The sequence below is a fragment of the Choloepus didactylus genome, chromosome X (genome assembly GCF_015220235.1).
Source record: "Choloepus didactylus isolate mChoDid1 chromosome X, mChoDid1.pri, whole genome shotgun sequence".
NCBI classification, from domain to species: Eukaryota; Metazoa; Chordata; class Mammalia; order Pilosa; family Megalonychidae; genus Choloepus; species Choloepus didactylus.
In genome coordinates, this window is record NC_051334.1 from 58,023,724 (window position 1) to 58,167,902 (window position 144,179).

Below are 144,179 nucleotides of genomic sequence, written 5' to 3' on the forward strand. Positions count from 1 at the left end.
AAGTACAAAGTCTTACCAAAATCAGTTACAGGTGTGCTTTGTCCTAAGGCAAAATTCCCCTCTGTCTGTGCAACATAGAACAAGCTATCTGCTTCCAATATACAAAAGAGGGACAGTCATTGGATAAAAATTCCCATTGCTATAGGGAAAAATTGGAAGCAACATAGGGTCATGGGACTGAAACAGTTCCTAAAACCCACAGGGTAAACTCCATTAGATTTCAATGTCTGAGAGCCATTTATTGAATGATGTTTCATTCTTGAAGCTTGAGAGAACAGCAGCCCCACACTTTCTTATACAGCAGCTTTACTTTCTCCAAATGCTGGCATGATTGCTCCAAGTATTGGAGACCACCTTGTTCTTGGCTCCACCCTCCTCAAACATCTGGGTGTCACCCAGACACTCTGCCATTCCCAGGGAACATTCTCAACCCCTTCACAACAGTGGTGTGTGGGCCAGACTCTCCCCAATCACTGAGGAATGTTACTCCACCCTCTCTGAGGCTTGAAGTGGCAGCAGACTTCTTGATTGTTGAGGTGGAAAGCCTACCCTCTGCCTCTGGAGAAAACTCACCTCTTCACATGCATAGGTGAGTCCGCTCTCCTGGTCCAAGATTTCTTGGTTTCAGATCTTGGCTTCCATGGTTCCACATTTGAAGAAACTTTTCCTTCAGTTTCCCTTTTCTTTCCATTGTAATTCAGACTGGCAGTAGTTCCATTTATACAGATCTCACAGAAGATTTGTTGGCTTGGCTTGCAGCATACAAGGGTCAATACCATCAGACAATAGGACTTTCCACAAATTCTTCCTGGATAACTCCACCTGCAATCCTGACTTGTACTGAAATGGCTGGTTGCTCCAGATTTTGATAAATCTTCATGTGGGGAAATAGCTTCTGGGGTCTCAATTTCTGGAAGCCTGGAATTTTTCAGACAATCAATTTTTAGTTCTTTGTACCCAGGGGTTAAGTTATCAGCTTATCTCTATCCTCACACATTTTACTATAAGCTGCAAGGAGAAGCCAGGCTGCATTTTTCACATTTAGTTTGGAGATCTCTTCAGCTATATATCCCAGCTCATCATTTTCAAATTCTGCCTTCCATCTGACACCAGGACTTAATTTGGCCAAATTCTCCAGTACTTTGAAACAAAGATCACCTTTCTTCCAGTTGGCAATGACATATTCATTATTTCTTTTCAAGACCTCATCAGAAGTATGTTTAAAGTCCATATTTCCACCAAAAGTCTCTTCAAAACAATCTAGACACAGTTTTAGACACAGTTCTTCCAGACACAATCTAGACACAGTTCTTCCAGAATCTTCCCCTTATCCACTTAGGCCATTCCAATGGGTTTGGTATTTGTAAACACAAGAGCACCCCACTTCTCTGGTACCAAAATCTGTACTGGTTTGCTAAAGCTGCCTCTATGCAAAATACCAGATATTGATTGGCTTTTATAAAGGGGATTTATTAAGTTACAGAGCTACAGTTATAAGACCATAAAAGTGTCCAAGCTAAGGCATCAACAAGAGGATACCTTCACTGAAGAAAGGCAGTATTTTGTAGCTGGAATACCTCTGTCAGCTGGGAAGGCATGTGGCTGGTGTCTGCTTTTCCTTAGCTCCCAGATTCTTGTTTCAAAATGGCTTTCTCCAAAATGTTTCTGGGCTTCTGTCCCTTAGTTTCTCTCTCTCAGCTCCTGTGCATCCTTGCTTGTTCTCCCAGGACATTTCTCTCTAAGTGTTTGGGGGTCCTCTCTTAGCTTCTCTGGGTCAAACTCTGGGGTTCATCTCTTAGCTTAGCATCTCCAAATGTCTTTCTGTCTGCACCTTCATGTGTCTGGGTCTGTGTCAGCCCCTGAGCTCTCTTAAGGACTCCATTAAACTAATTAAGACCCACCTTGAATAGGCAGGGTCACACCTCCATGGAAATAATCTAATCAAAAGTCTCACCCACAGCTGTGTGGGTCACATCTCCATGGAAACAACCTAATAAAAAGAACTCTCACATAATAAGTCTGCAGCCAAAAGATTAGATTAAAAAACATGGCTTTTGTGGGGGACATAATAGATTCAAAACAGCACATATGGTTTCCAAATACTTTCTCCCGTTCTGTTGGTCATGATTCACTTTTTTGATAATGTCTGTTAATGCACAAAAGTTTGTAATTTTCATGAAGTCCACTCCATCTATTTTTTCTTTTGTTGCCTTTGATTTTGCTATGTCTAAGAAACCATTGCTTCATACAAAGTCCTGAAGATATTTCCCCTATGTTTTCTTCTAAGAGTTTTATAAACTTAGCTGTTATATTGCATCCATGATTAATTTAGATTTAATTTTTGTATATGTTGAGGTTTAGATGTATATTTGTAAATAATTTTTTTATTAGAGAAGTTGCAGGCTTACAGAAAAATCATGCAGAAAATACAGAGATTCCATATACCCACTACAACATGCAGTTTTCCTCATTATTAACAATTTGCATTAGTGTGGTTCTTTTGTTACAACTGATGAAATAATATTATACTCATACTCCTAAGTATAGTCCAGTGTTCACATTGGATTCACTGTGTTGTACCATTCTATGTTTTATGTTTTCTTAAAAATTTATTCTAGTAACCAATATACAACCTAAAATTTCTCGTTTACAACCCCATGCAAATATATAATTTAGTGGTGTTAATTACATTCAAAATGTTGAGATCGATCACTGCATCCATTACAAAATTTTTTTCATATCCCCAAATAGAATGTATATACCAATTAAGCAGTAAATCCCCATTCCCTATCCCCAACCTGGCCCCTGGTAAAGTGTATTCCAGTTTCTCACTCTATGAATCTGCTTATTCTAATTATTTCATGTCAGTGAAATCATACCATATTTGTCATTTTCTGTCTGGCTTATTTCATTCAACATGATGTTTTCAAGTTTCATTCATATATCAAAACTTAATTTCATTCACATATCAAAATGTGGGACATGACTCCCAGGAATAAGCCTGGCCCTGGCATCGAGGGATTGAAAGTGCCTTCATGACAGAAAGGGGGAAAAGAAAGGTAAAAAACAAGATTACAGTGGCTAAGAGATTTCAAATAGAGTCAAGCAGCTATCCTGGATGTTACCCTTATGCAAGCCCCAGATAGATTACCCAAATGGCCACAGTATGCCAAGCCCTAACCAACAGTAGTCCTGAAATACCTAGGTCCCTAACTGAGACTATATAGAAGTTTCACTTTCAAAGTTTATTTTTTAGAAACTTAAATCCACCAGTGTTCCTATGCCAGACAGTTCTTAAAACCCAGAGGCAACAACCTCTTTAAGCACATCAACAAGATGCATCCCCCTTCCCCATAATGTCAACACCCTTTTAAATATGAACAAGTTAGAGTGGTCACTATCTAGACACCCCTGAAGATCAAGAAAGTGATTAAATGGGAGGAAGGGGTAGCAACAGGCAAGATAGGATTTAACAAAGGATTACAAATACTGAATCTTTTTATAAATATATATATATTTTAGATCCTAGGGTATTAGAATAACTAGAAAGAATAACTGAAATGGTAGAACTGTAACCAATAGATTCTTTGAAATTTGGTCTATTATTTCACAACAAAAGTGTATGAAAAATTAATTCCTTTTTACAACTGAATAATATGGCATTGTTTATATATACCATATTATGTTTATACATTCATCTCTTGAGGGATATGTGTTGCTTTTATTTTTTTGCAATTGTGAATAATGCCACTATGAACATCAGTGTGCAAACATCTGAGTTCCTGCTTCCAATTCTTTTGTCAGCTTATATGATAATTCTATACTTAACCTTTCTGAGCGGCCTCCAAGTTGTTTTCCACCATAGGTGTAAAATTTTACATTCCTATCAACAATGAACAAGTGTTCCTACATCTCAGCATCCTTTCCATTGGTTCTTTCCTGTTTTTAAATGCACTTTTTATTGTGAACTTCAACATATATACATAACATTGATAACTTTCAAAGTACAATTTAACAAGTAAAGAGCAAATTTCAAAGAGTGTCATGGATCACAGTTCCACAACTTCAGTTATTTCCATTATTGTAAAATATAACATACATACAGAAAGGTGTTAACTTTTGATGTGTAGCTCAACAAGCAGTTATATAGTTAAATTCAGAAATTATGGGTTACAGTTCCACAGTTTCAGTTCTTTCCTTATTATTAAATATAGGGTATATACAGAAAGGTGAAGACTCTCAGAGCACAATTTAACAAGTAGCTATAGAGCAAATTTCAAAGAATGTTATAGGTTACAGTTCCACCTATGTCATTTCTTTCCTTCCAGATATTCCAACACACCAGCATCTATCTATCTATCTATCTATCTATCTATCTATCTATCTATCTATCTATCTATCTATCTATCTAGTATCAGTATTCACAGACCTTTGTTAAATAGTACTGGTTTGTTGCTACCTCTTCCTCTCACTTAATCTCTTTCACCATTTTCAGGGGTGTCTAGTTAGTGACTGCTCTACCTTGTTCATATTGAAAGGGGGGTGTTGACAGTATGGGGAAGTGAGCTGCATCTGATTGTTGTCTTTAAAGAGGCAATTGCATCTGGATTTTAGGACTTGTCTGGATTTAAGTTTCTGAGAGTTAAAACTTAGGGAGTGAATCTTTTATACAACTTCAGTGTGTTACCTTTCTTTTCTCCCTTTTGGTCAAGTAGGCATTTTCAATCCCTCACTTCCTGACATATTCCTGGGAGTCATGTTCCACATGATATTCATTCCCCTTCCAGTCATGTTCCACATAAGGGGAAGGTTAATGAATTTATTTGCCAAGTTGGCCCGAAGTTTCAAAGAGCAAACCTCAAGTTGTGAACCTGATTTTTTAAGTAGTGGGTTACTAATTTCACTTAATATGTATTCTATCCCAAGATAAAAGGTCAGTTTCTTACATTATCTTCGCTTAGTTGTACAATCATCATCACTCTCAACTTTAAATGATTATAATAATGTAAAACATCACAGAACTCTTATTAGCTCCTAATTATTCATCCCTAGTATTAGTGTAGTGTTGGTAAGATATTCCTATTTAAAAAGTCTATGTATGTAATGCGTAGTTTTTCTGTATACCACTCTGTTGTTAACTCTCTGCACCAGTGTCATATCTTGTATATCATGCTAAAACTTATTTAGGCTTGTGGTGCTACTCTGTGGGTTACATGCCTTTAAACAACCATTTACAACTGTGCTTACCTTCAATGCATCACTAATATTTATAATCCCATTAATGAACCATAGTCAACTCTGACCATTCCCATGCCATTAAGTTCACCCTCATTATCATATCTGATATTAGATTATCATTCCCCATTCACTAGCTTCTATCTCTAGGTACCCTGTATTCTACATTATAAGAGATACAATATCTCTCCTTTTGTGTCTGGCTTATTTCACTCGCATTGTATCTTCAAGGTTCAACCATGTTATCATATGTTTCATGACCTTGTTGCTTCTTACTGCTGTGTAGTATTCCATCATATGTATGTACCACAGTTTGTTTATCCACTCATCTGTTGAAGGACATGTGGATTGTTTCCATCTCTTGACAATTGTGAACAATGCCACTATGAACATCAATGTGCAAATACGTGTTCATATCACTGCTTTCAGATCTTCTAGGTATATACCAAGACATGAAATTGCTGGATCAAAGGGTAACTCAACATCTAGTTTTCTGAGGAACAACAAAACTGTGTTCCACGATGGCTGTACCATTATACAGTCCAAACTAGCAATGAATAAGAGTTCCAATCTCTCCACATCCTCTCCAGCATTTGTAGTTTCCTGTTTTTTTAATGGTAGCCATTCTTATTGTGATATATCTCATTGTGGTCTTGAATGGCATTTCACTAATAGCTAGTGAAGATGAACATTTTTCATGTTTTTTAGCCTTTTGTGTTTCCTCTTTGGAGAAATGTCTTTCCATATCTTTTGCCCATTTTATAATTGGACTCTTTCTACTATTGTCATTGAGTTATAGGATTTCTTTATATATGCAAGATATCAGTCTCTTATTAGATTCATGGTTTCCAAATATTTTCTCCCATTGCCTTGGCTGCCTCTTCACCTTTTGGACAAATTCCTTTGAGGTCCAGAAGCTTTTAATTTTGAGGAGTTCCCATTTATCTATTTTTTCTTTCATTGCTTGTGCTTTGGGTTTAAAGTCAAAGAAGCTACCTCCTAATACTAAGTCTTGAAGATGTCTCCCTACATTATCTTCCAGAAATTTTATGGTACTGTATCTTATGTTGAGGTCTTTGATCCACTTTGAGTTAATTTTTGTATAGCGTGTGAGGTAGAGGTCTTCTTTCATTCTTTTGGATATGGATAGCCACTTGTGATCATTAGGTTCATGTGTCAACTTGGCCAGGTGACCCAGCTGTCTGGTCAAGCAAACACTGGCCTAACAATTGCTGTGAGGATGTTTGAGGCTGGTTAATAAACCAACAGGCTGGTTTATTAAATCATCAGTCAACTGACTGCAGCTGTGACTGATGACTCATCAAAGGGCATGCCTTCCACAATGAGAGAATGCAATTGGCTGGATTTAATCCAATTAATCAGTTGAAGACTTATAAGCAAGACAGATAGAGGTCCTTCACTTCTTCTTTGGCTGCCCAGTGAAGCATTTCCTGAGGAGTTTGTCGAAGTTGCCGGTTCATTTCCTGAGGAGTTCAAACAAGTTCGTCGAAGATCCCAGTTCATTTCCTGAGGAGTTCGTCGAAGTTGCTGGTTCGTTTCCTGAGGAGTTCATCGGACATCTTCCTTGGAGTTGACAGTTTGTTGATGGCTCTACAGAATTTGGACTCATGCATACCCACAGTTGCGTGAGTCACTTTTGCAATTTGATAATCAGAGACACCTCTCATTGATTCTGTTTCCCTAGAGAACCCTAACTAATAACACCACTTCTCCCAGCCCCATTTTTTGAAGAGTCTCTTCTGTTCCAGGTCAGTGGATTTGGGAGCCTTATCAAAAATAGGTCAATCATAGATCTGGGTGTCTATTTCTGAATTCTCAATTTTATTCCATTGATCAATATGTCTATCTTTGTGCCAATACCATGCTGTTTTGCCTACTGTGGCTTTATAGTATGCTTCAAAATCAGGAAGTGTAAGTCTTCCCACTTTGTTTTTCTTTTTAAGAATATTTTTAGCAATTTGAGGCCCCTTTCCCTTCCAAATAAATTGAATAACCATGCCTGCAATGTAGGTTGTTGGAATTTTGATTGGAATTGCACTGAATCTGTAGACCAGTACAGGTAGGATTGACATCTTAATGATGTTTAGCTTTCCTATCCATGCACAAGGAATATCTTTCCATCTCTTTAGTTTCCTTTTCTCTTGGTAAAGTTATGTAATTTTCTGTGTAGATGTCTTTTACATCCTTGGATAAGTTTATCCCTAGGTACTTGATTTTTTTAGTTGCTATTGAGAATGGAGTCTTTTTCTTGAGTGTCTCTTCAGTTAGGTAATTTCTAGTGTATATGAACATTACTGACTTATGTATACTAATCTTGTATCATGCCACTTTGCTGCATTTTTTTTATTAGCTCACATAGGTGTGTCATCAATTTCTCAGGATTTTTCAAATGTAAAATCATATCCTCAAACAATGACAGTTTTACTTCTTCCTTTGCAATCTGGATGTGATGTATTACTTTGTCTTGCTGGATTTCTCTGGCTAGAACTTCTTGCACAATGTTGAATAATCATGGTGACAGTGGGCATCCTTGTCTTCATCCTGATCTTTCAGTCTCTCATCATTGAGTACTATGCTGGCTGTGGGTTTTTTCATATATGCCATTTAACATATTGATGAAGTTTCCTCCAATTCCTACCTTTTGAAGTGTTTTTATCCAAAAAGAATGCTGAATTTTGTGGAATGCTTTTTCAGCGTCTATTGAGATGATCATTTGATTTTTCCTCTTTGATTTGTTAATGTTTTGTATTACATTGATTGATTTTCTTACACTGAACTGCCCTTGCATTCCTGGGATGAATCCCACTTGGTCATGATGTATGATTTTTTAATGTGCTTTGGATTTGATTTGCAAGTATTTTGTTGAGAATTTTTGCATCTATATTGTTTGTTTGCTAATGCTGCCATTATGCAAAATATCAGAAACGAATTGACTTTTATAAAGGGGGTTTATTTGGTTACAAAGTTGCAGTCTGAAGGCCATGAAAGTGTCCAGATTTAGACATCAACACAAGTATACCTTCAGCGAAGGAAGGCCAATGTCATAGAGAAAACATCTGTTAGCTGGGAAGGCATGTGGCTGGCATCTGCTGATCCCAGGTTGTGTTCCAGCTCTTCTCTCAGCTCCTGTGCATTCTTCAAAATATTGCTCTTGGGGCATTTGTCCTCTCTTAGCTTCTGGAGAGCAAAGTGTCAGCAAAAGTCTGCTTTCAAAGGCTATCTCCAAAATGTCTCTCTAAGTTGCTCTCCAAATGTCATTCTCAGCTTCTCTGAGGTCCTTCTGTTTGTCATCTCTTTTATACGATAGTGATTAAATCAAGACCCACCCTGAATAGGCAGTTTCCATATATCCATGGAAATAGTTTAATCAAACATTTTTGCCCACAGTTGACTGAGTCACATCTCCATGGAAATACTCAAAGATTCCAATCTAATCAACACTCATACGTCTGCCCCAACAAGATTGCATTAATGAGCATGGTGTTTTGGGACATAAAACACCCAAAGCAGCACATATATTCATTAGGGAGATTGGCCTATAGTTTTCCTTTCCTGCAGCATCTTTATCTGGTTTTGGTATTAGAGTGATGTTGGCTTCATAAAATGAGTTAAGTAGGGTTCCATTTTCTTCAATGTTTTGAAAGAGTTTGAGCTAGAATGGTGACAGTTCTTTTTTGAAAGTTTGGTAAGAATTCCCCTGTGAAGCCATCTTGCCCTGGGATTTTATTGTATGAAGCTTTTTGACAACTGATTGGATTTCTTTACTTGTGATTGGTTTGTTGAGGTCTTCTAATTCTTCTCTGGTCATTCTAGGTCATTCATGAGTTTACAGGAAGTTATTCATTTCCTCTAAATTGTCTAGTTTTTTTTTTTTTGGCATACAGTTGCTCATAATATCCCTTTATGATTTTGAAAATTTCTTCACAATCTGTAGTAATGTCTCCCCTCTCATTTATTATTTTTTAATTTGGGTCTTCTCTCTTTTTGACTTTGTCACTTTAGCTAAGTGTTTGTCAATCTTGTTGCTCTTCTCAAAGAACCAACTTTTTGTTCTATTTATTCTCTCTGTGGTTTTTCTGTTCTCCATATCATTTATTTCTGTGTTAATCCTTGATATTTCTTTTCTTCTACTTGCTTTGTGGTTAGTTTGCTAGCTTCTCCAGTTGGTGCATTAATTCTTTGATTTAGGCTCTTTCTTCTCTTTCAACATATACATTTATAGCTATAATTTTCCCCATCAACACAACCTTTGCTGCATCCCACAAGTTTTGATATGTTGTGTTCTTGTTTTCTTTTATCTCTAGATATTTAGCAATTTCTCTTGCAGTTTCTTCTTTGACCAACTGATTGTTTAGGAGTGTGTTGTTTAACCTCCAGACATTTGTGAATGTTCTAGATCTTTGATGGTTATTGACTTTTAGTTGCCTTCCATTGTAGTCAGAGAAAGTGCTTTGAATAATTTCAGTCATTTTAAATTTATTGAGGCTTATTTTATGCCACAGTATATGATCTATCCTGGAGAATGTTCCATGAGCACTAGAATAGTATGTATATCCTGGTAATTTGGGATGTAATACTCTACCTATGTCTGTTAAGTCCAACACATTTATTACATTGTTTAGGTTGAATTCCCTTATTGGTCATTTGTCTGGTTTTTCTATCTATAGGACAGAGTATTGTATTGAAGTCTCCTATGAATATTGTGGAAACATCTGTTGCTTCATTCAGTTTTGCCAAAGTTTGTCTCATGTACTTTGGAGAACCTTGATTGGATGCATATACATTTATGACATCCTTGCATTTAAAGTCTATTTTTACCTGAAATTTGTATTGCTACTCCTGCTTTCTTTTGGCTATAGCTTGCATGGAATATTTTTCCCATCCTTTCACTTTCAATCTGTTTGTGTTGCTGGGCCTAAAATGAGTCTCTTCTAAACAGCCTATTTTAAAATCCATTCTGCTAATCTATATCTTTTAATTGGGTAGTTTAATCCATTCACATTCAATGTTATTACTGTTAAGGCAGTTCTTGAATCAGCCATCTTATACTTTGGTTTTTAGTTGTCAGATCTAGTTTTCCCCCTCTCTCTTTATTTCCTTTAAGTTATCCATACTAATACTCTTCAGTTCTGTTCCCTTCCCCAGGCCTCTCTCTTTTCTTTTTTTCTCAGCTGGTAGAACTTCCTTTAATATTTCTTGGCAGGGGAGATCTCTTGTTAACAAATTTTCTTCACATTTGTTTTTCTGTGAAAGTTTTAAGCTATCCCTCAATTTTGAAGGAGGGCTTTCCTGGATAAAGAATTCTTTGCTGGCAGTTTTTTTCTTTCAGAAGTTTGAATATGTCATACCATTGACTTCTCACCTCCATCGTGCCTGCTGAGTAGTCAGTACTTAGTGTTATGTTGTTTCTCTTGTATGTGATGGATTGCTTCTCTCTTGCTGTCTTCAGAACTTTCTTTTTCTCTTCAGCATTTGACAGTCTGTTCAGAATATGTCTTGCCATGGGTTTATTTGGATTTATTCTATTTGGAGTTCATTGGGCATCTTTGATCTGCCTGCCTATTTATGTCATTTAGAAGGCTTGGAAGTTTTTCCCAACAATGTCTTCACATATTCTACCTAGCCCTTTACTCTTCTCTTCACCTTCTGGAGCACCAATGATTCTTATGTTTGTGTGCTTCATATTGTCCATCTTTTCCTGAGATCCATTTCAAATTTTTCAGTTTTTTCACCATTCATTCCTTTTTGCTTTTGCCTTCCATTGTCCCATCCTTGAGTTCACTAATTCTTTCATCTGCCTCTTCAAACCTGTTGTTTTGAAGCTCAAGAATATTTTTAATTTGATCAACAGTATCTTTTATTTCAATAAATCTACTATATTTTAAATTTACTCTTGCAAATTCTTCTTTAAGTTCTTCTAGGGTCTTCTTGATGTCCTTTATATCCTTAGCCATGACACTGATGTTTTGTATATTCTTTGATTAATTGTTCCATGTTCTATGTCTCCTCTGGCTTTATATTTCAGACATTTGGGTTGTCCATATCTTCTGGTTTCTTCATATGCTTTTTAATTTTCTGCTGTTTTTGTCCTCTTGGCATTTGCTTATCTCAATAGGGTTCTTTTAGGATATGCATGATTATGTGAACATTTATCTATAATTTGGCAGAACTACAGCTTGGTGGAGTGCACTTTCCCTGTCCTACCATCAGATGGGGCTCTTGAGCCACCTCTTACCCTCAAGCCAGTTCTCCCCCAACTTCATCTATGCACTGAGTGGGGGTATAAACCATGTTTGAATCCAATCAGTGCACCAAATTTTGGTGTGCACTGGGGACTGCAAGCCCTGTGGGTGTGGGGTGTGCCCTGTGCAGTTTGTCAGGGAGTCTACTCCAGGACACAGTGGTCCCAACTATTCATGAGGCTGTGGGTGGATTACTCTGTGACTGCAGTGTTGCATGTCTCACCTTCCAGCTCAAATACTCCACTGTCTCTGTCTTCCATGCACCCACAAGTTCCTGGCATTGGGGGAGGGCTCCTTGCATTTCCATGTGGCACTCTTGCCTCTAGGCTGTGCACACCATGGGCTTCCATGTTGGAAGAGTGGATGCTGTCACAAGTCTGCTGAATCCCAAATTCCCTCAGTAAAGCTGTTGGCCTTGGGGTTGTGAATTGTTATCTCACCAGCCAACTTCAGAGTTTGGACTTAGAAAGCAGCTTGCTCTGTGCTTGGTGGCCAGTCCCCAGATTGGCAGCTTGGGGGCTGTGAAGGGTTATCTCCCCAGTCAACCACTAAGATGGTTGAATGGGGCATGGAGTGCTACCCTCTTCCACAGTAATCTGCCTGCTCCAACTGCCAGTCCCTGTCATCAGGATTCTTGGCTGTGGGTGTACAATGTGTTATCACCCCAGGCAAGTGCTGAGGAGGGTACATGGGGTGTGGAAGGCTGCTCCCCTCCTCACTAGTCAGCCAGCTCCAACCACCCATTCCTTGGCAGCATTCTGGGCTGAATACTCTCTGGTCTTAAATACAGTCTCTTGGCTTCTCAACCTATGTACTCACCATGTGGTACAGAAGTCCCTGCCCAGCCAGTGGAATTCTGGAACTGCTGTTATGGGGTGCTTTCTGTCCTTTATCTAGTGTTTTTCACAGGGGTGAATTTTGCTCTGTCTCTCCTAATCCACCATCTTCCTGGAACCCTTTTGTTTGCTTTTTATTAGTGCCGTTATAATGGACAGTGAAATGGAATTTTATTGCTGTGTTTTTTGCATTTCTCTAATGACTAATTATGTTGCACATCATTTCATGTGGTGTTTGGCAACTAGAATATCTTCTCTGGAGGAATATCTATTCATCTTTTGCCCATTTTTTAATTGAATTGGTTGTCTTTTTGTTGTTGAATTGTAAGATTTCTTTATGTATTCTATATATTAAACCTTTATCAGATAATTTGTTCCCAAATATTTCCTCTTATTCAGTTGCTTTTCATTTTACTTTCATGATGTAGCCTTTCAAGCAGTAAAGTTTTAAATGTTGATGAAGTCCCACATATAATTTGTCTTTTCTTGCTCATGCTTTTGATATAAATTCTAAGTAACCATTGCCTAACACAATGTCCCAAAGATGCTTCCCTACATTTTTTCCTAAGAAGTTTGTAGTTTATTTATTATATTTGTCTTTCAGTTATTTTTGGTATATGGTATGAGGTAGTGGTCCACCTCAATCATTTTGCAGGATATGGATATCCAGTTTTGCAGCACCATCTGTGAAGAGACCATTCTTTCCACATTGAGTGAATTTGGCACACTTGTCAAAATGAATTTGGCCATAGATGAAAGGGTTTATTTCTGAACTCTCAATTCTGTTCCATTGGTCTATAAGCATATATTTGTGCCAGTACCATGCTGTGTTGATTGCTGTAGCTTTGAAATAAGTTTTTAAAATAGGAAGAGGGTGTCCTCAATCTCCTTTCTTCTTTTTTAATGAAGTTTTATTGAGATATAGTCACATATCATACAAACCACCTAAAGTGTACAATCAATGACTTTTAGTATAATCACAGAGTTGTGCATTCATCACCACAGTCAATTTTAGAACTTTTCATTATTCCAAAAAGAAAATCCCCAGACCCCTTAGCAGTCACCTCTCACTCCCTCCTTCCTTCCCCAGCTTTTCATATCCTCTAATCTAATTCTGTCTCTATAGATGTATTTATATTTACATTTTATGTAGATGGAACCATGTAAATGTAGTACTTTGTGTCTGGTTGCTTTCACTTAGCAGAGTGTTGTAATTTTTATTGTGATACATATATTTTTTAATTTGAGAAATTGTAGGTTTACATAAAAGTCATTGTTCCTGCTTGCTAAGCTCCCATTATGCAAAGTACCAGAAATGGATTGGCTTTTATAAAGGGGGTTTATTTGGTTACAAAGTTACAGTCTGAAGGCCATGAAAATGTCCAAATGAGGGCATCAACACAAGTATACTTTCAAGGAAGGAAGGCCAATTTCCTCTGGAAAACCTCTGTTAGCTGGGAAGGCATTGGCTGGTGTCTACTGATCCCAGGTTGTGTTCCAGCTCCACTCTCAGTACCTGTGCATTCTTCAAGGTGTCTCTCTTGGCTGCAGCACCTCCTTCTGTCTGTGAACACTTTCATAGGACTCCAGTGATTCAATTAGTACCTACTCTGAATGGGTGGCATAACACCTACATGGAAATTATCCAATAAAAACTCTCACCCACAGTTGATTGAGTCACATCTACATGGAAACACTCAATCAATAGTTTGCTACCTAATCAACACTAATACATCTGTGCCCACAAGTTTGCATTAAAGAACATGGCATTTTGGTGGGACATAATACATCCAAACTGTCACAGTCATGTAAAAATACATTCTCTTATAACCTCCTATTGTTGATACTTTGCATTGGTGTGGTACCTTTGTTACAATTGATGAAAGAGTATTAAAATATTTCTGTTAACTATATGCCAGAGTTTGCATTAGGTGTATTTTTTCCCTTTCACCACCGTATTATTAACACTATGTAATAGTGATGTACATTTTTTATATTTCACAAAAGAGCATTATCATATTTGTACTATTAACTATTGTCATAACCCACAACAGGGTTACTGTGTTATACAGTCCCATGTTTTATCCTCTAGTTTTCCTTCTTGTAATATATTAAACCACTTTCCCACAAATAGTTCAGCTCTCTTAATTACATTTACAGTAATGTGCTACCTTAACCCCTATCCATTTTCAAATATTTACAATTAACCTAATTAGAGTTTCTACACAAATAAAGCATTAGCTCCCCAGTCTCTACCACCAGTCTATCTCCTGGTAACCTCTATTCTAGATTCTAACTCTATGGGTTTGTTTATTATAAATTTGTTCATATCAGTGAGATCATACAATATTTGTCCTTCTGTGTCTGACTTATTTCACTCAACATTATGCCCTCAAGGTTCATCCATGTTGTTGCATGCATCAGGACTTCATTCCTTCTAACTACTGAATATTCCATTATATGTATATACAACATTTTGTTTATCCATTCATCAGTTGATGGACACTTTGATCACTTCAATCTTCGGGCAATTGTGAATAATGCCATTATGAACATCAGTTTGCAAATGTCTGTTCAAGTGCCTGCTTTTATTTCTTCTGGATATATACATAGTGGCCAGATTGCCAAGTCGTATGGAAATTCTATACCAAGCTTCCTGAAGAACTGCCAAACTGTCTCGCACAGCAGCTGTACCATGTTATATTTCCACCAACAGTGAATGAATGTTTGATTTCTCCACATCCTCTCCTGTCTTCTAGAGTGTTAATTCTTTCTTCTGCCTGTTCAAATCTGCTGCTGTAGGATTGTGGTGTATTTTTAATCTCTATTATTGTACCTTTCATCCCCATAATTTCCTTTATGTTTTTTTTATAAATTTACAAATTCCTTTTTATGCTAACACATTGTCTTCTTAATATCTATTACCTCCTTATCCATATTTTTCTTCATCTTCTTGAATTAATTTAGGAGATTTGTTTGAACACCTTTGATTAGTTTTTCCAAATTCTGCATCTCCTTTGAGGGTTTAATTTGTTCCCTTGATTGAACCATATTTTCCTGTTTCTTTGTATAGCTTGTAATTTTTTGTTGATATACAGGCATCTGATTATCTCAATGAGTTAAACTCTGAAGGTCCATTTCTCCCTCATGTTTAGGGTTTTATTGTTGCTTGGATTTGTGTTAATGCACTTCTTTGACACTTTTTCAATTTATTCTAGACCTTTAGGTTTGCCTGTGTTTAAATAATCAGTTTTATTCAGCTCTTCATCTGATTCTTGTCCTGGTTATGTGGTACAATTTTTAATAGTGCACTATTTGTGCAATTGTTTCACCCCCAGTAGAATGCTTCCTTTTGTCTGTTCCTTCTCTAGGATTCTTGATCTTTTCTGTTTGCTTTTACTTTGCCTTTATAGTTCTTTTTGTTCTTCTTTCATTGCCTCTCCCTGCTTTTGTCTGGAGGTCAAATTCTGGTAGAAGGGTCACCCTGGAGAGGACTTTCCCAAGTTAGAATTTCCCAGTTGAAACAGGACCAGGGATCCATGAAGGAAGTGCAGACTACTTCCAAGGGGCCCTGGGGAGAGGGTCAGGAAAGACACCAAAAAGCCTTTTTTGACACCTCCATGAAGATGCACTCTTCTGGCCTGCAAAGTAGATGCTGCTCTTCAGCAAACTGTTCTTTGCTGTGTTAGAGAGGCCTGGCACCTTTAAACCTCCACTGCCTTCACCCCTGTTGGGGGCATGTTTGAAACAATGGCCACAGCAGTTCAGAGCCAGTACTCAGCTATCTAAATTCACTGATCAAAAGCTGTGATCAGTACTTTGCCATGCCCCACCCCTGTTCTTGGGGAGAAGGGCTTCCACATACTTCTCTGTCTGCAACAGCCAACAAGGGACTAAACCAGAGGCAGTTTGCCTCAAGAGTAGGGGATGGCAGAGTATTTTAAGCAGAAAATAAAAAATAATATTTGCAAAATTGCCTTGAGGAACTAGGGGAAAATGTGGAAATATTAAACCTCCCCACCTGGGGAATTCCTGATATTTTCACAAGCATTAGGGACTCCAAATTTAATAAGTCAAGCCCTTGGTCTTGGAGCTTTCCCTTATGAAACTTATTCCTGCAAAGGAGAAGCTAAGCTGACTTATAATTTTGCCTAAGAGCCACACCCAGAGAACCTCTTTTGTTGCTCAGATGTGGCCTTTCTCTCCAAGCCAACTTGGAAGGTAAATTCACTGCACTTCCCCCTATGTGGGACATGACTCCCAGGGGTGTAAGTCTCCATAGCAACATGGGACAAGACTCCCAGTGATGAGCTTGGTCCTGCCATCATGGGATTGAGAATGTCTTCCTGACCCAAAGGGGGAAAAGAAATGGAAGAAAATAAAGTTTCAGTGGCTAAGAGATTTCAAATTTGGAGTCATGAGGTCACCTTGGAGGTTATTCTGATGCATTATATAGATATTCCTTTTCAGCTTCTAGTGTATTAGATTAGCTAGAAGGAATTACCTAAATCTGTTGAACTGTAATCCAGTAGACTGGAGTCTTGATGATGAGTGGATAACTACAGCTTTTATTGTGTGAATGTGTGATTGTGAAAACTTTGTGTCTGACACTCCCTTTATCTAGTGTGTGGTCAGATGAGTAATAAAATAAAGACAAAAAAAATGTAATTAATTGGTGGAGATAAGGGGAATGGGAAGTTTTGGGTGTTCTTTTCTATTTTATTTATTTTTTTATTTTGGAGTAATGAAAATGTCCCAAAACTGATTGCGGTGATGAATGCACAACTATATGATGATACAGTGAGCCACTGATTGTATACTTTGGATGGATTATATGGTGTGTGTGAATACATCTCAATAAGGTTGCATTGAAAAAGAGAGGGAATGTGCACCAGCAGCCACCTGGGAATGAATTACATTTTTTTACTGCAGTTTTTCAGTTTCTTTCTCCCATTCTTCCCTGGATGCTATATGGTGCTTCCTTGGCCTCCAGAGCCTGGGAAAAATTGTTTCAGATAGTTTCTGCCTTCCCATTAGCCATTTTTGGAGGAGGAGTGATTCCTGGAGTTCCCTACTCCACCATTTTCCTCAATGATCATCCTCTTCTTTCTTCTTTTTCAAGATGCCTTTTGGTAGTCAGGGTCCTGTACCCTTCCATGTAAATTTGATGATTGGCATTTCCATTTCTGAAAAGAAGGTTGTTGGTATTTTCATTGGGATTGAATTGAATATGTAAATTGTTTTGGGTAGAGTTGACATATTAACAATATTTAATCTTCCAATCCATGAATCTGGAATGTCCTTCCATTCATTTAGGTCTTCTTTGATTTTCTTTAGCACTGTTTTGCATTTTTCCCTATACAAGCACTTTGCATGTTGGTTAAATGTATTCCTATATATTTGATTCTTTTAGTTGCTATTGTAAATGAAATTTTTTTCTTGATTTCCTCCTCAGATTCTTCATTAAATAGTGCATAGGAATACTAGTGGTTTTTTTTTCAATTTTTCTGAAACTTTCACTTTATTTGGGGCAAGAGAATTTTCCTTACATAAAGTCAATCCATGTTTTTAAACACATTAGGAAATGATATTAAAAAAGCAAGATTTTTTTTTCAAGAAGGGTCTTGCTTATGTGGTTTTCTGCCCTCCTATATTTTCATTATTATGTATATTTTCTTTATAAATAAATTTATTCTCAGTTATTCCTTTGTAATCAAATCAGGTGATTAAACTGTGATCCATACTGTGATATCTGAGATCAATGACTTTTTTATGTTATTTTAAATTCATATTAGTACAGTACCCATAAGAAAATGAAGATACAGATTAATCTGATATTTGCCTCCAGTTTGTCTTCTCAGTGGTTTCCATAAGAAGGTCCTCAAAATAAATTATATAAAATATAGTACCTTTGGTAGGAAATTGTAAAAATCATTCTAAAAGTTTACAACATATATTAATAAACAAGTTGGTACAGTATGTTTTAAATGATATAAAATATTAGCATGTCAAACATTTTTCTTTTTCCCATATTGCTTTTGGTACTATACTGAGCTGTAACAAACAGCCTGCATTCGTTTTTTTTCCTTCCTCTTAATGGCACAAACTATGGATTAAATGGTAGGGAAATGCTACTATTGAGAAAACATGGTGCACATTAGCTGTAATGTCACTTGTATTTGCACTTAAAAACAGGTATTGCTTTGTTTTCCATGTTACCTTGATTGTATTCACTCTCACTAACATAGTTTAGCTTTATTAGAATGTATACAGTCCTTTGGGCAAGAGGTATGCCTAAAAAACTGTTTGAAAACCAAATTCCTTCAAATGTAAAAATCCCGTTATATATGAGTGAGTGAGGGCTTGGTACCTAATGGGATTTTATTGTAAAAATAACGTGTTGTAAAATGAAAATAGCTTTTATGCTGATGTAGCTTTCCCTGATGAGCTTGCTGTATGTGAGGCATGCCTGTACCCCACCCTCAGCATATCCCTGTCACTAAACCCTTGGGACCAGAATGAGAGCCAAGCCTGTACCATTTCCTGCTGTCCCAGAAAGCTTCCTGACTGTAAATGAGGTATAATCATAAATAGGTACAGTTAACTTCATCATTCCTGTTGGTGTTTTGTATTATAAATAAATGTAAGTCTATAGTCATTAAAATTATATGCAGTACACAGCATTTTATTTTCAGTTAACAAAAAGTGGTCCCTGTTCCCTTGTGTAGTACATAGCTGATAAAAACTCTTTGCCCTTTATACATTTGTGGGGGAAAAGAGTACTTTAGAAGATTTTGCTAGATTATTGGGATTTAGATTTTTGTTTTTGGTCCTCTGGTTTTCTCAACTGTGTATCCACTTCTTCATGTTCATGTGAATAAAAGTGTTTGGCTTTCCAAGGGAAGGTGTTTGCTAGTAAACAAAGGAAAAGATAGAGGAAGACAATAAAATATTTTACAAAGTTGGCCTCTACAAAAGTTTTAGAAAAACAATTTCATAGTGTATATAACCAGGTAACTAGATTTTTCAATTTAAAAAATTTTGGGGACCTCTGCATAAGCTAGCATGCCAAGAATATGAAATTCAAGTTCCCTTTGCTTCTGCAGAGGGTATTTACAATTTAAAACTGGCTTTCTGGGAAGCCAAGTAAGGTTTCAGATAAATTTACTTTTTATACATAGTACAAAAGGGAATATAAATATTAAGCTCATAGTAAATGGCTCATCTCTGAGAACACATTTTCTGTTGCTTTAGGTAATGAGTTGAGAATATAATACAGAAATGAATTCAGCTTCAAGTTGTGCTTGCATATATGTTTTCATTCTCTTGAGCTTTGCTGCCTGTTTGTGAACAAGACATTATTATTCATCAAATTCACATCCTTCATGTGCTTTACTCATGCCCCTACAGATCACAGCTGATTGGTCAAGTGTATTTTTGAGCCAGATTCTCCACATAAATTATTCCCTGAATTTAGGTTACGGCCCTTTGGAAGCAATGCTAATTCATTTGGGCTGCAATATATTATTAATAGACCAAAGCAATAATTACTGACTTAATAGGTTGAACCATATGAAAGTGCCAATATTCAACTATTTTAAACCTATATAAATGATAACATGATATGGTTCAAGTTGCTGTATCCTAGAGCCTGGTGGCCCAAAGACAGTAGTAACTCGAGGCCTGGGAGAATGTGAGTCAATATACTGTTGAAATTATATTGGATGCACTGGTGGTGATCTTTCCTCTTGCCTTAAACATACCATGAGCAGAGAAAAATATGCTCTACAGAGATGGATGATAGTGGATCTTTTGACTTTCTGTCTCCAAACTGGCTCTGTCATTTTAGAAATTGCTGAATACATTCCTCTCAATGGAACAATCTCTGCCCAGTTCTTCCTCTTACTGTTGAATGAAACTACAAAAGGTTTAGGAGTTCAAATGTGGCATGCCCTGAACACTAGCCTCATGGTAACTATGACTTCCCAGATAAGGGGAACCTCTGCCATAAATCTTTTCTCTTCCCCAGATTGCCCTGAGAATTTGGCTAGGACAGAAGTTTATTCATTGCCTGCTCCTAACCAGGACTAAATGCAAAATTCAACTGAACTGAATGCAAAATTCCATCAGTTATCTTCATAAAAAATCCAATGTTTTGAAACTCAGTTTTTTGGTCCTGCATCCTGGCAGGGACAGGAGTTTGACTGTGTTAACCTTTATGTTGAGAAGCTTTGACTTTTGAGGGTTCCTCTACAATTTGATTTCAAAAATGGAAGAACATGAAATGAGATGCTGTATGATTAATCTTGGTTTCATTTGGATATCTCAAACTAACTTAAAGGGTGTTGTAAAAATTTCAAAAAGTATTTACTTAAGAGTTCCTTCATCTGGAGGAAAACCCCCAAAAACCCAAAGCAAATTACATAATAGCTAGAACTTTTAGAACAGCACAGTGGTGTTAAAAAATCAAACTAATACTGTGATATTGAGAAAAACAGAACAATTTTCTAGTGCTATGAAAGCCTGATGTATCGAATGTGCTACTGTGTTAGAAATTGTAGAAAGTGTAATGTGTGGATCAAACCAACATGAACCATAAGCAGATAGCTGCTCTGCATGTTAGCAGGTGCCAGTCTGTCTACAAGGGAGTGAGGACTGAAGATATGTATAACAAAGGAAGTCACTGAAGCTTAACAGAGTGCCCAGTAGTCTTGATAATAGTTAACAGATCATGTGTACCTCCACCAGGGGTTAGATGTCCCCCTGCAAACATGCTGGTGAAACTAAGATAAGGAAGTCTTGTGATCACCCTAGGGAATTAGCCCTTCCTTGAGATGTGCAGCAAAGCACTTCTACTCCTGGACAAGTTGCCATAAATACTGGCCTGGGTCTCAGGAAAGGTTGAAGGTCTTAACCAGGAGGGGACGCTCTGCCTGGGACCATGTGCCAACCGGGACTGTGATTGGCTGAAGAGTGGGACTTCCCCAGCCAGTAGTATCAGATGTGGGGGCTTTCCCTGGTTTGGTGAGTTTTTCTTTTCCTTTCCTTTGTCTACTGGACAGACTGCTTTACTTTCAACTATCATGTCATTAATGATAAATGTTTGTAGTCTTGTTAATTCAATAAATTTTCTTCTGTAAAGTTATGCTATATCAGTTTGTGTCTCTTCCTTCCTTCCTCCCATGATTCACCTCACACAACAGCTACATTCAAAATTTAACCCCTTCACAAATATCCAAGCACATTGAGAAAATAACCCTTTATCACATAAGCCTAAATTGCACCCTTGTTGCACTATTACATCAAATTCATTACATTTTAAAAATCTGTATAAAATATTATCTGGTACCCCAAAGGAAGATCAATTAATTTTTAAAAAGTTCACTACAAAGTTGACTGTATAAAATGCTAAAACGTAATCTACATGTACAAAATGCTGCTTTTAAGAAACTAATGGAAACCAGTTTTAGAATGAAATAATTTTGGACAAAAGAGGATATTGCATTCAAATGAATATTTAAAAAGCTTTAGAAAAGAATATTGAAATGTCTTAGTTCAGAAGATAACTATAAACTGCGTGTTTTTACACTGTCTTCATGTTTCTCACAGGTAGAACACCATGATCAGCCAAGGGAAAGTGTCCCACTTTCCCCAGCAAAGGGCTTCCAGCAGTCATCACCAGGACACATACTTGGAAGCCCAGATGGTCCTTTTGTGCACTGGCTGGGCAGCCAGGGGCTGAGGCATCAACTCAGGAGTGCTTCTAGGCTGGGTGTGGAAGAAAGGTCAACCAGGATGAGGTCTCACAGTCTTCAGGGAAGAATAACCAGGGGTAGGCTCTGGACTAGGTGCCAAAGTGTACCCTCTGCACAGCAGAACCAATTTCTTTTTATAAAAAGGAAGAGATGTAATTTCCAGTCAGTCCAGTAGAACTTGTAGAGCCAGAGCCAACTGAATTTATTTTGCTGATTACTGATACTGTCCCTGAAGATTTTCCAGATGAACCAGAATTAGACCATGGATTAGATGGAAGAAAATCCTTGCCTGGATTCAGGAGTATACCATTTCATATACTTATTCCAGGCAACTATTGAGAATGCTTCAAGTAGTGCTGCTTGGCTGCAGGTCCCACGGTTGCTGTGTCCCACGGTTGCTGTGTCTCACCTCTGATGTGAAGTCTGGGTGGGTGCACTATTCCCTGTACCCACATGTTTGGAGGGCTTCAGGTCCAAAGTACCCTCAAATCTTCAGAAAGCCTTGTTGCTCTGTCTTTCCTTGTTTTTTCAGAGGGATGGACTGAAACCCAAGTCATCCAACACAGCCCAAACATCAGAATCTTTTGTTGACTTGGAAACAAGACGCCATCTTCTCCTACTCTCTGGCTTGATCTTGCCATTCTTGTGCTCCAGGCCAGCTAGGATTTTTGACTGAGGACTCTTGATGTGAAGGGATAGGAAAAGCAATAGGCTTGGCTTGTCCTCTTGAAGGTGGCTCAGGTGATCTCTCCTGGAGGCCTCTGCTTTGTAGGGATACACAAAATGCTGAGGAGGCTGACTGGCTTGATGTTGTGAGGAAATCTGTGTGTGCAGTTTGGTTGGGGGTTGGGCAGGAGGGACTGGCTTTATGTGGGGAGGTAGGCCTGCCTTTCCAGGATGTCTTTCTGTGGTTTTCCTGAATCCTGAAGGCTCTGTGTGGTGCTGCCCAGTGGGTAGCAACCTGGAAGTAAGGATATCAAAGTGCCTGACTAGTAGTTGGTCATTTCTTGGGATCCTACTGGAGCATGTCTCTCATGAGCTGAATTACTTCACTTCTAGCATTTGGAATCAGTCTTTAAATTATTGGGGACATACTGGGTTCAGTAGGAGTTCATAGCATTTGAAAGTTGGTAGCCCCCAGGCCAGCTTCTCTTTTTCTCAGTGTCCTCAACACTTGGCAAATTTTGACTATCATATCAATTTCACTGGCTCCAGGGAAGAGTGGCCTTAGAGTGTACACTTCAGCCATGATGTAGCCCATGGCATAGATGTCAATGGGGGAGCTGTAGCTGGAGACTTCAGGAGGACCTCTGGAGCCCTGTACCTTCTGGTAGATACATAGTCTGTGTATGGAGGTCTAGATTGGATTCTTGGGGCAAAGTCTGCAATTTTCACAGCTTCTAATACCATGTAGAGGAAGTTCTCAGGTTTAAGTCCTGATGAAAGAAACCATGTTTGTGAATAGATGCCAGTCCTTGCAATATCTGATACATGATATTCCTTATAGCAGACTCTGGAAACTATTTATTTCTTTAATGAGCTGGTAAAGGTTTTCCTTCATGTACTCAAAGATAAAATAAAGATGATCATTCTCCCTGATAACTTCTTTTAATTTTACTGCATTAGTATGGTTGAGCTTCTTTAAAGGCTTAACCTCCCAAATTTTCATGCATTCTTCCCAGGAACAAAACTTTCTTTTCATCTTTTTAATAGCAATCAGTTCCCCAGACTCAGTGCTCCTTCCCAGCATGGTGGAACAATAGGTTCCATTCCCAAGCTGCTTGATCATTGTGTATCTATTCACAGTGTTCCTCCTCAGGCTGGACACTCATCTCAGGGTTGTGGTGTTCAGTCCTGCAGTGGTAGCAGGCCTCCTCAGAGCGTAACCAGATTTTTTGATGGCAGCACAACACAAGGCATTCAATACAATATAACTATCTTCCAAATACATATTTTCAAAGATCACTCTTCTGTTGGTGCTGTGAGCCCAGGCAGGGTCCCGCTCCTGCAGTGAGCACAGCTACTGGGCAAGTGGAGTGCACCAGCCCTCTCAGGAACTGGAAATGGGGGTGATCCCTGCTAGTAGAGGCCCAGGGGTCCATGCAGGGATCCCCAGGAGGTCCAGAGAATGGCACAGGATGCATGGCACATGCAACATTAGTGATTTTTGAGTGTGGATCCTGTACCCCACCACTTTGCTGAATTCATTTATTAGGTCTAGTAGCTTTGCTGTTGATTTTTATAGATTTTCTAAAGATAGGATCATGTCATCTGAAAATAGTGAAACTTTTACTTCTTTTCAAATTTGAATGCCTCATTTATTTTTCTTGCCTAATTGTTCTGCCTAGAACTTTCAGTACAATTTTGAATAACAGTGATGACAGTGGGCATCCTTGTCTTGTTCCAGATCTTCAAGGTACAGCTTTCAGTCTTTCAACATTGAGAATGATGTTGCTGTGGGTTTTTCACATATGCACTTTATCATGCTTGGGAAATGTCCTTCTATTCCTAGTTCTCTCAATGTTTTTATCAAGAAGGGGTGCTGGACTTTGTGAAATACCTTTTCAGCATGAATTGAGATTATCATGTGTTTTTCTTCCTTCTTTCCATTAATGTGGTGTATAACATAATTGATTCTGTTAATGTTAATCACTCTTGAATAACTGGGATAGACTCCTCCTGTTCATGGTTTATAATTCTCTTTAACATTTGGTTTGCTAGTATTTTTGAGAATTTTTGCATCTATAGTCATAAGGTTTATAGATTTTTAATAGTCTTCCCTCATGGTATCATTATCTGGTTGTCATGTGGCAGTGATTTTGGCCTCATAGAATGAGTTAGGGAGTGTTCCTTCCTTTTCAGTTTTTTGGGAGACTTCAAGCAGGATTGGTATTAATTCTTCCTGGAATGTTTGGTCAAATTCACCAGGAAAAGTCATTTGTCCTGGGCTTTTCTTTGGTGGGGTGATTTTTGATTACTGATTCCATCTCTTTACTTGTTTTTGGTCTATTGACATCTACTATTTCTTCTTGAGTTGTGTAGGCAATTTGTGTGTTTCTAGGAATTTGCCTGTTTCATCTAGTTTATCTAATATGTTGGTGTATGGTTGTTCATAGAATCCTCTTATTATTCTTTTTATTTCTGTGGTGTTGGTAGTAATGCCCCCTTTCATTTCTGATTTTAGTTGTGTCCTCTTCTTTTTTTCCCTGTCATTTTAGATGAAGGTTGGTGAATTTTGGTTTTACTACTTCTACCTATTGTTTATTAATTATCTGTTTAATTTATCTCTGCTCTAATCATTGATATTCCCTTTGTCGTATTTGCTTGGGTTTAGTTTTCTCTTCTTTTTCTAGTTTTTCCATTTCTAAGGTTAATTATCTGATTTGAGACCTTTCTTCTTTTATAATTTAAGCATATAGAGCCATAAATATCACTCAGCACTGCCTTTGTTATATCTCATAAATTTTTGTATGTTGTGTTTTCTTCTTTGGCCTCAGCATATTTTCTAATTTATATTGTGGTTTCTTGTTTGGCCCATCAATTGTTTAACATGTAAAAAATACATGTTTTTGTATTTTCCTGTTGTCCCTCTGTTATTGATTTCTAATTTCATGTCACTGTTGCTGGAGAAGATGCATTGTATGATTCCAATATTTTAAAATAATTTTTAAATTTATTGAGACCTATTTTGTGACCTAAATTATGGTGTATCCTAGAGAATGACTGAAATTAACTACAGAAGGATGCATATTGTGCTGCTTTTGGGTGAAGTGTTCCATTTCTAAGGTTAATTATCTGATTTGAGACCTTTCTTCTTTTATAATTTAAGCATATAGAGCCATAAATATCACTCTCAGCACTGCCTTTGTTATATCTCATAAACAGGTCTAGTTGTTTTATAGCACCATTCAACTCTTCTATTTTCATATTGGTCTTCTGTCTAAATTTTCTACCTACTATTGAAAGTGTCAAATTGATGTCTCCTGCTATTAATGTAGTACATCTACTTCTCCTTTCATATCTGTCAGTATTTGCTTCATATATTTTGAGGCTTTGTCATTAGGTGTATATATATGTATAATTGGTGTATCTCCGTGTTCAATTGACCACTTTTTCAGTATATAGTGACCTTCTTGTTTTTCTTGTAACTGTTTTAAAATTTATTGACTAATTAATTTTGACTGATACTGGCATAGCTACCCCTGGTTTCCTTTGGCTACTATTTGCATAGTATACTTTTTACATCTTTTCGCTTTCAACCTACTTGTGTCTTTGAATTTAAGTTGAGTCTCTTGTACACAGCATATAGTTGGGTCATGCTTTTTTATCCATTCTGCCAATCTCTGCCTTTTGACTGGATAGTTTAATCCATTTATATTTAAAGTATCTTCTGAAAATGCAGGACTTTCTTCTGCTATTTTCCTACTTCATTTTTGTAAGTCTTATACTCTTCTTACCCCTCAATTCTTACACTAATACCTACTTTCATATTTATTTGATATTTTGTATAGAAACAATTTGTGTCCCTTCTCATTCCTTCTGTATATAATTTTCATATATTTTCTTTGTGATTACCCTGAGGTTTAAACTGAACATCCTAAATCTATAACAATTATTTTTTTAATTCAGTTTTATTGAAATATATTCACGTACCATACAATCATCCATGGTGTACAATCAACTGTTCATAGTACTATCATATAGTTATGCATTAATCACCCCAATCTATTTTTGAACATTTTCCTTACATCAGAAAGAATCAGAATAAGGATAAAAAATAAAAGTAAAGAAGAACACCCAAGTCATCCCCCATCTCAACCTATTTTTCATTTAGTTTTTGTCCCTATTTTTCTCCTCATCCATCCATACACAAGATAAAGGGAGTGTGATCCACAAGGTTTCACAATCACACTGTCACCCCTTGTAGTCTACATTGTTATACAATTGTCTTTCAAGAGTCCAGACTACTTGGTTGGAGTTTGATAGTTTCAGGTATTTACTTCTAGCTACTCCAATACATTAAACCTAAGAGATGTTATCTATACAGTGCATAAGAATGTCCGCCAGAGTGACCTCTTGGCTCCATTTGAAATCTCTCAACCACTGAAACTTTATTTTGTTTCATTTTGCATCCCTCTTTTGGTCAAGATGATATTCTCAATTCCACAATGCTGGGTCCAGATTCATCTCTGGGAGTCACCTTCTTCATTGCCAGGGAGATTTACACCCCTGGGAGTCAGGTCCCATGTGATGGGGAGGGCAGTGAGTTCACCTGCCTAGGTGGCTTACTGGGGGGGGGGGGGGGCACATCTGAGCAACAAAGAGGTACTCAGGTGGAGACTCCTAGGCACAATTATATACAAGTTTAACCTTTTCTTTGCATTAATGAGCTTCAATAAGGACAAATCCCATGATAGAGAGCTCGGCATATCAAACTGCCAGTCCTCAATGTTTGTGACAACATCAGCATCAGTCCAGATCCAGGTGAGGAACTCCAATACTTCTGCATTTCCCTCAGGTCCTCAGGGGGGCCTGCAAATATATTTTTATTCTTTGCCCAAGTCACTTTGGGATTATATCAATTATTTTTATTAGATTCTAGGTTAATTTAGGTAGCATACACATACACTGCTTCTATACCTCTCGATGACCCATGTTTTGTTGTATATTTTGCAAATTATATCTTTATACATTGTATCTCCAAAACCACAGATTTATCACTAATTTTTATGCATATGCATTTTAGAATCTGTTAGAAATAAAAAAAAAGTGGAGTTACAAACCAAAAATACAGTAGACTAATACTAGCACTTATAATTACCCTTTGGCATTGCTTGTAGATCAGGGCTAGTGGAGATGAACTTTCTCAGCTTTTGTTTATCTGGGAATGTCTCAAACCCTCCATTATTTTTGAAAGACAGCCTCATGGGACAAAACAGTCTTGGTTGGCAATTGTTTTCTTTCAGCACTTTTAATATTTTATCCCACTGCCTTCTTGCTACCATGTTTTCTGATGAGAAAATGGCACTTAATCTTATTGAGGCTGCCTTATGCATAACATATTGCTTTTCTCTTGTGGCTTTCAGGAATCTCTGCTTGTCCTTGGCATTCAACAGTTTGACATTTTTGTATCTGGGCATGGTAGTCTTCAAGGTTATCCTGTATGGAGTCAGTTGGTTTTATTGAATATAGATATTCATATCTTTCATTAAATTTGGGAACTTTTCTGCCATTATTTGTTTGAATATTTTTTCTACATTCTTCTCTCTTTCTTCTCCTACTGATACTTCCATAGTGGGAGTATTGGTACCCTTGATCATGTCTCACGAGTCTCTTTGTCTCTGATCCATATTAAAATTATTTTTTTCTTTCTGCTCCTCAGCCTGAATCATTTCAATTTCCTTGTATTCAAGTTCACTGATTATTTCTTCTGCCAGCTGCTACATGCTGTTGAAACTCTCTAGGGAATTTTTCATTTCAAGTATTTTTGTCTTTAACTCCAGTATTTCTGTTTGGATCCTTTTAAGAATATCTATCTCCATATTGAGGTTTTCATAGTGTTCACTCATTGATTTCATGTTATCCTTTAGTTCTTTCTCTGTGTTTTCCTTTATATCTTTAAGCATATTGAGAAACTTTTTAAAAAGTTTGGTATTTTCAAAGCCTGGTCTGTCTTCCTCATTGATGGTTTCTGGATTTTCATCTTGTTGCTTTGGGTGGGCCTTCATTTTCTGTGTCTTTCTCTGTCTTGTAATCTTTTGTTTACACTGTACCTTTTAATATTTTTAAGTGAAAACTGTGGTATTTATTCCCTGAGCTGTCTGTTCCTTAAGTTTGTATCCATTTAACGAGATGAAAGAGATTTTCTTGAGTGCCAGGAGGTAACAAAAACAAACCAACCAATGCAAAAAACAGCTTTTAGACTCTTTGCAAATTGACTTTATGTTGGCTGGTGGTCCCCTTCAGAGCTTTGCCCTACTATCAAGATTAACCTGAGGTGAATGTGAAGTGCAGGGTCCTCTCTGTCTTCTTTGAGCCTTAATCTTATCCCAGACTTATGCATGGTTCTGGCCTTAGGAATTAACCTTTTTACAGGAATTTGAATGCACCCTCTACTCCCTAGAAAATAGACTTTTCCCCCTCCCAGATGCTTATTTTAAGACTTTAATCAGGTAATCCTTAGCCCAAGGCCGCTTTGAATTTATTGTTTCCTACCTTGCTTAAGCTATCTGTAAGCTGTCTCTGCCTGCAGGGCAAATTCTGGGAGGGTGATCCTGTGTCAATGTTTATGTCTGCCACTTGATATACTGGCACTGACATACAGGCACCCCAGTGTGTGTGTATGGGTTACTGGCTCCCTGATATTGTGGAATGGGAGTTCAGGCTGTCTCACACTGGGCCAGGGAGGTCTTGTTGTATGTGCTAGTGAGGGCTCCATATTCTTCTCCTACTGTTTTTTTTTTAAATTCAGTTTTATTGAGGTATATTCACATACTATACAATCATCCATGATGTACAATAAACAGTTCACAGTACCATGTTATAGTTATGCACTCATCACCCTAATCTATTTTTGAACATTTTCCTTACACCAGAAAAAATGAGAATAAGAATAAAAAATAAAAATAAAAAAATACTCAAATCACCCCCCTATCCCACTCTATTTTTCATTTAGTTTTGTCCCCATTTATCTACTCATCCATCCATACACTGGATAAAGGGAGTGTGATCTACAAGGTTTTCACAGTCACCCTGTCACCCCTTGTAAGCTGCATTGTTATACGCTCATCTTCAAGAGTCAAGGCTACTGGATTGGAGTTTTGTAGTTTCAGGTATTTACTTCTACCTGTTCCAATATATTAAAACCTAAAATGTACTATCTACATAGTGCATAAGAATGTCCACCAGAGTGACCTCTCAACTCCATTTGAAATCTCTTAGCCACTAAAGCTTTATTTTGTTTCATTTTGCATCCCCCTTTTGGTCAGGAAGATGTTCTCAATCCCATGATGCTGGGTCCAGATTCATCCCCAGGAGTCATATCCTGCATTGCCAGGGAGATTTACACCCCTGGGGGTCAGGTCCCACATACAGGGGAGAACAGTGAGATCACCCACAAAGTTGGCTTAGAGAAAGAGGGCTACACCTGAGCAACAAAGAGGCACTCAGGGGGAGAAACTTAGGCACAATTATAAGCAGGTTTAGCCTCCCCTTGCAGCAACAAGCTTCATAGGGGCCAGCCCCAAGACAGAGGGCTCAGCACATCAACCCATAAGTCCCCAATGTTTGTGAGAACATCAGCATCAGTACAGGTGAGGAAGTACAACACCTCTGCATCCTCCCCCAGCTCTTCAGGGGGCCCCTGAATATATATTTTTATTTTCCACCTAAATTACTTTAGTATGTGTTGCTATTTCATTCTAATTTATACAGACCTACTGTAGCTCACTTCTTATTCAAAGTTCCATGTAATTGTACTGTTTGAACAAACTGACTGTAGAAGTTATATTGTTTAGAAAATATGGATCCTACACCAAATAAACATCTCTTCCCTTGGTCTCACATGGAAGTTGAAGTTTTAACACACAGTCAGTTTCAACTTTTATCCTTTGGCCTGATTTGCTCTAGTCTTAACCAGATCTGTTTATTCATATTGCTAATTGAAGTCTGGACTGTATTTCAGCTTTGTTTTTTTAACAATGCTGTATGCGTTAATACTGATATTCATATCTGCCAAGCTCTAGCTCTGAGTTTCAGGTGTAAAACAGATGCCCCATGTTCCAGAGACCAATCAGATTATACATTAAAGGATCAACATCTCAGAGTTTGGGGATACCCATTACAATCAGCAATGGGATTGACTGCTGGAAGAGCTTAGAATCTAATGACCATTACAATAATCATTTCCCTGTTAGGCTGTGCTCTAAGATTCAATTCTGAGTTTACATATTGTAGTTAGTCCATATTGGTGAGGAATTATACTGTTTGCTTTTGTTTCTGGCATATTTCACTCAACATGCTGTCTACAGGATCCATTCACCTCGTGGCCTGTCTCTCAGCTTCACTTCTTCTCATAGTTGCTCAATATTCCATTGTATGCACACACCACAGTTTACCATTCTGTTCCTCAGTCAGTGTACCCTTAGGCCACCTCCACCCATTGCAAATCATGAATACTGCCTCCATAAACACCAACGTGCAAATATCCATTCATCTCTCTGCTCTTGGATCTACCAAATATATACCCCATAATGAGGTTGTAGGACCTTATGGCCCCACATACTTAGCTTCTTGTGGAACCACCACAGTGACCTCCAGAAAGGCTACACCCTTCTGCCTTCTCATCAACAGTAAATAAGTACATCCCTCTCTCCATGTTTTCTCCAGCACTTTTACCTCTATTGATATTTTTTCCTACAACTTTATAGAGATATAGTCACATAACATACAACCATCCACAGTGTACAATCAGTTGTTCATGGCATCATCACATATGCAATATGTGTGTGAATTCAGATGTCTGGACTTCCAATTCACTGATCCTTTCTTCTGCTTGTTCAAGTCTTCTGCCTGTACATATATCACCACAGTCAGCACTTGAACACATTGATAATTATGAAAAAGGTTTTTTTGGTGAATAATAAAAAATATAATAAAAAGAAAAAAATGTCTGCAATACAATAGCGAGGACAGAAAACATCACTACCAAGAATCCCATACCCTTCCCTTATATCCCCCTTTCATACACAGTTAACTTTGGTATATTGCCTTTGTTACATTTAATGGAAGCATATTGAAATGTTACTTTTGACCATAGACTCCAGTTTGCTTTGATTATGTTTTTCCCAAATACCATCCCTTTTTCAACACCATGGATGGTTGACATTCATTTGTTCTCCCACATGTGAGAACATTTTTATTTGTATATTTAGCAACAGTCACTGGCCACTCCAGTTTTTGCCAAGTTATGCAGTTCCAGTCTTCATCATCTATCTTTACCTCTGGTGTCATACATTCCCCTATCCCACGTCTTTCAGCTTTACTCACAGACATCTTTGTTCCATGTACTTACAATATTGTGCTACCATTACACAGTATTATGCTATCTATTTCTGGATCTAAACAATCTATCCTGCTGTACATTTCTGTAGTCCTTCATCAAATGCTTGATCTCTACCCTCCTTCCATATCCTGGTGACCTGCATTATCAGCTTTCAACTCTCAAAGTTTGCTCATTATTTCATATTAGTGAGACTATACAGTATTTGTCCTTTTGTTTCTGGCTAATTTCACTCAAAATAATGTCCTCAAGGTTCATCCATGTTATTATATGTTCCATGTCTTCATTCTGTCTTATAGCTGCATAATATTCCATCATGTGTATATACCACATTTTGTTTATCCACTCATCCATTGATAGACATTTGGGCTGTTTCCATCACTTGGCAATCATGAATAATGCTGCAATAAACATTGGTTTACAAATGTCTGTTTGCATCTTAAGTTTCAGTTCCTCTGAGTATATACCCAGCAATGGAATAGCTGGGTCATATGGCAAATCTATACTTAGCTTCCTGAGGAACCTCCACACTATCTTCCAGAGTGGTTGCACCATTCTACATTCCCATAAGCAATGAATAAGTGTGCCTCTTTCTCCACATCTTCTCCAACACTTGTAATTTTGTTTTTTGGATAATGCCTATTCTGGTAGGTGTGAGATGATATCTCATTGTGGTTTTGATTTGCATTTCTCTAATAGCCAGTGAAATTGAGCATTTTTTCGAATGTTTTTGAGCCATTTGTATTTGCTCTTCAGAAAAGTGTCTGTTCATGTCTTTTGCCCATTTTTAAATTTGGCTGTTTGTCTTTCTGTTGAGTTGTAGGATTCCTTTATATATTTGGGTTATTAAACCCTTATCTGATACATTGTTTCCAAATATTGTCTCCCATTGTGTAGGCTGCCTTTTTACTTTTCTAACAAAGAACTTTGATGTACAAAAGTGTTTGATTTTGAGGAGAGCCCATTTGTCTATTTGTTCTTTGGTTGCTCGTGCTTTGGGTGTAAGGTCTAGGAAACCACCTCCTATCATAAGAACTTTAGGATAGTGCCCTACATTTTCTTCTAAGAGTCTTATAGTTTCAGTCTTTGATCCAATTAGAGTTAATTTTTGTGTAAGGTGTGAGGTAGGATTCCTCTTTCATTCTTTTTGAAATGGATATCCAGTTCTCCAAGCACCATTTATTGAAGAGGCTGCTCTGTCCCAGTTGATTTGGCTTGACTGCCTTATCAAAGATCGATTGTCCATAGATGTGAGACTCTGTTTCTGAACACTCAATTCAATTCCATTGGTCAGTATCTCTGTCCTTATGCCAGTACCATGCTGTTTTGAGCACTGTAGCTTTGTAAAATGCTTCAAAGTCAAGTAGTGTGAGACCTCCCACTTTGTTCCTCTTTCTCAAGATCTTTTTGGCTATTCAGGGCACTTTGCCCTTCCAAATAAATTTGTTATTGGTTTTTCTATTTCTGCAAAGTAAGTTGTTGGGATTTTAATTGGTATTGCATTGAATCTATAAAACAGTTTAGGTAGAGTTGACATCTTAATTATGTTTAATCTTCCAATCCATGAACATGGTATGTTCTTCCATTTTTTCAGGTCCTGTTTGATTTCTTTTAGCAGTTTCTTGTAATTTACTTTGTATAGGTCTTTTGTGGCCTTGGTTAAGTTTATTCCTAAATACTTGATTCTTTTGGTTGCTGTTGTAAATGGAATTTTTTTTAAATTTCTTCCTCTTGTTGCACATTACTTGTGTATAAGGGCACAACAGATTTTTGTGTGTTGATCTTGTAGCCTGCCACTTTGCTGTATTCATTGATTAGTTCTAATAGCTTTGCTATTGATTTTTCTGTATTTTCTACATACAGAAACGTCATCTGTGAAGTGAATGTTTTACTTCTTCTCCAATTTGGATGCCTTTTATTGCTTTTTCTTGCCTGATTGCTCTAGCTAGAACTTCCAGCACAATTTTGAATAAAAGTGGTGACAGTGGGCATCCCTGTCTTGTTCCAGATCTTAGAGGGAAAGCTTTCAGTCTCTCCCCAATGAGTATGATGATAGCTGTGGGTTTTTCATATATTGCCTTTATCATATTGAGAAAATTCCCTTTTATTCCTATCCTTTGAAATGTTTTCATTAAGAAAGGGTGTCGAATTTTTTCAAATGCCTTTTGTGCATTGATCAAGATGATCATGTGGTTCTTTTCCTTTGATTTATTGATGTGGTGCATTACATTAATTGATTTTCTTATGTTGAACCAGCCTTGCATTCCTGGAATAAACACCACTTGGTCATGGTGTATAATTCTTTTAATGTATAGCTGGATTCAATTTGCAAGTATTTTGTTGATGAGCTTTGCATCTATATTCATTAAAGAGATTGACCTATAATTTTCTTTTTTTGTAGTATCTTTGTCTGATTTTGGTACTGGGGTGATGTTAGCTTCATAGAATGAGATGGGTAGCTTTTCCTCATCTTCAATTTTTTTGAAGAGTTTAAATATGATTGGTATTAATTCTTTCTTGAATGCTTGGTAGAATTCACAAGTGAAGCCATCTGGTCCTGTGTTTTTCTTTTTGGGGAGCTTTTTGATGACTGACTCAATCTCTTTGCTTGTGATTGGTTTGTTGAGGTCCCCTATTTCTTCTTGGGTCATTGTTGGCTTTATGCTTTTCTAGGAAGTTGCCCATTTTGTGTAAGTTGTCCAGTTTATTAGCATACAGTTGCTCATAGTATCTTCTCATTATCTCCTTTATTTCTGCAGGGTCAGTAGTTATATTTCCTTTCCCATTTCTGATTGCATTTATTTGCATCCACTCTCTCCCTCCCCCCCTCCCCCTCCCTCCCTTCCTCCCTCCCTCCCTGTCTGTCTGTCTGTCTCTCTCTCTCTCTCTCTCTCTCTCTCTCTCTCTCTTTTGTTAGCCTAGCTAGGTGTCTATCAATTTGGTTGATTTTATCAAAAACCAGCTTTGGTTTTGTTGATTCTCTCTATTGTTTTCCTGTTCTCAGTCTCATTTATTTTGCTCTGATCTTTGTTATTTCTTTCCTTTTGTTTGCTTTGGGGTTTATTTGCTGTTCTTTCTCTAGTTCCTCCAGGTGGACAGTTAATTCCTTAATTTTTGTTTTCTCTTCTCTTTTAATTTAGGCATTTAAGGCAATAAATTTCCCTCTCAGCACCACCTTTGCTGCATCCCATAAGTTTTTGATATGCCGTGTTTTCATTGTCATTTGCCTCAAGGTATTTACTAATTTATCTTGTAATTTCATCCTTTACCCACTGGTTTTCTAAGAATGTGTTGGTTGGTCCCCATGTATTTGTCAATTTTCCAATCTTCTGCCTGTTATTTATTTCCAATTCCATTCCATTATGATCTGAGATTGTGTTTTTTTTTATATAATATCGATATTTTAAAATTTGTTGAGGCTTGTTTTGTGATCCAGCATGTAGTCTATCCTAGAAAATGTACTATGAGCACCTGAGAAGAATGTGTATCCTGCTTTTGTGGAGAGTAGTGTTCCATAAATGTCTGTCAAGTCTAGTTCATTTATCATACAATTCAACATCTCCGTTTCCTTGTTGGTCCTCTGTCTAGATGTTCTATTCATTGATAAGAGTGATGTATTGAAGTCTCCAACAGTTATTATGAAGTTATTTATTTCTTCTTTCAGTGTTCTTAGTGTCTGCCTCATGAATTTTGGGGCACTCTGGCTTGGTGCATAAATGTTTATGATTGTTATGTTTTCTTGATTAATTGACCCTTTCATTAATATGTAGTGTCCTTCTTTGTCTCTTTTAACTATTTTACTTTTTTAAAAATTTTTTATTGAGATTGTTCAGGCACCATATGACTATCCAATGATCAAAAGTGTACAATCAATTGCCCATGCCATCAACATTCATCTGTGCATCCATCAATACAATTATTTTTTTTTTCAATTTTTAGAACATTTTCACTAATCCAGAAAAGAGATAAAGACAAAAAGAAAGGAAACTCAGATCCTCCCATACCCCTAAGCATGCCCCCCTCCATTATTGATTCATAGTTTCGGTATAGTACATCTGTTACTATTGATGAAACAATGTTAAAATACTACTAATTGTAGTATATAGTTTGTAATAGTTATATTTTTCCCCATATGCCTTCCATAATTAACTTCTAGTTATAGTGACATACATTTGTTCTAGTTCAAGAGAGAGATTTCTAATATTTTTATAGTTAATCGCGGACATTGTCCACCACAAGATTCACTGTTGTATACATTCTCATCTTTTAACCTCACACTTTCCTTCTAGTGACATATGTGACACTGAGCTCACCCTTTCCACCACCTTCATAAATCTTTCAGCCCTGTTAGTTTTTCTCATAACATGCTACCATCACCTCTGTCCATTTCCAAACATTTAAATTCACCCTAGTTGAACATCCTCTTCATAATAAGCAACTGCTCCCCATTCTTTAGCCTCATTTCTATATCCTGGTAACTTATATTTCATGTCTATGAGTTTACATATTATAATTAGTTCATATCTGTGAGATCCTGCAATATTTGCCTTTATGTGTCTGTCTTATTTCACTCAATATAGTGTCCTCAAGGTTTCTTCACCAACCCATTTCTTTTAAGATGGTTTTGTTCACACACTATACATTCTGTCCTAAGTAAACAATTGTTTTCCTGTACAGTCACATATTTATGTATTGAGCACCATCGCCACTCTTTATATAAGGATGTCTCCATTTCTTCCACAAGATGGAGGAAGAGTCAAAGAAGGCAGAGAGGCAAAAGAAAAAGAAAAGAGAGAGAAAAACAAACAAATAAAAAAACATAACTTGATAGCTAGAAAGCAACAAAAGGAAAGATAGTATTAATCTAAAGTAGAATAAAGAGTCAGACATCACCAATGCCAAGAGTCCCATACCCTTCCCCTATACCACACACCCCCATATCCATTTAGCTTTGGTATATTGACTTTGTTACATTAAAGGAAGCATAATACAATGTTTCTGTAAATTCTAGCCTCTAGTTTGCATTGATTGTATTTCCCCCCAATCCCACCCTATTTTTAACGCCTTGCAATGTTGACACTCACTTGTTCTATCTCATGTAAAAACATATTTGTACCTTTTATTACAATTGTTGAGCACCCTAGGTTTCCCTGAATTACACAGTCCCAGTCTTTATCCTTCATCTTTTGTTCTGGTGTCCCACAAGGTTCCAGCCTTCCTCTTTCAACCATATTCACAGTCACCTTTGTTCAGTGTACTTACATTGCTGTGCTACTATCTCCCAAAATTGTTTTCCAAACCTCTTTCTCCTGTCTTTTCCTTTCTGTGTGCAGTGCTTCCTTTAGTGTTTCCTGTAGAGCAGGTACCTTGTTCACAATCTCTGTCGTCATCTGTTTGTCAGAGAATATTTTAAGCTCTCCCCCATATCTGAAAGATAGTTTTCCCAGATATAAGATTCTTGGTTGGTGGTTTTTCTCTTTCAGTATCTTTAATATATCACCCCACTTCCTTCTTGCCTCCATGGTTTCTATTGAGAAGTCCACACATAGTGTGATCAAGCTTCCTTTGTGTGTGATAGATCGCTTTTCTCTTGCTGCCTTCAGGATTCTCTCTTTATCTTTGATATTTGATAATCTGATTATTAAGTGTCTTGGCATAGACCTATTCAGATCTATTCTGTTTGGGGTATACTGCACTTCTTGGATCTGTAATTTCATGTCTTTCATAAGAGATGGGAAATTTTCCTTATTTCCTCTATTATTGCTTCTTCCCCTTTTCCCTTCTCTTCTCCTTCTGGGACACCAATGACATGTAAATTCTTGCTTTTCATTTTGTCTTTAACTTCCTGAGGTGTTGTTCATAGTTTTGCATTCTTTTCTCTATCTGTTCTTTTGTGCATAGGCTTTCAGGTGCCTTGTTCTCCAGTTCCTAAGTGTTTTCTTCTGCCTCTTGAGATCTGCTGCTGTTTGCTTCCATTGTGTCTTTCCTCTCTTGTGTTGTGCCTTTCATTTCCATAGATTCTGCCAGTTGGTTTTTCAAACTTTCGATTTCTACCTTATGTACATCCTGTGTTTTCATTATATGGTTCAGCTCTTTTGCCATAGCTTCCCTAAACTTTTTGAGTTGACTTATTATTAGTTGTTTCAGTTCCTCTATCTCCAATGAAATGTAAGTTTGTTCCTTTGATTGGGCCATAACTTTGTTTTTCTTAGTGTAGGTTGTAATTTTCTGTTGTCTAGGCATGGTTTCCTTGGTTACCCCAATCAGGTTTTCCCAGACCAGAACAGGCTCAGGTCCCAGAGGGAAGAAATATTCAGTATCCAGCTTCCCTGAGGGTGTGTCTTAGAAAATTGGAACACCCTGTGAGGCCTCAGGTCACTGTGTTATTCTGCCCAGCAGGTGGCACCTGTTAGCCAGTAATTCTTTTTTTTTTTTTTTTATTAAATTTAGTTTTATTGAAACACACCATACAATCATCCATGGTATACAATCCACTGTCCACAGTATGATAACATAGTTATGCGTTCATCGCCACAATCTATCTCTGAACATTTTCCTTACATCAGAAAGAACCAGAATAAAAATTAAAATAAAACTGAAAAAAGAACACCCAAATCATCCCCCCATCCCACCCCATTTGTCCTTTAGTTTTTATCCCCATTTTTCTGCTCATCCATACACTAGATAAAGGGGCTGTGATCCACAAGGTCTTCACAATCACACAGTCACCCCTTCTAATCTACATTATTATATAATTGTCTTCAGGAGTCCAGACTGCTGGGTTGGAGTTTGGTAGTTTCAGGTATTTACTTCTAGCTATTCCAATACATTAAAACCTAAGAGGTGTTATCTATGTAGTGCATAGGAATGTCCACCAGAGTGACCTCTCGACTCCATTTGAAATCTCTCAGCCACTGAAACTATTTCATCTCATTTTGCATCCCCCTTTTGGTCAAGAAGATACTCTCAGTCCCATGATGCCAGGTCCACATTCATCCCCGGGAGTCATATTCTGCATTGCCAGGGAGATTTACACCCCTGGGAGTTGGGTCCCACGTAGGGGGGAGGGCAGCGAGTTCACCTGTCAAGAGGGCTCAGTTAGAGAGAGAGAGGGCCACATCTGAGCAACAAAGAGGTACTCAGGGGGTAGCCAGTAATTCTTGACAAGCGTTAAGGAGGTGTGGCTGTTTTCCCCCATGCTCTGGGGTCTGGTTCTGAATGGAAGGTGGGTAGTAGAGCTGGGCCCATCCCTTTCCTCTTAGAAAAGGTAGACACCCAAGGGGGAGGTCATTAACATTTCAATGGTCTCTATCTGCCTGTGCTATCTCCAACCTTGTTTGAGTCAGAGCACTGGGGACTGAAAATGGCTGAGGCTTTCTCCACTGAGCTGAAAAAGGAACAGAAAGTCCCCTTCAGAGCTAGTCTGTGGCAATCCTCCAGCTCTCCAAGGTCAATCATCACCAAAAGCCTCTGTCTGATTTTTGGGGATTTGTAGCTCATAGTGAGGAATTCACACTCACTAATTAAAACCCCCAATTGGAGCTCAGCTGAGTTGTATTCACTTGCTGGGAGAGAGCTTCTCTCTGGCACTAGGAGGCTTTGCAGCTTGGGCTGTGGGGGAGGGGTCTTCCAACTTGGATCTGCAGTTTTTACTTACAGATTTTATGCTGTGATCTCAGACATTCTTCCCAATTCAGGTTGGTGTATGATGAGTAGATGGTCATGTTTGTCCTCCCCTGCAGTTAATCTGGATCATTTACTAGCTGTTTCTGGTTTTCTTTCATTGTTCCAGGGGGGCTACTTAGCTTCCACTCCTCTCTATGCTACCATCTTAAATCCTCCTTTAACTGTTTTATTTTTGAAGTCTTCTTTGTCTGATATTAATATAGCAACTCCTGCCTTTTTCTGGTTGCTATTTGCATGAAATATCTTTTTCCAACCTTTCACTTTCAGCCTATTTTTGTCCTTGTGTCTAAGGTGAGTTTCTTATGGACAGCATATGGATGGGTCCTGTTTTTTAATCCATTCTGTCAGTCTGTCTTTTTATTGGGGAGTTCAATCCATTAACATTTAGTGTTATTACTGTAAGGGCAGTACTTTCTTCTATCATTTTGTCTTTTGAATTTTATATGTCATGTCTAACTTTTTCCTCTCTCTCTTTTTACCCTTCCTGATAATATTCATTTCTGCACTTTTCTCCAAACCTCTTTTTCCTGTCCTTTCTTATCAGTCTGTAGCTCTCTGTTTAGTATTTCCTGTAGTGTCAGTCTTGTATTCATGAACTCTCTCAGTGTCTCTTTGTCTGAAAATATTTTAATCTCTCCCTCATTTTTGCAGGAAAGTTTTGCTGGATATATAATTCCTGGTTGGCAGTTCTTCTCTTTCAGTATGTTAAATATATCATACTACTGTCTTCTTGCCTCCTTGGTTTATGCAGAGAAATATATACATAGTCTTATCAAGCTTCCCTTGTATGTGATGGATTGCTTTTCTCTTGCTGCTTTCAGAATTCTCTCTTTGTCTTTGACATTGGACAATCTGATCAGTGTGTGTCATGGAGTACGTCTATTGGAGTCTATTCTGTTTGGGGTGTGGTGTACTTCTTGAATCTCTAATTTTCTGTCTTTCATAAGAGTTGGGAAATTTTCAGTGATTATTTCTTCTATTATTCTTTCTTCCCCTTTCCCCTTCTCTTCTCCCTCTGGGACACCCATAACATGCATGTTTGTGCATTTCATGTTGTCACTGAGCTCCCTAACACCCTGCTCATATTTTTCCATTCTTTTCACCATCTGCTCTTTCATGTGTGTGAATTCAGATGTCTGGTCTTCCAATTCACTGATCTTTTCTTCTGCCTGTTTAAATCTATTGTTGTATCCCTCCATTGTCTTTTTCATCTCCTCCATTATGGTCTTCTTTCCCATAAGTTTTGTCATTTGTTTTTTCAAGTTTATGAATTCTTTGTAATGGTCATCCAGTGCACTTCTTATATCCTTCTTTTTTGCTATGTCTTCCCTCAGTTCAATGACTTGATTTTTGAACTGATTTAGATTTGTTTGAACATCTCCAATCAGTTCTTCCTTCAGTTCATTGAATTGATTTTGTCATAATTGCTTCAACTCCTGTATCTCAGCTGAACTATCAGTTTGTTCCTTTGGCTGCTCCATATTTTTGTGTTTCCTAGTATGGCTCATTATCTTAAGCTGTCTAGGTGTCTGACTTCCTTAATTAGTTTTTTCTGGGGCTTGTTTCTACTCTTTTACCTAGGCCTTGACTCATGCTCCATTACAGTTCCAGTCTCAGTCTTGGTGCCATATTGGATAAATGTGCTGATTTCAGAAGCATTTTCCATGAAATGCTCAGATTCTTGCCTTTCAGCCCTAACATCTTGTAGGGGAACCATAGTGTTGGTATGAATTAAATTATCTTGGATGATCAGAGATTCTAGTTCCACAATTCATGTTGGCCTGACCCCTCACTTATTATCTCCACTTATCCCCTCAACATTGAGTTCCTCTTTACCTTTGCCTGTGCTCTTATCTTTAACTACTATACCTCCTCTGCTCTTGATCACCTCCCCAAATCCTTCATTGATTACCTCATACTATACTTCATTGAAGATGTTTTTCTGGGCCAATTGAATCCACACTAATGCCTTCTGTTTGCACTCAAACACTGTTTGATATCCTTCACAGCGGGTGTGCCAGTTTGAATATATTGTGTCCCCCAAAGGCCATTATCTTTGATGTAATCTTGTGTGGGCAGACATTATCAGTTTCAATTAAACTTCTTTGAGTGTCTCTTTGGAATGTGCCCCACCCAGCTGTGGGTGATGACTCTGGTGGGATACTCCCATGGAGGCATGGCCCCACCCATTCAGGGTGGGCCTTGATCAGTGAAACCATATAAATGAGCTGACTCAGAGAGAAGTAACTGAGTGCAGCTGTGAGTGACGTTTTGAAGAGGAGCAAGCTTGCTAGAGAGGAACGTCCTGGGAGAAAGCCATTTTGAAACCAGAACTTTGGAGCAGATGCCAGCCACCTGCCTTCCCAGCTAACAGAGGTTTTCTGGATGCCATTGGCCATCCTCCAGTGAAGGTACCTGATTACTGATGCATTACCTTGGACACTTTATGGCCTTAAGACTGTAACTGTGTAGCCAAATAAACCCCCTTTTTATAAAAGGCAATCCATCTCTGGTGTTTTGCATTCCACAGCATTAGCAAACTAGAACAGTGGGGAAGTTCTCTATACAAGGGGACCAAGAGTGGCACTGTGGTTGGATGGGTACTTGAAGCTCTGTTTTCATAGCACTTTACATGAAATTAAGAAAACAAAATTTCCAAATCTAATAATAAAGTAATGGGCTTCCATTTTGGAAAGAATGACCCTCATGATTTAAGCAACTAAAATTTTGGATAGACAATAAAGAAAATTAGATTTTTTAAATGCTTTATTGATCTACCCTTAGACTATGCAATAGGTAAGTCTTCAAAACAAGATGGAATGAAATGCTATTCCACAATAAAAAAGGATAAATGGCTGAGACATGGATGATTTTGGGAATAATGTTGAGTGAAAGAAGAGATACAGAAGAATAATACCATATGATCCTATATCTTTATCTGAGTGGTGGTTATATAGGTATGTATACATATATGTAATCTACGTATGTATATGTCTTAGTTTTCCCTACTAAAATGAATACCATACAATGGATTGACTTAAACAATGGGAATTTATTGGCTCATGGTTTTAAGACTAGAAGTATTCCAAAGTTGAGACATCTGCAAGGCAATGCTTTGTCTTTTAAGACTGAGACATTCTGGGGTTGGCTGCTGGCTATCTTGGGGTTCCTTGGGTTCTCTGTCACTTGGGAATTCACATGGTGGTGTGTTTTTTTGTGATGGTTAGGTTCATGTGTCAGCTTGGCCAGGTGATAGTACCCAGCTGTCTGGTAAAGCAAACACTGGCCTAACAATTGCTGTGAGGATGTTTGAGGCTGGTTAATATACCAACAGGCTGGTTTATTAAATCATCAGTCAATTGACTGCAGCTGTGACTGATGATTCATCAAAGGGCATGCCTTCCACAATGAGAGAATGCAATTGGCTGGATTTAATCCAATTAATCAGTTGAAGACTTATAAGCCAGACAGATAGAGGACCTTCACTTCTTCTTCAGCTGCCCTGTGAAGCATTTCCTGAGGAGTTCATTGAAGTTGCTGGATTGTTTCCTGAAGAGTTCATCGAACATGTTCGTCGAAGATTCCAGTTCATTTCCTGAGGAGTTCAACGGACATCTTCCTTGGAGTTGACAGTTTGCTGACTGCTCTACAGAATTTGAACTCATGCATACCCACAGCTGCATGAGTCACTTTTACAATTTGCTAGTCAGAGACACCTCTCATTGATTCTGTTTCCCTAGAGAACCCTAACTAACACAACTTGGTACTGGGAGTGGTTCTTGAGGAACAGAATCTTAAAATGGGCTTTTACAATTTGTTTTCTACTCTGATTAGATTCAGAGGCACTAATGACTCTATTTCCAATAATCGAGAGGGCACTGACAGTCCATGGCATGAGTTGGCAAAGGAAATACGTAAAATAGTGCTGTTTGATTCTCCTAATCATACTCTAGAGATGAAGCAAAGCTCTGGGTGACAGTGTTTTCGACACCTTCACAGAGTTTTGCAGTATTAAGAGGTATAATGATGTTGGCTGGCTGCTCTTAGATACTTTGGATAAAGTTGTAAGAGAAAGGGATGAGCTAAAGGCTTCAAATTCAAAACTTAAATGCCGTATGACAGATGTAAAGGTTTCTATGTGTGCCTTGAAAGAAAATCTTATTTCCTGTGCTTGCAGCCTGGAAGCTTCTGAAAACCAGATGCAGTCTCTCATTGTGCTAGTAGCGGATTTAAAATGTAAACTAAAATCTCAACCTCTCAGTGTGTCTGCTGTTAAAGTAAAGGCATTGATTGGAAAAGAATGGGATCTGGAAACTTGGGATGGGGACATATGGATTGATAATAATGGCAGTGAGGACATTGGAGCCCTGGATTCTACTGAGTCATTGTTAGATTTACCTGTAGAAGGCTGTACTGGGGAAACAGCTTCCCCACCTCCAGTCTGCCCTAAGGAGCCTGCCATGCAACTCCCACCTAAGGAGATTAACTCTTCAATGCCTGCTAATCCTGTAATCACTTCCCTTGAGGAAGCAGCCCTCACTCCTTTGTCTGGAGAGATTAATCCTGTTTTAAGAGATGAAAATGCAACAGAATGTCCTGAGGTGAATGGCTTGAAGGATAATTCTAACTCTTTTCATGACCCACCCCCACCACCAGTTTTTGCTTCAAGACCTATAACTAGGCTCAAGTTCCAACAAGCCCCAAAGAGTGAGATACAAAGTATGATCCATGAAGAGGTATGCTATACTCCAAAGGAATTGTATGAGTTTTCCAACTTATACAGACAGAAACCAGGGGAATATATGTGGGAATGGATATTAAGGGTGTGGGATAATGGTGGAAGGAATGTAAGGTTGGATCAGGCTGAATTTACTGATATGGGTCCACTAAGCAGAGATTCTGCATTCAATGTTGTAGCTCAAGGAGTTGGAAAGGGTGTTAACAGTTCGGGTGGCTGGCTGAAACATGGATCAAAAGGTGGCTGGCATTACCAGAGGTTGAAATGCCAGAACTGCCCTGGTACAATGTGGAGGAGGGGATTCAAAGGCTTAGAGAGATTGGAATGTTAGAATGGATTTATCATGGAAGACCTGCTCACACAGCCCTGGAATGCCCAGAGGACACACTTTTTTACCAGGACTGTAAGGAATAAATTTGTGAGACTAGCTCCATCATGCCTGAAGAGTTCTGTAGTTGCCCTTCTCTGTAGGTCAGATATTACTATAGGAACTGCTGTCACTGAGCTGGAATCCTTAAACACAATGGCGATAATCGGGTCCCAAGTCGGTAGAAGCCAAGTGGCTGCAGTTAGTCACCACAGACAAGGTGGGCATGGCTACCATAATGGAAAACAGGCTCCAAGCAGCAATCAAAATAATATGACTCGCAGAGACTTATGGCGTTGGCTAGTGGAACATGGAGTACCAAGTAGTAAAATAGATGGGCAATCGACTAAATTCTTGTTTGAACTATATGGGCAGAAGAATTCTAGGTCACGTGAACAAAAGTCTCCCTTGAATTACAAAAACAGAGAGTCATGGCCCCTTAATCAATTCCCAGACTTGCGACAGTTTACAGATCCAGAGCCCCTTGAATGAAGGGAAGGCCAGGTACCCTTGGGGAAGGACCCTGTTACACTGCCAAAAGTTTATACTGTTAATCTTCCTCCCAGCCTTCCCCAGGGGGACCTACGGCCTTTTACCAGGGTAACTGTGCATTGGGGAAAAGGAAATGATCAGATGTTTCATGGATTATTAGACACTGGTTCAGAAGTGATATTAATTCCCAGAGACCCAAAACGTCACTCTGGTCCACCAGTCAGAGTTGGGGCTTATGGAGGTCAGGTGATTGATGGAGTTTTACCTCAGGTCTGTCTCACAGTGGGTCCAGTGGGTCTCTGAACCCATTCTGTGTTTATTTCCCCAGTGCCAGAATGCATAATTGGAATAGACATACTCAGCAACTGGCAGAATCCTCACATTGGTTCCCTGACTCCTGGAGTGAGGGCTATTATGGTAGGAAAGGCCAAGTAGAAGCTACTAGAACTGCCCCTGCCTAGCAAAACAGTGAACCAGAAGCAATACCAAATTCCTGGAGGGATTGCAGAGATTAATGCCACTCTTAAGGACTTGAAAGATGCAGGGATGGTGATTCCCATCACATCCCCATTCAACTCTCCTATTTGGCCTGTGCAGAAAACAGATGCATCTTGGAGGATGACTGTGGATTATCATAAGCTTAAGCAGGTGGTGACTCCAATTGCAGCTGCTGTTCCAGATGTGGTATCATTGCTTGAGCAAATCAACACATCCCCTGGTACCTGGTATGCAGCTATTGATCTGGCAAATGCTTTTTTCTCAATTGCTGTCAGTAAGGACCACCAGAAACAGTTTGCATTCAGCTGGCAAGGCCAGCAATTTACATTCACTGTGCTACCTCAGGGTTATATCAACTCTCCAGCCCTATGTCATAATATCCACAGGGACCTTGATCATTTCTCCCTCCCACAAGATGTCACACTGGTTCATTATATTGATGCTGTCATGTTGATTGGACTTAGTGAGCAAGAAGTAGCAACTACTCTAGATTTGTTGGTAAGGTATTTGCATGGCAGAGGATGGGAGATAAATCCAACAAAAATAAAGGCGCCTTCCACCTCAGTGAAATTTCTAGGTGTCCAGTGGTGTGGGGCCTGCTGAGATATTCCTTCTAAGGTGAAGGATAAGCTGTTGCATCTGGCCCCTCCTACAATCAAAAAAGAGGCACAACACTTAGTTGGCCTCTTTGGGTTTTGGAGACAACATATTCCTCATTTAGGTGTGCTACTCTGGCCCATTTACCGAGTGATGAAAAAAGCTTCTAGTTTTGAGTGGGGACCAGAACAAGATGAGGCTCTGCGACAGGTTCAGGCTGCTGTGCAAGCTGCTCTGCCACTTGGACCATATGATCCAGCTGACCCAGTGGTGCTGGAAGTTGTCAGTGGCAAATAGAGATGCTGTTTGGAGACTTTGGCAGGGTCATATAGAAGAATTACAATGCAGGCCCTTAGGATTTTGGAGTAAAGCTTTACCATCCTCTGCAGAAAGCTACTCTCCATTTGAGAAACAGCCGTTGGCCTGCTACTGGGCCTTAGTAGAGACAGAACGCTTAACCATGGGCCACCAAGTTATCATGAGATCTGAGTTACTTATGAGCTGGGTATTGTCTGACCTACCAAGCCATAAAGTTGGGTGTGCACAGCAGCACTCCATCATAAAATGGAAATGGTATATATGAGATAGAGCTCAAGCAGGTCCTGAAGGTACAATTAAGTTACATGAGGAAGTGGCCCAAATGCCCATGGCCCCCACTCCTTCCACCTTACTTTCTCTTTCCCAGCCCATAGCTATGACATCTTGGGGAGTTCCTTACAGTCAGTTTACTGAGGAAGAGAAGACTCGAGCCTGGTTTACAGATGGTTCTGCACGATATGCAGGCACCATCCAAAATTGGACAGCTGCAGCACTGCAGCCCCTTTCTGGGATGTCCCTGAACGAGACTGGTGAGGGGAAATTCTCCCAGTGGGCAGAACTTCGAGCAGTGCACCTGGTTGTTCACTTTGCTTGGAAGGAGAACTGGCCAGAGGTGTGTTTGTATACTGATTCCTGGGCTGTTGCTAATGGTTTGGCTGGATGGTCAGGGACTTGGAAGGAACATGATTGGAAGATTGGTGACGAAGTTTGCGAAAGGGGTATGTGGATAGACCTTTCTGAGTGGGCAAACAACATGAAGATATTTGTGTTCTATGTGAATGCTCACCAGAGGGTGACTTCAGCAGAAGAAGATTTTAATAACAAAGTGGATAAAATGACCCATTTGGTGGATACCAATCAGCCTCTTTCCCCAGCAACTCCTGTCATTGCCCAATGGGCTCATGAACAAAGTGGTCATGGCAGTAGGGATGGAGGTTATGCATGGGTTCCGCAACATGGACTTTCACTCACCAAGGCTGACCTGGCCACAGCCACTGCTGAGTGTCCAATCTGCCAGCAGCAGAGAACCACACTCAGTCTCCAATGTGGCACCATTCCCTGAGGAGATCAGCCTGCTACCTGGTGGCAGGTTGATTACATTGGATCACTTCCGTCATGGAAGGGGCAGTGGTTTGTTCTTACTGGAATAGACACATACTCTGGATATGGGTTTGCCTTCCCTGCATGGCAGGCTTCTGCAAAAACTACCATCCATGGGCTTACAGAATGCCTTATCCACCATCATGGTATTCCACACAGCATTGCTTCAGACCAAGGAACTCACTTCACAGCAAATGAAGTGAGGGAATGGGCACATACTCATGAAATTCTGTGGTCTTACCATGTTCCCCATCATCCAGAGGCAGCTGGGTTGATAGAACAGTGCAATGGCCTGTTGAAGAGTCAATTACAGCATCAGCTAGATGGCAGTACCTTGCAGGGCTGGGGCAGTGTTCTCCAGGAGGCTGCATATTCTCTGAATCAGCATCCACTCTATGGTGCTGTTTCTTCCATAGCCAGGATTCGTGGGTCCAGGAATCAAGGGGTGGAAACAGGAGTGGCACCACTCACTGTCACTCCTAGTGATCCACTAGGGAAATTTTTGCTTCCTGTCCCTGCAAGCTTAAGCTCTGCTGGTCTACAGGTCTTGGTTCCAAAAGGAGTGCTTCCACCAGGAAACACAATAATCCCATTGAACCAGAAGTTAAGACAGCCACCTGGCCACTTTGGGCTTCTTATGCCTCTGAATCAACAGGCAAGTAAGGGGATTACTGTACTGGCTGGGGTGATTGATCCTGACTATCAAGGGGAAATAGCAATGCAACTACACAATGGAAGTAAAGAAGAGTTTTCCTGGACTACAGGAGATCCCCTAGGGTGTCTCTTAGTACTACCATGCCCTGTGATTAAAGTCAATGGAAAACTGCAACAACCCAATCCAGGCAGGACTACAAATGGCCAAGAAACTTCAGGAATGAAGGTTTGGGTCACCCCACCAGGCAAAGAACCACAGCCAGCTGAAGTGCTTGCTGAGGGTAAAGGGAACATGGAATGGGTAGTGGAAGAAGGTCATGATAAATATGAACTACAAACACGTGACCAGTTACAGAAATGAGGACTATGATGACATGAATATTTCCTCCTCATTTGCTTTCTTCTCTTTCTTATCCCCTTATCATATGACAGAACACATACTGTTCATTTTGCTGTATTTAAGCTAAAGGAAATCAATTTTAAGAGCAAATGTCACCCAAGGACTTGCACCACATTCTGGAGAGATTTAGTGCATTTCCAGATGTATGCTGCACAGCAGAGTATTGTTAGGCAAAGTGTATGCATGTTATTGTTATCTACTTAGAGATAAAGTATGGTTTTAGGTGATGTACATAACTGCCAAGTTGACAAGGGATAGACTGTGATGGTTAGGTTCATGTGTCAACTTGGCCAGGTGATAGTACCCAGCTGTCTGGTCAATCAAACACTGGCCTAACAATTGTTGTGAGGACGTTTGAGGCTGGTTAATATACCAGCAGGCTGGTTTATTAAATCATCAGTCAATTGACTGCAGCTGTGACTGATGACTCATCAAAGGGCATGCCTTCCACAATGAGAGAATGCAATTGGCTGGATTTAATCCAATTAATCAGTTGAAGACTTATAAGCAAGACAGACAGAGGACCTTTACTTCTTCTTCAGCTGCCCAGTGAAGCATTTCCTGAGGAGTTAGTCAAAGTTGCTGGTTCATTTCCTGAAGAGTTCATTGAACACATTCGTTGAAGATCCCTGTTCATTTCCTGAGGAGTTCATCGAAGGTGCCAGTTTGTTTCCTGAGGAGTTCAATGAACATCTTCCTTGGAGTTGACAGTTTGCTGACTGCTCTGCAGAATTTGGACTCATGCATACCCACAGCTGTGTGAGTCACTTTTACAATTTGCTAGTCAGAGACACCTCTCATTGATTCTGTTTCCCTTGAGAACCCTAACTAATACATCATTCTATTCCAGGTTCCACTGACTTCCAGTTGTAGCTGCTCCCCATGGCTTTCCATTGTGTATCCAATTTCCTTTGCTTATAAGGACTTCAGCCACATTGGATTAAAGCCCACCCTAATTCAGTTTGGGCACATTTTCCTAAAAAACATCTTTAAAGTCCCTATTTGTGATAAATTCATATTAACAAGAATGCTAACATAAGTTAAAATCCTTGTTCATAGGAAATGTACATGGAAGTATTATGATTTCAAGGAGTATGATATACGCAACCTGCTCTCAAATGTTCAGAAGATGATAAGTGAGTAGATAGATAATTGATAGACAATAGACATAGGTGAAAGAAAGAGGGGGGGTGGGAGGGAGGAAGGAAGGAAGGAAGGAAAGAAAGAAGGAAGGAAGGAAAGAGAAAGAAAGGTACTGTAAAGGTAGCAAAATGTCAAATAGGTAGATACAGATATCTGGGGGTGAGGGGGTGTTGGAGTTCTCTGTATGGGGTTTGTACTGTATTTTCAACTGTCTTATATGTTTGAATTTATTTCAAAATAAAAATTAAAAAAAATTCATATTAACAGGAATGGATTAAGATTCAGAACCTGTTTTTCCGGGGTATGTAACAGGATCTGTCACAGTATATATAAATACACATATACACAAACAAATACAAATTCTTAGAGCTGTATTCTTATGAATTTGGCCTATGGACTGCCCAAATTGGGACATTTAATAGGAGAATTCCTAGGAAAAGGCTGAATTTTCAAAAGACTACACTTAATTAGTGTAAGGGCAAAGAAGAAATAAACTTTATCAAAGATCAAATGTTTGTAGATGAGAGGGTCTATTTCTGAATACTCAATTTGATTCCACTGGTCAGTGTATCTATCTTTATGCCAGTACCATGATGTTTTGACCACTGTGCTTTGTAGTATGTTTCAAAATCAGGTAGTGAGAGACCTCCCATTTCCTTCCTCTTTCTCAAAATATTTCTGGCTATTCAGAGCACCTTGCCTTTCCAAATAAATTTGGTTATTGGTTTTTCTATTTCTGCAAAGTAAGTTGATGGGCATTTAATTGGTATTGCATTGAATCTATAAATAAGTTTAGGTGGAATTGACACCTTAATTATATTTCATCTTCCAATCCATGAATACAGCATGTTCTTCTACTTTTTAGGTCCTGTTCAATTTCTTTTAGCATTTCTTATAGTTTTCTCTGTATAGGTCTTTTGTGGCCTTGGTTAAGTTTATTCCTAAATACTTGATTCTTTTGGTTGCTATTGGAAATGGAACTTTTTTCTTGCTTTCCTACTCTGGTTTGCTCATTACTTGTGTATAGGAAAACTACTGATTTTTGCACATTGATCTTGCAGCCTGCCAGTCTGCTGTATTCATTGATTAGCTGTAGTAACTTTGCTGTAGATTTTTCTGGATTTTCTATACAGAGGTCATGTTGTCTGCAAACAGTGAAAGTTTTACTTCTTCCTCTCCAATTTGGATGCCTTTTATTTCCTTTTCTTGCCTAATTGCTCTAGCTAGAACTTCCAGCACAATGTTGAATAACAATGGTGACAGTGGGCATCCCTGTCTTGTTCCTGATCTTAAAGGGAAGGCTTTCAGTCTTTCCCCATTGAGTATGATGTTAGTTGTGGGTTTTCATATATTGCCTTTATCATATTGAGAATGTTTCCTTCTATTCCTAGCCTTTGAAGTGTTTTCATCAAGAAAGGATGTTGAATTTTGTCAAATGCCTTTCCTGCATCAATTGAGATGATCATTTGGTCCTTCCATTTTGATTTATTGATGTGGTGTGTTACATTAATTGATTTTCTTAAGTTGAATCAGCCTTGCATACCTGGAGTAAATCCCACTTGATCATGGTGTAAAATTCTTTTAATGTGCTGTTGGATTTGATTTGCGAGTACTTTGTTGAGGATTTTTGCATCTATATTCATTAAAAAGATTGGACTATAATTTTCCTTTTTTGTGGTATCTTTGTCTGACTTTGGTATTAGGGTGATGTTGGCTTCCTAGAATGAGTTAGGTGTCTTTTTCTCTTCATAAATTTTTTTTTTGAAGAGTTTGAGCAGGATTGATACTAATACTTTCTTGAATGCTTGGTAGAATTCACAAGCGAAGCCATCTAATCCTGGGCTTTTCTTTTTGGGAAGCTTTTTGATGACTGACTCAATCTCTTTGATTGTGATTGGTTTGTTGAGGTCTATTTCTTCTTGTGTCAGTGTTGGTTGTTTATGCTTTTTTAGGAAGTTGTCCATTTCATGTAAGTTGTCCAGTTTATTAGCATATAGTTGCTCATAGTATTTTCTCATTATCTCTTTTATTTCTGCAGGGTCAGTAATTATGTCCCCCTTTCCATTTTTGGTTGTGTGTATTTGCATTTGCTCTCTCTTTCTCTCCCTCTCTCTCTATTTGTTAGCTTAGCTAAGGGTTCTTTGATTTTATTTATTTTCTCAAAGAACCAACTTCTGTTTTTTTTGATTCTATTGTTTTCCTGTTCTGTTTCATTAACTTCTGCTCTAACCTTTGTTATTTCTTTCCTTTTGTTTGCCTTGGGGTTAGTTTGCTGTACTTTCTCTAGTTCCTCCAGGTAAGCAGTTAATTCCTCAATTTTTTTCTCTTTCTTCTAATATAGGAATTTAGGGCAATAAATTTTCCTCTCAGTACTGCCTTTGTTACATCCCTTAAGTTTTGATATGTTGGGTTTCTGTTTTCGTTTGCCTCAAAGTATTTAGTGATTTCTTTTGTAATTTCTTCCTTTTCTCACTGGATATCTAAGAGTGTATTATTTAGCCTCTACATATTTGTGAATTTTACAGTCTTCTGGTTATTGATTTCCAACTTCATTCCATTATGGTCTAAGAAGCTGTTTTGTGCACTATCAATTCTTTTAAATTTTTTGAGACTTGCTTTATGACCCAACATGTGGTCTATACTAGGCAATGATCCCTGAGCACTTGAGAAAAATGTGTATCCCTCTGTTGTGGTGTGTAGTGTTCTATAAACATCTGTCAAGTCTAGATCATTTATCATACCATTCAACATCTCTGTTTCCTTATTGATCCTCTATCTAGATGTTCTATCCATTGGTGACAGCAGTGTATTGAATTCTCCAGATATTATTGTAGAGGTATCTACTTCTCCCTTCAGTGTTGACAGTGTTTGCTGCATGTATTTTGGGATACTGTGACTCAGTGCATAAATATTTATGATTTGTATGTTTTCTTGATGAATTTTCCCTTTCATTAACATAGTGTGTCCTTCTTTGTTGCTGTTAAATATTTCATATTTGAAGTCTAATTTGTCTCATATTAATATAGCTACTCCTGCTTTTTTCTGGTTGTTGTTTGCATGATATATCTTTTTCCAACATTTCACTTTCAGCCTATTTTTGTCCTTGTGTCTGAAGTGAGTTTCTTGTAGACAGCATATAGATGGGGCTTGTTTTCTAATGCATTCTGCCAGTCTATGTCTTTTTATTGGGGATTTTAATCCATTGACATTTAATGTTATTACTGTAAGTGCAGTATTTTCTTCTACCATTTTGTCTTTTGGATTTTATAAGTCATAATTATTTTTTCTCCCTCTCTCTCCTTTTCCCTTTCTGATAGTCTTAACTTCTACACACTTCTCCAAATGTCTTTCTCCTGTCTTTTTCTATCAGCCTTTAGCTCTCCCTTTAGTATTTCTTGAAGCACAGGTCTCTTATTCAGAAACTCTCTCAGTGTATGTTTGTCTGAAAATATTTTGATCTCTCCCTCATTTTTGAGAGACAGTTTTGCAAGATATAGAATTCTGGTTGGCAGTTTTTCTCTTTCAATATCTTTCTCACCTCAATGGTTTCTGCAGAAAAATCTGTGCATAGTCTTATCGAGCTTCCCTTGTATGTGATTGATCACTTTTCCCTCAGTGCTTTCAGAATTCTCTCTTTGTATTTGACATTGGACAGTCTGATCAGTAAGTGTCTTGGAGTAGGTCTATTGGGGTCTATTCTGTTTGTGGTATGCTGTACATCTTGAATCTGTAATTTTCTGTCTTTCGTAAGAGTTGGAAAATTTTTAGTGAACATTTCTTCTATTATTCTTTCTGCCCCCTTTCCTTCTCTTCTCCTTCTGGGACACCCATAACACATATTTGTGTGCTTTATGTTGTCATTCACTTCCCTAAGACCCTGGGCCAGTTTGAAGGTATTATGGCCCCAGAAAAAGCCATATTCTTTGATATAATCTTGTGTGGGCAGATGTATCAGTGTTGATTAGATTGGAATCCTTTGGTTGTTTGCATGGAAATGCACCCTACCAACTGTAGGTGATAACTATGATGAGATATTTCCATGGAGGCATGGCCCCACCCATTCAGGGTGGGCCTTGATCAGTGGAGCCATATAAATGGGCTGACAAACAGAAGGAACTCAGTGCAGCTGTGAGTGACATTTTGAAGAGGAGCTATAGCCAAGATGGACACTTTGAAGAAAGAACAGGAGCTGCAGATGAGTGACAGTTTGAAGATGGCTGTTGAAAGCAGAGTCTTGCTCCAGAGAATCAGAGAGAGGACAAATAACCCAAGTGCAACTAAGAGTGACATTTTTGAGAACTGCAGCCTAGAGAGGAACATCCTGGGAGAAAGCCATTTTGAAACCAGAACTTTGGAGCAGATGCCAGCCACATGCCTTCCCAGCTAACAGAGGTTTTCCAGACACCATTGGCCATCCTCCAGTGAAGGTACCCAACTGCTGATGTGTTACCTTGGACACTTTATGGCCTTAAGATTGTAACTGTGTAACCAAGTAAACCCTCTTTTATAAAAGCCAATCCATCTCTGGCATTTTGCATTCTGGCAGCATTAGCAAACTAGAACAGACCCTCATCATATTTTCCATTCTTTTCACTATCTGTTCCTTTATGTGTAGGCTTTCAGATATTCTGTCTTCTAGTTCACTTATCCTTTCTTTTGCCTCCTCAAATCCAGTGTTGTAAGTCTCCATTGTATTTTTCATCTCTTCTATCTAGCCTTTCATTCTCATAAGTTCTGCCATTTGCTTTTTCATATGTTGGGGATGATTAAGGTAGCATGTATAAAATCCACCCTCAGCGATGCCAGAGATATGCAACATGACCGCTAGGGCTGATGCAATAGCGGCTTAAGTTGCCCTCAGCCTTCTATGGAAGTGATAGCCGTTCGCGCCTAAGATTTGCGCCTAGAGTGCTAGCTTTACTACCTGCCTTCTACCCCAGCAACAGTAGCCACCAATCCTGTGCTAGCCTTACATCTGCCATCCGCCCTAGCAACAGCAGCAGCCAATCCTAGACCGCCACCCGCCTTTGCAGCCACCAATCCTAGGCCGCCACCCGTTCGTACTAGCCACTCCCTCTACCTTAGAGTATATATACCCTGCCTCTTCAATAAAGTTTTGCAGCTTGATCAGAAACCTGTCTTGCTGTCGTTCCTCACGTCTCTTGTCCCATACCATTCCTCCCTCACAGGATTTGGAGCTTCCGTTGAACGTCCCGCCGGCCGGGACATTCATACTTTCCATTTCCTCCTTGTATTCACCCGATGTCTTTATATCCTTCATCTCTTTTGACATATTTTCCCTCAGTTCATTGAATTGACTTTTGAATTGATTTAGATTTTTTTGAACATCTTTAATTAGTTGTCTCAACTCCTGTATCTCAGTTGAACTATTAGTTTGTTCCTTTGACTGGTCTTTATTTTCATTTTTCCTAGTGTGGCTTATTATCTTAAGCTGTCTAGACATCTGGTTTTCTTGGTATTCTGGAGCTCATTTTCATTCTTTTACCTAGGGTTTTCTTGTTGATTAGCTTTGTTCTCTATCTGTTATTTGGTATTCAGTTCAACTTATTCTAGACCTCTACCATAACTTCTGTTTAGTTGATCAGAGTTTTTCACCTTTTGTTTTTTTGGTTCTTGCTCTACCTCTATGTAACCTTTCTGTGAGAGAGTCTCCTTAGATATGATCAACCTCTATCAGCCTTTCCCACTCCAGACAGGCCCAAGTCTTGGGAGGAGGTTGTGGAATTTCTGAGAATAAGTATGTGAAAGTTGTCAGAACCTCTTTTGAAGCCTCTAGACCTTTTGCTTTTCCTATCCTGACCAACAGGTGACACTTGTCAACCTGCAGCTCTCTACTAGTGTAAAGAGTGTAAAGTCACGGATGCTTTTAATTCTCCACAGACCTTGTCCCTGTTGGGGGCATGGCTGCCTCAAGCTGGTTTCTGTTTTCCAGCCCCTGGGCACTGAGTTCTCTGAAGGACGGCTGGCCATCTGAGCTGGGCCATGCCCTCCCTCTTTCTTGGGGAAGTTATGCCCTTTAGGCAACTGTCTCCCCCATTAGACTCATTGCTTTATCTCTCAGAGCTATCTTAGCTTCTCTCCTGCCTGGGTCCAGAGGCCAGTTGTAAATCTTTGCAGCTTTCTGTAGTGGGCTACCTAGAATATTTATATAAAAAAAGAGAGAGAAAAAGAAAGAAAAAGAAAAAAGTAAAAGAACGGCCTTTCTCCAGCCCCTAAGTTTTGTCAGTCCCAGTATAGACTATTTAAAGATAAGCCTTATAGGCTGTTATCTCTTCCTGTTGGATAGTTACTCTGAGACAACTTTAATTCCACCTTTGCCAGGGTGGGGGGTGGGGAGCCGGGAGGGCAGGGAGGTGGGGCTGGGTTGACACAGGAGCTCTAATGGGCTATTGAAATGCAAAAAGATAAGAAGTTGGAGAGCAAGAAAAGAGGAAACAAGAAACCAGAAAAACTAGCTTTTCAAAGAAGGGCCCTGGCTTCCTGGGTTTGCGTATGTGTCTGGTTCTGTTGGAGCCCAGCCCTCCTCTGTATTACGAACACACAGAACTCCAAAAGACTCTGGTTTTTGTTTTTTTTTTTTTTGCTATTTTGCTAGCCCTAACTCCTCTCTGCCGGGCTGATTGCTCCGAGATTCTCTAGCGTTTGGTCTCAGTTTATCTGTGGTTGGAGTTTTTATTCAGCAGTCTGAGTTTGCTAATCATTTCTGCAACTGGGGCAAGGTTGAGCCTCCCTCCCAGTTCCCTGTACAGATGGCTTCCTCCTCCCTCAGGAAACCAGCTACAAGACAGTTTGCCATTCCTGGTGGAGAGGGGTGCCATACCCCTGGCTGTGGGAATTTACAGGTTTCACTGATCTCAGCTGATCCACCTGTTCCAGACTGTTGTATGATGCAAGACTGATCACAGATTTCCCTGAGGTGGCTGTTCCACACAGTTCCTGGCTATGTACCCAATGAAAGGTTTTTAATTAAGAATGGGGGAGGATCATGCAGTGGGTGTTAGCTCCTCTCTGAATTCCAGTATTAAAGACAACTGTTCTTCCCTAGACAAATTAGAATCATTTGTATTTGCAAAAGGCAAATTGGAATCAACACCAAACGTTAACTTATGAGGTGTTTGATGAGTCTGTGAGGAAGGTATATTATTGATGGAAAGTTGAAAAAAAGGGTAAGTGTATATCACTTTTGAGGCTGTCTATACAGCAGTTTACTTAAGAATCATTTTATTTCACTATTTTTCCTTTCCACCTCTCCACTACTTTGAGGGTTGGTAAGGGGTACTAAACTCCAACTGTGTACCTCTGTTCTTGGCCCATTGTCACAAAGTGGCAGAAGTGAATGCTGATCCTTTATCTGAATGCAGCACCTTTAGAATTGTGGTACCTGATAAAAAGTTGAGAGCTTTAACAGTTGTATTAGCCTTTTTGGTCCTTGGTTGGGAATAACCAACAATATCCCATTCCAGCATCAACAATAATAAGAATATGTCCATAACCATGAGATAAGAGTAAGGTACTGGTATAATCCATGCAAAATTTTTCAAAAAGCTTGTAAGGATGAATAATTGTTTTTGAAGGAGTAAGAATTTGGAAGGAAGAATTAGTTACTTGGCATTCCTCACAATTGGCTAAACAGATCTGTTTTAATCATATTAGGCCACCAATATTTACTTCTCAGTTTAATTAAGGTGATTTCTTGTCATCAATGAATTGTCTGAAACATATTGTGGGCCTGTTGGGCCAGTTTTTCTCTTTCCAGTACCAGAGGAATAATCCTTTTCCCTTCACCTCATTCAATAATAACATTACCATTTTCCAAAATATACATGTATTTTACAGGATACACTTCAGGGTTAGGACTTTTTGAGTCCAAGACTTGTTTCAGTTCCTTGTCCAGGCTTGATAATTTTTAATCATTCCTATCATATGACTGCTTTGTACAGCCAACTGGTCTGCTAAAAGAATTACCTTGTTTCTTGTGCTCTGGCTCATGTACCACTTGGATACTGGGCTCATTTTGCTTAAAATTATCAATAACTTTCCATTTACTTACAGGTTGTGTGTTTTTTTTTTCTTATTATTAACAAACCCATTGGATATCCATATATCCAATTCTTCATTAAGGCTTTTAGCTAAATATAGGCTGTCTGTAACAATTAAAATTGGCTCTCTGTCCATATAGCTTCTTTGACAGCAAATTCTGGGGCACTTATTTTATCATATTGTGCAGTATGGTCCTCTAAGGGAAATCTCCATTGTTTAAATTGAAAAATTAGGGTCAAATTTACCTGTCACTATTCCTACACCAGCAGAATGTGTCTTCTGAGGATTAGGATTTTTAATAGCTGACTCATCAGTATAATATACTTCTGTATATGATGTTAAATCATATTTGGGAGCATATGTATCTTATCACCTAGCAGGGGCTGTGCACAGAAGTTTGGGGACCACAAGAGTGGGTGGACAAGCAGGGAACACCCATGCCTCCCGGGGTCTTTGGTAAGGAAAGTTTCTCTAAGAGCATGTGCACCCACTTTGAAAAGTCATAGTCACTCACTGAGCACTCGTTTGGCACAGAGGTTCCTTGGATCATGCAGATGACCATGCTTCCCAGAGATAGCAGCTCTCCTGGCAGTGCTGGTTAGCTTGGACCCTGCAGTTGCCAGTTGGTGATAGGTCTTGGCCACCCTTACTCTGATGACTCTTTCCTCCTCTGCTACAAGGAAGAGGGGGTCCACTCAGCAGTCACCACTCATGCTCACCCAAGTTCAGCAACTGGTGTGAGCAAAGCTGGGTGCATGTCCCTCTTTCTTTTCTCTCTCTGCTTATGTCTTTTCTCTGCTGCCATGGCAGCTTAAGGCAGAGGAAAGTTTTGCAAAAGTCATTTCCAGGACCTGGGGCCACTTGTCTCCTCTCCTCTCCAGGCTGGGAAATTTCTTTGCCATTGAAGCTGCTTGCTGGACTTTCTCTGGTGGGCAGGTGGGTAGTCGGGTAGTTGTTGATTTCTATGGCTGTCAGTTTCCATCCTGAAGATCAATTTGAATCCTAGCATGCCTGCTGCCTACTCCCCATGGTCCTGCATCAACTCCTTTTTTAAATTCATTTTTATTGAGATATATTCACACACCATGCAGTCATACAAATCCTACATTCAATTGTTCACAGTATCATTATATAGTTGTGCATTCATCACCAAAATTAATTTTTGAACATTTTCATTACCACACACACAAAAATAAGAATAAAAATTAAAGTGAAAAAGAACAATTAAAGTAAAAAAGAACACTGGGTGCCTTTGTCTGTTTCTTTGTTTTTGCCCCCATTTTTCTACTCATCCATCCACACACTGGACAAAGGGGAGTGTGGTCCATATGGCTTTCCCAGTCATATTGTCACTCCTCATAAGCTATATTTTTATACAATCATCTTAAAGATTCATGGGTTCTGGGTTGTAGTTTGATAGCTTCAGGTATTTACTGCTAGATATTCCAATTCATTAGAACCTAAAAAGTGTTTTCTATATTGTGCATAACAGTGTCCACCAGAGCAACCTCTCAGCTCCTTTTGGAATCTCTCTGCCACTGAAGCTTATTTCATTTCCTTTCACATCCCCCTTTTGGTCAAGAAGATGTTCTCCATTCCATGCCCTCATCAACTCTTATAGTAAGAATATCTTGATGCCCTGGAGTCCTAGCTCCTGATAATCCTATTAACATTTGTAATCCTGCAAAATCTAAATTTCAAAGTTGAACCATTACTTTAGACTCTGCCTAAATTCCCTAGGGAAAATTAACCAAGGTATAAATACAAAATCAAAATTATTCTTGTCTTGAGCCTCATGTTGGGCACCAATTGTTATGGTTCCATCTCTTTATACCTCAAATCTATGATCTCTATTTAAAAAAGCCTGAGCCTTATCAGGTCATGATTCTGTCATAGTGTATGCAACCTAATCCCAAGTGGCTTAGAAAAAATAATTTACTTTATGTACACTACACCTCAATAAAAAAGAAGACAAAACAAGTGTCCTAAGAAGTATTAACACCAAAGGCAGATTTGCACTGAGGGTTGTGCTGAACCCTGGAGATCTTTAACTTTGGTGGCTTCACAGGGCTTGGGGACTGGGGATAAAGCCTAAGGCCTGCCCAAAGTGGAGAATCTAAAAGAAGTACCCTGGAAAATAGCTGAAATTCATTTAAGACCTTCACTGGAGTTCCCAGCTTGCCACTTGCCTTATGGAATTCAGACCTGCCCATCCCTACAGTCAGGGGAGCCAATTCCTATAATAAATCTCAATATTTACATATATGTGTGTAAGTTAGTTCTGTTTCCCAAAAGAACACTGACTAACACAGATTTGATACTGAGAGTGATAATTGAGACACAGAATTTTTTTTTAATCTTCATTTTATTGAGATATATTCACATACCACGCAGTCATACAAAACAAATCGTACTTTCGATTGTTCACATTACCATTACATAGTTGTACATTCATCACCTAAATCAATCCCTGACACCTTCATTAGCACACACACAAAAATAACAAGAGTAATAATTAGAGTGAAAGAGAGCAATTGAAGTAAAAAAGAACACTGGGTACCTTTGCCTGTTTGTTTCCTTCCCCTATTTTTCTACTCATCCATCCATAAACTAGACAAAGTGGAGTGTGGTCCTTATGGCTTTCCCAATCCCATTGTCACCCCTCATAAGCTACATTTTTATACAACTGTCTTCGAGATTCATGGGTTCTGGGTTGTAGTTTGATAGTTTCAGGTATCCACCACCAGCTACCCCAATTCTTTAGAACCTAAAAAGGGTTGTCTAAATTGTGCGTAAGAGTGCCCACCAGAGTGACCTCTCGGCTCCTTTTGGAATCTCTCTGCCACTGAAGCTTATTTCATTTCCTTTCACATCCCCCTTTTGGTCAAGAAGATGTTCTCCGTCCCACGATGCCAGGTCTACATTCCTCCCCGGGAGTCATATTCCACGTTGCCAGGGAGATTCACTCCCCTGGGGAGACACAGAATTTTAAGGATGAGATTTCTGAGTTGGTTCTGGGGCTTTTGGAATTGATTCTCTAATCTTGTTAGATTCAAAGGCATCACTGTCTCTATTTCCAATGATCAAGTTGGCAATGATAGTCCATGGCATGAATTGGCAATAGAGATACACAAAATACCACCACTGGATACTGCTACTCAAACACTTATAAGAGGCAAGGCTATGAGTGAGAATGTATTTGAAACCTTAATGAAGTTTTTTTAAAAATATTTGGGAGAATTTCATAAACATTGAAAGAAATTTTGTGACTCCTAATAACAAATATGTACAAGATCAAGAGAAGATGCAAGGGGATAGAAACACTTTTAAAAAGATGCTCCAGACCCTTTCTTAGTACCATAGGAGTTGGTCTACATGCCTTGCACAGAAAAATGGCCCTGAGAAATATGGATGACACAACTGTTAAAGCAGGGCTCTAAAACAAGCCCATGCCTTGCTGGCTGGCAAGAAACAGAGTGCCACTGTGGGTCACCAGTTTTGTTTTACCACACACAGTGAACATGCTGGGGTGCTCAGTGCCTACCTCCCATCTTTGTGGCAAGCCACTGTGGGCACTTGATTTTGGGGGGAGGACTGGGGGGGTGTAGAGGCAATGTGACAACTGTCCAGCAAGAGAAACAAAGAACAGATAGAGATCAAAGACAATCAACAAGAAAACCCTAGACAAAAGAGAGAAAACAACCTCCAGAATAAACTAATCAAGAAAATCAGATGCCAAGACAGCAAAAAGTCATGTGTCACACCAGGAAACATGAAGATATGGCTCAATCAAAGGAATAAACTAACAACTCAACTGATTCAGGAGTTGAAGCAACTAATTAAAGATGCTCAAACAAGCCTTGTAAATCAAACAATGAGTTGAAAGAAAATGTGAAGAAAGAGATGAAGTATATAAAGAAGACACAGGGTGTTCATGCAGAAGATCTCAAAAGACTGAGAAAACAAATGACAGAACTTATGGGAATGAAAGGCACAATAGAAGAAATGTAAAACACAATGAAGTCATACAACAGCAGACTTGAAGAGGCAGAAGAAAAGATTAGGGAACTAGAGGATAAGGCATCTGAAATCCTACATTCAAAAGATCAGATAGGGAAAAGAATGGAAAAATATGAGCAGGGTCTCAGGGAATTGAATGACAACACGAAGCACATGCATATCTGTGTCATGGGTGTTCCAGAAGGAAAAGAGAAGGGAAAAAGAGGAGAAAGAATGATTGAGCACATAATCATTGATAATTTCCCATCTCTTATGAAAGACATAAAATTACAGATTGAAGAAGCACAGTGTACCCCAAACAGATTAGATCTGAATAGACCTACTCCAAAACACTTAATAATCAGATACTCAAATGTCAAAAGCAAAGAGAGAATTCTGAAAGCAATAAGAGAAAAGTGATCCATCCCATACAAGAGGAGCTCTATAAGACTATGTGCAGATTTCTCAGTAGAAACCATGGAGGCAAGAAGGCAGAAGTATGATATATTTAAAATACTGAAAGAGAAAAACTACCAACCAAGAATTCTATATACGGCAAAACTGTTTTTCAAAAATGATGGAAAGTTTAAAATATTTACAGATTGTCCTGGTTTCCTAATGCTGCTGGAATGCAAAACACCAGAAATGGATTGGCTTTTATAAAGGGGGTTTATTTGGTTACAGAGTTACAGTTGTAAGGCCATAAAGTGTCCAAGGTAAGTCATCAACAATCAGGTACCTTCACTGGAGGATGGCCAATGGTGTCCAGAAAACATCTGTTAGCTGGGAAGTCACATGGCTGATGTCTGCTCCAAGTTCTGGTTTCAGGACTTTCCTCTCCAGGTCACAGCTCTTCTTAAAAATGTCACTCTCAGTTGCTCTTGGGGCATTTGTCCTCTCTTAGCTTCTCCACAGCAAGAGTCTGCTTTCAATGGCTGTCTTCAAACTATCTTTCATCTGCAGCTCCTGTGCTTTCTTCAAAGTGTCCCTCTTGGCTGTAGCTCCTCTTCAAAATGTCACTCTCAGCTGCACTGAGTTACTTCTGTTTGTCAGCTCATTTATATGGCTCCAATGATTTAATTTAGACCCACCCTTAATGGGTGGGGTAACACCTGCATGGAAATTATCCAATCAGAGTCATCACCCGCAGTTGGGTGGGGACCATCTCCATGGAAACACTCAAAGAATTACAGTCTAATCAAGACTGATACATCTGCCCACACAAGATTACATCAAAGATAATGGCATTTTGGGGGACATAATACATTCAAACCAGCACACAGATACATGAACAGGAGACCTCCTCTATAAGAAATACTAAAGGGAGTGCTACAGACAGATAGGAAAAATCAGAAGACAGAGGATTGGAGAAGAGTGCAGAAATTAAGATTAGCAGTAAGGTTAACTAAAAGGGTAAAAAGAAAGAAAAAATAAGATATGACATAAAAAATCCAAAATGAAAAAATAGTTGAAGAAAGTAATGCCTTTATAGCAATCACATTAAATGTTAATGGATTGAATCTCCCCAATCAAAAGACATAGAATGGCAGAGTGGATTAAGAAAAAAAAACACAGGATCCATCTATATGCTGTCTATAAGAGGAGACTCACTTAAAAACCAAGGACAAAAATAGGTTGAAAGTGAAAGGTTGGAAAAAGATGCTTCATGCAAACAAGAGAAAAGAGTGGGGTAGCTATACAAATATAAGACAAATTAGACTTCAAAAGGAAAACAATTAAAGTAGACAAAGAAGGACACTGTGTATTAATAAAGGGGACAATCCATCAAGAAGACATAACAATCATAAATATCTATGCACCAAGCCAGTGTGCCCCAAAATACATGAGGGAAACACTGACAAAACAGAAGGGAGAGGTAGACACTTCTACAATAGTAGTTGGAGACTTCAATACACCACTTACATCAATGGATAGAACGTCTAGACAGATGATCAATAAGGGATCAGATATATTGTATTAAATGATAAATGAATTAGACTTAAATATTTATAGCATGCTACACCCTACAACATGACACACATTTTTCTCAAGTGGTCATGGATCATTCTCAAGGACAGACCACATGTTGGGTCACAAAGCAAGTCTCAATAAATTTAAAAATATTGATATTATGCAGAACACTTTCTCAGATCATAATGGAATGAAGATGGAAATCAATAACAGGCAGAAGGCTGGAAAATTCACAAATATATGGAGGCTAAACAACACAATCAAACAACCCATGGGTCAAGTAAAAAAATTACAAGAGAAATTAGTAAATATCTTGAGGCAAAAGAAAATGAAAACACAACATATCAAAACTTATGGGGTACAGCAAAGGTGGTGCTGAGAGAGAAATTTATTGTCCTAAACCACTGTATTAAAAAAGAAGAAAGAAAAAAATCAAGGAATTAACTGTTCACCTGGAGGAATTAGGGAAAAAACAGCAAACCAACCACAAAACAAACAGAAGGAAAGAAATAAAGATTAGAGCAGGAATAAATGAAATTGAGAACATGAAAAAATAGAGAGAAACAACAAAACCAGCAGTTGGTTCTTTGAGAAATTCAATAAAATTGATGGACCCTTAGCTAGGCTAAGAAAGAAAGAAAAAAAAAAACAACAGAGGATGCAAATAAATAAAATCAGAAATGGGAAAGGGGACATAAATACTGACTCTGCAGAAATAAAGGAGATGACAGGATACTATGAGCAACTATATGCTACTTCACAGAAATAGAAAAAACAATAACCAAATTTATTTGGAAGGGACTCAAAATGGATCAAAGACCTAAACATTAGAGCTAAGACCATAAAATTTTTAGATGAAAATGTAGGGAAATGTCTTAAATGTAGGGTGATAAGAGGTGATTTCCTAGACCTTACACTCAAAGCATGATCAAAGAAAGAATAAATAGATAAGTGGGATCTCCTCAAAATTGAACACTGTTGGTCATCAAAGGACTTTGTAAGAAAAGTAAAAAGGCAGCCTAGGCAATGGGAGACAATATTTGGAAACCACATATCAGATAAGGGTTTAATATCCAGAATATATAAAGAGATCCTACAACTGAACAACAAAAAGACAAAAAACCCAAATAAAAAAATGGGCAAAAGACATGGACAGACACTTTTCTGAAGATGAAATACAAATGGCTCAAAAACATATGAAAATATACTCAACTTCACTGGCTATTAGGGAAATGCAAATCAAAACCACAATGAGATGTCATCTCACACCTACTAGGATGGCCATTATATATATAAAAAAGAAAATGACAAGTGCTGGAGAGGATGTGGAGAAAGAGGCACACTTATTCAATGTTGGTGGGAATGTAGAATGGTGCAACCACTCTGAAAGACAGTGTGGTGATTCCTCAGGAAGCCAAGTATAGGATTACCATATGATCCAGCAATCCCATTACTAGGTTTATACTTGGAGGAACTGAAATCTAGGACACTAATGGACATTTGTAACTGAAGTTATAATGGTATTATTCATGTTTGCCAAGAGATAGAAACAGCCCAAATGTCCATCAATGGATGAGTGGATAAACAAGCTGTGGTATATACATATGATGGAATATTATGCAATTGTAAGACAGAATAATGTCACAGGGCATATAACAATGTGGATGAACCTTGAGGACATTATGTTGAGTGAAATTAGCCAGAAACAAAAGGACAAATATTGTATGGTCTCACTAATATGAACTAACATTAGTTAACAAACTTAGAGAGTTAAAGCTGAGAGCACAGCTCATCAAGAGATACAAAGAGGGCAGAGATGGAGTATTTGATGCTGAAGGAGTATAGAATGTTCAACATGATTGTATAGATCCAGAAATGTATAGCACAATACTGTATGAAGGTAGCATGATATTGTAGGTACACTGAACAAATATGACTGTGAGTACATACAGTTGAAAGAGGAAAGCTAGGGGTATGTATGACACCAGAAGGAAAGATAGAAGATAAAGACTGGGACTGTATAACTTACTGAAATCTACCATGGTTTATGATGGCGACTAAATGTACAAATATAAGAATGTTTTTACATGAGGGAAAAGAAATGATGTCAACTTTGCAAGGTGTTGAAAATGGGATGGTATTGGGGAAAATACAATCAATGCAAACTAGAGTCTATAGTTAATAGTAATATAGTAATATGTTTCCATTAATTTTAACAATGGCAATATACCAAAGCTAACTATAAGAGGTGGATATAATGGAGAGGTATGGGATTCTTGGCAGAGGTTGATTGTTTACTTAGTAGGGAATGTATTGTGTGTCAATAAACAGAGGGATACATGTGCTGGAGAAACTGTGGAGAGAGGGATGTACCTAATCACTGTTGGTGGGGAATTAGAATAGTGCAGCCCATCTGGAGGGCAGTGTGGTGGTTCCACAGGAAGCTAAGTATGGGGTTGCCATATGGTCCTGCAACTCCATTATTAGTAATATACTTGGAAGAACTGTGAGCAGAGACATGAATGTACATTTGCACACTGGTGTTTATGGTGGCAGTATTCACAATTCACAATGGAAGGAGGTGGCCTAAGGGTACATTGACTGAGGAATGGAATGACAAACTGGTATATACACACAATGGAATATTGAGTGGCTACAGGAAGGAATGAAATTGCAAGAAGTGCAACTAGATGAATTGAGTGAAATAAACCAGAAATGAAAAGGCAAACATTACAACACCTCACTAATTTGGACTAACTATAATGTGCAAACTCAGAACTGAATCTGAGAGCATAGGTTATCAGGGGAAGGCTTATGGCAAAGGTTCCTAGATTGTAAGCTCTTACAGCAGTTACATGTTTTCCTGAATTGTAATAGTTGTTACTAAATTCTGAGATGCTGAGCTCTTTGTGTATAACCTGGTTTGTCCCTGGAACTTTGGGTATCTGTGTGACACCTGAGACTCCTAGCCAGTGTTTGGCTGCTATGAATGTCAGCATTGCCCCACACAGCAAATGATACAGAGGCTGAAAAAGAGATCAGACTTCAATTAGAGATATGAATTAAATGAACTCGTTTATGAATAAGGTAACTCAGAATATAGGTTAAAGGACAATATTGATGATGTTTTAAAACTTCAACTTCTGTGTGAGACCAAAGGAAGAGATGTTTATTTGGTGCAAAATTTATATTTTCTGTAGCACACTATCTAATTTAACTTGTATGGTCAGTTTATTCAAACAATATAGTTACATGGAATTTTGAATAAGGAGTGACATCTCATTGATTTGTACAGGTTAGTGTGAAGCCCCGATATATCACAGTGTAATTTGGGCAGAGAATAAAAATATATTTCCAAGGCCCCCTTGAGGTACTGGGGAAAATGTGGAAAGATTAAACTTCCCCTCCTGGGGAATTGCTGATATTCTCACAAGCATTGGCCAACTACCAATTCAGAAGGTCAAGCCCTCATCTTGGGGCTTGTTCTTATGAAGCTTGTTCCTACAAAGGAGAGGCTAAGTCTACTTACAATTGTGCCTAAGAATCATCCCCAGAGAACTTTTATTGCTTGGATGTGGCCTCTCTCTCTAAGCCAACTCTTCAGGTAAACTCACTGCCCTCCCTCCTATGCAGGACATGACTCCCAGGGGTGTAAATCTCCCTGGCAACATGGGCCATTACTCCTGGGAATGAGCCTGGACCCAGCATCATAGGATTGAGAAAGACTTCTTGACCAAAAGGGGGAACAGAAATGAAACAAAATAAAGTTTCAATGACTGAAAAATTTCAAATCGAGTTGAGAGGTCATTCTGCAGGTTATTCTTATGCATTATATAGATTTCCCTTTCTAGTTTTCAGTGCATTGGTAGTGCTAAGAGGAAATACCTGAAACTATTGAACTCAGTAGCCTTGATTCTTGATAATTGTATAAGTATAAAGCTTAGACAGTATGACCATATGATTGTGAAAACCTTGTGGCTCACACTCCCTTTATCCAGCGTATGGACAGATGAGTAGAAAAATGGAGACAAAAATAAATGAATAATAAGGGGGATGGGGAGGATGGTATGTTTTGGGTTCTCTTTTTTACTTTAATTTTTATTCTAATTTTTTTGGAGTAATGAAAATGTTCAAAAATTGTGTTGATGAATGCACAACTATATGATGGTACTGTGAACAATTGACTGTAGCCTTTGGATGACTGTATGGTTTGTGAATGTATCTTAGTAAAATTGAATTAAAAAAAGAATCACTGTCATAGGGAATAAGAAGTTAAGGCTTTAAATGTACAGGGTTCTTAGTTGGAATGATGAAAATGTTTTAGTAATGAATGGTGGTGATGTTAGCACAACATTGTGAATGTAATTAACAGTACTGAAATATATATCTGAATGTTGTTAAAAGGGGAAATGTTAGGTTGAATATATGGTAACAGTAAAAATTTAAAAGAAAATCCATGGATCTGCACTACACAGTGAACCTTAAGTTGAACCATGGACTACAGTTAATAGTACAATTACAAAAATGTGCTTTCATCAATTGTAAAAAATGTTCCATACCAATGGAAGGTGTTAATAATAGGGTGGTGTATGTGAATCCTGCATTTTATGCATGATTGCTCTGTAAATCCACAACTTCTCTATTAAAGAAAAAAAGAACAAAGAGAAGAAAGAGATGTGTTCATTTTTGGCAGCACATATTCTAAGATTGTAATGATACAGAGAAGTTTAGCATGGCCCCTGTGCAAGGATGACATGGAAATTCATGCAGCATTCCATATTTTTCAAGGAGGAGAAGAATCTTCTCTCAGTTGCTTATAAAAATGGTGTAGGAGCTTGTAGGTCATCTTGGAGGGTCTTCTCATGTATTGAGCAAAAGACAGAAAGTGCTGAGATAAAACACAGATGGCTCAAGAATACAGAGAGAAAATTGAGATCGAGCTAAGAGATATCTGCAATGATGTACTGTGTCTTTTGGAAAAGTTCTTGATCCCCAGTGTCACAAACAGAGAGCAAAGTCTTCTTATGAAAATGAAAGGAGACTACTACTATCATTACTTGACTGAGGTTGCTGCTGGTGATGACAAGAAAGGGATTGTGACTCAGTCACAACAAGTATACCAAGAAGTATTTGATATCAGCAAAAAGGAAATGCAACCAATACATCCTATCAAGTTGGACTTTGCCCTTAACTTCTCTGTGTTCTATTATGAGATTCTGAACTCCCTGGAGAAAGCCTGCTCTCTTTCAAAGACAGCTTTTGATGAAGCCATTTCTGAACTTGGTACATTAAGTGAAGAGTCATACAAAGACAGCACGTTAATAATGCAATTACTGAGACAACTTGACATTGTGGGCATCGGATACCCAAGGAGGTGAAGCTGAAGTAGGAGAAGGAGGGGTAAATTAACTGCCTTCCAACTTTTGTCTGCCTCATTCTAAAATTTACACAGTAGACCATTTTTCATCTATGCTGTCCCACAAATATTTTTTGTTTATGATTTACAACAGGTTTATGTAAATTCTATTTGAATTTCTGTATTTCCCATGTGGTTTTTATGGTTAATATTAGGGGAGTAGAGCCAGTTAATATTAGAGAGTTATCTGTTTTCATCTTGAGGTGGCCAATATGGGGATGTTGAATTTTTATACAAGTTATGTTTGGCATAGTACTTTTGGTATATTGTGGCTTCACAAGGGCCAGTGTTAAAATTTCTTCCATGTCTAAGCAAAGAAAACTGCCCACATATTGGTTTGTCCTAGTGAGGGATAAAAGGGATAATTGGTTACAGTCACAGGTGTAGTTATTGTGGGTACTTTAAGGTTTGGAGCACTTTCAAGTCTGTGGTAGAAAAGATATCCCATGGATATTACATGTTGAACCATGTGTATCTGTGGAACACAAGTATCAATGTGCACAGATTTGACTACAGCTGCAGAAGTGTTCCTTGAGACAAAAGTTGTGACCAATTTACTCTGAAGAAGGGCAGAAATGGTTCACATCCCATTATTTGTAAATTTACCTGCTGTTTGCTTTCATTGTTTTTGCTACACTCATTTTATTTGTATTTAAATGTTTTAGGCAACCTAAGAACAAATGTACAAGTAACGATGCAGTAAAAATGAATTGCTTGATATCCATTACTTCATGCATATCAAGCACAGCAGTAAAACAAAAAACCCGTGTATTTAACTTTTTTAGGTCTTTTGCTTTTGTGATTTTTTGATACTTGCCTAACATGCACATGCTGTAAAAATAGTTAACAGGGAAATAACTTGATGATGGCTAGCTTTGTTTAATGTTTTATGAAATTTTCATGAGCAATTCAAGCATAATTTCTAAGAACATAATGTTAAGTTAAAAAGCCAATAATTGAGGAAAACCTGAAATAATCTTTTATATAAAGTTCAAAAACAGGCAAAACCACACAATTTATTATGTAGGCATACAAACATAGGTGGAAAGTTAAAAGCAAGAAAATACACAATTTAGGATAGTGAATACCTTTGTGTGGAGGGAGTGGTGTGTTATTTGGCAAGGGTTTCTAAGTTACTGAGGGTTGGATACATGGGTGGTCATGTTATTTTTTTAAAAGCAGTTTTATGGAGATATATACATACCATACAATCCATCCAAAGTGTACAATACATGGTTTTTAGTATAATCACAGAGTTGTGCATTCATCACCACAATCAATTTTAGAACATTTTTATTCCTCCAAAAAGAAAAACCCCATACCCTTTGACGATCACTTCTCAATCCCTCTATCATTCCTTGGCCTAATCTAATTCTGTCTCTATGGAGTTATTTATATTTACATTTTATAAAAATGGAATCATGAAATATGTAGTAATCTGCGTCTGTTTTCTTTTACTTAGTATAATGTTTTTTTAATTCCCATATACCCATATATTCCCATATACCCCCCTATTTTTGACACATTGTGCTGTTGTGGTATCTTTGTTACAACTGATGAAAGAACATTAAAATATTACTGCCAACTACAGTTCATAGTTTACATTAGGTGTATTTTTCCATAAACCACCCTATTAATAACACCTTGTAATAGTGTCATACATTTGTTAAAATTCATGAAAGAACATTCTTATATTTGTATTATTAACCACAGACCATCATCCACAACAGGGTTAACTGTGTCATACAGACCCATGTTTCATCTTTTAATTTTTATTGTTGTAACATTCATGACCCTAAACTTTGCCTTTCATCCACATTCACAAACAAAATTCAATGCTGTTAATTGTAGTCATAATAATGTTCTACCATCATAACTATCCATTTCCAAACCTTTACAAAAAACCTAAATAGAAATTCTGTACATATTAAGCAACAGCTCCCCATTCTCTAACCCTATTCTATCCCTTGGTAACCTATGTTTTAGATTCTAACTCTATGAGTTTATTATAATTAGTTCATGGTGAGATCATACAATATAAGTCCTTTTGTGTATGGCTTATTTCACTCAACATAATGTCCTCAAGGTTCATCCATGTTGTCACATGCATCAAGACTTCATTCCTTTTTACAGCTGAGTAACATTCCATCATATGTATATACAACATTTTGTTTATCCATTCATCAGTTGATGGACTCTTGAGTTGCTTCCATCTCTTGGCAATTGTGAATCATGCTGTTATGAACACTGGTGTGCAAATGTCTGAGTCCCTGCTTCCTGTTCTTCTGGGTATATACCAGGCAGCAGGATTGATGGATCATACAGCAATTCTACACTTGGCCTCCTGAGGAACCACTAAATTGTCTTCCACAGCAGCTGCACTATTTTATTTTATTTTATTTTTAATTCATTTTTATTGAGATATATTCACATACCCTGCAGTCATACAAAACAAAGCATACATTCAATTGTCTACAGTACCATTATATAGTTGTGCATTCATCACCAAAATTAATTTTTGACATTTTCATTATCACACACATAAAAGCAATAAGAATAAAAACCAAAGTGAAAAAGAACAACCAAAGTGAAAAAGAACACTGGGTGCCTTTCTCCCCCCCATATATCTACTCATCCATCCATAAACTGGACAAAGGGGAATTTCATGATCCATATGGCTTTCCCAATCACATTGTCACCCCTCATACTACATTTTTATACAATCGCCGACAAGATTCATGGGTTCTGGGTTGTAGTTTGATAGTTTCAGGTATTTACTGCTAGCTATTCCCAATCATTAGAACCTAAAAAGGGTGGTCTATATTGTGCATAAGTGCCAACCAGAGTGACCGCTCAGCTCCTTTTGGAATCTCTCTGCCACTGAAGCTTATATCATTTCCTTTCACATCCCCTTTTTGGTCAAAAAGATGTTTTCCATCCCACGATGCTGGGTCTAGATTCCTCGCTTGGAGTCATATTCCATGTTGCCAGGGGGATTCACTCCCCTGGGTGTCAGATCCCACATAGGGAGGGCAGTGATTTCATCTGCCAAGTTGGCTTAGCTAGAGAGAGAGGGCCACATCTAAGCAACAAAGAAGCACTTGGGAGGAGGCTCTTAGACCAATTATAAGCAGGCCTAGCCTCTCCTTTGCAGCAACAGTCTGGCCAAGGGCAAGTCCAGTTGTAGAGGGCTCAGCCCATCAAACCACCAGTCCCTTATGTTTGTGAGCACATCAGCAACCATTGAAGTGGGGAAGCCCACACCCCTGCATTCTTCACCAGCTCAAGTGGGTTCTGCATATTTTTTTCATTTTTTTAATTAACTTTTTTTAAGTAATTATATCAAAAAAATTAAAAAAGATATACAATAAAAAACATTTCAAACAAATCATAACAAGGGAGTAAGAAAAAGACAGCTAACCTAAAATAACTACTTTACTTCCAACATATTCTTACTCTACCCCAAGAAAATAACCTAATATAGCAACATTTCTGTAAACTTGTTCCTACCATACCCATCAGAAATTAACAAACCATAGTCATTTCTGGGCATTCCCAGAATGTTAAATTTACCCATGATATCTTATCTGTTCTTATTGGATTGTCTTTCCCCCTTCATTAATTGCTCTCTATCACTAGTTCCCCTACATTCTATATTATAAACCATTTGTTTTAGTAGTGTATTGTTTAACCTCCAGGTGTTTGTGAATTTTCTAAGTCTCTGATGGTTATTGACTTCTAATTGTATTCCATTGTGGTCAGAGAATGTGCTTTGAATAATTTCAATCTTTTTAAATTTATTGAGCCTTGTTTTATGTCCCAGCATATGATCTATTCTGGAGAAAGTTCCGTGATCACTAAAGAATGTGTATCCTGGTGATTTGGGATGTAATGTTCTATATATGTCTGTTAAATCCAATTCATTTATCAGATTGTCTTTTAATTGGGGAGTTTAATCTATTTACATTCAATATTATTACTGTGAAGGCATTTCTTGAATCAGCCATCTTATCCTTTGGTTTATGTTTGTCAGATATATTTTTCCCTCTCTCTCTTATTGTCCTTTAATGAACCAAAACTGAATCTCTTTAGTACTGAACCTTTCTCTATCTCTCTCTCTCCTTTCTTTGTTTCTCTGTTGGCAGGGCTCCCTTTAGTATCTGAAGTAGGGCAGGTCTTTTATTAGCAAAATATCTCAGCATTTGTTTGTCCGTGAAAAATTTAAGCTCTTCCTCAAATTTGAAGGAGAGCTTTGCTGGATAAAGTATTCTTGGTTGGAAATTTTTCTCTCTCAGAATTTTAAATATGTCATGCCACTGCCTTCTCACCTCCATGGTGGCCACTGAGTAGTCACTATTAGTCTTATGTTTCCTTTGTATGTGGTGAATTGATTTTCTCTTGCTTTCAGAACTTGCTCCTTCTCTTCAGTATTTGACAGTCTGATCAGAATATGTTTTGGAGTGGGTTTATTTGAATTTATTCTATTTGGAGTTCTCTGGGCATTTATGCTTTGTGTATTTATATTGTGTTGAAGGTTTGGGAAGTTTTCCCCAACAATTTCTTTGAATACTCTTTCTAGACCTTTACCCATATCTTCCCCTTCTGGGACACCAATAAGTCTTATATTTGGATGTTTTATTATATCTGTCATATCCCTGAGGTTCATTTCTACTTTTTTGATTTTTTCTCCATTCTTTCCTTTGTTCTTTCATTTTCAATTCTATGGTCCTTGAGGTCACTGATTCATTGCTCAGCTTCCTCTATTCTTGTACTATGAGTATCCAGAATCTTTTTAATTTGGTTGACAGTTTCTTTTATTTCCATAAGATCATCTATTTTTTTATTTACTCTTGCAATTTCTTCTTTATGCTCTTCTAGGGTCTTCTTCATGTCCTTTATATCGTGTTCTATGCTCTTCTTCATGTCCTTTATATCCTGTGCCATGCTTTCATTGCTTGTCTTTAGTTCCTTGATTAATTGCTCCAAGTTCTGTGTCTCCTCTGATCTTTTGATTTGGGTGTTTGGGTTTGGGTTATCCATATTATCTGTTTTTTTCATATGCTTTAAAATTTTCTGTTGTTTTTCGCCTCTGGCATTTGCTTTACTTGATAGGGTTCTTTTAGGGTATGTAGGATTATTCAAAGACTTATCTCTGATTTGTCAGATCTACAGCTTGGTGGCATACACTTTCTCTAACTAACCAGCAGATGGCATCTGTGAGTCACCTACTCCCCTCAAGTCAGTTCTCCCCAACTTTGTCTTTGTGGAGTGTGGGGGTCTGGTTGTTGTGGGGTCCAATTGGTGCACCATGTTTGGGTGTGTTGTTGGTGCTGTCCACCATGAATGTGGGGCATGTGTCTGAGTGGTTAGGAAGGGAGGGCAGCTTTAGTTATCAAACCTCCCAGGTGTTCCTGGAGATTTTAGGCTGTTGCAAGAGTCTAAACCTTCATTTCAGTCTCAACACAGATTGTCTCTGCCACTGACCCACAAGTCCTTGGTATTGGCATATGGTCCCTGGGATTTCCGAATGGGTACCTCTTCCAAGCCATGCTGTTCTAGGGCCTCTGCTGAGGGAAGGTTGTGCTACATTACAAATGCACACCATCCCTCAAGGGAAGTTCTGGGCCAATGGGCCATGTAGGTGCATTCCCAGCCTGCTGTAAGGATGGCTGAATGGGGCATGTTAATTTCCCCCTTTTCACACAGCTCCACCTTCCCAGCTCTGAGACAGTTAGCTGTGGGTGTGCAAAAGGCTATTGTCCATGCCTGATATTGTGGCATGTGCACGTGTTGCTGGAAACACTTCCTGTCACACTGGGTTTTTTGGCATGGCTCTGGGCTGTGGTGCCGGCTCTGGGCAAGAGCATTCCCAGCCCACTGGGAAGATGGCTGCAAGGGGCATGTTTATTTTCCCCTTTTGGCTCCCCTCTGCCTGCCTTGCTCTGAGACAATTAGCAGCAGGTGCACAAAAGGCTATCTTCCACAGCAGATATTGAGGCCCATTCCTGCCACACTTCACCGTGTGGTTCTCGCTGCTGTATCTGCAGCCACTTTTGGGCTTTTTAAAAAAGAATTAGTCCACCTCCAAATGCCAACCCATGGTTTCCCCACACTGCAGCATGGCTGCCAGATATTCAGCAGGCTTATTCACTCATTTCAGAATGCAGGCTCCCGGTTTCACCAAGTGCATGTTCCCTGTGGACTTAGCAGACCTTGTCCAGCTGGTATGTTGCTGGAACTGGTGTTTTGGGTCACTTTCTGGCTTTCTCTAGTATTTTTCATGGAGGTGTTATTTTGCCCTGTCTCTCCTAGCTGCCATCTTAGGTTCTCCGCAGCTGCACAATTTTACATTCCTACCAGCAGTCAATGAATGTTCCTATTTGTCCACATCCTCTCCAACACTTGTAGTTTTCTGTTTTTGTAATAGTGGCCATTTTGGTAGGTGTAAAATGATATCTCATGGTTTTGATTTGCATTTTCCCAATAGCTAGTGATGTTGAGCATCTTTTCATATGCTTTTTAGCCATTTATATTTCCTCTTTGGAAAAATGTCTATTAATGTCTTTCACCCATTTATTAATTGGGTTGTTTGTCTTTTTATTGTTGAGTTGTGAGATTTCTTTATATACTTTGGATATTAAATCCTTACCAGATATGTGGTTTCCAGATATTTTCTCCCATTGAGTAGGTTGCCTTTTCACTTTTTTGATAAAGTCCTATGATGAAGGAAAATTTTCAATTTTGAGGAGGTCCCATTTACTTTTTTTTCCTTCATCATTTGTGCTTTGGGTGTAAAGTCAAAGAAACCATTGCTTACCACAAGGCCTTGAAGAAGCTTACTTATATTTTCTTCTAGGAATTTGTCTCTTTTAACAGTTTTCATTAGAATTCTATTTTGTCAGATAATTGTATTGCTACCAGAGCTCTTTTATGATTACTGTTTGCATGGAATATATCTTTCCAGTCTTTCACTTTCAAACTATTTGTGTCCTTGGGTCTAAGGTGAGTCTCTTGTAGACAGCATATATTTGCATCATACTTTTTTTATCCATTGTGCTAATTTGTGTCTTTTGATTGGGGAGTTTAATCCATTAATAGTCCATGCTATTACTGTAAATTCTGTACTTACTTCAACCATTTTACCCCTTAGTTTTTATATGTCATATCTTATTTTTGTCTCTCTTTTTGTCCTGTTAGTTACCCATGCTGATAATCTTTCATTTCTATGCTCTCTTCCAATCTTTCTCCCTTTGTCTTTTCCTGTCAGCATACAGAACTCCCTTTAGTATTTCTTGTAGGGGAGGTCTCCTTTGTATGAAGTCTCTCAGTTTCTGTTTATCTGTGAATATTTCAAACTCTCACTTATTTTTTTAAATTTAAATTCATTTGTTATTCTTTCATGGATTTTAACAATTCTACACAACTTTTAACATAAAGATAGTGGAATGTCAAGGATAAGGTGGCAATATATATGAATTCTCTCATGCATTATTCAAGATGGAAGGAAATTTCCAAAGGGTAAAATGTGTGAGGTTTTACACTGGAAAATGCATTTGAAATGTGTTTAACTGGCTCCACTTAGGACCAGGCACAGAACAATAAATATAGAAATGCATCATCTTTTTAAAAGATTGTTGTAATTTTAACACATTCTTATTAAAGAAATATGATTATTGCCCTAACCTGAAATTCCGTAACACATAGATGGTGAAGGGACACTTAAAATGGATATCTGAGCATAGTTTCTCTAGCATCTTCACATTGTTTCTGTAGCATCTTTACATTCATACATCAACATTCTTAAAAGGATACATTGCAAATTCAGAACAAAGAAACTAATCAAACTTTCTCATCATATCACTCATTCCTATCACAACCCTAGTTTGCTGGTGGGTTTAAGGTAGGAATAGAAAGCTTTTGAAATCCTTTTAATTTCCATTGGTCTTAGGGTCTCTGATAGGAGGCCACAAATCACTGCATAAATTTGATCTACCAATCTTTCTGACAGATTAAAAAAGTTTCAAGTTTTAACATCTTGAAGATGTTATGATAGGAGGTGGTTTCCTAGACCTTACACCCAAAGCATAAGCAATCAAAGAAGAAATAGATAAAAGGGATCTCCTCAAAATTAAACACTTTTTACATCAAAGGACTTTTTCAGAAAAGTAAAAAGGAAGCCTAGGCAATGGGAGACAATATTTGGAAATCACATATCAGATAAGGGTTTAGTATCCAGAATATATAAAGAGATCCTACAACTCAACAACATAAAGACAAACAACCCAATTAAAAAATGGGCAAAAGACATGAATAGACACTTTTCTGAAGATGAAATACAAATGGCTCAAAGACAAGTGAAAAGATGCTGAACTTCACTGGCTATTAGGGAAATGCAAATCAAAACCACAATGAGATATCATCTCACACATTCTAGAATGGCCATTATAAAAAAAAAAAACAGAAAATTACAAGTGCTGGAGAGGATGTGGAGAGAAAGGAACACTTATTCACTATTTGTAGGAATATAGAATGATGCAGCCACTCTGGAAGGCAGTGTGGCAGTTCCTCAGAAAGCTAAGTTTAGAATTGCCATATGATCCAGCAATTCCACTACTAGGTATATTCTCAGAAGAACTGAAAGCTAAGACAGGAATGAACATTTGTTAACTGACGTTTACACTGGCATTATTTGCAATTGCCAAGATATGGAAACAGCCCAAAGGTCCATCAATTAATAAGTGGATAAACAAACCGTGGTATATACACACAATGGAATATTATGTAGCTGTCAAACAGAGCAAAGCCACAGAACATATAATAATGTGGATGAACCTTGAGGATGTTATATTGAATGAAGGTAGCCCAAAACAAAAGGACAAATAATGTATGGTCTCATTAATGTAAACTAACATTAATGAGCAAATTTTGAGAGTTAAAATCTGAGAACACAGGCTATTAGGAGATAGAAAGAAGGTAGAGATTTGGCATTTGACGCTGAGGGAGTAGAGAATGTTCAACAGAATTGATTGTATAGATCCAGAAATGGATAGCATAATACTCTGTGATTGTAGCATGATATTCTAAATACACTGAAAAAAGATGTCTGTGAGTAAAGCTGAAAGAGGGGGCTGGGGCAAGTTTGACATCAGAAGGAAATATAGATGATAAAGACTAGGACTGTATAACTTAGTGAAACCTACAGGGGTAAGTGATGGTGACTAAATGTACAAATATAAAATGCTTTTACATGTGGGAGAACAGATGAATGTCAACCTTACAAGGTGTTGAAAAAAGGAGGGTATCCAGGGGAGTGAATCTCCCTGGCAACGTGGAATATGACTCCCGGGGAGGAATATAGACCTGGCATCATGGGATGGAGAACATCTTCTTGACCAAAAAGGGGATGTGAAAGGAAATGAAATAAGCTTCAGAGGCAGAGAGATTCCAAAAGGGGCCGAGAGGTCACTCTGGTGGGCACTCTTATGCACAATTTAGACAACCCTTTTTAGGTTCTAAAGAATTGGGGTTTAGATACCTGAAACTATCAAACTACAACCCAGAACCCATGAATCTAGAAGACAATTGTATAAAAATGTAGCTTATGAGGGGTGACAATGGGATTGGGAAAGCCATAAGGACCACACTCCCCTTTGTCTAGTTTATGGATGGATGAGTAGAAAAATAGGGGAAGGAAACAAACAAAGAAACAGACAAAGGCACCCAGTGTCCTTTTTTACTTCAATTGCTCTTTTTCACTTTAATTATTATTCTTGTTATTTTTGTGTGTGTGCTAATGAAGGTGTCAGGGATTGATTTAGGTGATGAATGTACAACTATGTAATGGTACTGTGAACAATCGAATGTACGATTTGTTTTGTATGAATGCATGGTATGTGAATATATCTCAATAAAATGAAGTTTAAAAAAAAAAGGGTATCAGGGAAAAATATAATGAAAGAAAACTGGAGTCTATGGTTAACAGTAACATTGTAATATGCTTCCATTAAATGTAACTAAGGCAATATACCAAAGCTAAATGTCTATGAGAGGGGGATATAAGGGAGGAGGATGGGATTTGTGGTAGTGGTGGTGTTGTCTTACCTTATTATTATATTGTATTTTATGGTATTTTAACTTTTTAATCTTTTTAATTGTTCTTTTAAAAATTTTTCTTGAGTAATGAATATGTTCAAGTACTGATTGTGGTGATGATGCACAGCTATATGATGACACTGTAAACAATTGATTGTACATTGTGGATGACTGTATGGTATGTGAATACATATCTATAAAATTGAAGGGAAAAATATAAACAGAGGGATACATGTACTGGAGAAAACATGGAGAGAGGTATGTACCAATTTACTGTTGGTGAGGAAGTAGAATGGTGTAGCCTACCTGGAGGATAGTGTGGTGGTTCCACAAGAAGCTAAGTATGTGGGTGCCAAAAAAGTCCTGCAACCCCATTACGGGGTATATACTTGGAAGACCTGAGAGCAGGGACATGAACAGACATTTGTACACTGGTGTTTATGGTGGCACTATTCACAATTTGCAGTGGATGGAGGTGGCCTAAGGGTACATAGATTGATGAACAGAAGGTAGAACTGTGGTGTATGCATACAATAGAATATTGAGCAGCTGCAAGAAGGAATGACACTGTGAGACATGCAACTAAGTGAATGGATCTTGAGGACAGCATTTTGAGTAATGTATGGCAGAAACAAGAAGACAAACATTACAATGCCTCACTAGTATGGATTAACTATAATGTGTAAATTCTGAGAATTGAATCTTAGAGCACAGCTTATCAGGGGCACACTTACTGTAATGGGCCATAGATTGTAAGCTCTTACAGCAGTCACATCTATTACTGAGTTGTAATGGTTATCTCCAAATTCTGAGATTCTGAGCTCTTTGTGTATAACCTAGTTGGTCTCCAGAACTTTGGGTATATGTGTGACACCTGAAACTCAGAGCTAGTGTTCAGCAGCTATGTATGTCAGTATTACCTCATACAGCAACTGTTAAAAAAAAAGCTGAAAAAGAGTTCAGACTTCATTTAGAGATATGAATGAAGCAAATCTGGTTAGGACTAAGGCAAATCAGGCCAAAGTGTAAAGGATGATATTTACTGTGTTTTAAAACTTCAACTTCTGTATGAGACCAAGGGAAGAGATGTTTATTTGGTGCAGGATCTATATTTTCTGCAGCACACTGAATAATTTAACTTGTATGGTCAGTTTAATCAAACACCATAATTACATGGAACTTTGAATGGAAAGTGAGATCTGGTAGGTTTGTACAGGTTAGTGTGAAATCCTGACACATCTCAAAGTAATTTTGGCAGAGAATAAAAATGTATTTGCAGGGACCCCCTGAGGAACTGGGGAAAATGCCGAAATGTTGGACTTCCCCACCTGGGTTATTACTGATGTTCTCACAAACATTGAGGACTAACAATTTGTAGGATGAGCCCTCAATCTTGGGGATTGCTCTTATGAAGCTTGTTACTGCAAAGGAGAGGCTAAGCCTACTTATAATTGTGCCTAAGAGTCCCCCCCAGAGAATCTCTTTGTTGTTCAGATATGACCCCCCTTCTAAGCCCACTTGGTAGGTGAACTCACTGCCCTCCCTCCTATGTGCGACATGACTCCTGGGGGTGTAAATCTCCCTGGTCATGTGGGACATGACTCCCAGGGATGAGCTTGCACCTGGCATTGTGGGATTGAGAAAATCTTAGTGACCAAAAGGCAGAAGCAAAATGAAATAAAATAAAGTTTCAGTGTCTGAGAGATTTTTGAATGGAGTTGAGAGGTCACTCTGGAGGGCATTCTTATGTGCTATATAGATATCCCTTTTTAGTTTTTAATGTATTGGGATAGCTATAAGGGAATACCTGAAACTGTCAAACTGTAACCCAGTAACCTTTGTTCTTGAAGATGGTTACATAACTATGTAGCTTACATGGTGTGACTGTGTGTTTGTGAAAACCTTGTGGCTCACACTCCCTTTATCCAGTGTATGGACAGATGAATAGAAAAATGAGGAAAAAAACTAAGTGAAAAATAGAATGAGATGGGTGGATGGAACGTTTTGGGTGTTCTTTGTTACTTTTATTTTTGCTCTTATTTTTAATCTTTTTGGAGTAAGGAAAATGTTCAAAAATTGATTGGGGTGATGAATGCACAACTATATGATGGTACCGTGAATTGTACACCATAGATGATTGTATGGTATGTGAATATATCTCAGTAAAATTTAATTTTAAAAAAAGTTTCATGGAAAAATACCTTTCCTGAATAGCAGGCAACTGTGAAAACACGCAATCTGCAAGGATTTTTAACAAAATTATAGTTGAATTCTCTATTGATTTTATCTTTCCTTAAAAGACTGACAGAAATGTAATACCTAAAGATTTAAATATTATAGTGAGGCACAAAGTAAATACTTTATGCCATTACATTTGGGTATTTGAGATTGTCAGACTTGTTCACACACCCTCTCCTATTCCCATAAAGGAAACCATGGGGCCAGCACTATTGGTCAGAGAATTAATGGGAAATTTTTTCTCCTGGAGTTGCTCTGCAGTGTACCTTATTATACAAAACCCAAAAATCATTATTTAAAAATAAACTTGCAAAACTGGATGAAATGATCTTTTTTTCTACACAACACAGATTCTGTTATCAGCAGATGTAAGAATTAATTTCATACTGATCAAACAGAATGGAAGTTGTTATGCATCTATGGCTATAGATGTTTTGAGAGACCTTTGAGACAGTGAATCAAAAACTACATGAAAGAAAATATTTCTACAATTGGTAAGCTGGATGTTTAGAACAATGTGCCAACAAATATGCAAACGTGACACATGTCATTACTTTGTAAAAACATAATGCCACTGTGGCCTCAAGAAATACTACAGCCCAGTCAGTTCTTAAAGGTGCAAACAGATTTAAAACACTACTAAAAATCTCTGTGGTGTTTTGATGCTGATCACACTGCTACATGGCTTTAAGAAATTTTGGCTTCTAAGATGTTTGAGGAAAAGTAAGAGGGTGTGATGTGGATCAAGTTTCAGTAATTTAAATGCAATTTTAAAAAGATTTTCCTAGTAATGCAGTACAATAGTCCTTGATACTGAATTTTTTCTGGTGAAATAAAATAGGCTTTAACAACATGATGTTAATCGAAGTTTGACTGCCTAGTTCCATTTTCAATATTTTGGAGGTTACTGCTTCATATATTATGCTGAACCCCACAATTGCATATTTTGAAAACAGTAGAGTTCCCAACAGTTTTCCCCAAATATTCCTGATTTATACCTGGTAAACCATGCATAATAATTCATGTTGAAAAAAACGAAATATTTCCTGCAAAGCAGTTACTTAGCAAAAAGCTAAGTTGCAAATAACTTTATTGCATAGATATTGAATTATTTCACAGAGAAGCAGTCAAAAGGTATAGAAATCTGGCTTTCCATTACAAATACATTACAGATAGAGTACATGGAGTAGTCCTGTTTTATAATTTAATAGTGAAGAGGAAAGGGCAAATGTAGGACAAGGGACATCATCCTACATACAAATTAACAGTAATGTAACCATTGTATATCATGTTTGCCACATTCACCACCAAAGATAAAGAATCAGGGAGACCCCTCAAATGTGAACAAAGGAATGTTTGTTTTATATAAGACCTACTAAATAATCAGGGAAACAAATTACACATATAAGCACTAGTCTCAAAGCAGCATAAGAAAGAAGCAAAGGGTTTGAGTTGAGAAATTTAGGAAAATTCACACATGAGTTTCTAAGAAAAAGGAGGAAAGATATCAAAGTTCTAAATCTTCAAGGCTGCAGAATGCACTGTTTATATTTTCAAGAAGTTGTGCATAGTTGGCCTTGATCTTTGCCTCACCATCTTTCATTGGATCCTTGAATTTCATGGAGGAAAGTTTATAGAGGTTCTCACCTATGTGCTCGTGGATAATGGACCATGCAGCTTTATTGTCACTTTGGACAGTGGTTTCAACATCTCTATGGGCTATATCATAAAGCGTAATCATGTTGGACAGCAACCCTGCTGTCTTGTAGAATGGGCAGAACCTCTCATAAGGAGTATACCCATTTTGTTGTAGGAAGTCATCTTTGATAAGTTTTGCTACCTCCAAAGTGATTTCATTTATTTCTGCTAAAGAAGCAAGCCTTTCCCACAAGTTGTACAATTTCTTCCAGGTATTCTTCTTCCTGCAGAATCTCCTTAACTTTGATCCTCAGAGCAACAAACTCTGTGAAGTGTTGGTCATAGTACTCATCCAAGGCATGCATGTACTTGCTGTAGCTGATCAGCCAATTGACAGAGGGGAAATGCTTACATTGAGCTAGTTTCTTATCTAAGCCCCAGAACACCTGAACAATACCAAAAATAGCAGATGTAACTGGATCAGAAAAATCACCACCAGGTGGAGAAACTGCTCCTACAATGCTGACACTCCCTTCTCTTTCAGGATTTCCAAGATATTTTACCCTGCCTGTTCACTCATAGAAACAGGCCAGATGGGCACCATGATATGCAGGATATCCACTATCTGCAGGCATTTCAGCTAAATGACCAGAGATTTCTCTAAGGGCCTCAGCCCATCTGAAGATAGAGTCAGCCATCAAACTGACATGATAGCATATGTGTCAGAAATATTCTGATAGCATAATTCCAGTATAACAGAGGCCTCTCTAGCAGAAACAGGCATATTGGAGGTATAGACTACCAAAGCTGTTCTCTTCATAATCAACACTACCTTACCATAAACTTCCATTGTGAGCTCTGGAAAGGCCCAGAAAACTTCAGACATCTCATTTCTTCTTTCACCACATCCTACATAGATGATGACATCACTTTTGGAATACTTGGATACAGACTGTGATATCACTGTCTTTCCACAGCCCAAAGCCCCAGGGATAACAGTAATTCCTCCCTGTACACATGGGAAAAGGGCATCAAGGATTCTCTGTTTAGTCAACAATGGATAACTGGTTGGGAGCTTCTCAGTGACAGGTCAAACTTGATGTACAGGCCATATTTGGACCATGCTGAATTTCTCTTTTACACCTTCATATTCAAGCTACAAGACAACAACAGTGGTATCATACTTCCCAGCTGAAGCAATGTAAGTTACTGTTCCTCTGTTTCATGGTGGTAACATGATTTTATGTCTGATTAGTGAATTCTCATTGATAACTCCACAAATATTTCTGCCATGGATATGACTACCAACCCATAGGTTTTTGCAAGGTGTAAAATCCCATTTGATTTCTCTGCTCGGGGCAGACACATTTACTCCTCTGGGTATGTATATGCTTTGGGTCTGATTACTGATATCCAACAAAGGTCTTTGAATACCATCAAAAATTGCTCCCATAATGCCAGAACCAAGCTCAACTGAGAGAGATTTGCCAGTGCAGAGGACAGGATCCCCAACAGACACACAAGATGTTTCTTCATACACCTGGATAGTAGCCATGTCACTCTCCAGACAAATAATCTCTCCAACCAACATTCTGTGGCCCACTCTCACTAGTTCATATATGCATGCACCTGCCATGTTGCAGGCTGTAACCACAGGTCCTGAGACCCCATGCACCTAACCAAATGTGCTCTCTTTTTCTTCATCAAGTATTTTGGGTGACTTAGAGAAATCTATCATTTGGATTTACCTGCTGTGGCATGAGGTGCAGAGACCTGTAAGGATCATGGACACAGAGGCTCTCTCCCTCATTTTTGAAGGATGGTTCTGCTGGATAAAGAATTCAATACTTTTTGAAGGATAACTCTGCTGGACAAAGACTTCAGTACTTTCAGTACCTTAAATATATTATACCACTGCCTTCTTCCCTCCATGGTTTCTGATTGAAATTGACACTTAGTCTTATTGCATTTCCCTTGTATGTGATGATCACTTTTTTCTTGCTTCTTTCAGGATTCTCTCTTATCTTTGACATTTGACATTCTGAATAGTATGTGACTTGTAGAAGGTCTATTAGGATATATTCTGTTTGGGGTATGTTGTGCTTCTTGGACATGTATATTTATGTCTTTCATAGGAGCTGGTATATTTTTGGCCATTACTTCCTCAAATGTTCTTTCTGCACCTTTTACCTTCTCTTCTCCTTTTGGGACACACATGACATGTATTTTTATGTGCTTCCTGCTGTCATTCAAATCCCTCAGACCCCCCCTCAATATTTTCCATTCTTTTCTTTATCTGTTATTCTGTCTGTAAGATTTTAATTGTCCTGCCTTCTAGTTCACTGATTCTATTGCCTATTCAAATCTGCTGCTGTATGCCTGTATTGAATTTTTGTAAATGCAATTTTATTGAGATATATTCACTCACCAGATAATGATCCAAAATGTACAATTAATGGCTCACTGTATTATCAAATAGTTGTGCATTCAATACCACAATTTTTGAGCATTTTCATTACTCCAAAATAAAGATAAAAATAAAAAGAACACCAAAAATAAACTGTACACCTTACCCCCCTATAATTTATTTATTTATTGTCCTTACTTTCTTAACCATCTGTCCATACACTGGAAAAAGGGAATGTCATTTACAAGGTTTTCACAATTACACAGTCAAACTGTAAAAACTATACAGTTATACAATCATCTTCAAGAATCAAGGCTATGGAATTCAAGTTCAACAGTTTCAGGTATTTCCATCTAGCTTTTCTAATACACTAAAAACTAAAAAGGGGTATCTATATAATGCATAAGAATAACCTCCAGAATGATATCTTGACTTTATTTGAAATCTTTCCGTCACTGAAATTTATTTTGTTTCATTTCTCTTCCCCCTTTTGGTCCAAGAAGGCTTTCTAAATCTTATGATTCCAGGGCCAGGCTCATCTCTGGGAGTCATGCCCCACATTGCCAGGGATATTTACACACCTAGGAGTCATGGCCCATGTAATGGGAAGGGCAGTGAGTTTATCTGCAGAGGGCATAGAGAAAGAGGCCACATCTGAGCAACAGAAGAGGTTCTCTTAGGATGAAACTTGGGCATAATTGCAAGTAGGCTTAGCTTCTTCTTTGCAGGAATAAGTTTCATGAGGGCTAGCACCAAGTTCAAGGGCTTGGCCTATTAAATTGGTAGCCCCCAATGCTTGTGAGACTATCAGGTATTCCCCAGGTGGGGAAGTTTAGTATTTCCATATTTTCCCCCAGTCCCTCAAGGGAGAGTGGTAAATAACTTTTTATTCTTTGCCCAAATTACTCTGGGATGTATAAGGGCATCGAACTAACCTGTACAAACCAAAAAATTCTCACCCCGATTCAAGGTTCTGTGTAATTATGGTGTTTGAATAAACTGACCATATAAGTTAAATTAGTGTACTACAGAAAATATATATTTTGCACCAAATAAACATTTCTTCCTTTGGCCTCACTCAGAAGTTGATGTTTCAAAGCATTGTCAATATCATCTTTTACCGTAAAGTCTAATTTGCCTTAGTCTGAACCAATCAGCTTCATTCATATCTCTAATTGAAGTCTGATTTCTTTTTCAGCTGTTTTAACAGTTGCTGTATGGGGTAATGCTGACTTTTGTAGCTGCAGAACTCTAGCTCTGAATCTCAAGAGTCACACAGATACCTGATGTTCCAGGAAATGACTAGGTTATGCACAAAGAGTTCAGCAACCCAGAACTTAGAAATAACCATAACAACTCAGGAACAGATGTGACTGCTATAAGAGCTTACAATCTAGAAACCTTTACAATAAGCCTTCTCTTGGTAGCCTATACTCTCAAATTTAATTCTTAGAATTTTCACATTACATTTAGTCCATATTAGTGAGGTGTAATAATATTTTACTTTTCTTTTTTGGCTTATTTCACTCAGCATACTGTCCTCAAGTTTCATTCACCTAGTTGTATGCTTCATAACTTCATTCCTTCTTGTAGCTGCTCAGTATACCATTGTATGTATACAACACTGTTTGCCTTTCCAGTTATCAGCCAATGTACCCTTAGGCCACCTCCATCCACTGCAAATCATGAATGGTGCTGCCATAAATACCAGTGTGCAAATGTCCATTCATGAACATGCTTTCACTTCTTGCATGTATTTATGTAATAATGGGGTTACAGCATCATATGGCAACCCTATACTTAGCCTCCTGTGGAACAACCACACTGCCCTCCAGATGGGCTGCACCATTCTACTTCCTTACCAACAGTGAGTAGGTACATCCCTCTCCCCACATTTTCTCCAGCACTTGTATCTTTCTGTTTATTTTTTAAACACTTTTATTCACACACCAAACAATCCATCCTAAGTAAACAGTCAGTAGCTCATGGTATAATCACATTGTTAAGCATTCAACACCACAATCTATATGAGGACATTTCCATTTCTTCTGCAAAGAAAGAAGAAGGAAAAAAATGAGGCATGCAAAATAAAAAGATAAAAAATAAAATAAAGTAAAAAGGAGAAACAAAACCATAACACAAAGAATCCCATACCCCATCCTTATATCCCACTCTTATTGACATTTAGCATTTGTATATTGCCTTTGTTATATTTCATGGAAATATACTATAATATTCCCATTAACTATAGACTAATTTGCATTTATTGTATTTTCCCATATATCATCTGTATAAGGGTTCTCTAGGGAAACAGAGCCAATAAGAGATATCTGTAAATATAAGATTTTATAAAAATGTCTCATGCAACTGGGGGATGCAGAAGCCCCAATTCCATAGGGCAGGATGCATGAGTCCAAATTCTGTAGGGCAGGCAGTGAACTGGCAACTCCAATGAAGGTGTTTGAAGAGCTCCTCAGGAAAGTGTCACTGGCTAGCCAAAGAAGAGGTGAAGGTCCTCTCTCTCTCTCTCTCTCTCCCTTAAAAGTCTTCAACTGATTGGATTAAATCCAGCTGATTGAATTCTCTCATTGTGGAAGACATGCTCTTTGTTAATATAATCAGTCACAGCTGCAGTCAATTGACTGCTGATTTAATAAAACAGCTTTCTGATTTAATAACCAGCCACAAATATTCTGTCAGTAATATGACAGTGCTTGCTCAACCAGACACCTGGACAGCATCACCTGGCCAAGTTGACACATCAACCTAACCATAACAGTCCACCCCTTATCAACTTGGCAGTTATACACATCACCTTAAACCATAATTTATCTCTAAGTAGAGAATAATAACAGACATATGTTTCACTTAACAATAATCAGCTGCCTTGCATACAACTGGAAATGCACTAAATCTCTCCAGAATAGGGTGCAAGTCCTTGGGTGACACTGACTCTTAAACTTGATTTCCTTTAACTTAAATACTGAAAAATGAACAATACAGCTTATGTCACATGATAAAGGGAAAAGATAGAGAAGGAAACAAAGATATTTGCTTTACAGACAAATACAAACATACTCATAACAAAATAAGGGGGAAATATTCATGTCATGTTTGTCCTCATTTCTGTAACTGGTCACAAGGTCATAGTTCATATTTATCACTACCTTCTTCCCCAACCCATTCCATGTTCCCTTTGACCTCAGCAAGCACTTCATCTGGCCATGGTTCTTTGCCTCTGGTGGGTAGACCCAAACCTTCATTCCTGAAGTTTCTTGGCCAATGGTAGTCCTGTCTGGACCGCATTGTTGCAGTTTTCCATTGACTAATCACAGGGCATGGTAGTACTAAGACACACCCTATGGGATCTCCTGTATTCCAGGAAAACTCTTCTTTACCTCCATTGTGTAGTTGCAGTGCTATTTCCCCTTGATAGTCAGGATCAATCATCCCAGCCAGTACAGTAATCCCCTTCCTTGCCTGTTGACTCAGAGGCTTGAGTCTCCAGGTGGAAGAACTCCTTTTGGAACTAAGACTTGTAGACCAGCAGAGCTTAAGATTGCAGGGACAGGAAGCAAATTTTCCTAGTGGATCCCTAGGAGAGAGAGTGAGTGAAGCCACCCTTATTTCCACTCCTTGATTCCTGGACCTGTGAATCCTGGCTATAGAAAAAACAGCTCTGTGCTGGTTTGGATGTATTATGTCCCCCAAAACACCATTATCTTTGATACAGTCTTGTGTGGGAAGGAAATGTATTGGTGTTGATTGGGTTGGAGACTTTTGATTGGATGTTTCCATGGAGATGTGATCACTCAACTGTGAGCAAGAACTTCCATTAGATAATTTCCATGGAGGTGTGGCCCCACCCACTCAGCATGGGCCTTGATTAGCTTACTGGAGCACTATATAGGTTCAGATAGAAGGAGCAAGCTTGTGACAGCCAAGAGGGACACTTCAAAGAACACACAAGAGTTGAGAGAGGAACTGCAGTTTACAGGGACATTTTGGAGATGGCCTTTGAAAGCAGACTTCTGCTCTAGAGAAGCTAAGAGAGGACAAACACCCCAAGAGCAACTGAGAGTGACATTTTGGAGAGAAGCTGAAGCCTAGAGAGGAATGTCCTGGGAGAAAGCCATTTTGAAACCAGAACTTGGAGCAGGCACCAGCCACGTGCCTTCCCAGCTAACAGGTTTTCTGGATGCCATTGGCCATCCTCCAGTGAAGGTACTTGATTGCTGATGACTTACCTTGGACACTTTATGGCCTTAATACTATAACTTTGTAGCCAAATAAACCCCCTTTATAAAAGCCAATCTATTTCTAGTGTTTTGCATTCTGGCAGCATTAGCAAACTAGAACAGATTTTGGTACCGGAGAAGTGGGGTGCTGCTGAGTTTGCAAATACCAAACATGGTGGAATGGCTTTTTAAATGGATAAGGGGAAGATTCTGGAAGAATTGTGAGGAGCTTGATAGAAAATGCCTAAACTGCTTTGAAGAGACTGTGGAAATATAGACTCTAAAGATACTTCTGATGAGGCCTTGAGCAGAAATGATGAATGTCATGTTGAAAACTGGAAGAAAGGTGATCCTTGTTTTAAAGTGGCAGAGAATTTGGCAAAATTGAGTCCTGGTGTCAGATGGAAGACAGAATTTGAGAGTGATGAGCTGATGAGATTTTGAAACTAAAAGTTGTGGATATAGCATGGCTTCTCCTTGCAGCTTATAGTAAAATGTGAGCAGAGAGAGATAAACTTAGAACTGAACTCTTGGGTTCACAGAAACCAGAAACTGATGGCTTGGAAAATTCCAGGCTCCCAGGGGGTGGAACCCCAGAAGCTACAGCCCAATGTGAGGATTCAACCAAACATGGAACCCAACTGCCACTCCAGTACAAGCCAAAATTGGAGATGGAGTTATCCAGAAAGGATTTGTGGAAAGTCCTATTGTTTGATGGCTTTGACCCCTGTGTGCTTCATGCAAAGCCAACAGAATTTTTGTGAGATCTTTATAGATGGAGCTGCTGCCAGTCTGGACTGGAGGAGACAGACAAGGAACATATTGAAGGAAAAATTTCTTCAAAGACAGAGCCATGGAGGTTGAGGTTTGGAGTCAAGAGGTCTCGGGCTGGGAGAGTGTAGTGGCCCACACACATGGAAAGGGTGAGTGCCCCAGAGGCCGAGGGTGGGCCTTCCACTTCAATGTTCAGGAAAGGTGTTGCCACCTCAGGCCTCAAAGAGGGTGGAGCACATTCCCAGGGGACTGGGGAGAGCCTGGCCACCATCCCACTGTTCTGAAGGGGTTGAGTGTGTGCTCCAGAGAAGGAAGAGAATTCAGGTGCTGCCCCAATGTTTGACAAGGGTGGGCCTGAGAAGGTGGTCTCGCCAACATGTGGATACGCTGGAGCACTCACCCCAGCGTTAGGAGAGGAAAGGGCTGCTGCAAAGGCACTTGGAAAGGGTTAGACTCCTGCTCTCTCAAGCTCCAAGGATACAACATAGTTCTGTTAATGACTCTCAGACTTTGAAATTTAAAGGAGTTGATTTAGATTGTAATTCTTTGAGTGTTTTCATGGAGATATGACCCACCCAACTGTAGATGATAACTCTGGATAATTTCCATGGATGCATGGCCCCACCCATTCAGTGTGGGCCTTGATTAGTTTACTAGAGTACTATATGAGATCAGACAGGAGAAAGCTTGCTACAACCAAGAGGGACACTTTGAATAATGCACAGGAGCTGAGAGAGGAGCTGCAGATGAGAAATATTTTGAAGATGGCCATTGAAACAGACTTTTGCTCCAGAGAAGCTAAGAGAGCAACTGAGAGTGACATTTTGAAGAGAAGCTGTGGCCTAAAGAGGAAAGTCCTGGGAGAAAGCCATTTTGAAACCAGAACTTGGAGCAGACTCCAGCCACGTGCCTTCCCAGCTAACAGAGGTTTTCTGGATGCCATTGGCCATCCTCCAGTGAAGGTACTCGACTGCTGATGTGTTACCTTGGACACTTTATGGCCTTAAGACTGTAACTGTGTAACCAAATATACCCTCTTTTATAAAAGCCAATCCATTTCTGGTGTTTTGCATTGCAGCAGCATTAGCAAACCAGAACTCACTACCTACCAAACTGGCCACGAGGCTCAAGAGTTTATTGAGCAGTAGCTGCTGCTCCTTGGCTGATCATTCCATTTCTAGGGCTTCATGCCTAACAGATGGTTTGTAAAATGGAATTATGGAGGGTCAAATACATAGTGATCGCCACTTGATATATATCATTGCCAATCTTTCCAAAACCCCAGTAAGGTAAATAATTTTAGTCACATTTTATAGATGGCAAAATTGAAACTCAGAGAAGTTATGAAACTAACCCATAGACACACAGCTAATAAGCAGCAGAATCAGGATTTAAACCCAGGAATAGCTGATGTAAGACCTATATGTGCCTCTTCAAATCCTGCTCCCCCTATGTCTCCTCCTCCAAATATGTCTCCATCTTTGAAGTGGATATATCATCTGACTGCAAAGGAAATCCCTGGTAGCAGAGTGAAGGAGAATATTTCTTGATACCTACAGTAAAAGTAATAAAACAAAATAGAGTTACTATGGCTAAGGGATTTTAAATGGAACCAGGAGGTCTTCATGTCTGTTACTCTTATGCAGATCTCAGCCAGATATCAAAAACTGCCAAAGCATGCAAATAATCTAGCAATAAACAAACCACAAGATAAGGAAATCAAGAAACTATGTAACCTGAAGGGCATTTGGATCACCCAAAATATCCACCAATCACAAAGCATTTATGTAATCATCTTCTTTTTCTTTAAAAATCTTTACCTGAAATACCAAAGATATGACATTATTTGGGCTGCTACCTAAATCTGTGCTCCCTGAATTGCAAGTCTATGAAACCAAACAACCACCTTTGTTGCCTTGCAATTTAGTTTGTTATTTCTAGGTTGGCACTTCTATTATTATAGTTTTGTTGAAGGTTATTTAAAAATAGTAAAGGGAGACTTCTGGGAAGATGACAGAATAGGTAAGGCAGAGTAAACTTCTCCTCCATGAAAGAAACTAGAGAGGGGTTGAGGACATCCATCATAGTGTTTTCAGGGTGCGAACAGCCATAGAGTGACTTCTACAATAAGTGCTGAGAACTTGGATGAAAAAGTGGAAAAACTGTGTCTCAAAGGATGGGGTAAGTTTATATAGCTGGGACCACCACCACTACTGGGGGCTGGCAGTGGTGAGATGGCCACCAAGCAGGGGAAGGAGCAGCTCTCCACTCCCCTGCACCCATCTCAGAAATTAGCTGGGGAGATAATTCTCCACAGTCACATGGCTGGAGCTCCCATGACAGAACATGGGAGACAGTAGATCAGTGTTGACTGCATTTACTATCCCTCTATGGAAGTCCATGATGTGCATGGGCAAGAGTGGGGATAGGTGAGGGAACCACACAGAAGCAACAGGAGGCCCCCACACCCCAGAGGATTAAGGGTGCATGGCAGGCAGGCAGCAGGGCATGTTTGAGCTGGAGGATGAGATGAGCAGAACCACAGCCTGAGAGTGACCCAGTCAGAATCCCAGGAATCACCAGACCAATGGTGCCCTTAAGCAGGCCCCCTGCTGAACTTCAAAGCACCCCCAGGCTGGCAGTCCCTAGGGCACATGGAGAACTGGTGCACTGATTGGATTCCCACCCAGTTTGGCACCTGAACAGTGCACAGGCATAGTTGGGGGAAAGCTGGCTTGAGGGTGAGAGGTGGCTCAAGAGCACCATCTGCTGAGAAGACAGGGAAAGTGTACTCTAGAAAGCTGTGGCTCTGTATATATATATATATATACACACATATACACATACATATAAATGTTCCAATAATCTTGTGTTTCTCAAAATAACCTTATCAAGATACACAAATGCCCCAAAGCCAACAGAAAATCATAAAGCAGACAAAGAAACAAGAAGATATGGACAAGCCAAATGACCAAATTAAAAAGCCAGAGGAGACACAGAACTTGGAGCAATCAATCAAAGAAATACACACAAATCTCGAAAACATCTTCAATGAGTTGGTCAAAGACATGAAGGAAATCAAGAAGACTATAGGAGCATAAGAAGTATTTAAAAGAGTAAATTAAAAATAGCAGCTATTATGGAAATAAAAGATATGTTGATCAAGTTAAAAATATACTAGAGACACAAGAGCAGATTTGAAGAGGCAGAAGAAAGAATAAGTGAACTAAGGAGAAGCCAACTGAATGCAAATGCACAAAAGAACAAATGGTGAAAAAATTGAAAAAAATGAAATGAGTCTAAGGGAAATGATGGACAACATGAAGTGCACAAATATATGAATCATTGGTGTACTGGTTTGGATGTATTAGGTCCCCAAAAACACCATGTTCTTTGATGCAATTTTGTGGGAGCAGATGCATTAGTGTTGATTAGGTTAGAAACTATTGATTGAGTGCTTACATGGAGATGTGACTCAATGAAATGTGGGCAAGACCTTTGATTGGATAATTTACATGGAGGTGTTACCCCACCCATTCAGGGTGGGTCTTAATTAAATCACTGGAGCCATATAAAGGAGCTGACAAACAGAAGAAACTCAGTGCTTCAGCTGAGACATTTTGAAGATAGCCATTGAAAGCTGATGCTGACATTTTGGAGAATGCCATTTTGAAACACAACCTGGGAGCAAGCAGACACCAGCCATGTGCCTTCCCAGCTAACAGAGGTTTTCTGGATGCCAATGGCCTTTCTCCAGTGATGGTATGCTATGGTTGATTCTTTACCTTGGACACTTTATGGCCTTAAGACTGTAACTTTGTAACCAAGTAAACTTTATAAAAGCCAATCCATTTCTGGTGTTTTGCAAAACAGCAGCATTAGCAAACCAGAACAATTGGTGTCCCAGAAGGAGAAGAGAAGAAAAAAGGGCTAGGAGGAGTATTTGGAAACATAGTTGGGAAAACTTCCAAACCCTTGTAAATGACATAAATATGCAAATCAAATGAACTACAAATAGAATAAATCCAAATAAACCAACTCCAAGACATATACTAATGAGATTGTCAAATACTGAAGAGAAAGAGAAAGCCCTGAAAGCAGCAAGAGAGAAGCAATTCATCACACATGAGGGAAATCATGTGACTTCCCAGACTAAGTACTGACTACTCAGTGGGCACCATGGAGGCAAGAAGGCAGTGGTATGATATATTTAAGATTCCGAAAGAGAAGAATTGTCAACCAAGAATTCTTTATCCAGCAGAGCTCTTCAAAACTGAGGGAGAGTTTAAAATTCTCACAGACAAAACAAATGCTGAGAGAATTTGTTAACAAGAGACCTGCCCTGCAAGAAATATTAAAGGGAGTTCTACCAGCTGAGAAAAAAAAAGGAGAGAGAGTATGGGAGAAAGGCACGGAACTGAAGAGAATTAGTAAAGGTAACTTAAAGGGAAAAAATAGAGAAAGAGGTTAAAAATAGAACTGACAAATAAAAACCAAAGGATAAGATGGTTGGTTCAAGAACTGCCTTCACAGTAGTAACATTGAATGTGAATGGATTAGACTCCCTAATTAAAAGATACAGAATGGCAGAATGGATTAAAATGTATTATCCATTGATATGCTGCTTATAAGAGACTCATCTTAGACCAAGTGACACAAATAAATTGAAAATGAAAGGATGGGATAAAATATTCACACAAGCTTCAGCCAAAAGAAAGCACACAAAATATCACACAAAATAGACTTTAAATGTAAAGATGTCATAAGAGACAAAGGACAGTATATATTAATAAAAGGGACAATTCACCAAGAAGAAATAACAATCATAAATGTTTATGCACCCAATCGAGGTGCTCCAAAGTACATGAGAAAAACACTGGCAAAACTGAAGGGGCAACAGACATTTCTACAATATCCAAGAAAGTTTGAAAACCATAATCGTTTCTGAGCATTCCTATAACATTGAGATTACCCTCAATAGCTTATCTGTTCTTATTACACAATTGTTCCCCCTTCACTAGTTGCTGTCTATCTCTAGGTCCCTTACATTCTACAATATACAATATTTATTTTGCATTTGTCACAGAGTTCACATTAGTGGTAACACACAATATCTCTCTTTCTGTGTCTGGGTTATTTCACTCAGCATTATGTCTTCAGGGTTCTTCCATGCTGTCATATGTTTCACGACCTCATTCCTTCTTTCTGCCATGTATTATTCCATTGTGTGTATATACCACATTTTGTTTATCCACTCATCTGTTGAAGGGCATTTGGGTTGTTTCCATTTCTTGGCAATTGTGAATAATACTGCTATGAACATTGGTGTGCAAATATCTGTTTGTGTCACTGCTTTCAGATCTTCTGTGTATATACTCAAAAGTGAAATTGCTCAATTGAAGGGGACTTAATATCTAGTTTTCTAAGGAGCCGCCAGAGTGTTATACAGTCCATTATATAGTCCAAGCAGCAATGAATAAGAGTTCCAATTTCTCCACATCCTTTCCAGCACATATCTCATTGTGGTCATAATCTGCATCTTCCTAATAGTTAGTGAAGATGAACATTTTCTCATGTGTTTTTCAGCTATTTATATTTCCTCTTCAGAGAAATGTCTTTTCATATCTTTTGCCCAATTTATAATTGGGCTATGTGTATTATTGTCATAGAGTTGTAGGATTTCTTTATATATGCAAGATATCAGTATTTTGTCACATACATGGTTTCCAAATTTTTTTTCCCATTGAGTTGGCTGCCTCTTCACTTTTTTTGACAAATTCTTTTGAGGTACAGAAGCTTTTAATTTTGAGGAGTTCCCATTTACCTATTTTTTTCTTTTATTGCTTGTGCTTTGGGTGTAAGGTCCAAGAAGTGGCCTCCTAATACAAGATCTTGAAGATGATTCCCAACATTATATTCTAGGAGTTTTATGGTGCTGTCTCTTATATTGAGGTCTTTAATTCACTTTGAGTTAATTTTTGTGTAGGGTGTGAGGTAGGGGTCCTCTTTCATTCTTTTGGATATGGATATCCAGTTCTCCCAGCCCCATTTTTTGAAGAGACTTTTATGTCCCAGTTCAGTGGTTTTGGGGGCCTTATTAAAGATCAGTCAACCATAGATCTGGGGGCCTATCTCCAAATTCTCAATTCTATTCCATTGATTACCTGTCTATCTTTGTGCCAGTACCATGCTGTTTTGACTACTGTGGCTTTATAGCAAGCTTCAAATTCAGGAAGTGTAAGTCCTCCTACTTCGTTTTTCTTTTTTAGAATGTTTTTAGCAATTCGAGGCATCTTTCCATTCCAAATAAATTTGATAACTAGGTTTTCTAAGTCTGCAAATTAGGTTGTTGGAATTCTGATTGGAATTAAATTGAATCTGTAGATGACTTTGGGTAGAATCGACATCTTAATGACATTTAGCCTTCCAGTCCATGAACATGGAATATTTTTCTATCTTTTTAGGTCCCCTTATATTTCTTTTAATAAAGTTATATAATTTTCTATGCATAGGCCTTTTACATCTTTGGTTATGTTTATTCCTAGGTACTTGATTTTTCTAGTTGCTATTGAGAATGGAATCTTTTTCTTCAGTGTCTCTTCAGTTAGGTCATTCCTAGTGTATAGGAACATTACTGACTTATGTGCATTAATCTTGTATCCTGCTACTTGCTAAATTTATTAGCTCAAGTAGCTGGGTCATGGATTTCTCAGGGTTTTCCAAATATAAGTTTATATCATATGCAAATAATGACAGCTTTACTTCTTTTCCAATATGGATGCCTTTTATTTCTTTGTTTTGCTGGATTGCTCTGGCTAGCACTTCTAGCACGATGTTGAATAATAGTGGTGACAGCAGGCATCCTTGTCTCATTCCTGATCTTAGAGGGAAGGCTTTCAGTCTCTCACCATTGAGTACAATGCTGGCTGTGGGTTTTTCATGTATTCCATCATATTGAGGAAGTTTCCTTCAATTCCTTCCTTTTGAAGTGTTTTTATCTAAAAGGATGCTGGATTTTGTCAAATGTTTTTCAGCATCTATTGAGATGACCATTTGATTTTTCCATTTTGATTTGTAAATGTTTTGTATTACACTGATTGATTTTGTTATGCTGAACCATCTTTGCATGCCTGGAATGAACCCCACTTGGTCATGGTGTATGATTTTTTTAATACATCTTTGATTCGATTTGCAAGTATTTTGTTGAGAAATTTTGCATCTATATTCATGAAGGAAATTGGCCTGTAGTTTTCCTTTCTTGTAGCATCTTTACCTGTTTTTGGTATTAGAGTGATGTTAGCTTCATAAAATGAAGTAGTGTTCCATTTTCTTCAATGTTTTGACAGAGTTTAAGTAAGATGTAAGTTCTTTTTGGAAAGTTTGATAGATTTCCCATGTAGCCATCTGGCCCTGGGCATTTATTTGTGGGAAGTTTTTGATGACTGATTGGATCTCTTTGTGATTGGTTTGTTGAAGTCTTCTATTTCTTCTCTGGACAGTCTAGGTTGTTTATGTGTTTCCAAGAAACTGTCCATTTCCTCTATATGTTCTTGTTTGTTGTCATACAGTTGTTCATAGTATCATCTTATGATTTTTTAAAATTTCTTCAGGATCTGCAGTAATGTTCCCTCTCTCATTTATTATTTTGTTTATTTGGGTCTTCTTTTTTTTATTTTTTATTTTGTCAATCTAGCTAATGGCTTGTCAATCTGGTTATATTCTCAAAGAACCAACTTTTGGTTTTATTTATTCTCCCCATTTTTTCTCTATGTCATTTATTTCTCCTTTAATCCTTGTTATTTCTTTTCTTCTGCTTGGTTTAGGATTAGTTTGTTGTTCATTTACTAGCTTCTTCAGTTCTTCCATTAGTTCTTTGGTTTTAGCTCTTTCTTCCTTTTTAATGTTTGCATTTAGAGCTATAAATTTCCCCCTTAATACTGCCATCACTGCATCCCATAAATTCTGATATGTTGCACCCTCATTTTCATTCATCTCTAGATATTTAGCAATTTCTCTTGCTGTTCCTTCTTTAACCCAGTGATTGTTTAAGAGTGTGTTGTTTACCCTCCAGATATTTGTGAATGTTCTAAATCTTTGATGGTTATTGACTTCTAGTTGTATTCCATTGTGATCAGAAAATGTGCTTTGAATAATTTCTACCTTTTCAAATTTACTGAGGCTTGTTTTGTGGCCCAACATATGATCTATTCTGGAGAAATTTCCATGGGCACTAGAGAAGAATGTATATCCTGGTGATTTGGGATGTAATGCTCTATATATGCCTGTTAAGTTGAAATCATTTATCACATTGTTTAGATTTTCAATTTCCTTATTGTTCCTCTGTCTGGTTGATCTATCTATAGTAGGGAGCGATGTATTGAAGTCTCCCACAATTATTGTGGAAACATCTATTGCTTCCTTCAGTTTTGCCAATGTTTTTCTCAGGTACTTTTGGGGCACCTTGATTGGGTGCATAGACATTTATGATTGTTATTTCTTCTTGTTGAATTGTCCCTTTTATTAGCATATAGTGTCCTTCTTTGTCTCTTATGACATCCTTACATTTAAAGTCTATTTCAACTGAGATTAATATTGCTACTCCTCCTTTCTTTTGGCTGTAGCTTCACAGAATATTTTTTTCCATCCTTTCACTTTCAATTTCTATGTGTCTTTGGGTCTGAGTCTCTTGTAAGCACCATATTGATGGTTCATATGTTTTAATACATTCTGCCAGTCTATATCTTTTAATTGGGAAGTTTAATCCATTCACATTCAATGCTATTACTGTGAAGGCAGTTCTTGAAACAGCCATCATATCCTTTGGTTTTTATTTGTCAGATATATTTCCCTCTCTATTTCCTTTAAAGTATCCTTACTAAAACTCTTTAGTTCTGTGCCTTTCTCCCTACATCTCTGTCCTGTCTTTTTTTCTCAGCTGGTAGGGCTCCCTTTAGTATTTCTTGTAGGGCAGGTCTCTTGTTAGCAAATAATCTCAGCATTTGTTTGTCTGTGAAGATTTTAAATTCTCCCTCAAATTTGAAGGAGAGCTTCGCTGGATAAAGAACTTTCTGTTGGCAATTTTCTTCCTTCATACCACTGCCTTCTCACCTCTGTGGTGGCTGCAGAGTAGTCACTACTTAGTCTTCTGTTGTTTCCCTTGTATGTGGTGAATCGCTTTTCTCTTCCTGCTTTCAGAACTTGCTCCTTCTCTTCAGCATTTGACAATCTGATCAGAATATATCTCGGAGTAGGTTTATTTGGATTTATTCTGTTTGTAGTTTGTTCAGCACCTATGATTTGCATATTTATGTCATTTAGAAGGTTTGGGAAGCTCTCTCCAACAGTGTCTTTGAATACTCTTCCCAGTCCTTTACCCTTCTCTTCCCCTTCTGGAGCACCAATGATTCTTATATTATGTTGTCCATCATATTCCTGAGATCCATTTTGAATTTTTCAATTTTTTTCACCACTCATTTTTTTGTACTTTCACTTTCCAACCTACACTCTTCCAGTTAACTTAATCTTTCCTTGGCTTCCTCTAATCAAGTACTGTGTATCAAGAATCTTTTTAATTTGATCAACAGTTTCTTTCAATTCCAGAAGATCCTGTTTTTTTAATTTACTCTTGCAACTTCTTCTTTATGCTCTTCTAGGGTCTTCTTGATATCCTTTATATCCTGATCCATGGTGTTGGTGTTTGTGATTACTTCTTTGATTAATTTCTCCAAGTTCTTTATCTCCTCTGATTTTTTAATTTGTGAATTTGGGTTTCCATATCTCCTGGTTTCTTCATATGCTTTATAATTTTCTGTTGTTTTTTTTGCCTCTTGTAATTTGCTTATCTTGATAGGGTTCTTTTAGGATATGCAGACTTATTTAAATGATTGTCTACAGTTTGACAGAGCTACAGCTTTGTTCAGTGCACTTTCCCTGACCTACCAGCAGACAGCGCTCCCGAGCCATCTCTTATCCTCAGTCCAGTTCTCCCCAACTTCATTTATACAGCAAGTGGGGTTCTAAACTAAGTGGATGTCCAATCAGTGCACCAATTTTCCATGTGCAATGGGGACCAGCAGCCCTGTAGATGGGGGTTGTGCCTGTGCAGTTTGGCAGGGAAGAGGACTTTAAGACCCAGTACTCCCAGCCATTCCTGTGGTTGTGGCTGTGATACCCTGGGGCTGTGGCCAGCATCCAACCCTTCAGGTCATTCTCCCCTCAGTCCCTCTGTGCCATGGAACCACAAGACCCTGGGTTGGTATAGGGCTCCTGTCACTTCTGTGCAACTCCCCTGCTCTTGGCTGTGCACCCCATGGGCTTCTGTTGAGGAGGAGTTGCGCTGTCACAAGCCAGCTGAATCCTGAGTTCCCTTGAGGAGGCTCTCAGCTGCAGCACTGCAAAGGAGGAGGTAGCTTCTTAGACCTTATACCCAAAGCACAGGCAATGAAAGAAAAATTAGATAAATGGGAACTCCTCAGAATCAAAAGCTTCTGCACCTCAAAGGACTTTCTCAAAAAGGTGAAGAGGCATCCAACTCAATGGGAGAAAATATTTGGAAACGATATATCTGATAAGACACTAATATCCTGTATATATAAATAAATCCTACAACTCTATGACAATAGTACAAACAGCCCAAATATCAAATGGGCAAAAGATAGGAGAAGACATTTTTCTAAAGAGGAAATACAAACAGCTAAAAAAAAACCACATGAGAAAATGTTCATCTTCACTAGCTATTAAGGAAATGCAAATCAAAACCACAATGGGATATCATCTCACACTAAAAAGAAAGGCTGCCATTAAACAAACAGGAAACCGTAAATGCTGGAGATGATGTGGAGAAATTGGAACCCTTATTCATTGCCAGTTGGAATGTATCATGGTCCAGCCTCTATGGAAGACAGTTTGGGGGTTCCTCACAAAACTAGATATCGAGTGTTCTAGTTTGCTAATGCTGCCAGAATGCAAAACACCAGAGATGGACTGGCTTTTATAAAAGGGGGTTTATTTGGTTACACAGTTACAGTCTTAAGGCCATAAAGTGTCCAAGGTAACACATCAGCAGTTGGGTACCTTCACTGGAGGATGGCCAATGGTGTCTGGAAAACCTCTGTTAGCTGGGAAGGCACGTGGCTGGCGTCTGCTCCAAAGTTCTGGTTTCAAAATGGCTTTCTCCCAGGACATTCCTCTCTAGGCTGCAGTTCCTCAAAAATGTCACTCTTAGTTGCACTTGGGGTATTTGTCCTCTCTTAGCTTCTCCGGAGCAAGAGTCTGCTTTCAATAGCCATCTTCAAACTGTCTCTCATCTGCAGCTCCTGTGCTTTCTTCAAAGTGCCCTCTTGGCTGTCGCTCCTCCTCAAAATGTCACTCTCAGCTGCACTGAGTTCCTTCTGTTTGTCAGCTCATTTGTATGGCTCCACTGATCAAGGCCCACCCTGAATGGGTAGGGCCACACCTCCATGGAAATTATCTCATCAGAGTTATCACCCACAGTTGGGTGGGGTGCATTTCCATGCAAACAACCTAATCCAAACGTTCCAACTTAATCCCCGCTAATATGTCTGCCCCACAAGATTGCATCAAAGAATATGGCTTTTTCTGGAGGACATAATACATTCAAACCAGCACATCGACTTACCCTACAATCAGGCAATTTCACTTCTTGGCACATACCCAGAAGATCTGAAAGCAGTGACATGAACAGACATTTGCACACTGATGTTCATAGCAGCATTGTTCACAATTGCCAAGAGGTAGAAACAATTCCAGTGTCCTTCAACAGAGAAGTGGATAAACAAAATGTGGTATATACATACATTGGAGTTCTGTGCAGCAGTAAGAAGGAATGAGGTCCTGAAACAAATGACAACATGGATGAAACTTGAAGACATAATGCTGCAATAAGTGAGACACAAAAGTAGAAATATTGTATGTTATCACTAATATGAACTCCCTGAACAATGTCAAATCAGTGCCTTATAATGTAGAATATTGGGGACCTAGAGATAGTCAGAATTTAGTGAAGGGGGAATGATTACCTAATATGTACATATGTGTTAACGAGGGTGAACTTAAAGTATGGGAATGGACAGAGGTGGTGATCATTTGTTTATGGGATTATAAGTACCAATGCCATACTGAAGGTGAACATGATTGAAAGGGTTTTTTAAAGGTATGTATCCCAAAAGTGCTTGCATAATCTGTTTCTGAAGTGTGACACTGTTACAAAGAGTTAACAACAGAATGGTATATGGGAGAAACTACATATTGCATATTATAGAGTATATTTAATACAAATACCTTACCAGTACCACTCTAATACTAGGGATAAATAACTAAGGGCTGATAAGAGCTTTGTAGTGTTTTGGGTTATGATAATTGTTTAAAATTTAAGAGTGATGATGATTGTATTGCTAAGTGAAGATAATGTGAGACACTGATCATCTATCTTGGACAGAATATATGTTATATGAAATTGGGAACCCCCTAGTTAATAAGTCAAGCCCTCAATCTTGAGGCTGGCTCTGGTGAAACTTGTGGCTGAAAAGAGGAGGCTAAGCCTACCTGTAATAACGCCTAGGCATCACTTCCAGAGAACCTCTTTGTTGCTCAGATGTGGCCTCAGATGTGGCCTCAGATGTGGCCCAACTTTGCAAATAAATTCAATACCCACTCCCCTATGTGAGACATGACTCCCAGGGGAGTGAATCTCCTTGTTGATGTGAGACATGACTCCCAGGGATGAGCCTGGCCCTGGCACTGAGGGATTCAGAATGCCTTTTTGACCAAAAGGGGGAAAAGATAGTTAACAAAATAAGGTTTCAGTGGTTAACAGATTTAAAATAGTGTTGAGAGGCTATCCTGGAGGTTACTCTTATGCAAGCTCCAGGTAGATATTCCAAATGCCTACAGTATGCCAAGCCCTAACCATCAGTAGTACTGAAAATACTGAAAAATACCTAGGTCCCTATCTGAGACTTTATAAAAGTTTCACTTCTAAGTTTACTTTTCAGAAACTTGAATCCCCAAGAGTGTTCCTGTGCCAGGTAAATCCCAAAACCCAGAGGCAACAGCCTCTCCGAGAACATCAACAAGATGTATCCCCCTCCCCCATAATTTTGATACCCTTTTTCAATATGAACAAGTTTGGTTGGTCACTGCCCAGATATCCCTGAAGATTGAGACAGTGATCAAATGAGAGAGGGGTAGCAACTGACAAGATAGAATTCAACAAAGGATTATGAATACTGAATCTTTATATAAATAATTTTTTGTTAGTTTCTGAGGTACTAGAATAGCTAGAAGGAAATAACTGACCTGGTGGGACTGTAACATATAACATGCTTCTAAATGTGCTCTATAGCTACTTGTTAAATACTTTGAAAGTTGTCACATTTCTGTAGATATGTTATATTTCACAATAAGGAAATAACTGAAATTGTGGAACTGTAACCCACAACATGCTTTGAAATTTGCTCTCTACTTGTTAAATTGTAATTTGAAAGTTATCAGTTTTCTGTATATATATATTTCACAATAAAAAAGGAAAAAAATACACAGCTAAAAAAATAGATTTTTAAAGTCTGACATTATGAAGCAGGAAATAATTTACCAGTACTGCCAGCTGCTAGGTTGCTCTTGTGGTCACTATATTGCATCTTTTCAATACTGAATAGATGTTTACTTTAAACCAAGGTTAATGCAGAAGCAAGGTAGTTTTTGGCTAACTCTAACAGTATAGAGAACTGCTGGAGGCAATAATGCCACCAAATTATGATGATTTGCTTCCTCTCTAATGAAAAAAATTAAAGATATGTCTCCTCTGCAATTTCCTGACTTGAAGAATTGGTCACAAGCGATGATACAGTTTTATTGAAGCAATGCAACACACAGAAGTCTTAGTTACTTCTTGAAGAAGATGATTTCTGAAGATGTTCAGGTGTAGACTGAAGATTGTTGCCCTCATTTATATTTTTATTTCTAATGTTTTTGCATGTTTCACATAATCAATTGGGAAAAGTTTGTCCTTAAACCTTGTGCCTAAAATGTGGCAATGGAGCAGTGTAATTAGCCTTCAAGAAAAAAACATAGTAAAATCTGTTTTCATCACATGCAAACAAATTGAGCATCTGCCCTGGAGCGGAATGACAGGACTCATGTAAGAAATTCTCACATTCTTGTTTGTTTCCTTATTCAGCAGTTTCTATTGTGAGCACTCATATACATTTATTCTTAGAGTGACTGACTGATATTCAACACATAAAGCACACAAGATTTTTCACTCGCGCTTACTTTCAGCATGTTTATTTATATTTGAAACTGGATGACCTGCTGGCTTGTATTTCAGACATTGTTAAGTTGATTAGATGATGTGATCACTGATCACTCATAGGTTCAGGGATGCCAGCCTTGATGTTAAAGTTCTCCTTTGGCTCTTCACTCTTCCAAAGACTGAGACAGAAGTCAAACAGTCTTACCACTGGGGATAAAGTGGTAAACAAAACAGACTTCCTGTCTTTGTAGAGCCTACATCCTAGTGGGGGCAACTGTCACTAAACAAATAAATATATGTATCATATTCTATCAGGCAGCGATGAGTGCTATGGAGAAAAATAAAGCAGGGTAAATGGCTAGAAAGTAATGTGTGTACTGTTTCAGATAGGGTATTTGAATGAATGGCACCTGTGTTGAATGAATAACAGACATGTCACTAAATCTGCTTATCTATCACCAAGTCTGGTCCACTCTGCCTTTTAAAGAGCTTCTATCCATCCTCATATCCCTGTGCAGCTCAGCCTGCATCGTTTATCTCTAACTTGGATTGCTGCAATAGTCTCCTATCTGACTTTTTCCCTCCAGCCTGGCTCCCTACAGACCACCCTTCACAGTAGCTTTCAGGGTTATATGACACCCAAATATGACCAGGTACTTTCCTTGCTTTGAATTCTTCCATGGCTCCCTATTGACTACAAGATAAAAGCCAAGCTTCTTGACTTGGCATTCATAGCGTGTCATGACCTGGTCCCAGTCAACCTTTCCAGCATCATCTCTCACCTCTCCCCGACCTGTGCCCTAAACTCAGCAGCACTTAACTCCATGCAGCCTTGGTCTTTCATAAAAAAATTCTTAATCAGATCACACAACTTTTCCCACTACTTCCCTGGTCAAGGCCCCATCATCTCTCACCTGGATTACTGCAGTGGCCTCTTCACTTGTCTTTCCTGATCCCTCCCTCAATCCCCAAAGTCTGCTCTCCTCACAGCAGCCAGAGGGATTCTGTTAAAACCTGAATCAAATCCCATCCCTCCTCTCTTTAAAACCTATCCTTTCTCTTCTCAAAATCTTCATGGCTTCCACCTCACTTAACTTAAAATCCCAAATTCGCACGACAGCCCACAAACTCCTGCATGATTTAGTCCCTTTTACCTCTTTGACCTCACCTCCTATAAACTTTCCTTGCTTCTGCACCCTGGCCTCCTTATGGTTCCTTGAATAGGCCAGGCCCACTCCTGCCTCGGGGCCTTTTCTCTCTCTGCTCAAAAGGCTTTTCCTTGAAAGAACTCTGAGCACTGATCTATAATAGCTATGGCATTCCATCACTTCTTATTGTTTTATTTATCTTTTCCATTGTACTTACTATGACCCTGATGTTATATTCTGGATTTATTTGTTAACTTGTTTGTCTATTTCTCTCACTAGAATGTTGGCTCCAGGAGGACAGGGACTGGTATCTGTCTTTTTTACTTTTGTATCCCCCTAGAAGTGTCAGGCTGCACACACACAAATATACCATATATGGTAGGCACTCAGTAACTACTGTTTAAGAAATGAATGTTATGCCAATGGTTCCCAAATACTGGTCTGTGGTCTCCAGTGAGAGTCTGACAAAGCTTTTGTCAGTTTGCAGTAAAATGAAGGAAAAAATGGGCAATGTAGTGAACTTTCAATAAACAAAATATATTTGATTTAAAGGTCTGTCTTTTACCTTATTTAGTTGCTTGATTTGAACAAAAATAATAAAAAAATTATGAGACAAATGGGGACATTTAAACTGAAGATTTGATGATATTAAGAAATGATTACTTTTCAGATAGTTTTTTTTTTAAATAAAAAGGGCCCTTATATTTTACAGATATAAACTAAAATACTGGTAAAATTAAGCCTGGGATCTGTTACAAAATATTCTGGGGTGGGAAGTGGATGGGGTATAGATGCAGCAAGATTGGCCATGAATTGATAGTTGTTAAAACTGGGTGATGGGTGGGCCCCAGCAATCTATATTTTAACAAGTCCCTCCTCCCCTACCCAGGTGATTCCTATGCACTGCCCTAGGAGTCCTGGATGTATATACTAAAGTGGCATTGCTGAGCCAATAGGCTGTGTGCATTTTAAAATTTGAGTAGACACTGCCACATTAGCCTTCCAAAAAAAGACACAAACATCCACTTTTATACTAAGGTCTGACTTTGATAGGCTCACTGAGCCTTCCAGAATCTCTCTCTCCCCTCCCCGTTCCCTTCTGCTCCGACTGGCCCCTGCCTACCTCGTTTGATTGCATCAGTCTCTCGCACAACCCTCGCTGCTCCCCCGTGCTTCACGCGAAGAGTGAGTCGACCGCGGGGCGGGATTTCCATTCCTACGCTCGGAAGGAGTGAAGCGGAAGGAGTCAGAAAGGGGCGGTACCTACCATGGGGGTGGGTGGGGCGAAGTCGGAGTAAGTGGTAGTGAACTGCGCAGTTCGCGTCTTTCTTGGATTCCACTGTCTCTCATAACCAAGAGTTTGCTTGCATCTCTTATGAGTGGGCCATCGCCACATTTTGAAGCATCGGGAGAGAGAAAAAGAACTCTTCAGCCTAAAGCTTCGCCCCACCTGCGGCAGGGGCATGCCAATTGGCCAGTGGTGGGGGCGCATGCGAAAGAGTGAGAATGAAGTAATTTTGCAGTCTGTGAGAGAAGGAGGCTTCGGGGGAGGGCGGAGCGTGAGTGAGAGTAGCTGAATAGGGTAAGTCCAGGCCTGGGCCTGGGTTGAAGTGCCAGATAGGATAGAGGGCCCAGAAGGAGGGAGAGGGAAGAGTCTTGACCGGCTCTGACAGCTAGGTCCCCGATAGTGGGAGCGGTTGCAGGGGCGGAGGTTGGAGCCACCTAAGGGCAGATAGGCAGCCATCAGGGGATGACCGCGCCTGCACACATCCATCAGTGGGCTTTCACAAACTGGCCCATATATTTTTGAAACCGTTTATTTTTGTATATGTCTCCTTCTCTTCCCTGACTTCCCAGGGAACAAGGATCGGATCGTGGGCTATTCGCCTTTGAATCGCCAGCACATAACAGACGGCCTGGTACAAAAAAGGCACATAATAAGACGGTTGACTGACTGAAGGAAAAGATAAAACAAAATAAAAAAAGATCAGAGATATTCATGCTTCACATAAAGTTTACACTTATTTTTCCACAGAGATGAAAATCTACATGTCCCCCAGCAGACCCTGAGCCCACGCAGATTTTATGTTGTTGCAATCGCAGTGTACACGTAATCCTGTATCCTTAGTTACAGCATAATAATTTTTCCCTGTTGCTATAGAATCTCCACAGCCGTCATCCCTCAGTAATGGTTGTAGAATGTTCCATCTCACAGCTGTGCCATGATTCACTTCACCCTTACCCTCTTGTTGAATATCAAAGTCACCTCCCAGTGTTTAACTATCAAAAAATAGCCCTGCAAGGAATACTATTATGCTTAGAGCTTTTCCTACTTGGGGTTGGAGCAGATGAGCAGGACCAGAATTACTGGGAAAACGTTATGAACAATTTTTAGGCTTTTGTCGACCCACTTTCCAGAATGTGATTTTACCCATTGGCACCTGAAGCTGAATCCTAAATCAACGCCTGGTGATCTCCAGGTCTTGTCTGTCTCCAGGCTGGTTTTAGTTTCTCTGTCCTGCAGCAGCACTCAAGTTTATTATTAGTTCTGACCTTGGGTGCAAGACAAACACACCAAAGTTTCAGGGATAACTTTAGCAACTGCAGCAGCTGACATTGCCAGTAGGTGCAGTTCAGGTTTCAAGCTTGGGCAACTGGATTGGGTGGATTTTCCCCACTGCAACAGGGAATCTGAGAAGAGGAACAGGTTTGGGAGGGAGCAGGTGAGATCAAATTTAAATATGTTGAGTTTGGGGTGCCATTGGGGCATCTAGATGGAGGTATCCAGGAGACTGGCATACATATGGATAAATAACAGTCTGCCTTTCTCTGAACTCCTAGAGCTCCCTATTTGGGGATTTCTCATGGCTCAGTTGCCTTTTACCTTGCACTACCTTGGGAGCTCCTTGGGCCAGGATAAGGGTCTGATTCATTTGTGTATCCCTCCTCCCAGTGCCCTGCACAGTGCTTTACACACAGGAAGCCTTAAAAGTCTGTCTTGAATGAAGGAATTCCATTGATTTCTTAATTGATTGACTTCTGCAATAGAAGTTCTGATGTAGGGGGAAAAGTTTGAAAATCTTGAGAGTTCTGAGAAGGCTTCCTGTAAGAGGTGGCATAATGTTATTGTTGATAGTAATGACCATAATGACCATTTGTTGAATGCATACCATGTGCCAGCCACTGTGCTATACACATGCCTCAAAGATGCCACTTCTTGCTTGCCATGCTCACACACCCATCTGTGAAAATCTGTTCTACTCACAGCTCTTGCTGAGTGCTCAAGCAAAGCCTAACTGTGTACTCCTTGCCTCCCTTCCCTTAAGGTATAGCTGACTGTGCCTGATCCAAGGCCAGCCCCACAACCTGTGAGTTGTATGCCCAGCTTGGGAAGATGAGGTGAGCCAATCAGAATGTGAAATAAAAATCCCAGAGGGTAGTTGCCCATTAGTTGTGGGGAGCTGAGCCCACAGGTCCAGTAGACCAAGAGGCTGGTGGTGGGGCAGTGAGGACCAGGTCAAGTGCCAGCTGAAATTCTGGGGAAGGGGCAAGGAGCATGGAGCATGGAGTATGTATGCAGAGAGAAGCAGACATTTAGTTTGGCTGAGTGATGTTAATGGCAAAGATCTAGAGCAGAGGGCCATGCCTGATCCACAATTATCCTGCTGCTCTTGGATTTCTGATCTTGATCTAGCGTGACTGGGTTTCTGTTCCTTGTATCCAAAAATGCCCTGACCCCAAACAGCCCCTTACATAGGCTTAATTTAATTTGTACTTTGCCCTCTGAGGTGAGTAGACTTCTCATTTTACAGATGAGGAAACTCAGGCTTACTGAGACTAACTTGTCTAAGGCAACACAGAAAAATAGGTGATGGAGCTGTCTATTTGATGCTCTTAACCTCTTTTTTAAAGCATTATACATTGTGTTCTAGTTTGCTAATGCTGCCAGAATGCAAAACACCAGAAATGGATTGGCTTTTATAAGGGGGTTTATTTGGTAAAACAGTTACAGTCTGAAGGCCATAAAGTGTCCAAGGTAACACATCAACAATCGGGTACCTTCACTGGAGGATGGCCAGTGGCGTCCGGAAAACCTTTGTTACCTGGGAAGACACGTGGCTGGCGTTTCCTTCAAGTTCTGGTTTCAAAATGGCTTTCTCCCAGGACATTCCTCTCTAGGCCACAGCTCCTCTTCAAAATGTCACTCTCGGGAGGCGGGGCAAGATGGCAGACTGGTGAGCTGTAAGTTTTAGTTACTCCTCCAGGAAAGTAGGTAAAAAGCCAGGAACTGCGTGGACTGGACACCACAGAGCAATCTGTCTTTGGGCATACTTCATACAACACTCATGAAAACGTGGAACTGCTGAGATCAGCGAAATCTGTAAGTTTTTGCGGCCAGGGGACCTGCGCCCCTCCCTGCCAGGCTCAGTCCCGGGGGAGGAGGGGCTGTCAGCTCCGGGAAGGAGAAGGGAGAACTGCAGTGGCTGCTCTTATTGGAAACTCATTCTACTGATTCAAACTCCAACCATAGATAGACTGAGACCAGACACCAGAGAATCTGAGAGCAGCCAGCCCAGCAGAGAGGAGACAGGCATAGAAAAAAACAACACAAAAAACTCCAAAATAAAAGCAGAGGATTTTTGGAGTTCTGGTGAACACAGAAAGGGGAAGGGAGGAGCTCAGGCCTTGAGGCGCATATGCAAATCCCGAAGCAAAGCTGATCTCTCTGCCCTGTGGACCTTTCCTTAATGGCCCTGGTTGCTTTGTCTATTAGCATTTCAATAACCCATTAGATCTCTGAGGAGGGCCGTTTTTTTTTTTTTTTTTAAATCCTTTTTTCTTTTTCTAAAACAATTACTCTAAGAAGCCCAATACAGAAAGCTTCAAAGACTTTCAATTTGGGCACGTCAAGTCAAGAGCAGAACTAAGAGAGCTCTGAGACAAAAGGCAATAATCCAGTGGCTGAGAAAATTCACTAAACAACACAACTTCCCAAGAAAAGGGGGGTGTCCGCTCACAGCCACCATCCTGGTGGACAGGAAACACTCCTGCCCATCGCCAGCCCCATAGCCCAGAGCTGCCCCAGACAACCCAGTGTGACAGAAGTGCTTCAAATAACAGGCACACACCACAAAACTGGGCGTGGACATTAGCCTTCCCTGCAACCTCAGCTGAATGTCCCAGAGCTGGGAAGGTGGAGCAGTGTGAATTAACAAAGCCCCATTCAGCCATCATTTGAGCAGACTGGGAGCCTCCCTACACAGCCCAGCAGCCCAGAACTGCCCTGGGGGGACGGCACTCACCTGTGACATAGCACAGTCATCCCTCAACAGAGGACCCGGGGTGCACAGCCTGGAAGAGGGGCCCACTTGCAAGTCTCAGGAGCCATACGCCAATACCAAAGACTTGTGGGTCAGTGGCAGAGACAAACTGTGGCAGGACTGAACTGAAGGATTAGACTATTGCAGCAGCTTTAAAACTCTAGGATCATCAGGGAGATTTGATTGTTAGGGCCACCCCCCCTCCCCGACTGCCCAGAAACACGCCCCACATACAGGGCAGGCAACACCAACTACACACGCAAGCTTGGTACACCAATTGGACCCCACAAGACTCACTCCCCCACTCACCAAAAAGGCTAAGCAGGGGAGAACTGGCTTGTGGAGAACAGGTGGCTCGTGGACGCCACCTGCTGGTTAGTTAGAGAAAGTGTACTCCACGAAGCTGTAGATCTGATAAATTAGAGATAAGGACTTCAATAGGTCTACAAACCCTAAAAGAACCCTATCAAGTTCAGCAAATGCCACGAGGCCAAAAACAACAGAAAATTATAAAGCATATGAAAAAACCAGACGATATGGATAACCCAAGCCCAAGCACCCAAATCAAAAGATCAGAAGAGACACAGCACCTAGAGCAGCTGCTCAAAGAACTAAAGATGAACAATGAGACCATAGTACGGGATATGAAGGAAATCAAGAAGACTCTAGAAGAGCATAAAGAAGACATTGCAAGACTAAATAAAAAAATGGATGATCTTATGGAAATTAAAGAAACTGTTGACCAAATTAAAAAGATTCTGGACACTCATAGTACAAGACTAGAGGAAGTTGAACAACGAATCAGTGACCTGGAAGATGACAGAATGGAAAATGAAAGCATAAAAGAAAGAATGGGGAAAAAAATTGAAAAACTCGAAATGGACCTCAGGGATATGATAGATCATATGAAACGTCCGAATATAAGACTCATTGGTGTCCCAGAAGGGGAAGAAAAGGGTAAAGGTCTAGGAAGAGTATTCAAAGAAATTGTTGGGGAAAACTTCCCAAATCTTCTAAACAACATAAATACACAAATCATAAATGCTCAGCGAACTCCAAATAGAATAAATCCAAAAAAACCCACTCCGAGACATACACTGATCACACTGTCAAACATAGAAGAGAAGGAGCAAGTTCTGAAAGCAGCAAGAGAAAAGCAATTCACCACATACAAAGGAAACAGCATAAGACTAAGTAGTGACTACTCAGCAGCCACCATGGAGGCAAGCAGGCAGTGGCACGATATATTTAAAATTCTGAGTGAGAGGAATTTCCAGCCAAGAATACTTTATCCAGCAAAGCTCTCCTTCAAATTTGAGGGAGAGCTTAAATTTTTCACAGACAAAGAAATGCTGAGAGAATTTGCTAACAAGAGACCTGCCCTACTGGAGATACTAAAGGGAGCCCTACAGACAGAGAAACAAAGACAGGACAGAGAGACTTGGAGAAAGGTTCAGTACTAAAGAGATTCGGTATGGGTACAATAAAGGATATTAATAGAGAGAGGGAAAAATATGGCAAACATAAACCAAAGGATAAGATGGCCGATTCAAGAAATGCCGTCACGGTTTTAACGTTGAATGTAAATGGATTAAACTCCCCAATTAAAAGATATAGATTCGCAGAATGGATCAAAAAAAATGAACCATCAATATGTTGCATACAAGAGACTCATCTTAGACACAGGGACACAAAGAAACTGAAAGTGAAAGGATGGAAAAAAATATTTCATGCAAGCTACAGCCAAAAGAAAGCAGGTGTAGCAATATTAATCTCAGATAAAATAGACTTCAAATGCAGGGATGTTTTGAGAGACAAAGAAGGCCACTACATACTAATAAAAGGGGCAATTCAGCAAGAAGAAATAACAATCGTAAATGTCTATACACCCAATCAAGGTGCCACGAAATACATGAGAGAAACACTGGCAAAACTAAAGGAAGCAATTGATGTTTCCACAATAATTGTGGGAGACTTCAACACATCACTCTCTCCTATAGATAGATCAACCAGACAGAAGACCAATAAGGAAATTGAAAACCTAAACAATCTGATAAATGAATTAGATTTAACAGACATCTACAGGACATTACATCCCAAATCACCAGGATACACATAATTTTCTAGTGCTCACGGAACTTTCTCCAGAATAGATCATATGCTGGGACATAAAACAAGCCTCAATAAATTTAAAAAGATTGAAATTATTCAAAGCACATTCTCTGACCACAATGGAATACAATTAAAAGTCAATAACCATCAGAGACTTAGAAAATTCACAAATACCTGGAGGTTAAACAACACACTCCTAAACAATCAGTGGGTTAACGAAGAAATAGCAAGAGAAATTGCTAAATATATAGAGATGAATGAAAATGAGAACACAACATACCAAAACCTATGGGATGCAGCAAAAGCAGTGCTAAGGGGGAAATTTATAGCACTAAACACATATATTAAAAAGGAAGAAAGAGCCAAAATCAAAGAACTAATGGATCAACTGAAGAAGCTAGAAAATGAACAGCAAACCAATCCTAAACCAAGTACAAGAAAAGAAATAACAAGGATTAAAGCAGAAATAAATGACATAGAGAACAAAAAAACAATAGAGAGGATAAATATCACCAAAAGTTGGTTCTTTGAGAGGATCAACAAGATTGACAAGCCCCTAGCTAGACTGACAAAATCAAAAAGAGAGAAGACCCATATAAACAAAATAAGGAATGAAAAAGGTGACATAACTGCAGATCCTGAAGAAATTAAAAAAATTATAAGAGGATATTATGAACAACTGTATGGCAAGAAACTGGATAATGTAGAAGAAATGGACAATTTCCTGGAAACATATGAACAACCTAGACTGACCAGAGAAGAAATAGAAGACCTCAACCAACCCATCACAAGCAAAGAGATCCAATCAGTCATCAAAAATCTTCCCACAAATAAATGCCCAGGGCCAGATGGCTTCACAGGGGAATTCTACCAAACTTTCCAGAAAGAACTGACACCAATCTTACTCAAACTCTTTCAAAACATTGAAAAAAATGGAACACTACCTAACTCATTTTATGAAGCTAACATCAATCTAATACCAAAACCAGGCAAAGATGCTACAAAAAAGGAAAACTACCGGCCAATCTCCCTAATGAATATAGATGCAAAAATCCTCAACAAAATACTTGCAAATCGAATCCAAAGACACATTAAAAAAATCATACACCATGACCAAGTGGGGTTCATTCCAGGCATGCAAGGATGGTTCAACATAAGAAAAACAGTCAATGTATTACAACACATTAAAAACTCGAAAGGGAAAAATCAATTGATCATCTCAATAGATGCTGAAAAAGCATTTGACAAAATCCAACATCCCTTTTTGATAAAAACACTTCAAAAGGTAGGAATTGAAGGAAACTTCCTCAACATGATAAAGAGCATATATGAAAAACCCACAGCCAGCATAGTACTCAATGGTGAGAGACTGAAAGCCTTCCCTCTAAGATCAGGAACAAGACAAGGATGCCCGCTGTCACCACTGTTATTCAACATTGTGCTGGAAGTGCTAGCCAGGGCAATCCAGCAAGACAAAGAAATAAAAGGCATCCAAATTGGAAAAGAAGAAGTAAAACTGTCATTGTTTGCAGATGATATGATCTTATATCTAGAAAACCCTGAGAAATCAACGATACACCTACTAGAGCTAATAAACAAATTTAGCAAAGTAGCGGGATACAAGATTAATGCACATAAGTCAGTAATGTTTCTATATGCTAGAAATGAACAAACTGAAGAGACACTCAAGAAAAAGATACCATTTTCAATAGCAACTAAAAAAATCAAGTACCTAGGAATAAACTTAACCAAAGATGTAAAAGACCTATACAAAGAAAACTACATAACTCTACTAAAAGAAATAGAAGGGGACCTTAAAAGATGGAAAAATATTCCATGTTCATGGATAGGAAGGCTAAATGTCATTAAGATGTCAATTCTACCCAAACTCATCTACAGATTCAATGCAATCCCAATCAAAATTCCAACAACCTACTTTGCAGACTTGGAAAAGCTAGTTATCAAATTTATTTGGAAAGGGAAGATGCCTCGAATTGCTAAAGACACTCTAAAAAAGAAAAACGAAGTGGGAGGACTTACACTCCCTGACTTTGAAGCTTATTATAAAGCCACAGTTGCCAAAACAGCATGGTACTGGCACAAAGATAGACATATAGATCAATGGAATCGAATTGAGAATTCAGAGATAGACCCTCAGATCTATGGCCGACTGATCTTTGATAAGGCCCCCAAAGTCACCGAACTGAGCCATAATGGTCTTTTCAACAAATGGGGCTGGGAGAGTTGGATATCCATATCCAAAAGAATGAAAGAGGACCCCTACCTCACCCCCTACACAAAAATTAACTCAAAATGGACCAAAGATCTCAATATAAAAGAAAGTACCATAAAACTCCTAGAAGATAATGTAGGAAAACATCTTCAAGACCTTGTATTAGGAGGCCACTTCCTAGACTTTACACCCAAAGCACAAGCAACAAAAGAGAAAATAGATAAATGGGAACTCCTCAAGCTTAGAAGTTTCTGCACCTCAAAGGAATTTCTCAAAAAGGTAAAGAGGCAGCCAACTCAATGGGAAAAAATTTTTGGAAACCATGTATCTGACAAAAGACTGATATCTTGCATATACAAAGAAATCCTACAACTCAATGACAATAGTACAGACAGCCCAATTATAAAATGGGCAAAAGATATGAAAAGACAGTTCTCTGAAGAGGAAATACAAATGGCCAAGAAACACATGAAAAAATGTTCAGCTTCACTAGCTATTAGAGAGATGCAAATTAAGACCACAATGAGATACCATCTAACACCGGTTAGAATGGCTGCCATTAAACAAACAGGAAACTACAAATGCTGGAGGGGATGTGGAGAAATTGGAACTCTTATTCATTGTTGGTGGGACTGTATAATGGTTCAGCCACTCTGGAAGTCAGTCTGGCAGTTCCTTAGAAAACTAGATATAGAGCTACCATTCGATCCAGCGATTGCACTTCTCGGTATATACCCGGAAGATCGGAAAGCAGTGACACGAACAGATATCTGCACGCCAATGTTCATAGCAGCATTATTCACAATTGCCAAGAGATGGAAACAACCCAAATGTCCTTCAACAGATGAGTGGATAAATAAAATGTGGTATATACATACGATGGAATACTACGCGGCAGTAAGAAGAAACGATCTGGTGAAACATATGACAACATGGATGAACCTTGAAGACATAATGCTGAGCGAAATAAGCCAGGCACAAAAAGAGAAATATTATATGCTACCACTAATGTGAACTTTGAAAAATGTAAAACAAATGGTTTATAATGTAGAATGTAGGGGAACTAGCAGTAGAGAGCAATTAAGGAAGGGGGAACAATAATCCAAGAAGAACAGATAAGCTATTTAACGTTCTGGGGATGCCCAGAAATGACTATGGTCTGTTAATTTCTGATGGATGTAGTAGGAACAAGTTCACTGAAATGTTGCTATATTATGTAACTTTCTTGGGGTAAAGTAGGAACATGTTGGAAGTTAAGCAGTTATCTTAGGTTAGTTGTCTTTTTCTTACTCCCTTGTTATGGTCTCTTTGAAATGTTCTTTTATTGTATGTTTGTTTTCTTTTTAACTTTTTTTTTCATACAGTTGATTTAAAAAAGAAGGGAAAGTTAAAAAAAAAAAAAAAAAGAAAAAAGACAAACAAGGAAAAAAAAAAAAAAAGATGTAGTGCCCCCTTGAGGAGCCTGTGGAGAATGCAGGGGTATTCGCCTACCCCACCTCCATGGTTGCTAACATGACCACAGACATAGGGGACTGGTGGTTTGATGGGTTGAGCCCTCTACCATAAGTTTTACCCTTGGGAAGACGGTTGCTGCAAAGGAGAGGCTAGGCCTCCCTGTATTTGTGCCTAAGAGTCTCCTCCTGAATGCCTCTTTGTTGCTCAGATGTGGCCCTCTCTCTCTGGCTAAGCCAACTTGAAAGGTGAAATCACTGCCCTCCCCTCTACGTGGGATCAGACACCCAGGGAAGTGAAGCTCCCTGGCAACGTGGACTATGACTCCCGGGGAGGAATGTAGACCCGGCATCGTGGGATGGAGAACATCTTCTTGACCAAAAGGGGGATGTGAAAGGAAATGAAATAAGCTTCCGTGGCAGAGAGATTCCAAAACGAGCCGAGAGATCACTCTGGTGGGCACTCTTACGCACACTTTAGACAACCTTTTTTAGGTTCTAAAGAATTGGGGTAGCTGGTGGTGGATACCTGAAACTATTAAACTACAACCCAGAACCCATGAATCTCGAAGACAGTTGTATAAAAATGTAGCTTATGAGGGGTGACAGTGGGATTGGGAATGCCATAAGGACCAAACTCCACTTTGTCTAGTTTATGGATGGATGAGTAGAAAAATAGGGGAAGGAAACAAACAGACAAAGGTACCCAGTGTTCTTTTTTACTTCAATTGCTCTTTTTCACTCTAATTATTATTCTTGTTATTTTTGTGTGTGTGCTAATGAAGGTGTCAGGGATTGATTTAGGTGATGAATGTACAACTATGTAATGGTACTGTAAACAATCGAAAGTACAATTTGTTTTGTATGACTGCGTGGTATGTGAATATATCTCAATAAAATGATGATTAAAAAAAAAAAAAAAGAAAAAAAAAAATGTCACTCTCAGTTGTTTTTGGGGCGTTTGTCCTCTCTTAGCTTCTCCGGAGCAAAAGTCTGCTTTCAACGGCCATCTTCAACTGTCTCTCATCTGCAGCTCCTGTCTCAGCTCATGTGCATTCTTCAAAGTGTTCCTCTTGGCTGTAGCAAGCTTGCTCCTTGTGTCTGAGTCCATATAGTGCTCTAGTAAACCAACTAAGGCCCACGCTGCATGGGCGGGGCCACTCCTCCATGGAAATTATCCAATCAGAGTTATCACCCACAGTTGGGTGAGGTGCATCTCCATGGAAACAATCAAAGAATTACAATCTAATCAACACTAATACATTTGCCCCACAAGACTGCATCAAAGAATATGGCCTTTTCTGGAGGACATAATACATCCAAACCAGCACACATTGTTATTAAAAAATTACTTTAAGATTGTTATAGAAACAAAGGAAAAGAAAAGGAAAACAAACAATATGGATGTGTTATGATCTGAGGTTCAGTCAGCTCCTCTGACTCATCCCCTAATTTACTAAGCTCCAGCTACACTGACCTCTCAATTTCTCAACACACTAAGGTTGTTCTTGTCTTTGGGATTTGCACTGAGTATTCCTTCTCATTAGAATGTGTTTCCTCTTGATTTTCCAGTGGCTGAATCCTTCTTGTCATTTAAGTCAGCTCAAATGTCTCCTCCTCAGAGAGGCCTTGCCCAACCACACAGTGTGAAATACCCTACCTAGTTCTGTCCCTTGCTACATTCTATCATATCACTTTGGGTTATTTTTCTGAATAGACCTATCACTGTCTAAAATTGTGTTCTTTTATGTAATAGCTCCCCTTCAAGAATGAGAGATAGGGCCTCATCTGTATCTCCAGGGCCAAAAACAGTGTCTGCCAGATAATACATGTTCAACAAATATTTGTTGAATGAATGAATGTATAAATTTAAAAAGTCCCTAATTCAACCCTCTTCTCTCCCAATCCTAGTCCACAGAGACAATAACAATTAACAGTTTGGTGTACAACTTCCCAGATGTTTTCTATGCATATGCAAGTATATTTCTCTCTATATAAGAAAAATATGCATATATTATTTTTAACGCCAATGAAAGTTCTACAACTTGCTTTGTTCACATAACAGTTTATCATTAACATCTTAACACGCCAGTACATACAGATCTACCACATTTTAAAAAAATATATTCATAGTATTGCATTGTATAGATGTACAAGAATTTATTTAACTGGGCCCCTCTTAATGGCTATTATTTTTTTCCAATTTTTGTACCCCCAAATCTGTTTGTTGTCTTTTGATTTTGCTTATGGCATATGCGAAGAGAAATTTTGTTTAAACTTTACGTGGTCAAATTTATCAATCACTTCCTTTACGGCTTCTGAATTTTGTTTTAAGCTTTAGAAAGACCTTCCCAACTCCAAAATTATGTATTAAAAATGATTCAATTTGCTCCTCATTAAAAATTGTTTCATTTTTACAGTTAAATATTTGATCTCTCTGGAATTTATTTTTAGGTAGGGTTTAGGATAGAGGTCCAGCTTTATTTTTCTTTCAAATGGTAGATCTGCTGTCATGCTGTTTACTAAATGATAACTTTTACCCATTTATTTGAAATATCACCCTTATCATATATGAAATTTTCATACCTGCTTAAGTTTATTTCTTCATTTTCTGCTCTTTTTCATTGATCTGAATGTTTATGCCTGGACCAGTGCTACCCTGTTTTACTTACTACAACCTCATAATATATTTTCATATCTGATAGGGTGAGGCCTGTGCTGTTTGGATGTATTATGTCCCCCAAAACACCATGTTCTTTGATGCAGATGGGGCAGATGTATTAGTGTTGGTTAGGTGGGAATCTTTTGATTGAGTGTTTCCCTGGAGATGTGACTCAGTCATCTGTGAGCGAAACATTTGATTGGATAATTTCCATGGAGTTGTTACCCCAACCATTCAGGGTGGGTGTTAGTTGGATCACTGGAGTCATATAGAGGAGTTCACAGAGAGAAGGACCTCAGAGCAACTGAGAGTGAAATTTTGAAGAGGAGCTGCAGATAAGAGAGGACAAAACGTCCCAAGAGTAACATATTGGAGAATGCCATTTTGAAACATAACCTGGGAGCAAGCGGATGCCAGCCACGTGCCTTCTGAGCTAACAGAGGTTTTCCAAACACCAATGGCCATCCTTCAGTGAAGGTACTCTATTGTTGATGCCTTACCTTGGACACTTTATGGCCTCAAGACTGTAACTTTGTAACCAAATAAATCCCCTTTATAAAAGCCAATCCATTTCTGGTGTTTTGCAAAATGTCAGCATTAGCAAACCGGAACAAGGCCCCTCTCTGTTTTCTTCTTTTTCAGGAAGTTTCTGCCTATTCTACCATGTTTATTCTTCCATGTATACTTTAGCATCCTTTTGTCAAGGTAAAAAGAATCCAAAATAACATTGATATTTTGGTAGAGATTATATTGAATTTATTGATTAATTTAGGGAAAACTTGTCTTTATAATATCAAGTCTTCCTATTGCAGAACAAGGTATGAAATTTTATTTATTCAATACTTTTATGTTGCTCAGTAGAATTTTAAAGTTTTTAAAATATGTATGTTCTGTATATTCCCTGTTGAGTTTCTTCCTTTTTAATTTTTAGTTACTATTGTGAAGGATATTTTTTCTTCCCTTATATTTTTGAACTGGTTCTTGTTTGTGGGAAAGCAATTACCAGTTACTTCACTAAATACTATAGTTTTTCCATGGATTCCCTCAGTTATATGATCAACAAATCAAGATTATTTTGCTCCTGGCTGTCTAAGGTTTATACCTCATTTAATTCTCTTGTCTGACTGGATTATGTGGTGCTTTCAGAACAGTAAGAAGTGGTGATAATGAAGATTTGCACCTTTTCCCTGATTTTAATGGAAATTCTTTTCACATTTCATTACTAAGCATGATACTGGCTTTTGGTTAGAAATACATGCTACAAAAATTATGTCAAGGAGGTACCCCTTTCCAGACAACTAAATCAGGAATACATGATGAAGTTTGTTAAACGTCTTTGGGTATCTTTAGAGATGATCATGTGGGTTTTCTCACTTGGCCTATTAATATAATGAATTATATATACTTCCTAATGTTGAATAACTCTGACGTTCTTATAACACACCCAACTATATTTTTTTAGTCTTTCAATGTACCATTGGATTCTATTTGTTAATATTTTTTTAAATTATGCATCAGTATTCATAAGTGAGATTGATCTGTGGTTTTCTTTTTAACATTTGGACTTTGTTAGGAGCCCATACATTTCCCGGTGCAATCAAATGAAGTCGCTAACCATTCAAGGCCTGAAAACCTGCTATTAGAAGACCCAGTTAGTGAAAACCATTCACCTTCCAACACTTCCATGCTTCTTTGCTGCATCTAATGGCTTCTGAGAGATTTTTGTATTCCCTGTGGAGATCTGTGGGAATAAGCACCATCAATTATAAGTGTGGAGATGATAGAACAGAGGGTTTAATCCAAGTTGACCATTTAAATAAAACTGCAGTGGAATTTACTAGGAAAAGATATGATGGCCTTTTGGTGATTTTATGTTTGTCCTTTTAAAAACTCAATTTTAATGTTTATAAAAGTAATTATTACTTGTATTAAGTAACTGATACAATATTAAAGGATCATAACGAATAAAAGCCGTAGCCATCTTACCATTCCATGTCGACCATCCCTCTGTCCAAAGTAAACAATCCCAGTTTTAGCTGTTTACTTTCACATTATGTCTGTATTTCTAAATATTGTGCATATATTATTACTTTTTATTTGTTACCATTTTTATCTTAAAACAGTTTTATTAAAATATAATTGGCATTTATCGAACTGTACATATTTAAAGCATATAATCTGATGAATTTTTAATGCAGTTTTATTAAGATATATTCACACACCATACAAACCATCTGAGGTATACAATCATTGGCTCACAGTATCATCACATGTTTGTGCATACATCCCCATGATCAATTTTAGGACATTTTCATTACTTCAGGAAATAAATAACAATGAAAAAGAAAATCCAAATCCTCCTATACCCCTTATCCCCCCTATTATTGACCCATAGTATTGGTGTGGTACATTTGTTACTGTTGATAAAAAAGTGTTAAAATATTACTGTTAACTACAGTCCATAGTTTGCAATAGCTACATTTTCCCCATATAACCCTCTATTATTAACTCCTGCTAATAGTGTCATATATTTGTTCTAGTTCACAAAAGAACTTTTTTATATTTGTACAGTTAATCATGGATGTTGTCCACCACAAGATTCACTGTGTTATACATTCTCATGTTTTAAACTCCAACTTTCCTTCTGATGACATACATGACTCTAAACTTCCCTTTTCCACCACATTCACACACCATTCAGCACTGTTAATTATTCTCACAATAACATGCTACTGTCACCTCTGTCCATTTCCAAATGTTTAAGTTCAACCTAGTTAAACATTCTGCACATATTTTGTTTATCCATTCATCTGTTGATGAACACTTGGGTTGTTTCTATCTTTTGGCAATTGTGAATAACGCCACTATGAACATCAATGTGCAAGTGTCTGTTTGTGTCCCTGCTTTCAGATCTTCTGGGTGTATCCCAAGTACCAGGATTGCCGGGTTGTAAGGCAACTTTATACTTAGCTTGCAAACCGTCCTCCACAGTGGCTGTACCATTCTACATTCCTGCCAGCAGTGTTCCAATTTCTCCACATTCTCTTCAACACTTGTGGTTTCCTGTTTGCTTAATAGTGGCCATTGTAATAGGTGTGAGATGATATCTCACTGTGGTTTTGATTTGCATTTCCATAATAGCTAGTGAAGCTGAGTGTCTTTTCATGTACATTTTAACCATCTGTATTTCATCTTTGGAAAAATGTCTATTGATGTCTTCTGCCCATTTTTCGATTGGGTTGTTTGTCTTTCTATTGTTAAGTTGTAGGATTTCTTTATATATTCTGGATTTCAAACCAGTATCAGATATATGGCTTCCAAATAGATTCTCCCATTGAGTCAGTTGCCTTTTCACCCTTTTGACAAAGTCTTTTGCAGCACTGAAGTATTCTATTTTGAGGAGGTCCCATTTATCTATTTTTCTTTTGTTGCTTGTGCTTGGGTTGTAAGGTCTAGGAAACTACTGCTTATCACTATATCTTGAAGATATTTCTCTACAGTCATTTATAGGAGTTTTATGGTACTGGTTCTTGTATTTAGGTCTTTGATCCATTTTGAATTAATTTTTCTATAGGGTGAGAGATAGGGGTTCTCTTTCATTATTTAGTTATGGATATCCAGTTCTCCCACTACCATTTATTGAAGAAACAGTTTGAAGTTCAATCAAGGCTTCCCAAGTTGATGGAAATTGTCAGCCTTATCAAAAATCAGTTGACCATAGATCTGAGGGTCTATTTCTAACACTCAATTTGATTCCATTGATCAGTATGTCTATCATTATGTCAGCACCATGCTACTTTGACCACTGTGGCTTTATAATATGCTTTAAAGTCAAGAAGCATGATACCTCCCACTTCATTTTTTTTCAAGATGTTTTTAGCTATTTGACGCCCCTTACCCTTCCAAATAAAATTTATAATTAGCTTTTCCATTTTTGCAAAGTAGTCTGTTGGAATTTTTATTGGTGTTGCATTGAATCTGTAGATCAATTTGGGTAGAATTGACATCTTAGCAATGTTTACTCTTCCAATCCATGAACATGGAATGTCTTTCCATTTATTCAGGTCTTCTTTGATATCTTTTAGCAATATCTTGTAATTATCTGTGTACAAGTCCTTTACTTCCTTGGTTAAGCTTACTCCTAGATATCTGATTGTTTTAGTTGCTTTGTAAATGGAATTTTTTCTTGATTACCTCCTGTTCTAGTTTGCTAATGCTGCCATTATGCAAAATACCAGAAATGGATTGGCTTTTATGAAGGGGATTTATTTGGTTACAAATTTAATCTGAAGGCCATGAAAATGTCCAAATTAAGGCATCAACACGAGTATACCTGCACCAAAGGAAGGCCAATGATGTCCAGAAAAACCCTGTTAGCTGGGAAGGCATGTGGCTGGCATCTGCTGATCCTGGGTTGTGTTCCAGCTCCTCTCTCATCTCCTGTGCACTCTTCAAAATGTTGCTTTTGGGACATTTGTCCTTGCTTAGCTTCTCCAGAGCAAACTCTGGGCTAGAATCTCCAAAGTTTTGGCAAAAGGCTGATTTCAATGGCCATCTCCAAAATGTCTCCCTTCAGCTGCTCTCCAAAATATCACTGTCAGCTGCTCTGAGCTCCTTCTGTCTGTGAACTCTTTTATAGTACTCCAGTGATTTAATTAAGACCCACTCTGAATGGGTGGGGTAACATCTGCATGGAAATTATCTAATCAAAGGTCTCACCCACAATTGATTGAGTCACATCTCCATGGAAACAATCAATAGGTTCCAACCTAATCAACACTAATACATCTGCCCCCACAAGATTGGATTAAAAGAACATGGTGTTTTGAAGGACATAATACATTTAAACTGGCACACCTACTCAGGTAGTTCATTACTAGTGTATAGAAACACCTCTGATGTTTGTGTGTTTATCTTGTATCCTGCCACTTTGCAGAAGTTGTTTATAAGCTCACATAGTTTTGTTGTCATTTTCTCAGGATTTTCTAAATATAGGATCATGTAATCTGAAAATAGTGACAATTTTACTTATTCTTTCCCAATTTGAATGAGTTTTATTTCATTTTCTTGCCTAATTGCTATAGCTAAAATTCTAGCACAATGTTTTATAACAGTGGTAACAGTGGGCATCCTTGTCTTGTTTTAGAGGGAAAGATTTCAGTCTCTCACCATTGAGTATGATGTTAGCTGTGGGTTTTTCATATATGCCCTTTATCATGTTGAGGAAATTTCCTCTGATTCCTATATTATGAAGTATTTTTATCAAGAAAGGATGCTGATATTTGTCAAATGCCTTTTTTGCATCCATTAAGATGATCATATAGTTTTTTCCCTTTTGATTTGTTAATGTGGTGCATTACCTTAATTGATTTTCTTGTGCTGAACCACCCTTGCATACCTGGAGTAAAATCCACTTGGTCATGGTGTATAATTTTTTTAATATGCTGTTGGACTCTATTTGCAATATTTTGTTGAGCATTTTTGCATCTATATTCATTTAAGAGATTGGTCTGAAGTTTTCTTTCCTTTTAGTCTCTTTATCAGGTTTTGGTATTAGGGTGATGTTGGCTTCAATGAAAGAATTAGGTAATGCTCCTTCTTCTTCAATTTTTTGGAAGAGTTTGAACAGGAATGGAATTAATTCTTTCTGGAATGCTTGGAAAATTTTGCCTGTGAAGCCATCCAGCCCTGGGTTTTTCTTTCTTGGTCAATTTTTTTTAAGTTCTTAAATATAACTATATTATAAATATAATACATATTATATAACATTTAGAAAAATATAGATTTAAAAATGGAGGAAAAAAATTACTTGATACCACTCCCCAGAAATATTCAGTTTCAACATTTAGGTGGATATCATTCCATTATATTCTCTTTCACAATTTTTCTCTCTCTCAGAGTATCTTGAATATTTTTTCCATGCTCTTTGAGTACTTTCAGAAGTAAGCAACAACAACACCTAGAATTTTCTTTCGAAACCTTGGGTAAAAGACAAAATTTGGCACACTTCCTGTGCTGACACACTTCCTGTGCTGACACACTTCCAAGATTAACTCCTGATTACAGGACGCTTTCTTGGGAGTGGATTTTCAGAGGTAAAAAGTGCTTAAATGACTGTATTATGTCAAGGATTTTATCCTTATCATCAGTGTGAATTTGCTGAGGAAATCACCACTTTCATGGTACATGGAACTATACCCTATTTAGAGTTGAGTATAGAGGGTACATGGCTGGAATTGTAGCCCATAACAGACAGTAGCAATTGCCAAGGGTCAAGTGTGCAGTGTGGAACCTTTTGTCCACAGACCAGCACATCAGGCTTGTGCCTAGAAGCTTGTTAGAAATGCAGAAACTCAGGCCTCATGCCAGATTCCTTGAGTAAGGATCTGCATTTTTTTTTTTCAAAATCACTAGGTGATTCCTTTACACAGAAAGCTTGAAAGTACTTTCAAACGTATGTCAAGGTTGTTCATTGGAGGGAGCTCTTAAAGAAGTCACTGAAGTGAGAGCAGCTTAGAAAAACCTCTAGGTGTGCCAGGGAATTTGAACATAAGTCATAAAGAAAACAAGCAAACAATAACACCAAGCTATAATAGAACCAAAACATGATCTAAGGTATATGCACACACTTTGTAGACAATCAGTATAGATGGGCAATAGCCAGGGGCCAACGGTTTAAATACAAATTATGAATGACAGACTTGAAGTTTAGAATATATGTTTTCCCTGCCATTTGGGGGAATGTGGCCTAAAAACAATGTTAAATGTATAGTTAAAAATGACCAGAGGATCACTGTTGGAGAAACACCTGGCCATGTAAAGTCTGTAAAAGTATGTTCACAAAGTTCTTGCCAAATGCTGGAAATTATTTATTCTTTAGTTATGTGTCAACTTGCCAACTAAATATATTAATTTCTATCAAAAAGAGAGTCAGTCAAAAGACAGAAAACCAGTTAGAGAAACAAGTGTCCAGAAATCTTAATACTTTAGACTTACTGGTGTGCAGTAACAAAATGTGGAAACTCTAGTTTTCTATTTTATTATACTTTAAATTTATAATATTGTTTCTGTTGAATAATAAGAACCAAAAATTACCATAGTACTAGGTAGAGTAACAGTAGCAACAAGAGAAGAAAGTATAAGCAAGTGAGTGCTTCATAATGGCTACATGCACACATTGTTTTGAACATAGCTGTCCCTAAATAAGTATGGTTTAGTGGGTGGATTAATTACTTAAGTAATTATTTACCTCCCAGGCAAAATAAATAACAGTAGAATTTAAATCAGTGTTTTGCAAAGTATATTCCTAAGATTCTCTACATCAGATTCATTGTTTTTTTTAATTAAATTCAGTTTTATTGAATTATATTCACATACCATACAATCATCCATGGTGTACAATCAACTGTTCACAGTACCATCATATAGTTATGCATTCATCACCCCAATCTATTTTTGAACATTTTCCATATATCAGAAAGAATCAGAATAAGAATAAAAAATAAAAGTAAAAAAGAACACCCAAATCATCCCCCCATCCCACCCTATTTTTCATTTAGTTTTTGTCCCCATTTTTCTACTCATCCATCCATACACTAGATAAAGGGAGTGCAATCCACAAGGTTTTCACAATCACACTGTCACCCCTTGTAAGTTACATTGTTATATGCTCATCTTCAAGAGTCTAGACTACTGGGTTGGAGTTTGATAGTTTCAGGTATTTACTTCTAGCTATTCTAATACATTAAAACCTAAAAGGTGTTATCTATATAGTGCATAAGAATGTCCACCAGAGTGACTTCTCGACTCCATTTGAAATCTCCCAGCCACTGAAACTTTATTTTGTTTCATTTTGCATCCCCCTTTTGGTCAAGAAGGATATTCTCAATCCCACAATGCTGGGTCCAGATTCATCCCTGGGAGTCACATCCTGCATTGCCAGGGAGATTTACACCCTTGGAAGTCAGGTCCCATGTAAGGGGAGGGCAGTGAGTTCACCTGCCTAGGTGGCTTAGTTAGAGAGAGAGAGAGGGACACATCTGTGCAAAAAAGAGGCACTCAGGGGGAGACTCTTAGGCACTATTATATGAAAGTTTACCCTCTCCTTTGCAGTAACAAGCTTCATAAGGGCAAGTCCCATGATAGAGGGCTCTGCACATCAAATTGCCAGTCCTCAATGTTTGTGACAACATCAGCATCAGTCTAGGTGAGGAAGTCCAACACTTGCCACATTTTCCCTCAGCTCCTCAGGGGGGGCCTGCAAATATATTTTTATTCTCTGCCCAAGTTACTCTAGGATGTGTCACCATTTCACTCTAACCTATACAAACCTACCATATCTCACTTCCTATTCAAAGTTCCATGTAATTGTGATGTTTGAACAAACTGACTGTAGAGTTATACTGTTTAGAAAATATAGATCCTGCACCAAATAGACATCTCTTCCCTTGGTCTCACCTGAAGTTGAAGTTTTAAAACACAGTCAGTTTCGACCTTTACCCTTTGGCCCAGTTTGCCCTAGTCTTAACCAGATGTGCTTCATTCATATCACTAATTGAAGCCTGGGCTCTTTCTCAGCTTTTTTTTAACAGTTGCTGAATGCGCTGATACTGATATTCATATCTGACGAGCTCTAGCTCTGACTTTCAGGTGTCTCAGAGATACACATTGTTCCAGAGACCAATCAGGTTATACACTAAGGGATTAGCATCTCAAAATTTGGAGATAGCCATTACAATTCAGGAATAGATTTGACTGCTGTAAGAGCTTACAATCTAGGGACCATTACAATAATCATTCCCCTGTTAGGCTGTGTTCTAAGATTCAATTCTGAGTTTACACATTGTAGTTAGTCCATATTGGTGAGGCATTATAGTGTTTGCCTTTGTTTCTGGTGTACTTCAGTCAAAATGCTGTCTACAGGATCCATTCACCTCGTTGCATGTCTCACAGCTTCGCTCCTTCTCATAGTTGCTCAATATTCCATTGCATGCATGCACCACAGTTCACCATTCTGTTCCTCAGTCTATGTACCCTAAGGCCACCTCCACCCATTGCAAATCATGAATACTGCCTCCATGAACACCACTGTGCAAATGTCCATTCATGTCTCTCCTCTCAGATCTTCCAATTACATACCCCCATAATGAGGTTGTACGTCCTTATGGCCCCTACATACTTAGCTTCTTGTGGAACAACTACACTGACCTCCAGAAAGGCTACACCATTCTGCCTGCTCATCAACAGTAGATAGGTATATCCCTCTATCCATGATTTCTCCAACACTTTTACTCCTATTTATATTTTTTCCTGCAATTTTATAGAGTTATATTCACATACCATACATTTATCCACAGTGTACAGTCAGTTGTTCATGGTATCATAAAAAGTTGTGCATTCATCACCACAATCAGCATGTGAACATATTGATTACTACAAAAAAAGGTGTTTTTTAAGCAAATAATAAAAAAGATGATACAAAGAAAAACAACATCATACAACACAAGGTAATAGTAAGGACAGGTGCATGCATGCAATGGACAAGAATCCCATATCCCTCCCTTATATCCCCCTCTCATACACATTTAGCATTGTTATATTGCCTTTGTTACATTTAATTGAAGCATATTACAATGCTACTGTTGATCTTGGTCAATTTTTGATGACTGATTCAATCTCTTTAATTGTGATTTGTTTGTTATGGTCTTCTATTTCTTCTCAAGTCAGTGTAGGTTTTTCGTGTTTTTCTTGGAAGTTGTCCATTTCATCTAAGTTGTCTCGTTTGTTGGTATACAGTTCCTCATAGTAACCTCTTATGATTTTTTTTTATTTCTTCAGGGTCCGTGGTAATGCCCCCCTTGTTTCTGATTTTATTTATTTGCAGCTTCTTTTTTTCTTTGTCAGTCTAGCTAAGGGTTTGTTGATTTTATTGATCTTCTCAAAGAAACAACTTTTGGTTTTATTGATCCTTTCTGTTTTTTTATTCTCCATTTCATTAGTTTCTGCTCTAGTTTTTGTTACTTCTTTCCTTCTGCTTGCTTTGGTATTAGTTTGCTCTTCTTTCTCTAGTTTCTCCAGTTGTTCAATTAGGTCGTTGATTTTAGCTCTTTCTTCCTTTTTACACTAGGTGTTTAGGGCCATAAATTTCCCTGTCAGCACTGCCTTTGTTGCATCCCATAAGTTTTGATACATTTTCATTACCACACACAAAGAAGAATAAGAATAAAAATTAAAGTAAAAAAGAACACCCAAGTCATCCCATACCCCCATCCCTCCCTATTATTATTTTACTTTTTGTCCTTATTTTTCTATTCATCTGTCCATATACTGGATAAAGGGAGTGAGAACCACAAAGTTGTCACAGTCACATGGTCACACTGTGTAAGATGTATAGTTATGTGATTATCTTCAAGAATCAAGGATACTGGATTGCAGTTCTATAGTATTTCCTTATAGCTATTTTAATACACTAAAAACTAAAAAGGGATATCTACATAATGAATAAGAATAACCTCCACAATGACCTCTCAACTCTATTTGAAATCTTCAGCCACTAAAACTTTTTTTTGTTTCATTTCTCTTCCCCATTTTGGTCCAAGAAGGCTTTCTCAATCACACAATGAAAGGGCAAGGATCATCTCTGGGAGTCATGTTCCAGGTTGCCAGGGAGATTTAAACCCCTGGGAGTCATATCCCACGTAGAGGGGAGGGCAGTGAGTTTTCCTGCAGAGTTGCCTTAGATAGAGAGGCCACATCTGAGCAACCAAAGGTGTTCTCTGGGGGTGACTCTTAGGCATAATTATAAGTAGGCTTAGCTTCTCCTTTGCAGGAATAAGTTTCATAAGGGCAAGCCCCAAGATCTAGGGCTTGGCCTATTAAATTTTTAGTCCTGAATGCTTGTGAGAATATCAGGAATTCTGCAGGTGGGGAAGTTTAATATTTCCACATTTTCCCCCAGTTGCTCAAGGGGCCTTTGCAAATTCTTTTTTTATTCTCTGCCCAAATACCTCTGGGAATTATTGGGGCATTACACTAACCTGCACAAACCAACAAGATCTCAATACATAGTCAAGGTTCAATGTGATTATGGTGTGTTCAAATAAACTGACCATAAAAGTTAAATTAGATGTTGTGTTACAAAAAATATAAATTTTAGACCAAATAAAAATCTCTTCCTTTGGTCTCACACAGAGGTTGAAGTTTTAAAACAGTCAATATCATCCTTTATCCTTAGGCTGATTTGCCTTAGTCCTAACCAGATCAGCTTCATTTATATCTCTGTTTGAAGTATGATTCTTTTTCAGCTTTTTTTTTTTTTTAACCAGTTGCTGTATGGGGTAATGCTAACTTGCATAGATGCAGAACTCTAGCTCAGAATCTTAGGTGTCACAGATAACCAATATTCCAGGGAATGACCAGGTTGTACACAAAGAGCTCAGCATCTCAGAATTTAGAAATAGCTATACCAACTCAGGAATAGGTGTGACTCTGTAAGAGCTTACAGTCTAGGAACCTTTATGATAAGCCTTCTCCTGATAACCTATGCTCTCGAATTCAGAATTTGCACATTATATTTTGTCCATATAAGGGAGGTGTTATAATATTTGTCTTTTCATTTCTCATTTATTTCACTCAGCATACTGTCATTGGTACATTCACCTAGTTGCATGCCTCACAACTTCATTCCTTCTTGAAGCTGGTCAATATTCCATTGTATGTACACACCACAGTTCTACCTTCTGTTCATCAGTTGATGTACCCTTAGGCCACCTCCATCCATTGCAAATCATGAATACTGCCACCATAAGCACCAGTGTGCAAATGTCCATTCATGTCCCTGCTTTCAGGTCTTCCAAGTATATACCTAATAACGGGGTTGTAGGAACATACGGCAACCCTATACTTAGCCTCCTGTGGAAACTCCACACTGCCCTCCACATAGGCTATACCATTCTACTTCCCTACGAACAGTGAATAGGCACATCCCTTTCACCACATTTCTCCAGCACTTGTAACTTTCTGCTAATTTTTTAAAGTTTTATTCACACACAATACAATCCATCCTAAGTAAACAATCCATGATTCCTGGTATAATCACACAGTTATGCATTCAACACCACAATCTATATGAGGACATTTCCATTTCTTCCACAAAGAAAGAAGAGAAAAAAATTTGAAGAATAAAAATAAGTAAAATAAAATAAAAGGAGAAACAACAACACCAAGAATCCCATACTCCTCCCTTATATGCCCTTCTTATTAATATTTAGCTTTTGTATATTGCCTTTGTTACATTTCATGGAAATATATTACAATGCTGTTAACTACAGACACTAATTTGCATTGATTGTATATTTCCATATACTATCCCACTTTCAACATCTTGTAATGTTGACATTCATTTGTTCTCCTTCATGTAAAAACATTCTTATATTTGTACATTTAATCACCATCATTGTCCACTGTAGGTTTTGCTAAGTTATGCAGCCCCAGTCCTTATCTTCTTTCTTTCCTTCTGGTGTCATACATGTCCCTAGCCTTCCTCTTTCAACCATATTCACACTTAGCTTTGTTCTGTGTAAAATATTGTGCCACCTTCAGGTGGTATTGTGTTATCCATTTCTGGATCTTTACAGTTAATCCTGTTGAACATTGTATACTCCTTTTGCATCAAGATCCCAATCTCTACCCTCTTTCCATCTCCTGATAACCTGTGTTTTCAATTCTAATTCTCAAAGTTCACTCATTAGTGTTATTTCACATCAGTGAGACATATGGTATATGTTCTTTTGTTTCTGGCTAATTTTGCTCAACATAATGTCCTCAATGTGCATCCATGTTATTATATGCTTCAGGACTTTATTCTAAGAGCTGTATAATATTCTATCATATAATATACCACAGTTTGTTTATACACTCTTCCACTGATGGACATTTGGGCTGTTTCCATCTCTTGGCTGTTGTGAATAATGCAACTGTAAAAATCGGTGTGTAAAGTCCTTTTGTGTCTCTGCCTTCAGTTCCTCAAAATGTATACTTGGTAATGGAATTGCTGGATCATATGGCAATTCTATGCTTAGCTTCCTGAGGAAGCACTGCACTGACTTCCAGAGTGGTTGCACCATTCTATATTCTCACCAACAGTGAATAAGTGTGGCTCTTTCTCCACATCCTCTCCAGCACTTGTAGTTTTCTGTTTTGTTGATAATGGTCATTCTAGTAGGAGTGAGATGATATCTCGTGGTTTTGATTTGCATTTCTCTAATAGCCAATGAAGTTCAGCATCTTTTCATATGTTTTTTATCCATTTGTATTTCCCTTTGGAAAAGTGTCTGTCCATGTCTTTTGCCCACTTTTTAATTGGGTTGTTTGTCTTCTTGTTGTTGAGTTGTAGGATCTCTTTATATATTCTGGATATTGAACCCTTATTTGATATGTGGTTTCCAAATATTGTCTCCCAATGCATAGGCTGCCTTTTTACTTTTCTAACAAAGTCCTTTGATGCGCAAAAGTGTTCAATTTTGAGGAGATCCCATTTATCTATTACCTCTTTCATTACTTGTGCTTTGGGTGTCAGGTCTAGGAAACCACCTCTTATCACAAGATCTTTAAGATATTTCCCTACATTTTCTTCTAAAAGTTTTATGTTCTTAGCTCTAATGTTTAGGTCTTTGATTAATTTTGAATTAATTATTGTATAAGGTGTGAGATAGGTGTCCTCTTTCATTCTTCTGGGTATGCATATCCAGTTCTCCAAGCACCATTTATTGAAAAGGCTGCTCTGTCCCAGTTGAGTCAACTTGACCGCCTTATCAAAGATCAATTGTCCATCGATAAGAAGGTCTATATCTGAACATTCAATTCGATTCCTTTGGTCAGTATATCTATCTCTATGCCAGTACCATGCTGTTTTGACCACTGTAGCTTTGCATTGTGCTTTAAAACCAGTAGTGTGAGACTTCAGACTTCATTCCTCTTTCTCAATATATTTTTAGTTACTCAGAGCACCCTGTCCATCCAAATAAATTTGGTTATTGGTATTTCTATTTCTGGAAAGTAGGTTGTTGGAATTTTAATTGGTATTGCATTGAATCTATAAATCATTTTGTGTAGAATTTACATGTTGTCTATATTTGGACACAATATGTCCTTCCATTTATTTAGGTCTTCTTTGATTTCTTTTAACAATTTCTTGTAGTTTTCTGTGTATAGGTCTTTTGTGTCCTTGGTTAAACTGATTCCTAGATATTTGATTCTTTTGATTACTATTGAAATGGAATTCTTTTCTTTATTTCCTCCTCAGATTGCTCATGACTAGTGTACAGTAACAGAACTGATTTTTTTCATGTTGATCTTGTACCCTGCCACTTTGTTTTACTCATGTATTAGCCCTAGTAGCTTTGCTGCATATTTTTTTCTGTTTTTTCTACATATAGTATCATGTAATCTGCAAAGAGTGAAAGTTTTATTTCTTCCTTTCCAATTTGGAGGAATTTTATTTCTTTTTCTTGCCTAATTTCTCTAGCTAGAATTTCCAGCACAATGCTGAATAATGATGGTAACAGTGGGCATCCTTGTCTTGTTCCTGATCTTAGAGGGAAAGCTTTCAGTCTTTCCCATTGTGTATGATGTTAGCGGTGGGTTTTTCATATATTCCCTTTATCTTTTTGAGGAAATTCACTTCTATTCCTATCCTTTGATGTGTTTTCATCAAGAAAGGATGTTGAATTTTGTCAAATGCCCTTTCTGTATCAATCGAGATGATCATGTGGTTATTCCCTTTTGATGTATTGAAGACTTGTATTACATTAATGGATTCATCTGTTGAACCACCCTTGCACACATGGAATAAAACCCACTCTGTCGAGAGGCGGGGCAAGATGGCAGACTGGTGAGCTGTATGTTTTAGTTACTCCTCCAGGAAAGTAGGTAGAAAGCCAGGAACTGCGTGGACTGGACACCACAGAGCAATCTGACTTTGGGCATACGTCATACAACACTCATGAAAACGTGGAACTGCTGAGATCAGCGAAATCTGTAAGTTTTTGCAGCCAGGGGACCCGTGCCCCTCCCTGCCAGGCTCAGTCCCGGGGGAGGAGGGGCTGTCAGCTCCAGGAAGGAGAAGGGAGAACTGCAGTGGCAGTCCTTATCGGAAACCCATTCTACAGATTCAAACTCCAACCATAGATAGACTGAGACCAGACACCAGAGAATCTGAGAGCAGCCAGCCCAGCAGAGATGAGACAGGCATAGAAAAAAAACAACACGAAAAACTCCAAAATAAAAGCGGAGGATTTTTGGAGTTCTGGTGAACATAGAAGGGGGAAGGGCCCTGAGGCGCATATGCAAATCCTGAAGAAAAGCTGATCTCTCTGCCCTGTGGACCTTTCCTTAATGGCCCTGGTTGCTTTGTCTCTTAGCATTTCAATAATCCATTAGATCTCTGAGGAGGGCCCGTTTTTTTTTTTTTTTTTTTTTTTATCCTTTTTTCTTTTTCTAAAACAATTACTCTAAGAAGCCCAATACAGAAAGCTTCAAAGACTAGCTATTTGGGCAGGTCAAGTCAAGAGCAGAACTAGGAGAGCTCTGAGACAAAACGCAATAATCCAGTGGCTGAGAAAATTCACTAAACACCACAACTTCCCAAGAAAAGGGGGGTGTCCGCTCACAGCCATCATCCTGGTGGACAGGAAACACTCCTGCCCATCGCCAGCCCCATAGCCCAGAACTGCCCCAGACAACCCAGTGTGACGGAAGTGCTTCAAATAACAGGCACACACCACAAAACTGGGCGTGGACATTAGCCTTCCCTGCAACCTCAGCTGATTGTCCCGGAGTTGGGAAGGTAGAGCAGTGTGAATTAACAAAGCCCCATTCAGCCATCATTTCAGCAGACTGGGAGCCTCCCTACACAGCCCAGCAGCCCAGAACTGCCCTGGGGGGACAGCACTCACCTGTGACATAGCACAGTCATCCCTCAACAGAGGACCCGGGATGCACGGCCTGGAAGAGGGGCCCACTTGCAAGTCTCAGGAGCCATACGCCAATACCAAGGACTTGTGGGTCAGTGGCAGAGACAAACTGTGGCAGGACTGAACTGAAGGATTAGATTATTGCAGCAGCTTTAAAACTCTAGGATCACCAGGGAGATTTGATTGTTAGAACCAACCCCCCCTCCCTGACTGCCCAGAAACACGCCCCATATACAGGGCAGGCAACACCAACTACACACGCAAGCTTGGTACACCAATTGGGCCCCACAAGACTCACTCCCCCACTCACCAAAAAGGCTAAGCAGGGGAGAACTGGCTTGTGGAGAACAGGTGGCTCGTGGATGCCACCTGCTGGTTAGTTAGAGAAAGTGTACTCCACGAAGCTGTAGATCTGATAAATTAGAGATAAGGACTTCAATTGGTCTACAAATCCTAAAAGAACCCTATCAAGTTCAGCAAATGCCACGAGGCCAAAAACAACAGAAAATTATAAAGCATATGAAAAAACCAGACGATATGGATAACCCAAGCCCAAGCACCCAAATCAAAAGACCAGAAGAGACACAGCACCTAGAGCAGCTACTCAAAGAACTAAAGATGAACAATGAGACCATAGTACGGGAGATAAAGGAAATCAAGAAGACCCTAGAAGAGCATAAAGAAGACATTGCAAGACTAAATAAAAATATGGATGATCTTATGGAAATTAAAGCAACTGTTGACCAAATTAAAAAGATTCTGGACACTCATAGTACAAGACTAGAGGAAGTTGAACAACGAATCAGTGACCTCGAAGATGACAGAATGGAAAATGAAAGCATAAAAGAAAGAATGGGGAAAAAAATTGAAAAAATCGAAATGGACCTCAGGGATATGATAGATAATATGAAACGTCCAAATATAAGACTCATTGGTGTCCCAGAAGGGGAAGAAAAGGGTAAAGGTCTAGGAAGAGTATTCAAAGAAATTGTTGGGGAAAATTCCCCAAATCTTCTAAACAACATAAACACACAAATCATAAATGCTCAGCGAACTCCAAATAGAATAAATCCAAATAAACCCACTCCGAGACATATAGTGATCACACTGTCAAACACAGAAGAGAAGGAGCAAGTTCTGAAAGCAGCAAGAGAAAAGGAATTCACCACATACAAAGGAAACAGCATAAGACTAAGTAGTGACTACTCAGCAGCCACCATGGAGGCCAGAAGGCAGTGGCACGATATATTTAAAATTCTGAGTGAGAAAAATTTCCAGCCAAGAATACTTTATCCAGCAAAGCTCTCCTTCAAATTTGAGGGAGAGCTTAAATTTTTCACAGACAAACAAATGCTGAGAGAATTTGCTAACAAGAGACCTGCCCTACTGGAGATACTAAAGGGAGCCCTACAGACAGAGAAACAAAGAAAGGACAGAGAGACTTGGAGAAAGGTTCAGTACTAAAGAGATTCGGTATGGGTACAATAAAGGATATTAATAGACAGAGGGGAAAAATATGACAAACATAAACCAAAGGATAAGATGGCTGATTCAAGAAATGCCTTCACGGTTATAATGTTGAATGTAAATGGATTAAACTCCCCAATTAAAAGATATAGATTCGCAGAATGGATCAAAAAAAATGAACCATCAATATGTTGCATACAAGAGACTCATCTTAGACACAGGGACACAAAGAAACTGAAAGTGAAAGGATGGAAAAAATATTTCATGCAAGCTACAGCCAAAAGAAAGCAGGTGTAGCAATATTAATCTCAGATAAAATAGACTTCAAATGCAGGGATGTTTTGAGAGACAAAGAAGGCCACTACGTACTAATAAAAGGGGCAATTCAGCAAGAAGAAATAACAATCGTAAATGTCTATGCACCCAACCAAGGTGCCACAAAATACATGAGAGAAACGCTGGCAAAACTAAAGGAAGCAATTGATGTTTCCACAATAATTGTGGGAGACTTCAACACATCACTCTCTCCTATAGATAGATCAACCAGACTGAAGACCAATAAGGAAATTGAAAACCTAAACAATCTGATAAATGAATTAGGTTTAACAGACATATACAGGACATTACATCCCAAATCACCAGGATACACATACTTTTCTAGTGCTCATGGAACTTTCTCCAGAATAGATCATATGCTGGGACATAAAACAAGCCTCAATAAATTTAAAAAGATTGAAATTATTCAAAGCACATTCTCTGACCACAATGGAATACAATTAGAAGTCAATAACCATCAGAGACTTAGAAAATTCACAAATACCTGGAGGTTAAACAACACACTCCTAAACAATCAGTGGGTTAAAGAAGAAATAGCAAGAGAAATTGCTAAATATATAGAGACGAATGAAAATGAGAACACAACATACCAAAACCTATGGGATGCAGCAAAAGCAGTGCTAAGGGGGAAATTTATAGCACTAAATGCATATATTAAAAAGGAAGAAAGAGCCAAAATCAAAGAACTAATGGATCAACTGAAGAAGCTAGAAAATGAACAGCAAACCAATCCTAAACCAAGTACAAGAAAAGAAATAACAAGGATTAAAGCAGAAATAAATGACATAGAGAACAAAAAAACAATAGAGAGGATAAATATCACCAAAAGTTGGTTCTTTGAGAAGATCAACAAGATTGACAAGCCCCTAGCTAGACTGACAAAATCAAAAAGAGAGAAGACCCATATAAACAAAATAATGAATGAAAATGGTGACATAACTGCAGATCCTGAAGAAATTAAAAAAATTATAAGAGGATACTATGAACAACTGTATGGCAACAAACTGGATAATGTAGAGGAAATGGACAATTTCCTGGAAACATATGAACAACCTAGACTGACCAGAGAAGAAATAGAAGACCTCAACCAACCGATCACAAGCAAAGAGATCCAATCAGTCATCAAAAATCTTCCCACAAATAAATGCCCAGGGCCAGATGGTTTCACAGGGGAATTCTACCAAACTTTCCAGAAAGAACTGACACCAATCTTACTCAAACTCTTTCAAAACATTGAAGAAAATGGAACACTACCTAACTCATTTTATGAAGCTAGCATCAATCTAATACCAAAACCAGGGAAAGATGTCACAAAAAAGGAAAACTACCGGCCAATCTCCCTAATGAATATAGATGCAAAAATCCTCAACAAAATACTTGCAAATCGAATCCAAAGACACATTAAAAAAATCATATACCATGACCAAGTGGGGTTTATTCCAGGCATGCAAGGATGGTTCAACATAAGAAAATCAATCAATGTATTACAACACATTAACAAGTCAAAAGGGAAAAATCAATTGATCATCTCAATAGATGCTGAAAAAGCATTTGACAAAATCCAACATCCCTTTTTGATAAAAACACTTCAAAAGGTAGGAATTGAAGGAAACTTCCTCAACATGATAAAGGGCATATATGAAAAACCCACAGCCAGCATAGTACTCAATGGTGAGAGACTGAAAGCCTTCCCTCTAAGATCAGGAACAAGACAAGGATGCCCGCTATCACCACTGTTATTCAACATTGTGCTGGAAGTGCTAGCCAGGGCAATCTGGCAACACAAAGAAATAAAAGGCATCCAAATTGGAAAAGAAGAAGTAAAACTGTCATTGTTTGCAGATGATATGATCTTATATCTAGAAAACCCTGAGAAATCGACGATACAGCTACTAGAGCTAATAAACAAATTTAGCAAAGTAGCGGGATACAAGATTAATACACACAAGTCAGTAATGTTTCTATATGCTAGAAAAGAACAAACTGAAGAGACACTCAAGAAAAAGATACCATTTTCAATAGCAACTAAAAAAATCAAGTACCTAGGAATAAACTTAACCAAAGATGTAAAATACCTATACAAAGAAAACTACATAACTCTACTAAAAGAAATAGAAGAGGACCTTAAAAGATGGAAAAATATTCCATGTTCATGGATAGGAAGACTAAATGTCATTAAGATGTCAATTCTACCCAAACTCATCTACAGATTCAATGCAATCCCAATCAAAATTCCAACAACCTACTTTGCAGACTTGGAAAAGCTAGTTATCAAATTTATTTGGAAAGGGAAGATGCCTCGAATTGCTAAAGACACTCTAAAAAAGAAAAACGAAGTGGGAGGACTTACACTCCCTGACTTTGAAGCTTATTATAAAGCCACAGTTGCCAAAACAGCATGGTACTGGCACAAAGATAGACATATAGATCAATGGAATCGAATTGAGAATTCGGAGACAGACCCTCAGATCTATGGCCGACTGATCTTTGATAAGGCCCCCAAAGTCACTGAACTGAGTCATAATGGTCTTTTCAACAAATGGGGCTGGGAGAGTTGGATATCCATATCCAAAAGAATGAAAGAGGACCCCTACCTCACCCCCTACACAGAAATTAACTCAAAATGGACCAAAGATCTCAATATAAAAGAAAGTACCATAAAACTCCTAGAAGATAATGTAGGAAAACATCTTCAAGACCTTGTATTAGGCGGCTACTTCCTAGACTTTACACCCAAAGCACAAGCAACAAAAGAGAAAATAGATAAATGGGAACTCCTCAAGCTTAGAAGTTTCTGCACCTCAAAGGAATTTCTCAAAAAGGTAAAGAGGCAGCCAACTCAATGGGGAAATTTTTTGGAAACCATGTATCTGACAAAAGACTGATATCTTGCATATATAAAGAAATCCTACAACTCAATAACAATAGTACAGTCGGCCCAATTATAAAATGGGCAAAAGATATGAAAAGACAGTTCTCTGAAGAGGAAATACAAATGGCCAAGAAACATATGAAAAAATGTTCAGCTTCACTAGCTATTAGAGAGATGCAAATTAAGACCACAATGAGATACCATCTAACACCGGTTAGAATGGCTGCCATTAAACAAACAGGAAACTACAAATGCTGGAGGGGATGTGGAGAAATTGGAACTCTTATTCACTGTTGGTGGGACTGTATAATGGTTCAGCCAGTCTGGAAGTCAGTCTGGCAGTTCCTTAGAAAACTAGATATAGAGTTACCATTCGATCCAGCGATTGCACTTCTCGGTATATACCCGGAAGATCGGAAAGCAGTGACACGAACAGATATCTGCATGCCAATGTTCATAGCAGCATTATTCACAATTGCCAAAAGTTGGAAACAACCCAAATGTCCTTCAACAGATGAGTGAATAAATAAAATGTGGTATATACACACGATGGAATACTACGCGGCAGTAAGAAAGAACGATCTCGTGAAACATATGACAACATGGATGAACCTTGAGGACATAATGCTAAGCGAAATAAGCCAGGCACAAAAAGAGAAATATTATATGCTACCACTAATGTGAACTTTGAAAAATGTAAAACAAATGGCTTATAATGTAGAATGTAGGGGAACTAGCAATAGAGAGCAATTAAGGAAGGGGGAACAATAATCCAAGAAGAACAGATAAGCTATTTAACGTTCTGGGGATGCCCAGGAATGACTATGGTCTGTTAATTTCTGATGGATATAGTAGGAGCAAGATCACAGAAATGTTGCTATATTAGGTAACTTTCTTGGGGTAAAGTAGGAACATGTTGGAAGTTAAGCAGTTATCTTAGGTTAGTTGTCTTTTTCTTACTCCCTTGATATGGTCTCTTTGAAATGTTCTTTTATTGTATGTTTGTTTTCTTTTTAACTTTTTTTTCATACAGTTGATTTAAAAAAGAAGGGAAAGTTAAAAAAAAAAAAAACAAGGAAAAAAAAAGATGTAGTGCCCCCTTGAAGAGCCTGTGGAGAATGCAGGGGTATTCGCCTACCCCACCTCCATGGTTGCTAACATGACCACAGACATAGGGCACTGGTGGTTTGATGGGTTGGGCCCTCTACCACAGGTTTTACCCTTGGGAAGACGGTTGCTGCAAAGGAGAGGCTAGGCCTCCCTATGGTTGTGCCTAAGAGCCTCCTCCCGAATGCCTCTTTGTTGCTCAGATGTGGCCCTGTCTCTCTAGCTAAGCCAACTTGAAAGGTGAAATCACTGCCCTCCCCGCTACGTGGGATCAGACACCCAGGGGAGTGAATCTCCCTGGCAACGTGGAATATGACTCCCAGGGAGGAATGTAGACCTGGCATCGTCGGACGGAGAACATCTTCTTGACCAAAATGGGGATGTGAAAGGAAATGAAATAAGCTTCAGTGACAGAGAGAATCCAAAAGGAGCCGAGAGGTCACTCTGGTGGGCACTCTTACGCACACTTTAGACAACCCTTTTTAGGTTCTAAAGAATTGGGGTAGCTGGTGGTGGATACCTGAAACTATCAATCTACAACCCAGAACCCATGAATCTCGAAGACAGTTGTATAAAAATGTAGCTTATGAGGGGTGACAGTGGGATTGGGAATGCCATAAGGACCAAACTCCACTTTGTCTAGTTTATGGATGAATGAGTAGAAAAATAGGGGAAGGAAACAAACAGACAAAGGTACCCAGTGTTCTTTTTTACTTCAATTGCTCTTTTTCACTCTAATTATTATTCTTGTTATTCTTGTGTGTGTGCTAATGAAGGTGTCAGGGATTGATTTGGGTGATGAATGTACAACTATGTAATGGTACTGTGAACAATCGAAAGTACAATTTGTTTTGTATGACTGCGTGGTATATGAATATATCTCAATAAAATGAAGATTAAAAAAAAAAAAAAGACATAATGCTGAGCAAAATAAGCCAGGCACAAAAAGAGAGATATTGTATGTTACCACTAATGTGAATTCTCTGAAAAATGTACAATGTTTTATACTGTAGAATGTAGGGGACCTAGAGATACCAATTAGTGAAGGGGGAATGATAATCTAATAAGAACAGATAAACTATGGAGGGTAATCTCAATGTTATGGGAATGCTCAGGAATGATTATGGTTTGTAAACTTTCTTGGATATAGTAAGATCATGTTGGAAGCAATAGAGTTATTTTAGGTTTTTTTTTTTCTCTTATTCCTTTGTTTTCTTAGGGGTTGTTAATTTTCTTGGGGTATGGTAGGAACATGTTGGAAGCAATGTAGTTATTTTAGATTATTTGTTTTTCTTACTCCTCTGTTTGGACATGGTTTATTAATTTTCTTGGGGTATGGTAGGAACATATTGGAAGCAAAGTAGTTATTTTAGGTTATTTGTTTTCCTTAATCCATTGCTTTGTTTGAAATGTTGTGGGGTTTTTTTGGTTGTTGTTTGCCTGTTTGTTTTTAATTTTTTGATAAACAAAGTTAAAAAATTGAAAAAAAATCAGTAGAAAAATGGGAGTAAAAACTAAATGACAAATAGGGTGGGATGGGGGGATGGTTTGGGTATTCTCTTTTCACTTTTATTTTTTATTCTTATTCTGATTCTTTCTGATGTGAGGAAAATGTTCAGAAATAGATTGTGGTGATGAACGCATAACTATATGATCATACTCTGAACAGTTGATTGTATACCATGGATGACTGTATGGTTTGTGAATATATTTCAATAAAACTGAATTAAAAAAAAAAGATATAGATTGACAGAATGGATTAAAAAATATAGACCATCAATATGTTGCTTACAAGAGACTCATCTTAGACGCAGAAACACAAAGAAATTGAAAGTGAAAGGATGGAAGAAAATATTCCATGCAAGCTGCAGCCAAAAGAAAGCAGGGATAGCAATATTAATTTCAGATAAAATGGACTTTAAATGCAAGAATGTCATAAGAGACAAAGATGGACATTATATACTAATAAAAGGGACAATTTACCAAGAAGAAGTTGTAACAATCATAAATATTTATGCACCCAATCAAGGTGCTCCAAAGTACATAAGAAAAAAATTGGCAAAACTGAATGAAGCAATATATGTTTCCACAATTACTGTGGGAGACTTCAATACATCACTCTCTCCTATAGAGAGATCAACCTGACAAAGGACCAATAAGGAAATTGAGAACCTAAACAATGTGATAAATTAAGTAGACTTAACAGACATATATAAAGCATTGCATCCCAAATCACCAGGATGTACATTC

General features: G+C 38.5%; 1 non-coding gene and 3 pseudogenes across 1 annotated transcript; 2 read left to right on the top strand and 2 right to left on the bottom strand.

Annotated features, from left to right (window-relative positions):
- Positions 1-22,705: 22,705 nt before the first annotated feature.
- Positions 22,706-58,766, bottom strand: LOC119522160 (annotated as a pseudogene).
- Positions 58,767-68,850: 10,084 nt separating this feature from the next.
- Positions 68,851-68,958, top strand: LOC119523943. Its single transcript, XR_005214743.1, has one exon. It is a non-coding gene; the product is annotated as a U6 spliceosomal RNA (small nuclear RNA).
- LOC119522161 lies at positions 68,924-69,583 on the top strand (annotated as a pseudogene).
- Positions 69,584-83,427: 13,844 nt separating this feature from the next.
- LOC119522162 lies at positions 83,428-85,296 on the bottom strand (annotated as a pseudogene).
- Positions 85,297-144,179: the final 58,883 nt, after the last annotated feature.